This window comes from Bos mutus, chromosome 10 (assembly GCF_027580195.1).
Source record: "Bos mutus isolate GX-2022 chromosome 10, NWIPB_WYAK_1.1, whole genome shotgun sequence".
Taxonomy (NCBI): domain Eukaryota; kingdom Metazoa; phylum Chordata; class Mammalia; order Artiodactyla; family Bovidae; genus Bos; species Bos mutus.
In genome coordinates, this window is record NC_091626.1 from 78,102,973 (window position 1) to 78,211,748 (window position 108,776).

Genomic DNA, 108,776 nt, shown 5'->3' on the forward strand with positions numbered 1-108,776 from the left:
CTTTTAATTTCATGGCTGCAATCACCATCCGCAGTGATTTTGGAGCCCCAAAAGATAAAGTCTGACGCTGTTTCCACTGTTTCCCCATCTATTTCCCATGAAGTGATGGGACTGGATGCCATGACCTTCGTTTTCTGAATGTTGAGCTTTAAGCCAACTTTTTCACTCTCCACTTTCACCAAGAGGCTTTTTAGTTTCTCTTCACTTTCTGCCATAAGGATGGTGTTATCTGCATATCTGAGGTTATTGAGATTTCTCCCAACAATCTTGATTCCAGCTTGTGTTTCTTCCAGTCCAGCATTTCTCATATGTACTTTGCACATAAGTTAAATAAGCAGGGTGACAATATACAGCCTTAACGTACTCCTTTTCCTATTTGGAACCAGTCTGTTGTTCCATGTCCAGTTCTAACTGTTGCTTCCTGACCTGCATATAGGTTTCTCAAGAGGCAGGTCAGGTGGTCTGGTATTCCCATCTCTTGAAGAATTTTCCACAGTTTATTGTGATCCACACAGTCACTCAGCCATAAAAGGGAATGCATTTGAGTCAGTTCTGATGAAATGGATGAACCTAGAACCTATTATACAGAGTGAAGTGAGTCAGAAAGAGAAAGATAAATATCATATTCTAATGCATATATACGGAATCTAGAAAAATGGTACTGAAAATTTTATTTATAGGCCACCAATGGAAAAACAGACATAGAGAATGGATTTATGGACATGGGGAGAGGGGAGGAGAGGGTGAGATGTATGGAAAGAGTAACATGGACACTTACATGACCATATGTAAAATAGATAGCCAATGAGAATTTGCTATATGGCAGGGGCTCTGTGTTAGCCTGGAGGGGTGGGATGGGGCAGGAGATGGGAGGGAGGTTCAGGAGGGAGGGGACATGTGTATACCTATGGCTGATTTATGTTGAGGTTTGACAGAAAACAGCAGAATTCTGTAAATCAATTATCCTTCAATAAAAAATAAATAAATTTTAAAAACAAAACCTATGGACAATAAAGATTGGAGAGGATGTGAAGAATGGAAACTCTCCTGCACTGTTGGTGGGAATGTAAATTGATACAGACCCTATGGAGAATATAGGGAGATTCCTTAAGACACTAGGAATAAAGCTGCCATGTGTTAGTTGCTCAGTCATGTCAGACTCTTTGCGACCCCATGGACTGTAACCTGCCACGCTCCTCTGTCCATGGAATTTCCCAGGCAAGAATCCTGGAAAGGTTGCCATTTCCTTCTCCAGGGGATCTTCCTGACCCAGGGATTGAACTCCAGTCTCCTGCATTGCAGGCAGACACTTTACCATCTGAGCCACCAGGGAAGCTATGACCCAGCAATTCCACTTCTGGGCATATATCCTGAGAACACCACAATTCAAAAAGACACATGCAGCCCAGTGTTCATTGCAACACTATTTACAATAGCCAGGACATGGAAGCAACCTAATTGTCCATTGACAGAAGAATGGATAAAGAAGTTGTGGTACATATATACAATGGAATATTGTTGTTGTTCAGTCACTAGGTCATGTTCGACTCTTTGCAACCTCATGAACTGCAGCATGCCAGGCTTCACTGTCCTTTACTATCTCCCTGAGTTTGCTCAAATTCATGTTCATTGATTCAGTGATGCTATCTAACCATGTCATCTTCTTCTCTTTCTGCCTTCAATCTTTCCCAGCATCGGGTCTTTTCCAATGAATCGTCTCTTTGCATCAGGTGGCCAAAGTATTGGAGCTTCAGCGTTGGTCCTTCCAATGAATATTCAGGGTTAGGTATAGTAAAGTGGATGAACCTAGAGCCTGCTGTACAGAGTGAAGTAAGTCAGGAAGAGAAGAACAAATATTGTATACTAACGCAAGTGTGTGTGTCCTTAGCTGCTCATTCGTGTCCGACTCTTTGTGGCCCCATGGAATGTAGCCTGCCAGGCTCCTCTGTCCTTGGGGATTCTCCAGGCAATATCACTGGAGTGGGTTGCCAAGCCCTCCTCCAGGGGATATTCCTAATCCAGGGATTGAACCCAGGTTTCCCACATTGCAGGCGAATTCTTTACCATCTAAGCCACCAGGGAATGGAATTTAGAAAAATAGTACAGATGAACTTATGTGCATGGAAGGAATGGAGATACAGATGTAGAGAACAGACCTGTGGACTCAGCAGGGGAAGGAGAGAGTGGGACGAATTGAGAAAGTGGCATCTACATATATATATATTATCATGTGTAAAACAGATAGCTAGGGGGAAGCTGCTATATAACACAGGAAGCCCAGCCATGTGCTCTGTGATGACCTAGAGGGATGGGATGGGAGAGGGCAGGGAGGCTCAAGAAGGAGGCTCAAATCATTACAGATGATTTGCATTGTTGTATGGCAGAAACCAACACAACACTGTAAAGCAATTATTCTCCAGTTAGAAAACAAAATTTTTAAAAAGTACGAAAAACAAAAACAAAAAAAGGCTGTTCTCAAGTTCACCGGCATTCCCTGCAGAAAAAGTGCTGCAGTCCAGTTGCGTGTGTATCAGACTGAGTATGTATTCTGGAGCCAGGCTGGAATATTAGCTCTGCCATCTAACAGTTTAGGACCTTGTACAATTTTCTTAACCTTGCTAAGCCTCATTTTCCTCCTTTGTAAAACAGGAATAGTACCTATTTCTGATGGCTACTATGAGGATTAATGCCTGACATGTTGTATACAATAAACACTAGTTCCTTCTGCCTCTTCTCTTGGTGGGACTTCTCAGATGGCAGAGTAATTAAGTTTTGCCAAAGGTGAGACAGGAACACCATCGATCATTTCAGTTATGAGGTTGAGAAGGTGAGTAAGCTCTTTCCGAGGAATTTTTCTTAAGAACTATTTCCTAGAAATATTTACCAACCAGGCCCCATAGCTGCTTCACCCAGAGTTTCTGTAGGTATCAAGGATCCTCTGTTGAATGTGAGAGATCCATGGAGCTTCAGGTTTGCTTCTGTATACTCTTTCTGGGCTGCAAGGCTACTATCTACAGTGAAAACTGCTTCTACTTGTTACAAAATTGCTTCCATTTTAAGTTTTTGGTTTTTTGGCCATGAGGCACATGGGATTTTAGCTCCCCGACCAGGGGTTGAACCCACACTCCCTGCATACCACTTCTGCTTGGAGCGGTGCAGAGGGACAGATCCATGTAGGGCTGACCCTGCTGCATGGATAGTGGATGAACAGGTCATGAATTTAGGCTGCTGCTACTGCTGCTGCTGCTAAGTTGCTTCAGTCATGTCTGACTCTGTGCAACCCCTGAGACAGCAGCCCACCAGGCTCCCCCGTCCCTGGGATTCTCTAGGCAAGAACACTGGAGTGGGTTGCCATTTCCTTCTCCAATGCATGAAAGTGAAAAGTGAAAAGTGAAAGTGAAGTCGCTCAGTCATGTCCGACTCTTATCGACCCCATGGACTGCAGCCTACCAGGCTCCTCCGTCCATGGGATTCTCCAGGCAACAGTACTGGAGTGGGTTGCCATTGCCTTCTCTGGAATTTAGGCTGATCAGCATCATAGACCCAGGGGGTTAGCTCCCCGGTATCCTTGAGAAACCACCAGCACTCGTTTAACCATCACTCTGGTCTCAAATGTGTGAAGATGTCTCGCCTGCTCGCCTGCTGGTCCTGTGATCTATCACCCACTCTTGTCTCACCTTTCAACTTCAGGGAAAGTTCCAAAGCCATAAGAGTTCCCCATCACATTGAGTTCCATAGAGACAGAATTCTGTGGACACCGAAGGTGGTTCAATGAATTTAAGACTGCTGGCAGGGCTTAAGAGAATACACTTGTTTTAATTCTGGCCATAAAAATGTACTGAGGTAGTTCATTCTTCTCATCTCCAATAAATTTTGATCAAAAGTCAAGGCATTTGGATTTTAAAGCCTCATATATTCTGTGGATTATAGTAATGTACTTTACTGCCATGACCTTTTCAATTTTCTGGAATTTGCTTGACTCAGTCTGGAGCTCTTCTCTGTTTACAGTATTATTGACCTCTCTGCACAAGGCACACAGAAGACACAGATGAACACACTAAACTCTTTGAAGGACACTTGCAAAGGGGAAGTCTCACATCAGCTTTGTCAGTCTAACAGTGAAATGGGGATGCCATTCTTTCCCCTTGTGTTCAGCATTTGGGAGTGAACGCCTTTGCTCTAAGGAGTAGGGAGAAAGGATCACATTCAAAAGATCCCAGAGAATTCTACACACCGTACGGCACACAGAGGTAAACTTCTCCTATGGTTTGGCATTTCCTCCAGCTGTTAGAATTCCCCAATGGCTGAGACTTCTGAGTTTGTACCAGCTACAAATACTTGCAAGGAGATCCAACTAGTCCATTCTAAAGGAGATCAGTCCTGGGTGTTCTTTGGAAGGACTGATGCTAAAGCTGAAACTCCAGTACTTTGGCCACCTCATGCAAAAAGTTGACTCATTGGAAAAGACTCTGATGCTGGGAGGGATTGGGGGCAGGAGGAGAAGGGGACGACAGAGGATGAGATGGCTGGATGGCACCACCGACTCGATAGACATGAGTTTGAGTGAACTCCGGGAGTTGGTGGTGGACAGGGAGGCCTGGCATGCTGTGATTCATGGGGTTGCAAAGAGTCAGACACAACTGAGCGACTGAACTGAATTGAACTGACAAATACCTGTAATACTTATTAACAGTTAACATTTATTGAAGTCTTCAGTACACTGGGCAAGACACTAATAATTTCATGAGTCATGTAAGTCTTATAAGAGGTGGATACATTAATAATTTCTCACTATAGGTGAGGAATCTGGGGCTCAGACAAGTTAGGTAACTCTTCCATAATTACATGGTAGAGCTGGAATTCAACCTCAGGTCACCTGACTTCACTCTCTCCTAAGGGTATTCTCAATGGGCTTACATGAACACCGTGAACATTCCTCAAACATCCACCACCAAGTGCTTGGAAATAATGAGAGAAAAAATAACTTACCAGTCAAATGCAGGAAGAGCAGCCCCACTCCCTCCTCTTATTAGAAAGTCCCAGTGCACAATGGCGTATTTAAAGCCCCCGGAGTCCCTGTGGTGAAGAAACTGTTACATTTGTTTGACAGGAGACCTTTTTAACACTCCACACAACTACAGATCAGGAGTCTGTGCCCACAGACGTGCTGGCCTACGGGACCCCTGCCTTCCGCTCCTCCCAAATCCAGAGTCTTTCCGTTCTCATCCTCCAGGTGCTTTGTTGCTTTTGTTTGTCTGATTATCCTATTCTGTAAGAGTGGGAGGGAAAGCTTTTCTTGCTAATAGGAATCCCTTATTCAATAATTCAAAATGCATTCATTGAGATCTTTAGTTCAAGTTCAGAGCTACATTTTATGGGAAGTGAACATGAACCTGGCCCCTGCCCTCTCAAGGGAATTTAGACCTGGAGGAGGAAAGTGATGCGTGCAATTAGCTGCTCCCACCAAGGATTCTAGTGTTGCCTCTCTGAACCTTCAGGGAAGGTTTTGTGGGAGAAATCACCTTTGTGCAGGCTGATGAGTGTCATCTTCCTTCAGATCAATTACAGCTCCATTTAATTTTCAAAATGGCAATGACTATACTTTTTAATGCTTGTCAGGTAACATCTGTATTAATTTTCTAGGGCTATCTTAAAGAAGTAGCACAAACTGGGTGCCTTCAAACAACAGAATTTTATTTCCCACGATTCTGAAAACTAGAAGTCAAGGTTGGTGGGGCAGTGCTCCCTCTGAAAACTAGGGGAGAACACTTCCTTAATTCTTCCTAGCTTGTGGCAGGGGCCACCAATCTTTGGTGTTTCTGGGCATGCAGATTCAGCACTTCAATTGCTTTCTCCATCATCACACAGCATTCTTACCTCACATGACTGTACCTCCTCTTATGATAAGTAAAATATTTATATTGGATTAGGGTGCCACCCTACTTTGGTATGACCTTATTTTAACTAATAATGTCATATTTTGAGATTCTGGGGGTTAAGACATCAACATATCTTTTGGAGGGACACAATTCAACCCTCAACAATATACCCATTATAAATATTCAAGTGGCACCCATTATATCCATTATAAATATTTAAATATTATCACTTCTGTAAAAAGTGGTAATAGAAGAAAAGCACAAAGATGAATGTAAAAGTCACTTGGCTATGTTACCATTCGGATGTAACTACTGTTAACATCATTCCATTTTTCTTTTCATATACACATATAAAGCACAACAATCATACTATTCATATAACTTTGTGACTTGCTTTTTCTCAAATTATATCTTGAACACCCTCCAAATCAATAAACTTATATCACCCGTGTATGTATGTATGTGTTAGTCACTCAGTTGTGTCTGACTCTTTGTGACTCCATGGACTGTAGCCCACCGGGCTCCTTTGTCCATGGGATTCTCCAGGCAAGAATACTGGAGTGGGTTGCCATTTCCTTCTCCATGTAATGGTGCTCATTAACCTATCAAGCCTGTATTGTGGTTGAAGGCACTATTAAGCTGCCCACTTTGTAGTTTTGTGAAAGACAGAAAAATTCTTAAGCTTTTCTGTACTTATAGCTTTTATTTAATCATTTTGGCTTATCTATCATTGTCTTTTTCCATTCCATTTTCACTATCTTCCCTTAGACCATTGCAAAAAAACCAGCTTGAATTTCTTGCTCTAGAACAGAACAGAAATTTGCATGTGTCTCTTCCACTCACAAGTCTCAGAAGGCTATTATTCTATGTTTGACACCTTTTGTCTGTCATTTCAGAGTTGTCACAAGTCCTGGACTATTCTTTTGGATATCAGAACACCATACAAGGCAACCTCAAAAGGCAAGAGAAAACCCTGTGATCTGAGATTAAAAGACCTAAACTTGAGCAGTCAGATGATAACATTTACTCTCTATTTGTATAATATAAAATACAACAAAACATGTTGTTGGGTTTTCCCACTTAATAACCCACAGGAAGAAATATTTTTGAGTTCAGACCATTGTCCTTTGAGCCTAGTCCAGAGTTTCTTAACCTTTAGTGTACAGACAACTCATCTGGAAACCTTATAAAAAGGCAGATTCTGATTCAGTAGATCTGGAGTGAGGCCTGAGTTACTTCTTTTCTAACTTTTCCATGTTGACAGCAGTGGTGCTGATTCATGGACTGCATTTTGATAGCAAGGCTCTAGCTGAGAGCACAGATTAAGGAAAGCATCAACCCTATGCCTTAAGTTGGGCTGCCTGAATAACAGGCCCTGAGATTTGTGAGCAGGAGGCTTACTGGGGCAAACTCTTGGAATAGCAAGAGCAAATGAGTTTGGAAAGCAGGACTGGACAGATGGAAAGGCTGAGTTGTGATACAGTTGCCACATAGGCCTCAGCTCATCCTATAAGACTTTCTAAGGTTGGAAGGCCCTTCAGTTGTCCTAAACTGAGGTAAGGGACAGGTCTATGTCCCCCTACATGGACCAGACATGGCGTACAGACTGCCCCCAGGAGGAGGTGTCATCTTGGGTGAGGCAGCTCCCTTCTATGAGAGCAATTCTCTGTCCTCAAAGGAACTTGGCTATGAGCTGTCTGTAGCCAATACTCCTGTAAGCAAAGAAGAGCAAGCATCTCAGTCTTGGAGGGCAATGTAGGTGAAGCATCGCTGTGCCATTATTCTGGTGAGAACTCCACTGACCTGAGAAAATCACTAAATTATTTTCTGTTAGTCAAGCTGAATTTTAGACATCTTCCCAAATGTTTTGGTTTATTAATCAATGAAATCATGTCTGTGCAATGTGCCAAGCCTTGAAGGCAATGATTTCAAGGCCGATCACTTTGGCTTTACAGAGAATATCTCCGGATCTGATTTGGAAAGCTACTCAAGTCATCTTCTCCCAAGCGGGGGTGCAGGAAGAAAATGTAGGGAAGAATTGTGAGAGATACTTCATTAATTTCACAGAAAAGAGAGTGAGATAGCTAAAGAAAAAGATGTGTGCTGCCTAGTGGTGCTAACTAGAAGCAAAGTCTAGGGAATCCCCTTGCCATCTAGTGGTTAGGACTCTAGGGACCTGGGGTTCAATCCCTGATCGGGGAATTAAGATCCCCACAAACTGCGGGGCATAGACAAAATTAAAAATAAATAGATAAAAATAAAGGCAAAGTCTAATGATCCAGTCAAGGTACTCTGTGGGGCATTCAGTATAGTGTATTGTTACTTCTAGAGGTAGGTGTGGGAGTTTGCTGAAGTGAGACAAAATGTCTAGGGATGAGTAGCCATATGGAAAAAGATAAAGCTTGATACAGCCTTTATTCTACAATGGATAAATTCCAAATGGATCAGAGATCTAAATTTTTCAAAAATGAAACCATACTGGTATTTTTTCAAAAAGAATAAATGAATTCTTTTATAACTTGGAAGTGGGAAAAACATTCATACCTATCATTCAGAGTCTCATTAAGGGAAGAGGTTGATTATTTTAACTACAGTTTAAACAGACAACAGACAAGCAAAGCAAATAGTCCAATAAGGGTTAGTTTTTAGAAGTGCAACACAGGACTTCCTTGGTGGCCTAGTGGTTAAAGTTTCACCTGCTGATGCAAGGGACATGGGTTCAATCCCTGGTTGGGGAAGATCCCACATAATGCAGAGCACCTAGGCCCCTGCACCACAACTATGGGCGTGCCCTAGAACCACTCTCTGTACCAAGAGAAACCACCTCAGTAGAGGTCCGGCTGAATAAACTATAGTACATTCATAATAACCAAAGAGAAGATGTATATCTAGCTCATTTTAAACACAGTATTTTTTCTGTACATTTCCAGTGGGACACTAATATGGAGGGAAAAAACACACATGCAAATTTAAACTTCATTCAGTAGTCTTATGTTAGTAATACTGCTATTCTTATTCTGTTAATATATATGTATTATTTATACATATATATTTATATGCGTGTATTTATAAATATGAATAAAGAAGTAAATAATTGTGTCAATACATTAAGAACTAGTATTTTCATCTTAAGAGAAAGGACAAAACATAAAATCAAAGCACTCAGCTTTAAAGAAAAAGCATTAAGATACAGTTAGAAAAATGAATATTCAAGAGATACAGTGGGTCCTAAAACCCAAAACAAAGGGAAGTTTGGGTAAAGGAGGAGGCTAAAAACCATGTAAGTAATTTTTTATAGTTATGTCTGAAGCAGGAAGAAAAGAGAAATACGTTTAGTAGAGCTTCTGATGCACTACTCCTATTAAAACTGATGGCTTTTTCTGTAGTGTTTTTGTCTTCTGAATGCTAGGCCCAGTCCACCATTCCACCTTCATTTTTTATTAAGTTAATTTCTGCTGATTCTTCAGATCAGTTCATTGTTACATCACCCCTCCCCCATCAAGGATCTTTCATTGTACCCTATCATAGAATATTCCTTTCCTTAGGGCATGTCTCTTAGTTAATAATTATGTCCCCATTCATATAATTACTTGGTTGATATTCTCCCCTGCTCCCTCCCCCCTTGGAGGGCCAAAATCGTGTCTGGTTTCACTCATCCTGTACCAAACTGCACGTGTGTGCTCAGTCGCTTCAGTCCTGTCTGACTCTTTGTAACCCCATGGACAGCAGTCCGCCAGGCTCTTCCTTCCATGGGATTCTCCAGGCAAGAATACTGCAGTGGGTTGCCATGTTTGTTTCCATTTCAGGGCATCCTCTTTAGATTGGAAAAGGTAGAATATCTAAGTACCTGAACTCCAAAAGGAACAAAATGCTTCTAAGAAAACTGTTTCCCATTTAAACCCTTTCAAGTCGGGCAAATGACGTATTTGGCCTCTGGCACTATTAGGCGATAAGCACACAACTGGATAAGGCAGATACAGTTTTGTATTTTGTTTTAGTTTTTGCTACTCTTGCCAAGTTTACATGGGACTGAGGAACGGTGGTAATAAACGTATGCTGTATTGTCTGTAGTATTTGAGTCCACATCTCCAGCCCTAAAAATATTTAATCTCCGATGGGACTGCTGACGTTTGAGAATGGAAAAGCAGCCCGGGACGAGGGCTGGGTATGTGCGGTCTTGCCTGTCAACAAGATAAACCACGCTCTCTGCACCGTGAGGGCCAGGAACCAGTCTCCTTCGTGGTCTAAGTCCAGACCCCACCACCGAATGAAGCTTTTGCAGCGGCCGCCTCCCCTAGACTTTCCTCCCGCACTCCACTCTCTCTTGACAGGTCTTCTTTGTTGTATTTTAACTACCTAAACGCAAAGATCTGGGTGTCATCATCAGTCCCCTAAGTATGGACCAGTTCCCAAAGCCGAAGTTTCCACCAAACATTCCCGCTTAGGGTTACTAAAATCAGCGTTGATGAATCCCGACCAAATGGTCTCCCTTACGGTTCGGTAGAACCGGTTTCTCCGTAAAAGGGCCTTCGGCCTCCGCCGAGACCTAAAAAAAAAGAGAGAGAGAATGAGGTGTCTATTACATTTCCCCAAATATATTATCTCGGGTTCAGGCCAGGTGTTTTAAAATATATAATAGATAGTATTTCCCTGTAAATTATGGCTAAGAAGGAGCAAGTGGAACTCATCTTTCTTTCCGTGTTTCTTAGTTTTGCCCTCCAAACCTTTCGTGCCCAACCCCGTCGCCCGCCCCCGGCCGGTAACCCGGTAACTCCATGGACAGGCAGCTCCTGGCCACCTTCCGGGGTCCTGATTTTGAAAAGAGGAGCGGACCAATCAGAGTGTGGAGCGCTGTTTGGCGCTGCCATTTGAGCTTGGGTTGAAACCGAGGGTGGGCCGGCCGCGGCGCCTCCGGTGTCTGCAGAGGCGGTGCGGGCGGAGGAATGAAGAGGGTCGCTTGACTTCAGTAAGCGCACCGGGATGTGTTGGCCGGGGCAGCCGGCAGGCTGATGGGGGAGGGAAGGAGCAGCCTGTGAGACGGGGTGACGGCGGCCACCAGCCCGGGCGGGGACCGGGACTGGGAGAGGCCTCTGAGCAGCCGGCTGGTCCGGTGGCTGGGCTAGGGTGGGGGGCGTGGGGTCGCAGGGATAGACGCTCAGCTGAGCCTGCTGGGGTCAGGAGGGCGAGAAGAAGGGTAGTCTTTACTATTCGGAGAGAGCCGAGGACAAAGGGAGGTTTGGAAGAGAGTGGCTGGAAGTAGTGAGAAGCTGGTAACAGGCGTGCTGCAAGGAACTGAAAGGATCTGAGAGAAAGAAGGGAAATCTGTGTAAGTAGCTGAAAGAATTAAGTGGCAAGAAAGGCCAGTGAAAGTGAAGGAAAGGTGAGGGGTGGCACAGAGCTAAGAGAAGGGTCGGTGAAAGTGTATAGAGGATCGAGGAAAAAGCCGTGGAAGTGGCTGGGGTCCGGGGCCAGAAGAGTGTCAGACGGGGCCGGAAGGCAGCGGAGCTGAATGCAAAACTGAGAGTGTTTGGAAACTGGAAGACTTGGTGGCGAAAGAGGGTCAGGACTCAGATCGCACCTCGGAGAGTGAGCAACATGTCCGGGATGTGGGATCAGAGGCTGGTGCGTTTGGCGGTTGTACAGCAGCTTCGGGCTGCCTATGGAATTAAGGTCAAGGGTGGCCGTGCTCAGTGCGATCGCAGGAGACAGGAAACAGCAACCACGGAAACAGTGGTAAGTTCTGGGGAAAGAGGTTTAGATTTTAAAAGGGGCCGGGGAGGGGGGGTGCGCATTCTGTACCATCGCTTATTACTAGGTCATGCTAAAATGTTCATTCTGTATGGATCCAAAAGAGAATATGTTTAACTGTGTCAACCTCAGCAACATTGACATTTTGAACTAGATAATCCTTTGAGGGGCCTAAGGGTCAGCTGTCGTGTACATCATAGGATCTTTAGCAGCATTGGCTTCTACACACGAGAGGCCAATAGTGTGTCCCAATTGTGACAATTAAAAATGCCACCAGAGATTGCCAACTTACTGTATTTTGAACAAGTTGCACGTGGGAAGGGAGACAAACACTTTCCCCACTGTTGAGTAACATTTGGAAAGGGGCAGGGGATACCAGTCCATTTTCTAAATGAATCAGTAAATGAGGAGATGTGATAGCATTAGGAATAGGCTTTAAATGAGTAAATTGAGAAACCACAGTAGAATGGTTCAGAAGCAGTTGATTTTTGGGTGGTTGAGGTAAGGGGATTTTGAATGAGATTTTAATATTTGTACAGAATCCTGAAGAATTTCATTGTGAAAAATAAGTTGTATATAAGGATTTTGTTTTAGATTTATATCTAAATATAAATCAGATCAGATCAGACCAGTCGCTCAGTCGTGTTCGACTCTTTGCAACCCCATGAATCGCAGTACGCCAGGCCTCCCTGTCCATCACCAACCCCCAGAGTTCACTGAGATTCATGTCCATCGAGTCAGTGATGCCATCCAGCCATCTCATCCTCTGTCGTCCCCTTCTCCGCTTGCCCCCAGTCCCTTCCAGCATCAGAGTCTTTTCCAATGAGTCAACTCTTCGCATGAGGTGGCCAAAGGACTGGAGTTTCAGCTTTAGCATCATTCCTTCCAAAGAAATCCCAGGGCTGATCTCCTTCAGAATGGACTGGTTGGATCTCCTTGCAGTTCAAGTCTTCTCCAACACCACAGTTCAAAAGCATCAATTCTTCGGCGCTCAGCCTTCTTCACAGTCCAACTCTCACATCCATACATGACCACAGGAAAAACCATAACCTTGACTAGACGAACCTTTGTTGGCAAAGTAATGTCTCTGCTTTTCAATATGCTATCTAAGTTGGTCATAACTTTCCTTCCAAGGAGTAAGCGTCTTTTAATTTCATGGCTGCAGTCACCATCTGCAGTGATTTTGGAGCCCAGAAAAATAAAGCAGTTTCCACTGCTTCCCCGTCTATTTCCCATGAAGTGATGGGACCGGATGCCATGATCTTCGTTTTCTGAATGTTGAGCTTTAAGCCAACTTTTTCACTCTCCACTTTCACTTTCATCAAGAGGCTTTTAGTTCCTCTTCACTTTCTGATATCTAATATATATATATATATATATACACCTAATTATATGGTACTTTATTTTAAGATTACAAATATAGTAGGTTTGTAAGTGTGTGAAAGAATTTGTGTGCATATTTCTTTTTTTTACTTCTAAGGAAAACTGACACTTTGCTTTTTAGAGTCAGATAGACTTTTTTTAGGCAATGGCACCCCACTCCAGTACTCTTGCCTGGAAAATCCCATGGATGGAGGAGCCTGGTGGGCTGCAGTCCATGGGGTCGCTAGGAGTCAGACACGACTGAGTGACTTCACTTTCACATTTCACTTTCAAGCATTGGAGAAGGAAATGGCAACCCACTCCAGTGTTTTTGCCTGGAGAATCCCAGGGACGAGGGAGCCTGTTGGGCTGCCGTCTATGGGGTCACACAGAGCCGGACACGACTGAAGCAACTTAGCAGCAGCAGCAGACTTTGATTTGTGTTTGATTCCTGCTCTCCTCCTATTTGGGGTGTGATCTTGGGCTGCTTGTCCTAAGCCTCAGTTTCCTACTCTATAAAATTGGAATGATATCTCTCCTTGAGTTGTTTGGGGGAGTTAAAAAATAAGATTTGTAGATAAGACTAGCACACAGTGCCTGTCACATGCCACTTATTTATTCAGCCAGTTGTTATGATAATCAGAGATCTACATTCTAATTAGTAGTCATGCTAGAAACCCTAATAAAGTAGAGAAATACAGAAGATCGTTGTGTTATGAGCTCTAACATGTTAGGTAATTATTTAAATACTAGATTTCTTTAGTTCTTTGGTGTTTATTATCTAATGAGAGTTTTGAGCTCTTTACGAAAAGTGCTAGGCATCTTTTTAAAGATGGTATTGTAAGTGGTGTTCTAATAAAATTTTAAAAGCGTGTTATTAGTTTTATTTTATGAGATTAAATTATAGCACTTATTTGTGAAGTCAATTATTGAGTGTAATGAACAAAAAAACACCAACTCTGAATTCTAGGTATGTATGATGTTTGTAAACTTCAGCTTCGGCATATGATTTATTTTTGCATTTTGTTTGATTGTGTAGTATCAAGAAAATTCTGATTTACCCAAATAAGGGGTTGCCTCTACTAACATAATTTTTTTTTCCTTTAAATTTTTTTTGGCTGCACCTTGTAGCATGTGGGAAATTAGTCCCCGACCCAGACTTTTTCCAATGAGTCAGCTCTTCCAAATCAGGTGGCCAAAGTACTGGAGCTTCAGCTTCAGCATCAGTCCTTCCAATGAATATTCAGGGTTGCTTTCCTTTATGATTGACTGGTTTGATCTCCTTGCAGTCCAAGGGACTCTCAGGAGTCCTCTGTAGCACTATTTTGAAAGCATCAATTATTCGGCACTCAGCCTTCTTTATGGATCATCTCTCACATCTGTACATGAATACTAGAAAAACCATACACGGACCTTTGCTGGCAAAGTGATGTTGCTGCTTTTTAATACGTTGTCTGGGTTTGTCATAGCTTTCCTTCCAAGGAGCAAGCGTCTGAATTTCATGGCTGCAGTCACCATCTGCAGTGATTTTGGAGCCCAAGAAAATAAAATGTCACTGCTTCCCCTTTTCCCCTTCCTATTTGCAATGAAGTGATGGGACCAGATGCCATGATCTTCGTTTTTTAAAAGTTGAGTTTCAAGCCAGCTTCTTCACTCTCCTCTTTTCACACCCATCAAGAGGCTCTTTGGTTCTTCTTCACTTTGTGCCATCAGAGTGGTTGTTACTGTTCAGTTGCCCACCCCTCTTCCATCTCCTTCATCGGCTCCCTTTTTCTTCTATTCCTTAAGTGTGGATCTTCCCCAGGGTTCAGCTCTCTGTTCCTCTTTTCTGCTCTGTCCCTTTTGTTGTTGTTCCATCGCTAAGTCATGCCCAACTCTTTTTGATTCCATGGACTGCAGCACTCCAGTCCTCCCTGTCCTTGACTGTCTCCTGGAATTTGCTCAAACTCATGTCCATTGAATCCATAATGCTGTTCCACCATCTCATTCTCTGTCACCCTCTTCTCCTCCTGTCCTCAGTCTTTCCCAGCATCAGGGTCTTTTCCAATGAGTCGGCTCTTCATATCAGGTGTCTAAAAATATTGGAGCTTCAGCTTCAGCGTTAGAGTAGTATCATCGGCATAGCTGAGGCTGTTGATATTTCTCCCAGCAATCTTGATTCCAGCTTGTGATTCATCCAGCCCGGGATTTCGCATGATGTACTCTGCAAAGAAGTTAAATAAGCAGATGACAACATACTGCTTTGTCATACTCGTTTCCCAATTTTGAACCAGTTAGTTTTTCCATGTGTGGTTCTAACTATTGCTTCTTGACCCGATACAGGTTTCTCAGGAGACAGGTAAGGTGGTCTGGTACTCCCAGCTCTTTAAGAATTTTCCATTTTGTTGTGATCCACACAGTCAAAGACTTTAGCATAGTCAATGAAGCAGAAGTAGATGTTTTTCTGGAACTCTGTTGCTCTTTTCTATATTCATCTACTAAATTGAACCAGATGCTTGAGAAAGGACTAGTAAGATTTTGTCAGATCATTAAGAATGTAAATGATTTTGCCATGTCATGCAGCTTGCAGGACCTTAGTTTCCTCCACCAGGGATGGAACCCTGACTCAAAGCAGTGAGTCCTAACCACTGGACTGCCAGGAAATTCCCTGAATGATTTATTATTGTAAATAATAGTTAAATGTTAATAACATGCTTTTAAAATGTTAAGTGCTTCAAGAGCATTCAGGGAGAGCAGATGTATCTAAAATAAATTAACATATATGTGATTAGGTATGCCCACTTAATCTAATTTTATATAAGCAGACATGTACAGGCTTGAATTAAAACTAAATTCAAGTCTAAGGTATTGCTACAGCCTTCTTCAACAGTGACTCATTTTTGAAGTTTGAATATACGCCCAAAGATAGTGATAGATTCTTTATTCAGAGGTGTGCACACTCAATCAACATATGGATATACTCTTGGGATCTTCAAATGTATTAACATTTGAACATAATACACTCTATTGTGACTTCTTAAAAATGGTTTTCAAAGTGTGAAATAAAATTTAAATTGTTTACAAAATCCTTTCCTTCGATATTCAGAGCAGTTTGCTTAGTACTCTCCAGTAATGTGGAAAGTGTTCCCAGATGGCACAAAGACTCTGCCTGCCAATGCAGGAAATGCCAGAGATGTATGGGTTCAATCCCTGGGTCAGATCAGTCAATTTGACCTTCTGTTCAAGTTAGTAAATATTTATAAGGTGACCAATAGAAAGTTTAAGGTCAGTATTTATATGTAGTTACTGAAGGAGCTTGTAGTATTTTCCAGAAATGTTAGTATTTGGGGCCAAATTCTGTATAAGAATTTCCTGACCGAACACTAAATGGATTAAAAGATTTTCCATTATGGGATTGGAAACAGGGAATGTGCGTCCTTGCTTAAGGGCAAAGTGACTGTTTTTGCACTCCCAGCACCTAGCATCTTAGTATACAGTAGTTACTTTTTAACAAATGCACTTGATGTAACTGTTTTCTATGTCTTGACTAATAGTTTATTTTTGCTATCTTGTTTTATTTTTTTCAATTTTTAATTTACCTAATATTTAAGACAGCTTATATTGAGCCTAATATTTGTGTTAGAGTAACTGAATTTGTCATTCTAGGGTAAAATATTTGGAGTACCACTAAATGCATTGCCCCAGTCCGTTGTACCAGAATATGGACATATTCCAAGGTGAGCAAAGTTTGAAATGAAGAGTAAATATTTCAAACTACTATTTGAATGTATGAAAATAAATAATTGATGCACACAATTAGTTGGAACTAGCAAATGATTTTTATTTCTCAACATTTACTCAGATTAAAAGTTGTTTATTTTTAGTTTTGCATATTTTAACTTTTTAATTTGTATTCATTTTCAGGATTGAATTTTAAGGTTCAGTAATGAATAAATGTTAGAAACAAGAATTTTTGGTTCTCTATCAGTCTTTTCACTGCTGTTCTGATTATACTCAGTGATATACTAAACTACCAATTCAGTTATAATTTTTATTATTTTTTGTTTTAGAAATGTTGGATAAAAGAATGTTTAAGCTTTTGGGGTATTTGTGAATATAAATTATGTAACCCATGAACTTTTTTATATCATTATTTGTAAATAACCTTTTGGACTAACTGCATCAGAAATTACTAGGGAAGTTTACATCTTAAGAAAATAGTTTAAAAGTGTGTAATATAAACAAACTACCTTAGCTCTTACTAATTCATTTCTCCTCTATCCAAAATAGGGTTCATTCTGGTTACTATTGTCCAATAACCTAAGTTTTTAGTTGATGTATTCTCTAAAAGCTTTTGAACTCCTTTTTGCCTTAGGACAGTTTTCCCTCACTCACACTGTAGATTCACAGTCTTCATGAGGTAACCACTTAGTATTTTGCCTTTTAGATGGCCTATGAAAGGCCTTTTATGATGATATTCAACATTTAGAATTGCAGTCATAACCCTAATGTGTGTATGTGCATGCTAAGTCGCTTCAGACGTGTCTAACTCTTTGTGATCCCATGGACTGTAGCCGCCAGGCTCCTCTGCCCATGGGATTATACCAGCAGGAATACTGGAGTGGGTGGTCATGCCCTCCTCTAGGCATCTTCCCAACCCATGGATCAAACCCACCTCTCTTATGTTTCCTGCATTGGCAGGCGGGATCCTTACCACTAGTGCCACCTGCGAAGCCCCATGTCCCTAATAATAATGACTAAATCTTTGTTGTAATTTGTTTGCCTGCTTTAAAAAGAAAACTTTTCTGTCAGTAATTCTGCAATCTTCTGCCACTCTACATCAGTAGAATGCCTTCATTTTCTTGCAGCTGACATCCATTCAGATTTGTGTTACCAGCTGTTAACTAAGCATATAAAGCCAATATTGATTGTTAAAAATTATTCAGTATAAAGAAATTAAGCACACACCTCTAAAAATATGAGAAGGGTTGTAAAGACTGGGATCAGTTTATCCGACTTTCTGAGAGGTAATATTGATGAGGGAAAAAACCTTCACTTATTTTGGGGCAAATGTGCAGATGCTAGGTTTTTTAAGCTATGTGTGTTGTGCAAGATCACCTGTGGAAAAGAGTAGGTAAAGAAAAGAAGGAGGCCTTGGAGCCCTGGGTGATCTTAGGATGGAGAAGTCTGGCAGAAAAAGAAGAACCAGAAAAGAAGTTTGAGAAAGAGCAGTCAGGCAGACAGCAGGAAATAAGTGTAGTGAAAAAGAGTATTTAAAAGATCATCAGGAGTGGTCAAGTATCAAGCAAGATAAAGACAGTGACTTGACTCTGGATTTGGCAAGGCAGAGGCCATTAGTGACTTTGATGGAGTAATGGGGATGAGTTTGATTGCAGAGGATTTGTGCATCTTGCCACCTGAAAAGAGTTCTGTCTTTCAGTTTCCTTGTTGATGCTTGCACGTCTTTAGAAGAGCATGTTCATACAGAAGGGCTTTTTAGGAAATCAGGATCTGTTATTCGTCTAAAAGCACTAAAGGTAAGCATATGCTTGAACTCTGTTTGTACCACTCTTTGATTTGGTTTTTAGGATTGAAATATTTAGAATTATTACATGAATTGTTGACAGAAATTGAGTTTGCAAACAGCTTTTTTTCATGACAGAAGAACCTTTTTCCAAAGTGTGTATCATTTATATAATGCTTTTTTAAAAAATTGAGGTCTAATTCACAAATATATTTAAGGCATACAACCTGATGTTTTGATATACATATATGTTGTGAAATGATTTTCACAATCAAGCTATTTATATAATGCTTTAAAAATTTACAGAGTACTTTCAAACTCATGGTCCTTGTCCCTCTGTATGATAGGAAATGAAAGTTTGTTTAAAATTTTGTTTTTAGCCTTCTAAAAAGTACTGATATATACTAAAGAGTTAAGAGAAATTCGTTCAAGAAAGCTCTTTAGAGTATAAGGAAGGATACTTTATTTGTGTTAAACCCTCAAACTCCAGAGTACTCAAAATGATTATATTTATTTTAGAATAAACTCGATCATGGTGAAAGATGCCTGTCTTCTGCACCTCCTTGTGATACCGCAGGACTTCTTAAGCAGTTTTTTAGGGAATTGCCAGAGCCCATTCTCCCAGCTGATTTGCATGAAGCACTTTTCAAAGCTCAACAATTAAAAACAGAGGAGAAGAATAAAGCTACATTGTTGCTCTCCTGTCTAATGGCTGACCACACAATTGATATATTAAGATACTTCTTTAACTTTCTCAGGAAAGTTTCTCTTAGGTAAGTAGTAAAAAAAAGTTTTTGGGAAATGACAGTTTAATTTCTCAACTAGCTAGATATACCCTTATGATAATAAATTTCATTTGGAATAGAAATTTTTCTTAAAAATATTATATTTTTCCTTACTATAAGAAGTGTATCCTGTATAATGAAAAATATGTAATATTTCCTTGCTGTCTTGGGTTTGCCATTGTGAATGCCTTAATGGCTTATTAGTGTTACAGGATTCTGAGGCTATTAAATGGCTTCTAATGATTACTGTGTTTTTAAAATATTTGTGGTTTGCTTTTCAATTTGTCCCTTCTGCTGGCTGTCATTGAGCCTGTTTGTTCTAGACATACTTACTGCCTTCAGTACTTTGAATTTTCTGTGTGTGAAAATCAAAGAAATGTGTTCAATTTGTGTGGGGGGAAAAAAGTGTGGACTCTAGGGGTAGCAGTGTTTTCGTGACATATATTTAAGCACACAGAGGCTGTGTATTTCTGATTCTGTCTTATTTCAAGTCAGTCACGTAGATGGGTAGGTGAGGGGTAACTGTATCTTGGTTTGTGTTTAACTGGTAAAGTGAGAGGTCTTCAGAATGTGCTCAGTGTTATTTTAACTCTGTATTTTTATCTTTGACTCCATCTTATAAAACTTTTTTTCATTTAAGGTCCAGTGAGAATAAGATGGATAGCAGCAATCTTGCTGTAATATTTGCACCAAATCTTCTTCAGACAAGTGAAGGACATGAAAAGATGTCTGCTAACACAGAAAAAAAGCTACGACTACAGGCTGCAGTAGTACAAACTTTTATTGATTATGCATCAGATATCGGTAGTTGCATTCTTAAGTAATGGGATTTGTTTAAATGAGGGAGATCCCAGCTTTTTCTAAGTGAGCTACCAAGACAACTGTTGGGAAGTAGTTATGTACTATTTAAACATTTTGGGGGGGGGGTAGAGGAAAAATCTTGATTGTGAACATTTTCATTTAGGGCATGTTCCAGATCTTATCCTAGAAAAGATACCAGCTATGTTGGGTATTGATGGTCTCTGTGTTACTCCATCGCTAGAAGGCTTTGAAGAAGGCGATTATGAAACTCCTGGTGACTATAAGAGAAAACGAAGACAAAGTGTAGGAGGTAAGTGGTCATAGCAGCCCCATATGTGGAGGTATGGCAGTTTGCTTTTGCCTGAAATGTGTTTCAACATAAAAAAACATAAGTTATTAACTGTCCCATTGCTTTTTTGAATCTTTTGGCTTGTATGGTATTCCCACCTTCTGTTTCTTCTTGCCTTCTTTAGAGGTTTTCCTTGTGCCTTCCTTGTAGATTTTCCTTGTACCTTCTTTGTTCTGTAACAAAATACTTATGGTCCATCCCATATCAAGGTATTTATCCAAAGAATATGAAAACACTAATTTGAGAAGACATATGCACCCTTATGTTCATCACAGAATTGTTTTCAATAGCCAAGATAAGGAAATAACCTAAGTATCCATCAATGGATGAATAATAAAGATGTAGTATGTACATATATTATGAATACTACTATTGTTAATTTTTTGAGGAGTCTCCATAATGTTTTCCATAATGTTTTCCATTTACATTCCCTTTTCTCCACATCCTCTCCAACACTTGTTATTTCTTGCCTTTTTGATAGTAACCGTTTTAACAGTTGTAGTGTCTCATGGTTTTGATTTGCATTTCCCTAATTGTCAATAATTTTGGACATCTTTTCATGTGCCTGTTGGCCATGTGTGTGTCTTTAGAAAAATGTCTATTCAGTTCCTCTGCCTATTTTTTGACTGGGTTGTTTGTTTTATTTGGTTGTTGTTGTTGAATTATATCAGTTCTTTATATATTTTGGATATTAACCACTTATCAGATATGTGATTTGCAGATATCTTCTCCCATTTAGTAGGTTGTCCTTTCATAAAACTGATGTCACATAGGCTACTGCCTATGTTTTCTTCTAGGGGTTTTATGGTTTCAGGTCTTACATTCAGGCCTTTAATCCATTTTGATGATTTTTGTCTGTAATGTAATACAGTTGTTTAATTTCCCTCTTTTGCATGTGACTGTCCAGTTTTCCCAACACCATTTATTAAAAAGACTATTCTCTCTGCATTTTATATTCCTTTGTCGTAAGTTAATTTTCCGTATATGTATGGGTTTATTTCTGGACTCTTTCTGGCTTCCCTGCTGGCTCAGTGGTAAAGAATCTGCCTGCTAATGTAGGAGACGTGGGTTTGAACCCTGGATTGGGAAGATTCCCCAGAGAAGGAAATGGCAACCCACCCCAGTATTCTAGTCTGGGAAATCCCATGAACAGAAGAGCACAGTGGGTTACAGCCCATGGGGTCGCAAAGAGTTGGACATGGCATAGCAACTGAGCATGTACATATACCTACATTTATCCACTTTGTTTTGGCTGCCATTTGCTTGGAGTATCACCTTTCATCCCTTCACTTTGAGCTTATCTATCTTTAGAGCTGAGGTAAGTCTCCTGGAGGCAGTGTATAGTTGGGTTTTGTTTTTTAATCCATCCAGCCACTCTGTATCTTTCGATCAGTGAATTCAGTCCATGTACATTGTGGCTCAGACAGTAAAGAATCTGCCTGCAAGGCAGAAGACCTGGGTTCGATCCCTGGGTTGGGAAAATCCCCTGGAGAAGGGAATAGCTACCCACTCCAGTAGTCTTGGACTTGCCTGGTGACTCAGATGGTAAAGAATCTGGCTGCAATGCAGGAGACCTGGGTTTGATCCCTGGGTCAGGAAGATCCCCTGGAGAAGCGAATGGCAACCCACTCCAGTATTCTGTCCTGGAGAATTCCATGGACAGAGGGGCCTGGTGGGCTACAGTCCACGTGGTAGCAAAGTCAGACTTGACTGAGTGACTAACACTTTCACTTTCACATTTAGGATGATTATTAACAGATGAAAACTTAGTACTGCCTAAACTAAAACTGTTTTCTGGCTGTTCTCTTTGTCCATTGTTTCTTTTTCTTTGTGTTTCTGTCTTCCATTTTGTTCTGTGGTTTTTCTGTTTTCTCTTTCATGGTTTGTGTCTCTGCTCTAGATTTATATTTTGTGGTTACTGTGAAGTTGGTATAAATTGTCTTGTAGATGAAATAGTCCTTTTTCTGCCAACAGCGTCTTATTACCTTCACTTGCTTATATGAGTTTCATCCTTTTCCTCTTCCTCTTTTGTGTTTTTGTTGTCTCACATTATGTCTTTATGTTGTGTGTTCACTACCAAATTGAAGTAGCTACAGTTTTACTGCTTTTTTTCCCTTTAACCTTTAATATAGAATTGTTTGACAACTTATTCTGATACAGAGTTGCAATTTTCTGATACTGTTTATCCTCTTATTCAAGGCTTTGTTTACTTTTGCCTTTTTTTCTGGTAGAAGAGTTCCTTTCAACATTTTTGTAAGGCAAGTCTAGCACTGATGAACTCCCTCAGCTTCTATTTCTCCTTCTAATCTGAATAATATAGCTGACAGTTTTTATCTTTAAATATTTTGAGTATGTCATGTCATTCCAATCTGTCCTGGCTTGTTGTCCTGGCTTGTCCTTAGTCATCAAAATTAGAATTCTGTGTGTTCTTATCTGCTCTTTTCTCATTCCTATATCCTACTGTCTACCAAGTCTTATCACTCTGATCTTGTAAATACCTTTATAACTGCCTGTTTCCACAGGACCTACCTCAGTTCAGAGCCTCATCTCTTGCCTGGCTAATTCCCATTCTTCCTTCAGGTCTTACCTTAAATACCACCTCCTCAAAGATACCTTCTCTCACTCCACGATTTAAATCTGTTGTTAATATTTGTACTTCATGCTATTTACCCATTTTTCGATAGGTATTTATTTGCTTGTTATATTTAATGTTTGCTTCCTCCAATAGAAAGTTTCATAAAGGTCACTGTTTCATATTTTGGCTACTGTTGTATCTTCATTGTGTCTGACACATAATAGGTATGAAATATATATTTGTTGAATGACTGAATAACATACTTAGAAGAACCTTTAGCTAGTTTGCCTATCTCCAAGGAGGCTTACACACACACACACACACACACACACACACACACACACCCCTGCTGCTGCTGCTAAGTCACGTCAGTCGTGTCCGACTCTGTGTGACCCCACAGACTGCAGCCCACCAGGCTCCTCTGTCCCTGGGATTCTCCAGGCAAGAACAGTGGAGTGGGTTGCCATTTCCTTCTCCAATGCATGAAAGTGAAAAGTGAAAGTGAAGTCGCTCAGTCGTGTCTGACTCTTAGTGACCCCATGGACTGCAGCCTACCAGGCTCCTCCATCCATGGGATTCTCCAGGCAAGAGTACTGGAGTGGGTTGCCATTGCCTTCTCTGACATACACTCTACCCCCAACTAATCTATTATACTGCTGTCAAAGCGCAGAAATGATGGTTTTGTTCCTTTTTCCCTTTGAAGAAGTTCAGATTCTTCAAAATTATATACAGCCTTGTTTTCCTAACACACAAGACTTCTCTCTTAACCATATCCACTGTTCACTAGTTGCTCTAGCTGTATCAAACTCCTGGCTTCTAGTATGCATACATTCTGTTTTGTCTTACATGTCTTTGCATATGCTAGTCACCTAGCCTGAATTCTACCTTCTACCTAATCAACACCTACAAGGTTTTATTTCCCTTTCCAAGCTTTCTCTCTTGGTGCCATTTCTTCCCTTCCTCAAAAGGTAATGATACCCTCTTCTGTACTCTTTTATACATTGTATTCATTTTATACATTGTAGTTAATTGTTTTACGGTTCATTCTGTATTTAATGTTTTCCTATTTATTTATGAGTTATTGATGAAAGGTAAATGTTGTTATAGTTGATTATATTATATATGCCTTGCATTTCAGATTTTGTTAGTGGAGCATTAAATAAATTTAAATCTAACAGGACACCTTCTATTACACCTCAACAGGAAAGAATTGGTAGGTATTATATATTTTTATTTAATTGTACATTTATATATGTACATTATGGGCTTCCCTGTTGGCTCAGAGCATAAAGAATCTGCCTGCATTGTGGGAGACCCAGGGTCTATCCCTGGGTCTGGTAGACCCCCCTGGAAAAAGGAATGGCACCCAACTCCAGTATTCTTGCCTGGAGAATCCCATGGACAAAGGAGCCTAGTGGGCCACAGTCCATGGGGTCACAAAGAGTCAAACATGACTGAACAACTAAGTTTCACAGTTTCATGTATATTATACAGAAATTAATTGTGATAATAATTACCTGATTTATTTTGGTTAATCAATTCCAAGTGTAATTTTTAGTGGAGATATTGTACTATAATACTATATTATGACATTGGATATAAATGTGTTTACATATATAATTACATTGGATATGTTGAACTTAATATTATAGGTAAGAATTGATTTTAGTCTGTGTTTGTTTGTTTTCATTTTCTTGTTTTTCTTTTGAACTTTTAATTTTGTATTAGGGTGTAACCAGTTAACAATGTGATAGTTTCAGGTGAACAGCTAAGGGACTCAGCCATACATATACAATATTTTAGTCTGTTGTTATATCTGTGATCTTCTAAGTCATGTTCTTCCATTTGCAAGTGGGATGCTACTGAACATGTGAGACTGAAAAACTCAATCTCATTTTTATTCAGAACCAGAAAATTATTAGTGTTCCAGTTTTTTATTTTGATTTGCTTGTAGCTAAAATTATTTAACCTGGTAATAGAAAATTTGATTGTTTTCATTTTCCAGATTGAAGACATTAATTGGTTAATAGTTACTATGAAAAGCAAAAATATTTAGATTAGTTTTTGTTTCAGCTGTTACTAAGAATCTTGCCTCTTTACAACTTGACTTTTTAAGTAATTGCATAGTGTTAATTTAGTTATTAATGTATTTTTGATAATACTAATGTAAACATCCCCCCATTTTTGGTTAGTTTTAAGTAATAGCTTTATAGGAAGAAATTATATGAAGTGTTTGTATTTTATCAACTCTGGGAGAAAAAACAAAATTTTTTTTTCAGCCCAGCTATCCGTTTCACCAACAATTCTTACACCAAATGCTAAGCGTAAACTGCCGGTAGATTCTCATGGTCTCTCAAGTAAGAAAAGGAAGTCCATCAAGCACAATTTTAACTTTGAGTTGTTGCCAAGTAATCTCTTCAGTAGCAGTTCTACACCAATATCAGGTAACAAATAGAATTTGTATAACTGGATTATAAACATTAACAGGAGTGCTTATTCTGGACAAAGTGCTATTTCATAATAATTCCTTTAGGAGGCAGATTTTATTCTCTATTTTATCAAATCTCTGGATTTTGTAAAGTCCCCTAACTTTTAAAATAGACAGTGTGGTTCAGTGTAGTTAATGTGTGTGTGTGTGTGTGTGTGTGTGTGTGTGTGTTTTACCGCCTTGCCTGTTGAAAGCTATGGGTCACTGTGAATAGGAATAGTACTGGCGCTCAGGTTTTACCTGATTGAATAGCCTGAATTCTGCTTTAGTTGCTTCTGGATCTATGGCTGTGACTTGATTATTGCCTTCTGTTGAATTGAGGTCACCAGCATTAGAGTGTCTCTGAATTCAGAGTTGGGGTGTTACCATTAATGTAATCATTGTGGGTTAGTTGTGGGGGCTTTTATAAAAAGCCTTAAAAGCTTTAACACTATTCCTTATGACATGGTTTCCACATCCCTTTACCAGCCCGGTCATTTTATTCTGAATGAACTGCAAGTTTCTAATGTGGCCAACCAGAGCCTCCAGAGAAAAATAAAATCACAGTAATTTGAATACCAGGTTTTTGTTAGCATGATCTTGGATTGGCTTGGCTCCTTTAACATGTACGTGTAGAATACAAGTTGGCTCGTATTAAACTATGATCAACCCAAAATGAAATGAAGCTCTAAGCCCAGAGTCTTCCATCTCATATTTGTCTCACATTTAGTTAAAATTTGAGTGGTCTCAGATTCTTTTAGATTTTCTTTGTTTTCAGACAATGTTAAGAGTTCTACTTTGAATTTGTTAGCTGGATTATGAGGTCTTCCCAAAAGCCTCTGTTTTGTTTCTGTTATCCAAAAGCTTTACATTTTACTTGTCTGTTTTATTTTAAAAGATGAACAGAATAGCAACTTGTTCTCTATGGTTCATTAAAGTATAATAATAAGAACTCTGAAGCTATGTCTGTAGTTCTTCCAGTGTTTACAGGTTGGAGATACAAACTTTAACTTAGTATATTTTTAATGTTCAGAGTTTTCCACTTTGGAGGACTATTTCCAAATGGCAGATGTGCATCGGCGTTCTTCTTGCCTTTGTTTATATTAGCAATACAGTGTCTTCCTCAGGAAACAAACCTCCTTCTCTCCACGCTCCTGACCCTAGAATAAAGCTACCTGAGTCACATTTGATATATCATAGTGCCTCCAAGTTTTTTTGTTTTTTTTTTTTTAAAGGCAAACGCACCCAAAAAGTCACTGTAATGGAAAATTCTGGGGACCTGTGTAAATTCTTCATCAGTACCAGTGGGAAGTTGAGCAGGTTCATGTTCGCTGAGTGTATCCTGGGCAATATTCAAATACAAGTCAAATGTATATGGAGCCTTTGCTCATAACTCATAATACTTTACCCCTACTTTTTTTCATTATAGTTGGTTTCATGATATAGTGTTAAATAACTTTATCAAAATGAGCTATTGTAACCTCCAGTTGTTAGCATGGAACATGGCAGTAACCATGTGGTTATATGTGTGTTATGGGTCATCACTTTTTGTCAAAAATATTGGACAAATTACACTCTAGAGTCAGATAGACAGGAGGTTGGCTAGCAGGTGCATACTGCATACTCAGACACTAAATTGTTTTCAGTAGTTCATTTTTGATAATGGCATTAATTAATCTTATTCACCAGGTTCTGTGCTAGACGTCTTATATACATTATAGCAATACTTATATTCACCATAAAAATCCAAATTTAGAGCCTAAAGCCATTTAGTAAGTGGTGGACAAACTCAAAGTCTGTCTCAAAAGCTTATTTCTCTAAACTGCAACAGTGCCCATCTCTCCCTTGTAAGCAAGTATTGAGTTTAAAGTAAAACTCTAATATAAAAATAATGTTTAATCTGACCTTTAATTGGCAACTAAAGAGAAATTGATACTTTTTTTTTTTCTTTTTTGGTGAACTTGGGTTATTTGACCCTTGAAGAGTCTAACCAGAGATTATGTGATTTTGTTGTTGTTTAGGGGTAGAAGTTAAGACTTTAGATCTAATTGCTGTTAATATTTTATACTTTGAAAAGCAAGTAAATATGTATGGTCCATCACATGTGGTTGTTTTTATAGTTCACTGTGATACAAGCCCGGAAGGGTCATCTCAGAGTTCATTCTCTCCTGTCGCCATCAGTGGAAACCATTTGATCAGTACAAATGTGCTAAGGCGAAGTAAAAGGCTTGCAAGCAAAAAGGTTTGCAGGTAAGTTATCCAGGTTGGGTAAAAATTTGATATATATACTTAAAAAATATTTTGTCTTTCTATTGAAAATCATATTTGAATAATAATTTTTTAAAATCCCCTTTGCCTATAGTCTTATTAATCTAGGGCCTATCCTCCAGAGAAAGATTCCTAATTTGAGTCCATTTTGCCTGTTTAAAATCCTATTTTATGTTGATGTGGGTAATTTTTAAATTTCCTGAATATAAAAAGCTGGTCTAATGATTCTGGTTTATAAGTGACTGAACTCTTGTGATCAACAGGAAAGATCATTTTTTATGCATATACAATGTGTTCATGTATGGTATCTTAAACCTGAAAAATTATTACTCTATTCAGTTACTAACAATGTGATTTGCTCTGGGCTTTCAAACTTTATTTTGTAGGAATTCCTCTAGTTCTTACGCTGTAAACTGATGTTTTTAATTTCACTCTTTCTAGGGTGGAATCAGGAAAAGCAGGCTGCTTCTCTCCTAAAATCAGCCGTAAAGAAAAGGTTCGAAGATCTCTTCGTTTGAAATTTAATCTAGGGAAAAATAGCAAAGATGGAGTAAGTGTCTTTCACCATTTCCCTGCTATTTATATTAGTGTAAAGCTGAAGACTTGATGCTAAAAGACCCTCCCAACCCTGTCTCTCCTCCATCTACTGCCCTGTTCAAGCATTTACACTTGCATTGTTATCTCCAGTTCCTCCTTTTCTATCCTCCTGAAATCAATTCCAGTGACGCTTTCATCCCAATCTCTCACTGAAATAGATCTCACAAGATTACTCATGAATTCAGCACTGCTCAAACAGGTGGACTCGATCCATCAGCAACATGTAACCCAGCTAATGACTTGCTCTTCTTTGGCATATTTTCTTTCCTCGCTTCAAGGACATTTCCTTGCTTCAAGGACATTTTTATTTTCTTCCTTCTTTGCCAGTTAATTTTCTAATTCCTTTATATTGGAGTACCCAAAAAGCTTTGCCCTTGTATTTCTCATCCCACTGCACTCACTCAAGGTGATCATCAGCTCTAACTAAATATCATGTATTTACTTAAAACTTCAAATTTGTATTTCTAGCCCACATTGCTCTCCTGAAAACAACTTGACTACTTAACATTTACCTATTTGACCTCCCAGTTGGGAGGTACTGACATCTTAATAGAGCTCCTGAGATGCATTTCTTCTTTGCTGTTATTTCTCCACTCCTTCCTCTCTCCCCAACCCACGCTTCTGCCTGCAGTCTTCACCATCTCAGTTATGGCAACTTATTCTTCCAAGCGCTTAGGCCAAACCATGCAGACATTCTAAGCCATTAGGGAATCCTGTCTAACTCTGCTTCCAGAGTCTATCCAGACTGACCACTTTTCACAGCACTTTATTTCTAACTTTTTGAGTTATGTCATTTAAAACTTAGATTACTACAATAAGTTCCTACCACCTGCTTCTATTTTGCTGCAGTACTAGGACCAAAATTATCCCCTAAAAAGCAGAGTTAAGTCATGTCACCCCTCTTTTCAGAACCCTCCAGTGGCTCCCTGCTTCACTCTCAGGAGAGAAATAAAGTCAAAGTCCTTACATTGACTTGCAGTGCTCCACATGGTCTGTTCCTGGCCTCCCTCTTGGAGCTCTCCTCCCACCACCCTCCCCTGCTCCTCTGACTTCATTCACTTTTGCCTCTTTGTGATTTCTTGAATGTGCCAGACCTTGCGTCAGCATTAGAGGCTACAGTGGCATTTTCCTTTCCTTGGAATGTTCATTCCCCTTATATGTTCATGACTCTCACTCTGTTTACTTTACTCACAAATGATCTTCAGATCAATGTATTTAAAATTGTACCTCCCCCCGGCCACAAAAAAATTATACCCCCACCCTTCACCAGTCCATATCCTTCTTACTCTGTTTTACTTTTCCTTCTAGCACTTTTCATCTTATGTATTGTATATTGTACATTATAATTTATTGTCTATCTTATTCTGGTCTGAATCTCCCCATCAAGAATGTAAATTCCATGAGGGTAAGATTTTGGTCTGTTTTTGTTTTCTTTCACTCTTGTGAACAGTCCTGGGCACAGAATCACCACACACAAAAAATTTTTAAGTTAATGTATGAGGCTGTTTTATTTTAGATCATAATATATCCATTAATAGCCAGTCAAATGCTTATAGTTTCCATCAGCATGCATGCAAATATATTGTTTGCTATAAAATTATTCCTAAATTATATATATCTACCTTTTAAAATTAGCTATAGAGGATTTTGATAACTACAAAACAATAGTCTGTGTTAATATTTTGAATTAACTAGGTTTATTTGTTAACCAAAACTTTTTCAATTTTTTCTGTACAGAATGAGTGTTCTGGTGTCAATAGATCTGAAAATGTTGGTCGACGACTTGCAAATCAACAAAGTTTAAAAAATAGGATTGACTCTGTAAAAACAGGTCTGCTTTTTAGTCCAGATACTGATGAAAGATTAACACAGAAAGGTATGTTTACACGATATTGGTAGAGTTTTACCCCAAAAACCTACTTTAATTTTTTTTTTAGTTTTCTTTACATTTTATTGAGATAATTGACATATAACCTTTAGTTGCTTTTTTAGTGATAAAATGTGTTAAGTACTTTACTGTTCTAGAAATTGAAAATTTATGTTTGAATAGTGAAAATATTTGAATTAGAGTGTATGTTTCTATGAACAATTGGATCTTTACAATGTAAATACAAAAATGTTTAGTATTTATACATTAAAAAATTACTTTTTTTGTATTGACTTGTCATTTTTTATCCACACTTTAAACTTTTTATTTTGTATTGGAGTATAGCCAGTTAACAATGTTGTGGTAGTTTCAGGTAAGCTGCAAAGGGACTCAGCCATACATATATATCATAAAAAATTATTTTTAATACAAATCTAATTTATTGGAATTAAATGCTTAGTGTTTCATTTATCATGTATTTGAATAACATTTCAAAAGTAAGTCAAATATAAGTTTAAAAACACTGAACTGCTTTATTTTAGGTTCGAAAAAGATCAGTAAGTCGGAGGAAAACTTATTAACTCCAGAGCAACTAAGTGGAACAAATTACCGGATATCTTGGATAGGACCTAGTAATTCTGATTTTCAAGAAGTAGATGGAAATGAAGCTTCTCCAATAGATGGAACTCTTGAGGTGGAGAACTCTTCTTTGGAGCCTGATATGATGGTTGAAAAGTCCCCTGTGAGCTCATCCGGGCTCACCCCTCCTAATGTACACAGTCAGCACAGTAACAACACAACTGGCAGCTCTCTTAGTGGTGATGAAAATAACTTGACCACAGAGACTGTGGTAAAAATTCAGAAAGCATTTTCTGAATCTGGAAGTAATCTTCATGCATTGATAAATCACAAGCAGTCATCATTAACTAATGTGGAGAAAGTAAAATTCAATGAAACATCTTCTACCAAAGGTAGCCCAGAGAAAAATCTCTTGAAAACTAATTTGACTGTGATAGAATCAAATGGACACCATACCAGTAACAATGAAGATAGCTTTTCAGAAAGAGACTTCTCACTACATCAGCCTCAAAAATCAGATAGAGAAGCCACTGTAAAATGTTACTCAACTCAGTTGAAGATACAACTAGAAAACAGCATTCATTTCAATATACCAACAGATTATTTAATCAAGCAGGAGTTGCCCAGTGATGAACATGTAAGGAAACAAGAGTCCCCAAGGGATACCCTCAATACTAAATTAAAGGAGAATGAAAATTTGATTGAAGAGAACTTACTGAAACACACAGCTTCTAGGGAGGTTGTGGCTAGCACCTCTTCCTTGGGACAGAGCACATGCAGTAGCACAAACTTGTCAAAACCTAGTCCTGGGGGAATCATTAAACAGCAGTCACCAGTGGAGACACGTGATGAAACGGTTTCTGAATGTTTACAAATGACAAAGCATGGAAGGGTTTCAGACCACATACAGTGGTTTAACAAGCTGTCTTTAAATGAACCAAATAGGACAAAAGTTAAGTCACCTCTTAAGTTTCAGCGTACGCCTGTCCGTCAGTCAGTGAGAAGAATCAGTTCTTTGTTGGAGTATGGTGGACAACCTCCAAGGCGTAAATTAGCAAGTCTTGGTGATACTGCTTCTCCTCTGGTTAAATCAGTGAGCTGTGAGAGTGCTCTTCCCTCTTGTGTAGAAAGTATGACAAAAGATTCCTCCCATCCATGTACCAGATCAGGTCCTAAAGAACAGAAGTCTTCATCTTGCAAGCAGTCAAATATTGATATGATTTCAAAATCAAGCATGGAGGTAACTTCTACATCTTTCTTACAAATGAAGAGGCACCCAAACTCTGTGAATGCTTCTCTTGGGTCCACCAGAGTTTGTAAACAAGAAGTGATATCTAATAGCCAAATTAAGCTTCCCTTGGATGATCTAACAAACCATGATATAGTAAAATCTATTGTAAGTAATGATAAGGTCTTTCCCCCTGGCGTAAACAGCAGGGTCCTTAGAAAACCATCAGAAAAAGAGCGGATCTGGTATAAAGGTTCTCCCAAAAATCCTATTGGAAAACTTCAACTACTACCAACAAGTAAACCTGTAGACTTATAGTTGGTAAATGTTGTACTCGTCATTAACGTATATAAAATTATCAATTGGTGATATGACTTGCAAGGTAATTGATGTGTTTGTAGCTCAGGATGATTGTTATGTGATGAATTTAATTTCATTGCACAAGCAACTTGAATTCTTATTTTTCTTAATTATGGCAATATTTAAGCTGTCTTTAATTTTATTGTGATCTCTTAAAGCAGAGGTTACACTTAACTTTTTTAAAGAAATTGTTGACTGGGTTTGTAAGACGTTAATTTTTGAGAATTGGATGAATTTTATTTTTTAACGTGTGATAGAATGGAATGAGTCGTGCTGATTTCTTGTTACTCCTAGGCCAGATGAGGTTTCTCCAAGAAATCTTAACACATAGAGGGAGAGATAAGCCCTGCAGATCTTATTTCTCAAATTCCATTAATGTTCAGTGTCTTTAAAAATCCCTAGAAATTAATTTTCTTCAATAGCATTTTAATCCTTTGTTCCTTTTGGGTGTAATTAGGTTTATATTGCCTATAGATGTGACAGTGTGTTCCCTTGAACTAAGAATAATGGCCGATGCAGAATGACGATGACTCAAGTGTGCTGATATAGTATGAGGCTGCAGAAATAACAGATGACTTTTAAGCCATACTATATTTTTAAAGTTAATTTGCACAAATACAATTGTATCTGTTTTGTCCAATATAGAATTTAAAATTTTTTAAGGAGTAATTAAGCTTGGGAGATTTTAATCAAAGTGATTGCTTGTATGCAGATGCTTGGTTTTAGACTTTGTAGTAATTGATGCGCCTCTGTACATTTACCTTGGATTCTTAAAAGAACCTGTGATGGTTTGTCATGTGTGTAAATGTTATTTATTTAGCATAGACATTAAAGATAACTTTCTGGAAAATGACTTGCCTGAGACTCTAATGAAATTCAAAGTACCTTTTAGAATTTGATCCAGATTGTCAAGCTAATCTGTCTAATTATTAGAAATAACAAAGTTTTAAGGACAGAATACTATCAACAGTAGAGTGTATTTAAGTTTTAGAAGAAGGAATAGGTGTGCAGAATCCATCACTAAAGATAGTTTTGCAGGCCAGGTGTTAGCATGCCTCATTCAAAGGCGAGGGCAGGACAGAACCACACTGCACACCACGCAACAACCAGGCAGTGTGAGTATGTGGGAGGAACTGAAAGTCATCAGAGGTTTGCTTTACCAAGTCCTCCTTGATAGTGGTACATCTTATTTAAAAGCTATTTCCTATTTCTATAATCACTACCTAGGAATTGACCCTTTCTCAGAATTAGGAAGTATTACTTATTATATATAAAGACTAAAATCTATAGATAGAAACATCATGTTTATCTGACATCAAAACAGGTTTTTAATACAGGTATGCATTTCTGTTGATGGTATTTCTAATAGTAAATGGATATGGAAAATATTCATAAATTCTGAGATGTTTGTTGCTGCAAGCAGTTTTTTTTAACTTTATTTTAAAAATGTATTAATGTCCTTTGATTTCCATGGGAGTAGGTGAAATGTTGAATTGGAAGCCTAATTCAGTAAGAAGACAAGAAATTAACTGTACAAATCACCTGGATCAGTGGATTTTCTAAGAGACTAATCATTAATAATAAAAGATGTTTACTAAGGAAAAAAAACTACCCACATGTCACTCCGTTTTTTGTTAGCTGAAAGCTGCAGTGCAGAGTAAAGGATTATGAAGGTGCAAAGCTTGGAGATGTGGGAACTGGAGAGTTGGGAAACTTGAGTTTTAGACTTGATTTCGTATTCATGTTTTCATTTTTTCTTATACAATATAGAGATAATATTTTTAACCTCATGGGGATATTTAATCATATGATATACAAACATACTTAAAAGTCTGGGCATGTGCAGTAACTCCAAAAACTATTTTCATTTTATTCTTACAAGTAAATAAAAATCTAGTATTAATTTGGTTATTATGGGCAACAAACAACACAGTTATGCATAGAACTTAATAGATAGCAACATTCTAAAATCACTAAAAATTTTTGATACAAGATTTTGAAAATCATCAAGCCCAGGATGTACAATGTTTTGTTTTTAGAATATAAAATTTCACATGAAGCATAAACAGTGTAGTTTGGTCAGATTTCCATTCAACACAAAGGCAGTCAATTATAATGGCATTTCTGTTTTTCCAGGCACAAAATGAAGATAATAGTGAAACAGTAAAGTAAAATTTAGAATTGGAAAAAGCCCTCATCATGTGTGAATAATAAATATTAAACTCCAGCATGGTCTTTCAGCCTAGAACCAATGGACAATATATTTGTTATTTTGTACTGTTAGCATCCACTGAAATAAAAAGCTGGAAGCATAAGAGCATCCACAGAAGAAAAGGTGCTAGGAAGGAGGTTGGCTTCAAACTAAAAGGTCATGGATGAATTTTGCAGGCCCCCTCTTCATTGCGTAAAATTGCTGTAGATGATAATGGATTTGGGGACAGAACAAGGATACAGAATTCTGGATTCTAACCTCATCAGGGTATTCACTCTGGGATCTCCAAGTACTTTACTCATCCCCAGTCTTGATGAAAGAAATTGAAATACTTATATTCATCCTATGGTTTTACATTTCAATTCTTGTGTTTGAAAAGAATAAAAATGGATACATTTTCCAATGTGCAGAGAGTATGATTTCTCTTCAGGCAAAAGAAATCTTACTTGATAGCTGGTGTGGAAGTTTAGAAATAACAATCAGAACTAATAGTCCTAGAGGTTTTCATGTGGTTTTGGTTTATCACTTTAACAGAAATTTAGAGTATCTTGTATTAAATATCTCCAAAGTTTTCCTGCTCAATGAAAAGTCTTCTGAAAGCACTCAATATACAAAACCTTTAATGATCACTGCCATCATTAAAGGTTCTTAAGGCCTCAACTTTTGTCTCTCCTATCAATGCCCCAGTGCCTGTTTCCTCTTAAAGCTAAAAGACGTTTAAAAAGGTGAAAGGTGGCAAAATGAAAGGTGTGCTATTGCGAATGAAGGACAGAAGTGGGGAGGCAATCTAGCACGTTGTTTAGATAATTGCTTGAGAAAAGATTCATTACTTCCATAGGGGTCGAGAGAGGAAGGGGGCGTCGGGGAGATGTGTATGTGGAATGCGTGGCCGGAAGGCCCCCGGCTTCTGGGTCGCCTTCTGGGGAGTCCTGGCCAGGCAGCCTCCACCTGCTGGAGGAGGGACGGGGCGGGGCTAAGACGAGGAGGGAGGTGACGCACGAGCGACCCACATCACCCCACTTCTCGCCCGACCCCCACCGAGGCCCAGACCGCGGCAGGCTCCTCCGATTGCAGCTCGGTGAGTCCTTCGCTGATGCCAGCTTAGACCCCCGCCTGACGCTCACCCGAGACCGACGGGTTCTTCGCGATCGGGAGTCGGGGAGGGCGTCCTGCTGAAATCCTTGAGCCGGAGGCTGGGGGCAGACAAAGGATGGGTAGAAAATCGGAGGGTCGGCTCTAAATGAGAGGGAAAGAGTCGGGAGGAAGAAGGTTGGGTAGCTCATCAGATCTGAACGATGTTGGCTGGGGGTGTAAATGAAACAAAGACATCCTGCGTGCAGAGCCGGGGAGGGAAAGACGGAGATGGCCGGAGAGGCGGATCCCTGCCTTTTGGTCAGATTGCGGGCTCTGCTGTCTCAGCTCTTTGTAGAACAAGGTTTTACATCTGAGAGTGGCTTCTTAAAAGCCTTTCCTTTACAGAAATAGAATTGGGGGGTTATAAATATTTCCTTTTCAGGGGAGAAATGCACGCCGCCTCCATCTCCGCCGGCTCCCAGAGAAGGATGGCAGAAGAGGGTTTGCAGGGCCCCTGCCTGAGATGTCCGCCCTAAGGTCCAGCAGCTGCAGAAGGAATCTGTGTGAATATTTGTTCTCTTGTTCTGCAGGCTTCTGGTTGCATAGGAGCCAATGTTCAGGACAGGTTGACTCCCCAGACTTTCACCTCTTTCACTTGTTCTCTCTCATCACCTTTCGATTCCCCCCAATTCCAACCTCCAAAACAGTGAGGTAATATTGCCAACATAATAACAGCAATCTGGGGGTCTCTGTGCCCAGCACTGTTCCCAGTGCTCTTGCACATGCTCCCACACGTATCCTCACAGTGACCCTAAAAGACAGATGCTTTTCTCGTCCCTTTTTGCAGAGAAGGAAGCTGAGGCTTTGCCTACGATCCCCTGCTCTCATTTGGTGCAGCAAGCAGCCCTCATCTTCCTTCCCAGGTTGCAGGGCAGTGTGAGCTGTGTGTATCTTCATCCCCACCCAGGATCTCAAGTGTATCCCATGTTTGCTAAGCTAAGATGGTCTCTTCTACCAGCCCCAAGCTTTCTGTGCTTCTTTACCATGTATGTCTTCCAACGCCTTCCCATGAGCCTTTTCTTCCCCAGGACTAGAAAAGTCAAGATGTCACTCTCCCTGTCCCTTTCTCAAGATGGAAGCAAAGTTTTGTTGTTTGTTTCTGTTTGTTTCAAAGCAGGAGAGAGTGGTGGAGTAGGAATGGTGCAGAACTTCCAGAGAGCTATGACGACAGTAAAAAATGACAGAACTGCCATTATAGTCTAGTCTTCCCCAGGATGTGAGGACACAGGGAACTGGCCATCTCGGACAGTTTTGTTTCTTTAATACCTTCTCACAGCTGATGTCCTGGGTAGCGTGGACACGTAAGGCCTAAGCAAACCCTTAAAATTTTTCATTGCAGTCTCTCCCTGGGTGATCCTTGAATCACTCCCTGGAGGGAATCACATGATTGCATCATCACAGTTGACGATTGTGGCCAATCGATCTGTGTGTGGTCTTTTATCTGCAGGTTAAAAATGGTCTCCAGGATGGTTTCTACCATGCTGTCTGGCCTGGTGTTATGGCTGACGTTTGGATGGACTCCAACAGCTGCTTATAGCCCAAGGACCCCAGACCGGGTCTCAGAAACAGATATCCAGAGGCTGCTCCATGGCGTGATGGAGCAGCTGGGCATTGCCAGGCCACGGGTAGAGTACCCAGCTCACCAAGCCATGAACCTTGTGGGCCCGCAGAGTATCGAAGGTATTTACTGTGTTCTGCCAGTTAGCAGTTTCTATCATTGCTGTTGTTCGGTTGCTAAGTTGTGTCTGACTGTTCGCACCTCCATGGTCTGTAGCACGCCAGGCTTCCCTGTCCTCCACTATTAGCAGTTTCTATTAGCAGTAAAATAATTAATCCATATTGAAGAAACTCCACTTTCTCCCTGTTTTCCCTTTCTTCTTATACTATACAGCATATACATGCAGACACATAAGAATATGTCCTGTGAGAACAGTGACCTTATCTAATTCACAGCTGTAGCCCTAGCATCTAGCACAAAGCCTGATACATTAGTATTTATCAAGGGAATGAAGAAACATCTAGTGTTGTCACTAAAAAAAGATTAGAACCCAGATGCCACATCTTCTCCCAAACTGATCTTTAGGAAATTGTATCTCCAGCTGCCTACCTCTGAGCTACTGCCAGCCGGTATTTGTAAAAGATCTTCAAAATGTAGGACCTAAAGGATCTGACTTGATTCTTAAGGAGGACATCAGATAAACCCAGAAGGAGCCAATGACGTACTGGCATTAAGAGTTTAGGTCAAAAACTTTAAAAATATATCTTCAAGTATAACGAATGTTAATTTAATTGTTTCATGGTGGTAAGACCATTGCCCCCTTGAGTTTTCCTGAGTTTCTGGCAATATACTTTTAATACTTTTGTTAGAAAGTGGTACTTTTTTGCTTAGTGCTTTATTTATAGAGAATTGGAGTCTAGGTCTTGAGCAGCTTTTAAGAGCAGCTGCCTTATTTCCATGCCTGGCTTTATAGCTCTGATTCTGAATGTTCTCTTTCCACTGAGGTGGAGCCCTAAAGCCGGAGCGTGGTTGATTTCATTTGAACACAAGAGAACACAAGAGCACAGGAGTGGGTCTGAAGAAAACATGTGAATTCTTTCTCTGAGTCTTGTCAAAACACACATCCAGCAAATGCTATGTCCTGTGCATCAATTTTGTATAATTTTGCCTAAGTCTGTAAATTCTTACAACAGCTATCTGCCTTGGGAGTCCAGAGAATGCCATGGATATTGCTGACATATGATTCTCATTTCTGTCGTGTTACCCATAGCTCTAAACCACTGAGTAAAACTAACTCCATGGGATTGTTGTCTATGTGGCTAACATTTGATTTCAGGAATGAATTAATGCAGATGACTTGAATCAAAAGCATGCCAGCCTAGCACAGGGCTTGAGGTGGAACAAATCAGACAGAGCTTCACACCACCCCTTCTGGGCTGAATCTAAATCCTGCCCAGCACCCGCTGCCACCTCTGGCTTCAAACACACCTACCCATTTCAGACCAGCTCTTTCAAGACAGTGAATATCTGCCCCTTTAACCGTAAGTGCTGTTTAGTCACCCAGCTGTTGTCATGGAGATGGTTTCCCAGGTTTCCGTTAATCCTGGAAGCCTGATCATCTGTGCAGAAGAGAAACAGCAAATCCCTGGACATCAGCAGCCTGCGTTTATCCAGAGCCTCCTTACCTGCACTCAGTAGCCAGCTGTTTGGCACCTGCTCTGTGCCCGCCACCGTGCAGGAGGCTCTGAGACAGCTCTGTTCTAGAGGATTCTTGTCTGGGAGTAGGGGCGAGGCGAGGTGATTACAGTGTGTCAGGGCCAGTGTTTTGACAGATATGCAGGCAAGGTGCTACCATGGAAGTGAAGAACAAAGTGTAACTTATTCTGCTTGGTGTAGATGGAGGTGGTGGCTTTAAAGAAATGCTTCTTTGAAGAAGCAATGTTTGAACTGGGTTTTGAAGTTTGAATAGGAATTCATCAGGGAATGGCAAGTGAAAGGACACAGAGATGTGAAAGCGTGGCTTAAAACAATTCACAATCAGAAACTGTGTTTATTACCCTTGGGGTAATGTGATGTTATGAGCTTCCCGGGTGGCGCCAGTGGTAAAGAACCCACCTGGTGCAAGGGATATAAGAGATGTGGCTTCCATCTCTAGTTTGGGAAGATCTTCTGGAGGAGGGCATGGCAACCCTCTCAGTATTCTTGCCCGGAGAATCCCAAGGACAGAGAAGCCTGGTGGACTATAGTCCACAGGTCACACAGCGTTGAACCTGAATGAAGCGCCTTAGCATGCGTGCTGTGTGATGTCATAGCCATGTTGGATCTCTTCTAACAGTGTCTGTGGATGGTATGAATATCAGCTTGTGTTCTAGATTTCTGTTACTGTGTAGAAATTATTAGACATTTAGCAGCTTAATACAATACTTGCTTGTTACGTCAGAGTTTCCTTTCGTCAGGAGTCAGGCACGGGTTAGCAGGGCCCTCGGCTCGGGGTCTCATTAGGCTGAAATCTCAGTGTTGACAGGAGATGCAGTGCTGGCTGGAGCTTGGGGTTCTCTTCCAAACTCATCTAGGTTGTTGGCAGAATTCAATTTTTTGCTCTTGTGGGACCAAGGCCCCTTTCTCTGGTTGGCTGTCATTGGGGTCCCTCAGGTTGGTTGTAAGCCTCTTGCAACTTGGCAGCTTACTTTCTCAAAGCCAGAGGGAGAATGTCCCTTTAGTCTGCTAATCATCATACAGTATAATTATAGGAGTGATGGTCCCTTTATCTTTGTCATTAAGTGATAGTCCTCTATGTTCCCAGGTCCCACCCACACTTGAAGGATTCATGCAGGGCATATGCACCAGTAGGTGGGAATCTTGGGGGAGCAGGGTTGTCATCACAGAATTCTGCCTATTACAGCTTGAATGCAAACTAACGGAGAAAATAATCCAAAGACTTTAGAGGGAAGAGGAAACAAACTGACTTTTTACCTGTTGTGGACTTTGGCATTTAAGTTATTGTGTGGTCTAATGTTTTCTTATGTGAGTGTATAATTGTTTCAACTCACTTGTTTATTTGAATTGTCTCTGCTCAGATGATCATTCCTGCTAATTCCCAGGGGTCTGTCAGATGCATGGGTTATCTTCTATATACCTTCAACATTTATTTTAGTATTTTGTTATGAAAGACCAAGTTAGAAAGGTTTTCTGATTTTTATAGGAAGAATACCAAGAATATAAATACAAAAACCTCAAGATGAGAGCAGGGAGGCTGGTGTGGCTGTAGTTTCAAAGTCATCCGCTCAGAGAGGCTTGCCCAACTGCCCAGAATAGCTCTCCCCATTCTCTGATATGGTGCCCTTTTGTATTTTTTAAACTCTAGCGTTTAAAAAAAAATTATAATGAATGTTTATTTCCTTGCTTGTTTTTTGTCTGTCTTCCCGCTGGAATGTCAGTTCCACGAGGCCGCATGGAACATGGAACATTTTTTGTTTACTGCTTTATACCCAGACACATCGTAGGCACTTGGTAATTATTTGAAGATGAATGTGTATTTGAATAAATATTTAAAAACTCGATGTATCTGGCAGTGGGCTGTCTGGGTGGCTCAGAGGGTAAAGAATCCACCTACAACAAAAGAGACATGGTTCAATCCCTGGGTTAGGAAGATCCCCTGGAGAAAGAAATGGCAACCCCCTCCAGTATTCTTGCCTGGAGAATTCCATGGACAGAGGAGCCTGGAGGGCTACAGTCCATGAGGTTGGAAAAGAATTGGATACAACTTTGAACAACAACATATCTGGCAGCAGTAAGCATATGAGTATAGAATTTATATTCTATTTGACATCTGGGTCTCTTGAGACTTCTTCCCCAAGGAAAATATTCCATTTCTATTGTCTCTTTTAAAAATCAGGAACTAGTGATAATGTGCTCGTCAAAAGGTCTGTTTACTTTGACTATGACCGACCAGCAGGGTGCAAGTTTCCTACCTTCTGTGCAGGGGCGTATTGAGAAATGGAGACTTTTTGCAGTTATGGCACGAAACCAGCAGAGGGCCTACTAGACCTGAAGCATATAGATGTAACAGGATTCCTGAAACCTGGTACCCAGCCACCGGGTTGTTAAGCCAGTCTCCTTGTTGACCTGCTCTAGATGGTCACTGGAGAGGAATCATTTGCCCAAAACATCAAAAGGTTGGAGGTTATTTTTCACTTCTCCATAGGTACCTTAATCATGACTTAGTAAGGAATATCTTTCAACTGTGTAAATTAGTAACCCAAAGCAAAACAAAAATACAGAGTAAAGACAAACAGGCATCAATGTATTGTTTTATAGAGAAGAAAACGCGCTTTAATGGAAAGGAAAACCTGAGTTGAGTCTTTTTTTTTTTTTTGGATGGTAGTTTATTTTTCCAGAGGCTCCAGCCTACTCACATGCGAAAAGCAGGTGCTATTAGTAACTGAATGAGGCCAGCCTTTTCTCACTTTGTGGAGTATCAGGAGCACAGCTGCAGTCTTTACTGGCCTTCCCTGGTATTACTGTGGATGATTCACCCAGTGAGCAGTACAGCTCAGCAGTGCTACTGTGCACCTTGCATCTCAGCAGCGTCCCCAAGCTCAAATCGGCTCATTGGTCAAAATGACACAGATAAGTGGCTACTGTTGTTATATTTTCCCCAGAAACAAGGAAAGCCACCAGCTGTCCAAGAGATTAGTTCAGAGAGCCGTTAGCTATGAGGTAGAGATGCTTGGGAGTCAGAAGTGGCTCTGCCAGCAGACACTAATGTTAGCTTTTGATGAATCCAATCAGAAAATGTGCTTCCGTTTTCAGGATAGCAGCCTCAGGTAGAAAGGGGTCTGCTCAATGCCACGGGTTCATTTCCCCCTACCCTCCTAGACCACCTGATAACACCAGATATCAAACCACTGAGGGATTTATATATATTGGCACTTCATGGATCCCAAATAAATTTAAACTAATAATGCCAAACATAAAAATACCAAAATTCCTTTTCATAACGCTAAATTTGGGGCTTTAATTTTTTTTTACTTTAAAGAGAACAAAAAGTGTTTACTTAATAAATGTCAGGTAGAGAAAGAATCCGTAAGGTAAGGTTTATTTAAAGGGGTGGATACTAAGGAGCCTCTATTTCATCAACCTCTGGCCTCGTAAAGGAACCGCAGTGCCTTCATTTGACCACAAGGGGGCACCAGTTGCCTCCTATTTGAAGGTTGATGGTGGTTTAGTTGCTAAAGCATGTCTGACTCTTGAGACCTCAAGGACTGTAGCCCACAAGGTTCCTCTGTCCATGGGATTTCCCAGGCAAGAATACTGGAGTGGGTTGCCATTCCCTTCTCCAGGGGATGTTCCTGACCCAGGGATCAAACCTTAATCTCCTGCATTGGTGTGGTCTCCTGCACTGTAGGCGGATTTTTTACCGACTGAGCCACTAAAGATGCAGGTTGGAGAGAAGAGTCTTAAACATTGATCAGCTGACCTGAGCCTCTCAATTTCAGGTTAGCCTCTGTCTGCAGTTGGAGGAAGGGGTGGGGGCTGAGACAGATATCTTGACTATAATCTGTTTCTAGGTTATCCTCATTCTGGGGGAGCCAGTGAGAGCAATGGGCTTGCAGGGTTGTCTTTGAGTGCAGCAGGGCCTCCAGTTTGGCTCATGTCCTTTGGGGTTCTGTTGAGCTCACCCTAAATTCAAATCCTTAATATTTCCCTGGATGATTTTCAGTTTTTTGTCTTAGGCAATGACACCAATGGTGATAAGAAATTGAAAAGGAATAGGGGGAAATTTGTTTTTTTTTTCTGGTGGTAGGGGAATAAGGAGATAAAAATGATGACTTATTTTACTGTTGCTTTTAAGGTGTCCTGGGACATCCAGGTGTAGGTGTCCAGATGGCACTTAGATGTATATGACACAGGAGAGCTCTTTGGGTGAAGGAAGGGGTTTGAGAGCCATTGTCATATTAGTGGTAGCTGATGTCATAGGAATGGATGAAGTTTCCTGGTCAAGTATTAATTAAGAAGAGCAGACACCTGAGAAAAAGCCTGGAAGACTCCATTTATAGGGTCAGGTAGAAGAATCTGCAAAGGAAACCAGAAAGATTGGGCATTAAGGAGAACCAGACAGGTGCAGTGTAAACAAAGAATGAGAGTTTCAGGAAGGGGCCGTGGTCACTTTGTCAAGATTAGCAGAGAGTTTGTATGAAATCAGGACCACTGGTGCAGAGTGTACCCTGAGTGTAACCGCCCTGAAGTTCCTGGGACTTTGGGTGGAACAGGTTCTGCAGAATAGTGGGGGCCAGAAACCACAGTGTGGGAAACAGAAGACACGGTATAGAAGCTGTTCCCAAATGTCGGGCTGTGGGACATTCCCGAATGTCAGGCTATGGGGGAAGACTGTGAAATGGTTGTGGAAGGATGAGGGGGTTGGTGATGGAGAGATGAGGAAGGTTTTTGTGTAGGTTGCTTTAGAGATTTGAACTTGTCAAAGTGCTAACTGGCAAGAGCTGATGGAGAGAGGGGCTTCCCTGGTGGCTCAGACAGTAAAGAATCTGCCTACAATGCAGGAGACACAGGTTTGATCCCTGGGTTGGGAAGATCCCCTGGAGAAGGAACTGGCAACCCACTCCAGTATTCTTGCCTGGAGAATGCCTTGGGCAGAGGAGCCGGGGTGGGCTACAGTCCATGAGGTTGCAAAAGAGTCAAACATGGTTGAGCAACTGAGCATGCATGCACACACGATGGAGAGAGAGTTAAAGTTACGGGATAAAGGGCAGATGACTGATGGGTAAACGTTCCTGAGGATATGAGAGGAGATGAAACCAAGAGCTCAGGTGGAGGCCGGGGTTTAGGTCTTTCCACAACTGGGAAAAAAGGGAAGAGGCAGAAGTGTGTCGGGATGCAGTGAAGTTCATGATTTGTTGTTGTTATTGTTGTTCAGTCGCCAAGTTGCGTCTGACTCTGCAAGCCCATGGGCCGCAGCATGCCAGGCTTCCCTGCCCCTCACCATATCCCGGAGTTTGCCCAAGTTCATGTCCATGGAATCAGTGATGCCATCCAACTATCTCATCCTCTGTCTCCCTCTTCTTCCCCCTTCAATCTTTCCCAGCATCAAGGTCTTTGCTAATGAGTCAGCTGTTCATGCTCACCCCCCACAATCACTCCCTCAATTCAGTTGAGGAGGGCAGGTATTCTTTGCCACACTGTACAGAGGTGGAAGGCAAAGTTCAGAGAAGTGACTTCTCTAAGGGATGCAGTTCGTATTTGAACATGGTTCAAACACACTAGACCCTGGTGTACCCTTCTTCTATTCTGGTCTGCTGTACGCAGCATGCTACTTCTTAGGCTAGTTGATTAATGGTATGGTAGAGCACAGGCTTGATCTTGGGCCAAACTGGGAAACAGATTTATCTTTAGGGATAATCCTTGTTCCTGGGCTCATTGTTGCCCTTTCTTTGAATTTGCTGCTCCATATAGACTGCCTGTGAAGTGGCATTTATGATAAAGGGCTGCTTCCCTTCCCCACCAAACTATGAGATCTGCAGGAGCAGATGCAGGGTCTGACCTGCTTTTTCTGTATGCAGGGCCTAGACGGGGCTGGGCATGTAATAGATGCTCATGAAACGTTTTTTGAAAGAACCTCTCACGGTATGCGTCCTAGAAACATTGACCTCTGAGATGTCAGCAGGTGAAACTGGTATTATTTTAGCTCAGATCATCTAGCCTGTAAGTATATTTTGAGCATTTAACCCTGACAATCCAATACTCACTGGCTTTCCTCCTACCCGCTTATTTAGGATCTCAGCTCCTCAAAGTGTCTTAAATACATGCATGATCCAGAACACAGAGGACTGGTCCCTACCCCGGGGCACTTACCCATGTTCCCCTCTTTCCTCTCCTTGTCCCCTTCAGCTGGGCACCACCTCATCCTCCAGACTCCAGTTGAGCAGTTGCAGCCTCAGGGAGTCTGTCATAAAGTGTTGGGTGGCGAGGATAGGAGGAGACCCCTCTGAGTACCTTGTGTCCCTAAACCCTAGAGAGGTTTAGGAAAACAGAGCTTTCCATTTTATTTCTCACTGTTCCCAACAACCCCCTACCCCACCCCCACCGTGCTCTCCATAGATTCACAGGAGAGGTTGCATAGGAGAGGTTGCACAGAGAGACAGGCCTACCTGGGCATCAGGCACCAAAGGGGTGAGGGTGGAAGGGGCTTCCCTGACAGCTAAGTTGGTAAAGAATCTGCCTGCATGCAGGAGACCCCGGTTTAATTCCCGGGTTGGGAAGATCCGCTGGAGAAGGGATAGCCCCATTTCCCTCCACACCCCCACTGCCCATGAAGGCAGAGCTTACCCCTGCCTCTGGTTGGCCAGCCAGACTCCTTCTTCCTTTAGTTTGAGCTTTTCTCCAGGAGAAGTCTCATTCCTGGTGCACACAGGCTTCTGGCGGGTGTCCTCCCAGACACGCTGTCCCGTCTGAAGCCCAGAGCAGGTTCAAGCTGGGACCTCGACCTCGTCCCACATCACCTGAGACTCACCATCTGGAGAGAGGGTGTGGCAACGGCAGCTGCTGAGTCACGGCAGGGCGTGATGTCCACAGACAATGGGAAAAGTGGGTCACACACGTATGGGAAATGGGAAAATGGTAACCAAATCTTACATAATACTCTATGGTTTGTAAAAAATCCTTTCCTGAGCCCTGTCTCATTTGATATAACCTTTCTAACCGTTAAGAAAAAAAAAAGATGTTGCCTACACCGCTTGAGCTTTTCAATTTAGCTGGCAAGACAGCTGTGTTAGGTTTGATTGCATTTCTCCAGCCAGCTGTCTTCCATCCCCATCGACTTGGCTAATCCTGTGATATTTAGCTGAGAAGCTGTAATGACGCTGGGAGTGGTGGTAAACCACAGGCGAGTTGGGGCAGATGGTGTTCCCAGGATAGGAAGCTTCAGAAAGCAAATTGTCTGACAAAACTGCCCTCTTGGAACAAATTTGTGCAAATACCTTGGGCACCGTGGTCATAAAGAAAGCTATGGAAACCGGCTGGGAGGGTTTAGCAGATCCCAGCATGGCACTACAGTTAAAAGTAAGCGTGACTTAAACCCATGGCAGGCCGTGGGATTGGAGTAGCAGAAGGGGCATGTGGTGTGCATGGTGGGGGACGTGGTCACCGTGGAGCTGAGCAGGAAGAACGGTGAGGCTCGAAGCCCAGGGGTTTGGGTCCTGGCTCAGACCAGCTGCGTGGCACTAAGTCAGTCCCTTAAACTCTATGAAGCTTAGTTTCCCAGTCTGAAGACAGAGGTGAGCTACCCAGACCGTCTCTCGGGGTTGATATAGTAGTCATGTTAAATCAGGTATATAAAAGTGTTTGGGGCACTATGAAGCTTTACTCATAATGGGAAGTACCACTGTCATGGCCATTACTGCTTTCATTCAACCATATGTATTTCCAGGTGTAAATGGCTCCAGGGCTGGAAGATGGTATGTCTGCAGTGGTATCCTGTGTTTCCTGTTCCCCGTGTCCTTGACTTGGCCTGGGGAAAACTGCCTGCAATAGTTAGACTTGGAGGAACCAGTTGACCTCTGGCCTTATGAACAACTATGCCGCCTGTTAGTGTTACCTTAGGAGTTAGGGTCTGTGTCTGCAGTGAGGATGGATGGTTTCTGAAAACCAGTAAAGAGTAACTTTTCCATACTCAACAGTGCTCCGTTCTGCTTCTTTTCTGGGTGGCTATATAAGCCTTGTGTTTGGCTGTGACGTGGGTTGTAGAAGCATCTTAAAAGTCAGGAAGACTGGCTGTTTAGTCAACTGCCGAGCCAACAGCATGCCCATGTGCATGTAGGAGACACTGATGTGAGGATGGTGTGCACATGGGTTGGAAAGCGTGTTCTCAGGGGCTTGAGAGGAGGCTATCTACATGTCCGTGTTTCCATGGACGTGACTGGCAGGCCAGGATCAGTACGCTTCCCCTGAACCATGCACTCTATCAAAATGCCATTTAACATATTTCCATTTTTATTAACTTCCTAAGTAATTATTGCGTGCCTACACATTCGGGCTTCCCAGGTGGTGCTAGTGGTCAAGAACCTGCATGCCAACACAGGACGCGAAGGAGACAAGTGCTCGATCCCCGGCTCAGGAAGATGCCCTGGAGGACAGCATGCAACCCACTCCAGTATTCCTGCCAGGAGAATCCCATGGACAGACGAACCTGGCGGGCTGCAGTCCATGGGGTTGCAGAGTTGGACACAATTGAAGTGACTGAAGTGACTGAGCAAGCATGTTACCACGAGCCAGGAACTGTGGCCTGGACATTTGCAAACCAACCAACATACATCTAATGTATTTACAAAGGATCTTTGTGAACTAGTTAAGAGTCAGCCATTATCTTCTAACCTATTAGTAAAGGTTAAACTCTGACCTGAGGGACTGAGGCGTTTTCCCGAGAACCGGGGCTGCGGCAGGACTGGACAGGTTTTCCCCTCACTTTCGCATCCCTGGATGCGTTTTCCATCGGCGCTTCAGTCTCGAGGTCTCCAGAGGAATGTGTGTGTGCTGAGTCGCTTCACTCGTGTATGTCTCTTTGCAACCCTGTGGACTGTAGCCCGCCAAGCTCCTCTGTCCATGGGCTTCTCTAGGCAAGAATGCTGAAGTGGGTTGTCATTTCTACTTCAGGGGATCTTCCTGACCCAGGGATAGAACCCACGTCTCTTACGTCTCCTGCATTGGCAGGCAGGTTCTTTAACGCTGGCACCACCTAGGAAGCCCTCCTGAAGGATAAGAATCAGAGAACACAGGCGAGACCAGGAATAATGAGCTGTGTTTTCATACACCTGCCAACTCCAGTGGGGTGGGCAGGCTAAACACAAGCTCATGTCCAAGGAGCTGCTGGTTAGTGGCTGGGCCCGTGGTCTCTTACTGTAACCAGAAGCCCTTGTTTAAGCAGCTTGAAGTCTAGGTGAGGAAAAGGGATGTAAAAATGGAAATGCATGCTTTCCACAGGCTGGGATAGAAGCTGGGAGTCCAGGATATAGTTCTCATAATCACCATGACAGGAACTCTGTGGGGAGTAAGGTGATGTGCCCGCAGCCTGCCCCCCACCAGTTGAAAAGATGTAGCAGGCCAGTTGAACTTGAGCTGGGCTTCCTTGAGGAGGGAGCGTGTGGATCAGGGGGACTCAGGTTCAGGAAGGAAGAAGTAGGAGGAAATAGACTTTTTTATCTAGATTGTGTTGAGTGCAGGATGGTTGGGGGTGGGGAGGAGGTGGCAGGAAGGCTGGACACTTTTAAGGTTGTCACTGAATTTCTTTAAGGGGATCTGGGGGGACTTAACCTGGCGGTCCAGTGGTTAAGACTGTGTTTCCACTGCAGGGGGCATGAGTTTGAGCCCTGTTTGGGGAACTAAGATCCCACATGCCAAGCAGTACAGCCAAATAAAGAAATAAAAGCTCTTAAAAAATAAAAAAAGATTTATACAAAGAATGTTGTAAGCACCTCTGGGGACAGGGACACGTGGTCTGTGAGGCTCAGGGCCCTGAACTCCCCCAGGGAAGGACCTGCCTCCCCAGCCCATCCCCTTGTCTGCAGAATGTCCAGTGAGCTCTGTCTGCTGGCAGATAGGTCACCCGAGTCTGGAGGTGCCCTGGAGGCAGCAGTAGGCTGGTGGTACTGGGTGGGACGTGGGGTGGGTACTGCTTTATGTTTTGGTCAAATACATGCACACTCAGCACAGCACTGTTGGAGTCTCAGGGGCTGGAGGTGGATGTCGCTTCAGTCACTCAGCACGTGTGGACGTCAGAGAATAGAGGGAGCCTGCCTCCCACCACGCTCAGCATGGGCGGATGATCTACCTGCATACCCGCTCATTCCTCTAGCGGCTTCACTATCCTGGGTAGTTCTTCCCTTGGACACCCTAGATTGTAAGCCCCCAGGGGAGCAGACACTGACCCTTCCCAGCACTTCAGAGGACACTGATGCCCTGTGGGAGGTGACACTGTGCAGTGGGAAGAGAGCTTTGGCGTAGCATCTGGCCTGAGCAAGGCAGAGCGATGCTCCCCCAGGGCCCGTATTGACTGTGGTGATAGGCCCTTCCCCTGGGGCTCCCCGGCAGGCTCAGGACACCACTGGCCCCCTCCCATGGAGGCCTGTCAAGAGTTTATCTTTGCACGAGACATTGTGGCCGAGGAGACAGTCAGTCCAGGAGACTGGCTGGCCCTGCAGAGGCTCAGGGGACCTGCCTGGTACCATCCTCCTGGTCCAAGGACTCAGCAGGCCTGTTGTCAACAAGCCCAGCCCAGTTTGGATGAGATGCGGGTGACTAACGTTTTCCTCCCGGGCAGCAGGAGGGGACCGGCCGGCTGGGAGGAGTCCCTTTGCTGTAAACTACCAGAGACGCCCGTCTCCCGAGCTGAACCAGTGGGTGTCTTGCTTTCTTCTTTTTTCTTAATCCTTCAGCAGATGATGGGAGGGGTCATCTGTTGAGTTTGTCCAGACTCTGAATAGCCCTTGGTCACTGGAGTGTGCAAAAATATGGCAACAATGCAGGTGCTCTTGTCTGAAAATGTTTCCGAAAGGATGGGAATAAGAGCAGTTCTTCTGACAGTAAATGATGCATTATGCTAATATCAGAAGGACTTTTTTTTTTTTTCCCTCCCCACATGTGTGGTCAGTGAAGAGAATTTTGGCAGTTGGTTCTCATTGAACCAGGCCTGTATACAGCACTCTGGAGCCCGGTCATCGCCTCTAGCTTTTTTTACAGGCAGGGTTGCAGTGCCTAGGGGTCTGGGCTGTGACGGCAGGACGTGCCTGCAGCAGGCAGGGAGTGGTCAGCCCACTCTCAGCTCTCCAGATCCAGGCCTTGAGCAGAGTAAGCTGTTGATACCCACACAGCTGTCTTTGCAGCCTGCCCGCCCACCCAGGCTTCCCGACCCTGCTTCAGGGCATTCATTTGTGGTTAATGATGAGTCAAATCTCATCCTTTACCCCCAGTTACAGCACTGAGGAGAGCACATGGGGACCATCAGCCTCGCTCCAATCTAAGCAGAGGAGCTGAGAAGCAACTAGTGGGATACATAACAGTGTTCTTTCTTTAAATGTGTTAGGGGAAGAGAGCTAAGATTTATTTTGTATCTACTATGTGCCGGATACTATATATATATGTGGTGGCGGTGGTGATTTAATCGCCAAGTTGTATCCAACTCTTGCAACCCCATGGACTGTTGCCCACCAGGCTCCTCTGATCCTGGGATTTCCTAGGCAAGAATATTGGAGTGGGTTGTCATTTCCTTCTCCAGGGGATCTTCCCAACCCAGGGATTGAACCTAAGCCTCCTGCAATGCTGGTGGGTCTCCTGCGTTGCAGGTAGATATACATATGTATGTGTGTGTGTGTAGTGTGTGTATATATATATATATGTGTGTGTGTATTTTTGTCCTCAGAAATCCTATGTGATGCTTTCCTCTTGCAAGGACAAGTTGAGGTGGAAAGTCGGTGAGTAATTAATCGGGCAGGACTGACTAGCTAAGGGGGATATGGGTCTAGATTCAAATTATGTGAGTTTGACTCTAGAGCAGGGTTTCATTCTCAGGACCTGTGATATTGGCCAGAGACTCCTTTTGTTGTGGGGCACCTCTAGATGCTGGCAGAACGCCCTTGCTTATAACAACCAGAAATGTCACCTGTAGATCATATTGCCCCCTATGGAGAACCAGTTTTCTACAGGCTTTATTATTCCTGCCACAGCACATTTCAAAAGGATATTTGGGGCTACCTTGGTGGCTCAGAGGTTAAAGCGTATGCCTGCAATGCGGGAGACCTGGGTTTGATCCCTGGGTCGGGAAGATCCCCTGGAGAAGGAAATGGTAACCCACTCCAGTATTCTTGCCTGGAGAATCCCATGGATGGAGGAGCCTGGTGGGCTACAGTCCACAGGGTAGCAAAGAGTCCGACATGACTGAGCGACTTCACTTTCACTTAAAGACTCTCTAGATGGTATGGACTAATTATTTATATTAATTTTTATTATAAAAGTAATAAAGGTCATTATGGATGATTTGGAAAATCATATATAATTGCATATATTTCTATGAAAAGAAAAATTAGGTCAAACTCCATGCATATTTTTAGGCTCCATTTCCTACATAGTATCAGATTGATTTCTGTAAATGTTCGACTAATAAAGTTGTTCTCTCTCTCTCTGTTTGTGGGAATCTTATTTCACTAGTTAACTACGAGTATTACCTTAGGAATCCTTGAATTTAACAGGCACAAAAGATGTCTCTTTGTTTCAGTTTGTATTTATTTGATTACTAACAAAACTGACCATCTTTCTATTATGCAGCTGTTTGTTTTTCTTATTCTCTGAAACATTTGTTAATAATATGTGTTTTTGTTTAGTAGATCGAGTTGTGTCTACCCACTTTCAGAGTTTGCCTTCTTCACAGCGCAGGCTCATAACTTAAGTTCCTTATGCTTTTTAGCACTAATTGAGGGATTGGACTCTGGGAAAGGATTGGGAGAAGAGAGGAAGGGAATGCTTGTGTATAAATAATTGATTACCTAAATTATAATGAATCGAACCCTGAAGTTGGAAGCAGAAAAGAGGAGAGAATGGCTTATGTCTGAGGTCCTCAGACTCTGTGAGAGAGAAGGGGAGAGCCCAAGTACCTGGTCAGAGAGTTCCTGTGATGGCCACCAGGTGGTGCTATCGGCCTGGGACGATTTTGGTGTCTGGTAGGGGAGGGAGCACAGAGTCGGACAGGACTGAAGCGACTTAGCAGCAGCAGCAGCACAGGGGATTGAGGTGATAAGGAGGCTGAGTGTCCAACACAGAGGCTTGTTGGGTGTTTGGAGTTAACCTGCCAGTGATCACAAGTTGGCCTGGTGTGTGTATGTGTTTTTATATGTGTGTACAGAAGAGGAAGGGAAGGTTAGGACTGGTTATTATTTATTTATTGAGATGTAATTCATATACCATAAAATTTACCCATCTACAGCATACACTTTGATGGTTTTCAGCATATTCTCATCACCATAATCAACTTTAGAACATTTTTATCACCCCTAGAAGAAACCCCTTCCCCTTAGCTATCACTCCCCTCCATCTCTGCCCCCCACCCCCTCCCTTCACTTCGTGTTCCCCTTTCCCAGTCCCTGGCAACCACTAATCTACTTTCTGTCTGTCTGGATTTGTGTACTCTGGACACTTCATGTAACAGGATTGTACACGGGTGTTCTCTTGTGAAAGAGTTATTCTCTGGCTGTTACTACTTGTCCCAGCCAACACTACCCCAGTTGACTTTGTAGCAAGAGGCATCAGAGTAGCTGGATAGACTATTTCAAGTGCTGTGGCATTTCCAGGCCTATTAGGATAGAGAAAACGACAGACAACAGCAAGATTCTCATTTGATAGATAAACAGAATCACCTGGGAAGCTTATGGAACTAAAGATTCCTGGCTCCCAATCTCTCCAGAGGGCTTCCCACGTGGTACAGTGGGAAAGAATCCGCCTGCCAATGCAGGAGATGTGGTTCGATCCCTGAATCAGGAAGATCCACTAGAGAAGGAAAATGGCAACCCACTCCAGTATTCTTGCCTGGGAAATCCCACGGACAGAGGAGCCCGGTGGACTGCAGTCCATGGGGTTGCAAGAGTTGGACACAACTTAGCAACTAACCAACAACTTCTCCAGGACTTTATATTTGGTAGTTCTGGGGAGTTGAGGCTGCTGAGGATTTTTTTTTTTTTTTGGTGCCCCAGGTGATTCCAATGATTGTCTAGCTGTCGGCAGTGGGCAGTCAAGTAGTGGAGAAAAAGAAATCTGGTTTGGAATATGGAGGCATGAGACCAAAATGACCTTTTCCTGCAGACCGTCTCTTTCAGCTGCAGCCTCAAATCCAGCACCTCTCGTGGGAAGGGAGCTGCATGCTTATGGTCTCCACAACCGCGTGCTACAAGGCTGGTTCATGTCAGAGCGTCATCTTTGACTCGGCGTGACAAGAGTGCATTTTTGAAGGCCATCAAAAACAATGACATCAGCCTTATTTAAATACTGCTCGGCTGGCAAATAGCTTTAATGGGGTATAGCAGAAAGAACACTGAATTAGAAGCCGGAAACTTGCCAGAATTCTCCACTGAATACTCCCTGGAGCTGTTGTGAGCATCTGGTGAGAGTGGGTGAGAGGTGTGGCCCCTGGCTTAGATTAGGGAAGCGCATGACCAGAGGGGGCTTCAGAGAGCATCTTGTCCACCTGTCTTGTTTCATGGTAGAGAACACTGGTCCTGAAGTTCCTTGCTGAGGTGACGGATGTACCAGCTACAGCAGTGCAGCCAGGAGTGGAGCTGAGGGCCAGGGTCCTCTGCCACCTACTTTCCCCACTGCGTCTCACTTCACATCTCTCTCTTTGGGGATCTGAGGAATCCTATTGAGTCACCTGTCATTTTCAGAAGTGAGGAAAACCAGGCCTAATTTGTCCAGGGTTCCGGAGCTAGATGATTTATATTTGCCTTGGATAAGTAGGAGTTAAAATAATGGCAGATGAAAACTTCACGATGGCATTCATGGATGGCTTTTAAGAACAAGCCCAGAACAGATCTAAGCTTTGTGAGGCCTGAAGCTTATGTAATTTGGAAACCCTCTTTAAGACAAATAATACCAAATTACAAAATTAGGTCCAGGGCCTTGGAAGCAGTCTATGCAAACGAAAGACTTTGAATCTTCAGCTTCATTCACTTCACTGTCAGTTCACCTCTAGGGACAGTTATAGCAAGATCCCTGGTCATGTGTGTCCTGCTAGAATTTTTTTATTTGTATAATAACATATATCCTGCTTTGAACCACTTAGTTACACCAGTCTCACAAAATGGAGGCCATTCTATCAACAAATACATCTTGAGTAGCTGCTGTACATAAAGAATACTGAAGGGGGCGAATTCCCTGGTGGCCTAGTGGTTGGGATTCTGGGCTTTTACTGCTGTGGCCTGGGTTCAATCCCTGGTCAGGGAAATGAGATCCTACAAGCTGTGTGGCCAAATTAAAAAAAAAAAAAAAGAATACTGAAGGGGACAGAGGCTACGGTAAGGAGAAAGTACAGTAAGTAACAGGAACTTCCCTGGTGGCTCAGACAGTAAAGAGTCTACCTGCAATGCGGGAGACCTGGGTTCAATCCCTGGGTCAGGAAGATCCCCTGGAGAAGGAAATGGCAACCCATTCCAGTACTCTTGCCTGGAAAATCCCATGGATGGAGAAGCCTAGTAGGCTACAGAGCATGGGGTCGCAAAGAGTCGGACACGACTGAGCGACTTCACTTCACTTCACTTCACAGTAAGTAAGGTGTAAGTACAGTAAGGAGACCACAGTCTCAGGATATGCAGTTCCAAAGTATATAATAATAAATCCCGAGACCACTCTTTTCTTCCCAACCGTGGGCTGGGCCAGGGATGGATGCCTACGGGATCTCAGCCTCTATTTGTGTCTTCAATTTTGGTCTCAGAGAGCCTTCTTCCTTTCACAGTCATTCCTCTCCCTCCATCATATGGGGAACGGACATCAATATGAGTGAAACTCTTGGGGTTTTTGAATGAAAACCTTTTCATGATTTAAATGACATCTCTGTGGTTGGGCACCCCTTCCCAAGCCACTGCAAAGTCCCTTAAATCTAAAATCATTGTCTTCAAATGAATTAAAAGTACATTCATCCATCAGGGTCCCCTTTCCCTAAAACGTGCCTGATGCCATTGAGATTGTTAGAATAACATGAGTATCCTGAAAAATCTCTGTGAAGATTCTCAGGATATTTATTTCCACTTTGGTAAGAAGTGCGTGCATGCTAAGTCACTTCAGTCCTGTCTGACTCTGTGTGACCCTATGGGTGGTAGCCTGCCAGGCTTCTCTGCTCATGGGATTCTTGAGGCAAGAATACTGGAGTGATTTGTTATGCCCTCCTCAGTATCTCTTATGTCTCCTGCATTGGCAGATGGGTTCTTTACCTCTAGTGCCACCTGGGAAGCCCTTTGGTAAGACATCTGTACTCATTTCTGTTTATTTAATTGATCATATCAGCATTAACGCCTGTATTTTTTTAAAGGTGTGGGTTTTGCCACTTTCTGAGAGAAAGAACATGGTGATAGAGATATGTCTGGGTCAAGAGGGGGCCTAGGTCAGTGGAGGGTGTTTTGTGATGTTTGTTTTATTTCACTTTTTAACTGTTACCCTTAGTTTTATTGATTTCCCTGGAGAAATGGGGAGTCAGAGATGTGAATCCATTTAGGTAGAATCAAGTACTGTTCACATCTTACTGAATTTCCCTTTCTATTGGTGGGAGGAATGGCTGAACCCTTGGTGTCACCTAAAGCTCACTGTGATTCTCGTGGCAGTTTTATTATTAAAAAAAAAAGCCTTCTGGAACATTAAAGCATGAAGGGACATTAAAACCTTGGGAGGAGTTACAACATTTTGAAGTGCAGGGTGGAAGGTTCTGAGCCCCTGGGTAGAGGAATGGCTGGATCCTTCTGGTGTCATAAGCAATCCCATCACTCTTGGGACCCTCCCTGTTTTGAATCATGGATTTCAAACATCCTCAAAAGCTCTTCTCTGGTAATTCCAAAACTCTTAACAAATCAATCCTAAGAAAAAATAAACAAATATGCAGAGGAGGAGAAGGATATTTAGGATATGGTTCTAATTAAAATTTTTAAGTTTTCCTTCTCAAAATCTTGTATAAGCCATTAAATATGAAAAAAACAAACCCCAGAGTAGGAAAGCAGTCAAAGCCATTACCATTAGAGATTTTGAATTTTATAACACACGAATAGTTTGTTTTTCTTCTTATTAACACCAAGAGGATCAAGTCAAGGCTGTAACTTTAAAATACTGAATGGCCGTCTATTGAATTGGGCATACATAGGGACACAGCACAGAAGGTGAAACTCCATCCTCCATCAGCATAGGAAACAGCGAGCCTGCTTGCTGTCAGACGGCTTCTAGTACAGGCACCAGAAAAGAAACGCGTCTTGTGGGCCCTCTCAAACTGCCCGAGGTAGGTTGGAGCCATCTGGATGTTTTCCTGCAGTTCCCTTGTGACGACCGAGTCTGCCAGTTACTTCTGTTGCTGTTCTGTTGGCCTTTTGGCTGTTTCTCTGTTTGGTGACACCTGAAGCCAAGGGGAAAGAAACGAACGTTTATTAAGTCCTATGTTTGTACCAGTTAATCTTCTTAATGAAGCATTACTATTACCCTGTTTTACAGAAAAGGAAAATGAATATTTTAAAAGGTAAAGATATCTTGTCCAGGATCACATAAGTTTTAAAGTATGGCATGCATGCATTATTAAAATGACAACCACTTAACATTTGCCAGGATCCTGCAAAAACTTTACAAAGTCTATTTTATTTTTATATTTTTTTACTTTATTATTTTATTTTACTATTTTTAAAAAATATGTTTAATTTAAAAGTTTTTTATTATTTTCATTTATTCATTTATGTTATTTATGCATTTCATTATCCTATTATCTTATTTTTTAAACTTTTTATTTTGTATTGGGGTGTAGCTGATTAACAATGTTATGCCAGTTTCAGGTGTACAGCAAAGAGACTCAGCCACACACACACATGTATCCATTTTCCCCTCAACTCCCCTCCCATCCAGGCTGCCACATAACATTGAGCAGAGCTCCATTCTAAGTATAACGGTGTGTACATATCCATCCCAAACTCCATAACTATCCCTTCCCCCATCCTTTTTTATTTTATCCTCATACCAACCTCTGAAAATTGACATAATTTGTATCCGCATTTTATAGATGAAGTCATAGAGTAGTATGAGGAGCCAAGATTCAAACTCAGGTAGGCAGACTGCAGGGCCCCTACTTTTGCACAGCATACCTCACCTCCTCTAACTTGAGCTGCCCACGTAGACCCCAGCCACAGGTGGCTGCCACACACTTGACAGATGCCTGGTTTGAATTATGATATACTCTAAATATAAGCCACACACCAGATTTTGAAGGCAATACCATAAATAAATAAAAGAATGCAAAATATCTCATCAGCCCTTCTTATTTATGAAATGATAGCAATTTGCATTTATTGGGATACATTTTTTAAAATTAAGCTTCATCTGTTCTTTATTTTTTTGAAATAAGGCTACTAGACAATTTAAAATTAACTATGTAGCTTTCATCATATTTCTGTAGGACAGCACTGCTATCTACTATTGCAAGTAAAGGAGGGGCTATGAAATTTGTTTCTCATCAGTAGTTCTAGTCAAAATTTTGGTTAGTAGAGTGGGTGGGGAGGTTGAAGCCATTTCAAAATTTTTTTAATTGTTTTTTAAGGCTATTTTAAAATGTAAGTCTGGGTTTATGAATGAATTTGAATTATGCTTTCTTCACTCTCGGGACCATGTGTGGGTAAGGAAGACTGCCGTTTCTAAGGTTCAGAAGGAACTTGTGATCTATGATTTCAGTGTTGCATAGCTTATGTCTCTCTTGTGTCCTCCGTGGTGGGAGCTGCTTCCATTTCCACACACTTTGTGACAATCAACTTCGTGTCTCCTCCAGCATGCCAGGGGGCCCTGGCTCTGGGTATGGCACTTGGCACTTAATTTATACTAAGTAATGAAGATAGAATAAGTAGCTAAGCATTTTTTATTGGTTTTGATGTTGTCGTATTATTTTTTAAATTGACACTTAGTTTAAATTTCTATTTTTTAGCTATTATGGATTAACGTCTCTCTGAACATTGAGTACAAGCTTTTGTGGGGGGATATGTTTTCATTTCTGTCGGGTATATATCAATACCTAGACCTGGAACAGTTGGGTCATAGGATAGCTCTGTGGAACTGTTTGAGAAGCTGCCAGATTGTTTCCCAAAGCAGCTGCCTCCTGGTATTGATACATTCCCATCGGCAGTATGTGAGGATGTGGTTTTATTCTTAACTATTGCCAGGAAGAGATTACATGGATACAAAAGGAAGAAGTTGGGAATATTTGTGTGAGATAGGAAGACTACAGATCAGAAACACTATATACGGAACGTTTGCAGGAGATTTAGTCCAAGTGTCCCTCCTTCCTCCAACACACATACCACCTGCCCTCTCCTCCCGAGGCTAGAATTCAGAAACAATAAAAAGAAAGAAAAAAGGTAACAGCTGCTTAGAAACTCAGAAAAGAATGTCCTGCGAAGAGATCACTGTTTGTCCAAAACAAATGCTTATGCTAGCTCTTTATAAAAATGCTTAGTTACTTACGGCAGCTTTGGATGGAGAAAGGGAAATAGGGACTATATCATGCAGGTACCAATTAGTAAGACTAAGTGGGAGTGTTCTTTGTCATGGCCCAAAAGCCTTCTCTGACCCCAATTCAGTTCCTCTGTCTTAATCTACTGACAAGGGGGCTGCCATATGAAATGATTAGATTCCTGAGCCAGGTTGCTGCTCCTCTGGCCAGTGCAGAACCTCAGAAAGTTGACGACTCCAAGCAAGTGGAGTGCCAAGCCCTATCACCTCTCCCATCTCCATCCCATTCAGAATGGACCCATCATGGTCTCTGCTGCCCCTTATTCACACTTCCTTCTCAGTCTGTTCCCAGTGGCCTGCTTCCCCTATAACACTCCTGCTTTATCAAAGAGCTTAAGTCCGGGGCAGAGGACCACCTCCATGATCATGAGGACTTGCTGTTGATTTCACCTATTGGCTCATCCATTCAGTGCTTCCCTATTTTATGCTTCTGCAGACATCCTTCCCTGGTGGCTCAGACGGTAAAGAATTTACCTGCAAGGTAGGAGACCCAGGTTTGATCCCTGGGTGGGGAAGATCCCCTGGAGAAGGAAATGGCAACCCGCTCCAGTATTCTTGCCTGGAGGATTCCATGGACAGAGGAGCCTTGTGGGCTACAGTTCATAGGGTTGCAAGGAGTTGGACATGACTGAATGAATAACACTTTTGCTTCACTTTCAGACATCCCTTATTTTCTTTTGTGTTGGAAGCTATTTCCTTGGGTGCTCAGTCTCTAACTGTGAATGTTGTAGCCATTTCCTTGGTTCTGGTTTGGCCTCTGAGGTCTTCCTTACATTGATTTCTGCCTGCCTACCTAGATCATCACTGCCATTGCCCTTTCTCCTGACCTGAGAACCTGACATAGCCTGCTTGTTTCTTTGGCTGGTACCCCAGGGAGCCGGGAACTCCTGTTAGTGAAGTCATGAACGTAAGTTAAAATAATTATCCCAGGAATTCTATAATGTGCAAAAATGTTATACAGGAGCAGAGTACCATGTGTTAATTCATACTCATTAGAGACCTCACCCACAGAAATGACACCCAGGACTTGTCACATCACTAAGAACGGAAATGTGGGGCCCGGATTTTGGACAGAGGATGTCTTCAGTAAGTGAAGTTTCAGAAAGGAAGATGTAGTTGGGAGCTTTGAGTAATTGGAGACAACAGGACTCTAGGTGGAACCAGGTGCTGGAGGCTCCAAGTTCATAGTTTGCCTTTTTTTTTTTAAACCAATATCCTCACCTAATACCCATCCCTACCCCAATTTTGTGTTGTTGTTGTTCAGTCGCTAAGTCATGTCCAACTCTGCACCCCCATGGACTGTAGCACCCCAGGCTTCCCTGTCCTTCACTATTTACCAGAGTTTGCTCAAACTCATGTCCATTGTGTCAATGATGTCATCCAATCATCTCATCCTTTTTCACCCCCTTCTTCTCCTGGCCTCAATCTTTCCCAGCATCAGGGTCTTTTCCAATGAGTCGGCTCTTTGCATCAGGTGGCCAAAATATTATAGCGTCAGCTTCAGCATCAGTCTTTCCAGTGAATATTCAGGGTTGATTTCCTTTAGGATTGACTGATTTGATCTCTTTGCAGTCCAAGGGACTCTTCAAGAGTCTTCAAGAGAACAATTTGAAAGCATCACATCTTCAGTGCTCAGCCTTCTTTATGGTCCAACTCTCATATCCATACATGATTCCTAGAAAAATCATAGCTTTAACTATATGGACCATTGTCGGCAAAGTGATGTCTCTGCTTTGTAATACACTGTCTAGATTTGTCATAGCTTTTCTTCCAAGGAGCAAGTATCTTAATTTCGTGGCTGCAGTCACCATCTGCTGTGATTTTGAATCCTGAGAAAATAAAATCTGTCACTGTTTCCACTTTTGCTCCATCCATTTGCCATGAAGTGATGGGACCAGTTTTGTTTATATGTCCCATTATTTTTTCAACATTAGTTGATACCTTAACTTAAGCTCCACTACCTCCCAATCAAGTCACATAATTTCAGCAAGAATCACAGACTACAGGTTTTAAATGACCCCAAATTGGCTCTAACCTCAGTACAAAAACATACCTGGTCTCCATACAAATTGCCAAATAGAGACTTCATTTCAGGCAGCAAATAAATTTACATGAAGGGACTGGAAATGCTACAATGTAAATTACCTGTTAAAACGATTTTTTCAAAACCCACAAAATTCACAGCTATCCTGAAAATGCCTCATTTTCAAATTAATGCATTTTACTTTAATTTGGGGTTTGAGGTGTACATGTTGGGAAGGGGCGGGGCTTGTGGCGGCTGCAGGCAAATGAGTTAAATTCACAGAATAGAATTTGAACTTTTGCAAATGAGTAAACAGCCAAAACAAACACCACTTTGGAAAAAAATACACATTTTCTCCTTTTGAAAAGCAAGCAATGCCTAAGCAAAATACCTTAAAAGTGAACTAAAAAGCTTTTCTAAAATAAACAACTCTGCTTGTGATCCTAAATTGGGACCATATGGACATGTGAAAGCTACAAATGCACTACATTTCGACTCCGAGTTTCTGCCTTCACTGTTTGCGTGCCTCTGAGTAGATGCTGATAATGTTGCCTTTGGTCCCAAAGGAACCTGAGATTCTTAGCTCCTAGGATGAGGGAGCAAGCAGAAGAAAGAAAAGGAATGAAAACAAATGCCTTTCAAGACAAAATATCTGAACAGTGAGTTCTATTTTTGCTTCCTTGCCAGCAGGCGCAACTCAATTCAAATCTCTCCAGCACATATAGGATGATGCCAGCAAAATGGAGTGCATTTTCCAGGGACGCTGGCTACGTGGGGAAGTCCCTGTTGAGGAATCGGGCTCACACTCAGAGCATTAGGATAGCTTTAGCAAGCCGCCTGGACTAGCCCCCTGCCCTGGGGCAAATCAATGAATAAGCCAATTCAGCATAGATAGAATCATTCCTTTGTTTTTCTCAATTACCAAATGTTGTGTGCTTTGGGGTCACTTGTCATGAGTTTAGAGAATGTGAATATTGCAACATAAGTCCTCACCATTCTAAACAGCTTAAACTGAATTCCATTACTAGGGAGGAGGAGAATTGAAGACATAGCATCCATCGCTAATTGTACATGATTAGAGGCTATTTTCTCATCCTAGGGTGCGTCTTTCTTTTCTCCCACAGTGCTCATGGTCTGTTCCATGAAACTGGCACTTAAATTAGGTGTGTATTTATGTGGACATGTTTTGTTTCCTATAACTGGATAGCAAATCCTTGAGAAAGAGTTGATGCCGCCTGGTTGGGGAGGGGGCTGTGTGCTTGAAAACAATGAGTGAAGTGAGTTCAAGCATTAATTTCTTAGTTTTAAGTGAATGAGGATGCACTACTGTTTAATAATAAAGAGTTCAGCTGTTTTTGAGCCCTTGTTGCTAACTGCCCCAGGTACAGAACTGTGGGCATCAGAATGAAAAATATGTAGGATCGTGAATCTGGTCTCCGTTAATTGTGCTATTAGGAAATATTGATTGGATAATGGAAGGAGTTTATATTTATTGATTGCTCATTACATTCCAGGCACTTAGTTATGCATTTAGCATCTTATGCCCAAGTTAAAAAGGGTTTGGGATATCATCAGATGCCTGACAACATGTGGATTTGAACCTGAACAAAGGGAAGCTATAAAGTTTCTTAATATATAAGGTGTTCTTTTTGTGTGCATGTGTGCCTAGTCGCTCTGCTGCTGCTGCTAAGTCGCTTCAGTTGTGTCCGACTCTGTGCAACCCCATAGACGGCAGCCCACCAGGCTCCCCCATCCCTGGGATTCTCCAGGCAAGAACACTGGAGTGGGTTGCCATTTCCTTCTCCAATGCATGAAAGTGAAGAGTGAAAGTGAAGTCACTCAATCATGTCCAACTCTTTGCGACTCCATGGACTGTAACCCAGCAGTCCCCTCTGATTATGGGATCTTTCAGGCAAGAATACTGGGTGGGGTTGTCATTTCCTTCTCCAGGGGATCTTTCCAACCCAGAGACTGAACCTGCATCTCCTCTGTCTCCTGCATTGCAGGCATATTCTTTACCCAGGCTTGTCTGTGGATCCTCAGTAAATGAAAATTAGTTGCTTTTCACAACTACATTTGACCTTTAGGACTCTCATTTCTCACCAGGAATCAAGGCAAAAAAGGCTTTAATGCACAGAGTTAATTTTGAGAATGGATATTTACAGAAACTACTTTAAAAAATTTATTAAAGTGTAAATACAGTAAATATTATAAATCAATATTGTATTAATTTTTGTACAGCAAAGTGATTCAGTTATGCATATAAATCTATTTTCTTTTCCATATTCTTTTCCATTTTGGTTTTCTCATAAGATATTGGGTATAGTTCTCTGTGGTATACAGTAGGACCTTGTTGTTTATCCTTCCTATATATAATAGCTTGCATCTGCTAACCCCAGACTCCCAGTTCTTCTCTCCCCTACTGCTCTCCCCCTTGGCAACCGCAAGTCTGTTCTCCATGCCTTTATGTGAGTCTGCAGAAACTACTCTTAATCATTTTCATTTCTTCCTTTGAGCCCACTGAAATTACTGGGTTTGAAGGAAGAAGAAACAAAGGTTAGACATTAAAAATTTTTTAAATCCCACCCCTTAAGTTGGCCATTTCTTTCAGGTGTTTCCCCTCTTTAATAAGGGCTAAGTTGTTTCTTTCCAGCCCTTTCTCCTTGCTTCTACTCTTTGCTCTAGTACAGACAGTCCTGTGCATTGAAACTGCCTGAATGCTATGCTGAGAAACCCAGGCATGATTGTATAGGAAGTGACAGATTACAGGCATTCTCACTTTATTGCTCTGCACAAACGATGCAGGGTTTTGTTTTACCTTTTTTTTTTTTAAACAAATTGAAGGTTTGTAGCAACCCTGCATTGAACAAGCCGATCAGCACCATTTTCCCAACAGCATTTGCTCTTTTCTTGTCTCTGTCACATTTTGGTGACTGTCACACTGAAAGGGAAAGTGAAAGTCGCTCAGTCGTGTCCGACTCTATAGTCCATTCGATTCTCCAGGCCAGAATACTGGAGTGGGTAGCCTCTCCCTTCTCCAGGGGATCTTCCCAACCCAGGGATCAAACCCAGGTCTCCTCCATTGCAGGTAGATTCTCTACCAGCTAAACCACAAGGAAAGCCCAAGAATACTGGATTCACACTACTAGAAGCTTTTTCATTATCATATTTAGTACAGTGATCTTTTTGACCACTATGACTTTCTGAAGGCTCTGATGATGGTTGGCACTTTATAATAAAAATGTGTCTTTTTTTTTTTTCAAATGTGCCCTGATACCCACTCCAGTGGAGAATCCCAGGGACGGGGGAGCCTGGTGGGCTGCTGTCTATGGGGTCGCACAGAGTTGGACACGACTGAAGCGACTTAGCAGCAGCAGCCCTGATACCAGTTTTTTTTTTTTTTTTTTAATTTTGTATTGGAGTATAGCTGGCTAACAATGTTGTGATAGTTTCAGATACACAGCAGAGAAGATCCATGATACATAGTAAGAATGTATGTATCTTCCTAATGAAGGTATGTACATTGTTTTTTTAGACATATGCTTTGCACACCTAATAGACTACAGTACGGTGTGAACATCACTTTTATACGCACTGGGAAACCAAAACATTTGTGTGACTGGTTTCATTGTGATATTACTTGATGGCGGTGGTCTGGAACCAAGCCCACCACATCCCCAAGGCCTGCCTAGCGTCCTCCAAGTTGAGAAGGGATGGCACTTTTTGTAAAAGTGTGTGTGTTTACAGGTTGTGAGGTAAACACCACAAACCTTCAGGGCCAGCCAGCCCTTCCTCATTAAGGCCCCCTGTGTCCTCTCACGTCCAGCCGGTGCTGCCCTGTCACAGGGTCCACACCGGCTCTGCAGCCTCAGAAACCACTCTCAGGCGCCCTGCCCGCCTCACTTTACCTTCTTCCTCAGCTCCTGGGGGAGAATGCCCAGGTGACTCAGTGGTAAAGAATCCACCTGCCAGTGCAGGAGAGGTGGGTTCCATCCCTGGGTGGGGAAGATCCCCTGGAGGAGGAAGTGGCAACCCATTTCAGTATTCTTGCCTGGGAAGTCCCATGGACAGAGGAGCCTGGCGGGCCACAAGCCATAGGGTTGCAAAGAGTCAGACATGACTGAGCCTGCACACCTCAGAAATGTCAGCCCCGCCGGGGCCTTTGTTGTCTCCACTTTCTTTCCTCTTTCTCTGCTGCCCCCTCTTTTGCACCTTTGAAGGGAGAAACACAGGAGGGCTACACTCATTGGAATCACCTGACTGCTTCAGTCTCCCAGACTGTGAACAAAAGGAAAGCTGGTCATTGCTTTATAAATGATGTATGGAGACACGCGGAGGAATGAAGGCCCAGACCGCAGGGTATTTTTAGCGTCTGCTGTTTGTGGTAACATAAGTGAAAACTGCTGGATGCCTTCCCTTCAGCTGAATGGCTGGTATTCAGGCGAGTGTGCCCGCTGCCTGCCAGACTCTCCTCACGGAACTCCCTCTTTATGAGGTGGGTGACTGGCTCCTTGGCACCAGGCTGCCCCACCACAATTCTCCTTTATTGCCCAGTCGCATGGCTCCCCAGGGGCCCCAGCATGGGGCTGCGGGTGAGACTGCTGGCCGCGAGCTTGTCAGGGTGTTACCAGATTGCAAAGCAGAGTCTGCAGGGCAGGGGCTGTGTCTGGTTGCTCTAAACCTTCTGGCATGAGGCTGGCACTCAGACACGCAGGAACCACGATGGTGAGGCCTGTGGCTGGCGCCCCATCTCAGAGTCATTCTGCTGGTGCCTGGCTCGAGTAGGATGTCGACCCCCACTGGTCGCTGACACTCTGGAGCCTCAGAGTGAGATAGAAAATATGAGAGAGGCCTCTTTTATGCCGAAAGGTCATTCTACCAATGATTGCTCTCGAGCTAATCTTTGCAAAGGGTCCGGATGGGCTGCCTGAGGCCCCATGGGGGCATGGAAACAGCCCTGGGATCCCAGGCTGCAAATAGCACTGACTGGCTGAGCAGCTTTAGGCAAGTAAAGGTCTCCCAGGACTCACTGCTCACAGTTATGAGTAGTAACTCTTGTCCTACTGACCTCACTAAAACTTTTTAATAAAGATATTAAAGTAGTCTGAAACAATTGAAACCATAATGTTACAAAAAGGCAGGGGAGTGGTGCAGTCCCTGTTTATTGTCTTCATTTCTGACCAAACTTGACGTCTATCAAAACCATCCCCCTCGGATCCCAGCTCTTGCATCATGGGGTGACCCGTGGGGCTCCACTTATTCCCTGAAAGGACGTTGCTTATTCCACGAGAACATACCTTCATGCTTCATGAGCGAGGTCTTTGCTTCCAGTCCCTACAGGATTAGTTTGAATGAAGAAGGGTGCAGTGGGCTCCTTTTCTTGTGAAATGTGTGAGAGTGCCTCTATAATTGGAATAAAACCGTCTGTAAAGGGACTTCTGCTAGCTATAGTTCCCTTATCTGAAACCTTAAGTGACTTTCAAAAAGCCTCTCAGCGGCCACACTGAATGTCACAAACTCCACGAACCAAGATGGTCATGCCAACGTTCTCGGTGCTAATTTACTCTTAGTTTGCATCTAATTTGAGTAAGTCTGGCTCTCCTTTTCTAGCCCTTGATACTGAATGTATGGTTAATGGAGCAATAGCATCAACATCACCTGGGGGCTTGCTGGAAATGCAGTGTCAGGTCCGTCCCTCGTTTGTTGAGCAGAGTCTACATTTTGACAGGATCCTCAAGTCATGCATATGTGTGTGGTAAAGCAAATTAGAAGACAAGACTTGCAGGACCTAGACCCGCTATTTATTTATGCACTGTACTTTATTATGAAAAGGATTGAGGATGACTAGGATTAATAGCTTACAAAGAAGGAGAAGACAAAGAACTTTAAAAGCCCTAGCAGCTGGGACCACTTATTACAGTTGTATTACTGTATACATTTTAATGCTCTGAGAACACACTGCTACAGCACTGTAGAGTCACGGATATTCCCAATAATAGTCCCAAAGTATCAAGAAGAGGTAAGGTCATATTCCGAAGTTGCTGTTCATAGAAGCAAAAGGGCTTAACATTTATTTGGCAAGAATGAAATATTTTCAATCTATTCTAGAGACATTTGTGGAGTGATATGGCCATGATGGAAACAGATAAATAAAGCATCATCACCAGATAGAATTAATTAATTAATTGCCTGAAATAATTTAAAAGCTGTAGTGAAAGATCCCATCTTTAACCAATGGCATTATTTTCCCAAATAAAGGGGCCTCTAGATTTTGGAAACTTCATGTGAAATGGAGCAGGACCCCCATGGTCCCTCCCGCCACCCCACCCCCACCATGACCTCTGCCTGCCTTTTGTCTGTGGAAAACTTTAGTCAAGGGATAAGTTTAATCAGAGAAATGAGAACTTGCAGAAACAAAGGAAAACAGTCAACGGAGACCAAATAATAATAACGTAGTCATTCAGCATAGTCAAGGACCTTTATTTCTTTCTCAAGGGCTGTAGATAATATTCTGAGCCATATCCTGTGAGCTGTCTTATAGATACTAAAACATCAGGTGGAGAAGTTAACTACATGATGACCAGACTGTACCCAGGACATGAGTTGCTACAATTCTAGGAGCTGGCCTCAAAGAAACGGGAACAAATGGACCCTGGAACTGAAGGTTAACTGAAGCAATCAAGATGACACTGGTCAGAGCACCGATGACCAATTTGAAGATGACTGGCAGATCAGAGATGACTGTGCTGTTTCTGCATGTAGCCCCCTCCTTCTGTCTGTCAAAGCTCGTGCCCCACTAGTTGCCAGTTGGGGGGCAGTCGGCCTTTGGACAGATGTCCCGCCCCCAGCCCCCACCCCTGGTTACCAGCATCTGAAATGAAGCAAACTTCCCTTTCCACCAACCTGGCATGTTTATTGCTTTTGGGCAGTGAGCAGCCAGATCCCCTCCTCACCTGTCAGTAGCGCATGGACTCTTGACTCATCTCTCCCTTCTGCACTGTTTGAGATTTCTCTTATTTCTGCTTGTGTTGTGGCTGCTCCATCCCAATCTGTGTCACCTCTCCCCTGAGTGTCAGCAGTAGTGTGTTATGAAGGCTTCTTAACTTCCTTCCCGTCTACCTTTGTACAGTGGCCTTCAGAAAGATGCTTGAGTACAGTGGATCTGGGGTAGAGGGCTGGGATTTTTAAAAATTCCACAAGTGATTCTGATGTGCACCCTTGGTGGGAAAGAGGGTTTTAAACTATCGATAAATTAATGCTCTACACAACATCCTATTATTATATCACTCTTCTTCCCATACAGCTTTGGTTGCTGTTTGTTATTATATCACTTCATAATTTTCTGCTTGGTGTTGGCTGTCTCCCCTTCTATCTAGCTCCTCCCTTCCAAGCAGTGCTCATTACAGATGCTCAAATATTCCTTGCTCTCACCTACCTCTGTGCCCTACGTGTGGCTTTTCCTTCACTACCAATAAGGATGGATCCTGCCTTTCCTGCTTCAACTCACGTGTCACCTCTTCCATGGAAGTTTTCCTGGAAGGTTCCCTATTTCCTGAATTTCCACATCATTTATAATACCATAGTGAATTCTATCAAGGAATGTATCTTATCATGGACCACTGGCTTGTTGTTTTGGTGCTAAACAACCAACTAGAATGAATAACTAAGTAGGCAGCAGGAATCCTGTCTTTCACATTTGTATTTTCTATGGCCCAGAGCATAATCATTGGTACGTTGCTTCTTGCAGGCAATCCTTCACGTCGTAGATCTAGGTTAGATATTGCTTCTCTGCATACCTGTGACACCTCACTGTAACCCTGTCACATCATAACTCCGCATCTTCAATGTATTTCCTTTCTTTTTATTGAGGTATAGTTAATTTGCAACGTTGTGTTAGTTTCAAGTGTACAGCAAAGTGATTCAGTTATATATATATATCAGAGAAGGCAGTGGCACCCCACTCCAGTACTCTTGCCTGGAAAATCCCATGGACGGAGGAGCCTGGTAGGCTGCAGTCCATGGGGTCTCGAAGAGTCGGACACGACTGAGCAACTTCGCTTTCACTTTTCACTTTCATGCATTGGAGAAGGAAATGGCAACCCACTCCAGTGTTCTTGCCTGGACAATCCCAGGGATGGGGGAGCCTGGTGGGCTTCCGTCTATGGGGTCGCACAGAGTCAGACACGACTGAAGCGACTTAAGAGCAGCATGTATATATATATATATATATATATATATATATATATACACACACACACACACACTTTTTCAGATTCCTTTCTATTATAGGTTATTACAAAATATTGAGCATAGTTTCTTGTGCTATAGAGTAGGTCCTCGTGGTGTACCTATTTTACATACTGTACTGCGTATGTGTTAATCCCAAATTCCTAATTCCTCTCTCCCCTCCTCCTGCTCTCCCTCTTGGTCACTGTTAGTTTGTTTTCCATGTGTGTGAGTCTACTTCTGTTTTGTAAGTAAGTTCACTGTATCATTAAATGTGTGTTTCATTATGTATCCCTTACAAAACTGTAAACTCTGTACGAGCAGGGGTCATATTTACCTGGTTCATCATTGACCCTCTAGTCCATGTCTTGATGGTCATATATACTCAAGAAATATTTTTTAAGCTGACTGAATAATAATTTTAAAATATGTTTGGTTTTTAGAGACAAATGGATCAGATAGTATCCATGGCATCCTAACAGTTTGATTGACTTGGTTTCAGGCGCAAAATAGAACAGCATAATCTAAACATTATACTGAACCAGTTAACTAGCATTGGATTGTATACTCAAGTATATAATTTTCTAGTTATTTTCTATACGTGGTTAGTTTTCTTGGCTGGCTTCCCTGATGGCTCAGGTAGTAAAGAATCTGCCTGCGAGATGTGGGAGACCTGGGTTTGATCAACCCAGGTTTTATCCCTGGGTTGGGAAGATTTCTTGGACAAGGGAATGGCAACCAACTCTAGTATTCTTGCCTAGAGAATTCCATGGACAGAGGAGCCTGGCAGGCTACAGTCCGTGGGGTCACAAAGAGTCAGACACAGCTGAACAACTAACACTTTCACTTTCTTATCTATAAAATTCAAGCTCTTGGAGAACAAAGGATAGCATTAAAATTTTTTTTTTTTTATTTTGTACTGTGGTATAGTCGATTAACAATGTTGTGATAGTTCCAGTTGAAGAGCAAAGGGATTCAGCCATACAAATATATGTATCCCTTCTTCCCCAAACTCCCCTCCACCCATCCAGGTGCAAAAGATAGAATTTTTTTTTTTTTTTAATTTCCATTTAACTCTCATAGTTGCTCAGTGAGTATTTCTTGATTTGATGTAATTAAATGCAGTTTTAAAAGAGCCTGTGTTATATCTGCCTGGTGCTAAACATCTGTTGCTCCCTAACAAGTGTGCCATTCATTCTAATGGCACTGGTGCACAGAGGTAAACAGAGCCTTGGCAGGCCTTCCAGAAAGGAAACTGTGTTTGCTTCCTTCATTAATTACTAGTGGAGCATTAAGACATGCATCTCCCTGAAGCCAAGTTGGATAATTCCTGGCACTTAAGCCTAGGGTGCTTTCAAAATTTGAGACATGTATGGACACACCAGAAGGCATGCCCTATAGCAATCACCAAGGTGACTCTAATGCCAAGATGGTATAAAGCCTCAGATATATCAATACCAAGCATACTGGTCTGTCTCTCTAAATTTTTGTGGGTCTTTCTTGGGTTAATGTGAGATAATAAATGTGAATTTCTAGAATGTCTCTGAAGGCAGGCACCTCAGTATGAATTGGAAAAATCTTCATAGAGATACAGAAAGTTTAAAAATAAAATGATCAAAGGTTCACCGAACAAAACAGCAGAATGAAACTGGCAAGGCTAATAGCAGAAATATGTGTCAAGATATGATTTGTCAATTGTTAATTTTACCAGTTAATGACAATTAAAATGAAGAATTTATACTCTTGGACATAGCAATTAGCATAGCATCAAAATGCTAAAGCAAAAACAATAAGAAATAAAAGATACTGACAGACACTTATGGGTAGTAATAAATTTTAACACAGCCACCAGATTATGATAGATAAAATATGAATAAGGTCATAAAAGAATGTAATTAATACTGTTGGATAATTGGCTATATTTAGGTATTTATGGGTTATATAAGAATACATCTTAAATATTCACATGGAAAATTTATAAAAATAATACCTTTCTTTAAAAATGCAGAAATTTTGTGTGCTACTCACTCAGTTAGCTATAATATAAACATAAACCAAAAAACCCAGTTACTTTATGGTGTCTATATTTGGAAGCTAGAGGAATTTGGCATTAAAGGAGGTACAATTATCCTTTTAAGAATTAAGACTCCGCACTTCCACTGCAGGGGGCATGGGTTTGATCCCTGGTTGGGGAACTAAGATACCACAAGCCATGCTATGTGGTCAAAACAAAACAAAAAAACAAACCAAAAGAATAAATGTTAAGCATAATAAATTAAGACAGAAAGATGCAATGTGACTTCAAAGAGACAATAGTATTCCCAGGACACTAGGAGCTAACCATGATCCTACTGAATATATTAATATTTCCAATGGAAAAATATGTGTTGATCTAAATGGGAGTTGATTCAACCAACAAAGAGGGAAAAAAGCAAGTGTCAGAGATTTATGCCTTGGCACAACTTGTCCAGGGGAAAAGGGAGACTCACCTAGCTCGACTTAAGTAACATAACCCATTGGCAAGACCATTCTTCCTGTGAAGGTGGAAGTATGGTTACTTTATGCTGTACTGTGATTAGTTACTTTAGTCGTGTCTGACTCTGTAACCCCCAGAGACTGCAACCTGCCAGGCTACTCTGTCCATGGGGATTCTCCAGGCAAGAATACTGGAGTGGGTTGCATGCTCTCCTCCAGGGATCTTTCCAACCCAGGGTTCAAACCCAGGTCTTCCACGTTGCAGGCGGATTCTTTACTGTCTGAGACACCAGGAAAGCCCAAGAATACGAGTAGATAGTCTATCCCTTCTCCACGGAATTTTCCCGACCCAGGAATAGAACCAGGGTCTCCTGCACTGCAGGTGAATTCTTTACCAGCTGAACTACCTGATTTTGTTTCTAATTTCATGCACATCAAGCAAGCACATTTTAATTTTCCCTTTTGTGTTTAGGTCTATGTACATAGTGATTACGCAGCAAGGCAGCTGTGTCATGATACAGCTAATAAATAGGAATTCATTCCTGAAATGGCTGCTGTGGTGTCAGAAGAGTAAGATTCCTGAGCCTTATAGGATATTAAGGCTGCAAGACAAGAGTCTGGAAATCGACATACATTATATTTAAGTAAGGGGCTTCCCGGGTGGTGCAGAGGTAAAGAATCTGCCTTCCAATGCAAGAGGTGCAGGAGACAGAATTCGATCCCAGGGCTGGGAAAATCCCCTAGAGAAGGAAATGGCAACCCACTCCAGTATTCCTGCCTGGAGAATCCCACGCACTGAGGAGCCTAGCAGGCTACAGTCCATAGGGTCGCAAAGAGTCAGACATGACTGAGCGACGGAGCACAAGCAGGATATTTAAGTAAAGCAAGTTATACAACATGAACGTACTTGTTCTTATTCACTGCTGTGCCTTGGTGTTCAGAGCAGGCTTGGTATCTACGGGGCAACTAAATATTTGTTGAAGGGATGAAATATGTAGAGAAGGACAGAATCACTGAGCAAGTGCTGATAGGGTAATTGGTTAATTATTTTACATGCCCTAAAACACACAGTGTATATATATCAGAGTTAACTTTTTTCTTTTTTTGGAAGTATAGTTGACTTGCAATATTATATTAGTTTCAGGTGCACAACCTAGTGATTCCATATCTTCATAGATTACATGCCATACAAATTGATTACAATGCTATTGACTGTATTCCGTGTGCTGTATATTGCATACCTTTGACTTATTTTATAACTGCAGTCTGTGTGATTCCCTTCCTCTACTTTCATTCAACCCCTTGCCACCCCCATTCCCCTCTGGCAACTATTAGTTTGCTCTCTGTATCTGAATCTGTTTCTATTTTGTTATTTTTTTCATTTGTTTTGTTTCTGAGATATCATATATAGGTGAGAGCATATAGGATTTCACTTAGTTTAATACCCTCCGGGTGCATCTATGTTGTCATATGGCTGAGTAATATTCCACTGACTGACGTTCTCTCTCTCTCTCTCTATATATATATATATATATACACGTATATACACACACACATCTTCTTTATCCATTCATCTGTTGATTCATTCAGTTGCTTTCGTATCTTGGCTATTGTAAATAATGCTGCAATGAATATTGGACTGCATATTTCTTTTTGAATTAGTGTTTTCATTTTCTTTGGATAAATACCCAGGAGTTGAATTGCTCGATCACATGGCAGTTCTGGTTTTCATTTTTTCAGGAACCTCAACAGTGGCTGTACCAAAGAGTTAATTTTAAAAATAGAAAACTGAAATATCTAAATACTGATAATACCTTTGTGAAGGGCCAATAGTTTAGTAAGTTTAGAAGGTGAGAGGAGATCTTGAAGGATAACAACAACAAACCTACATAAGTTTTAAAAACGTATGTTAGCAAACTATTACAAATATATCCAGAAGTCAGTCAGACAACATGGAAAGTGTTTGCAGGAAATGTAATGGCCAAAGACTTGATACCTTTATTATGTAAAATGTCCTTGAAAGTTGATAAGAGAAACACTAAAATTCCAAGAGCATAAACAGACAACTCACAGAAAAGAAATTAAATCGGGTAAACAAACATGGAAAAAAATCGACTGAGCTAGAAATCAAAGACATTCAAAAGGAAACAGTACTTTTTCTAAAAGCCTTTAAAATTAGCAAAGAAAACATAAAACTTTATTTTTGTAAAACCCAATACTGGTTAAGATGTATAAATATAGAATTCTCAGATTTTGTTGATATTTTATAAATTGGTACCTCCTTTCTGGAAAACAGCTTGGCAATATAATATAAAGAGTCATAAAAATATTTATAGCCTTTGACCCAGTAATTTGACTTCTGGGAATCTTTTCTGAGGAAAACTAATCCAAAATATGGAAAAAATTAAATGCCTAAGAGCAAATTGGGAAACACTAAACATCCCACAATGGGGGAATGATTAATATGTTGTGGTGGAATCACTGGATTGAAGACTACATGGTCATTTATAATCATGGGGATAGAGACCGTGCAGCCACATGCTTTAATAGTAAATGAAAAATAAACAAATGGATAGAAAAAGATGCACAGGGAAGAAAAAACTGAAATAAATACCCCCAATTTTAAGTGGTTGATCTAGAATGGGAGAAAGTCAAATATTTTTTTCTTCATCTCCCTTCTATTGGTAATTGGTTGTCATTCAGCCTGTTCTTTTATCTGGATGCCAGTTGCACCCTTTTCTCTTCCCTGAGCCCCTTGCCCAACTTGCAAAGCCCAGCTCTTCTATGTCAGTGCCACTCAAGCTCCAACTTGTCCAAAAGTCCTCCCGTCCTCTCAGCCTAATGGAACTCTCCCTTTCCTCTGTTCCAAGTACTGTATTTTAACATGTCCAGCATAGCACATATATAGTGTGCCCTGAGTGGAAATGATCTTTGTGCAGTTTGTGCCTGTTTCCACAATGAAAATTTTAACCCCCTAAGGGGCAGGAACTATTGTATTTCCTTTTCTCTCTCCACAGCATAGAACACAGTACTTTGCTTGTATGGTATGCCTGAATAAATAGAAGTTGAAATGAATGGCATTGCCCTGAAATGATCTACTTTTGATTTCCTGGCAGGTGGAGCTCATGAAGGTCTGCAACACTTGGGTCCCTTTGGCAACATCCCAAACATCGTAGCAGAGTTGACCGGTGACAACATTCCTAAGGACTTCAGTGAGGACCAGGGCTACCCAGACCCTCCAAACCCCTGTCCCGTTGGAAAAACAGGTAGTGGGCATTAGTGGGCATGCTCCTGGGTTCCTGTGAAAGGTAGGAGCTTTTGGAGGAAATTAAAAATGCTAACGTTGGCCACATATGTTCGGAGAGATAGTATTTCTAGTCCCATGAGCCCCTGTGAATTTATTTGTAGGTGGATTGGAAAAGGAAATTGATTCTAGAACTCTTGGTGAGTTCTGGTGTTCAGATATACCTGCAGAGGACTCTCCTGCCAAGGCTTCATCTTCTCTCTCCCTCTTTGGGAATTGATGCTCTTTTCTGCATGTGCTTCATTTTTTAATAAAAGAGAGGGTTTTCTCTTTTTTCCTCTCTTCTTTGATACAGTTGCTGCCCACTTTGGAACTTGTTTCCTTTGTGGATGATCCATGTCCATTTGTTTTCCTCACTTCTCGTGACAATTGACATTCCAACTGTGTTGTAACCAGTGAGCATCTATTCTGAAATATTTCTTTGGGAGTTGGGGGGTGGCATGAGAGAGAGGGGACCCAGGAGGGTACGTTGGTTAAGGAAGTAGGTTGAAACCTTCCTTGCTGTTCATGTATTGCTCCCAATTTTCTACCCCCCAGTGCCAAAGAGGATGAATGGTGAGTGAGCTTCACTTATGCTGGGCTTTGAGCAGCTTATTTTGCTGGTTCAGAGGAGTTGCTCTAGACAGAGGACTACCTGAATTCAAACCCCTGGTCAGGAGATGTGACCTCGAACAAGTTAATAAACTACTTGCATCTCAGCTTCCTTATTTGCAAAATGGGGGTTATTGGGGAGTTAAATGAAATTATCCATGTTAAGCACTTGGCACATCACCTCACACAGAGTAAGGACTGATTAAATATCATCCAGATTGTAAATAGCTTTGCCACTGGTAAGCAACCAGAGTAGTCTTTTCCCTCCAGCCCAATAATAATAATGTCAGTATTTATTGGGCTTCCCTGATGGCTCAGATGGTAAAGAATCTACCTGCAGTGCAGGAGGCCTGGGTTCGATCCCTAGGTCAGGAAGATCCCTGGAGAAGGAAACAGCAGCCCACTCCAGTATTCTTGCCTGGAGAATTCCACGGACAGAGGAAACTGGCGGGCTACATGGGGTCGCAAACAGTCGGATACGACTGAATGACGAACACTACACTTAGTATTTATTATCCTTACTTTACATATAATGAACCTGAAGCTTCCGAAATAGCTTGCTCAAGGTTATTCATGTAACAAGTAGCTGAGCCAAGACTCAAACTTGGGTCTATCTGATTCAGGACCATGGACCCAACCACTAAGACACGCTGCCTTGCTCTGAAAATTCTGCCAGTGTTGGTACCTCAGCTTTTCTTAAACACAATACAGGCTCTCTTCGAAAGACGATCCCTCTGAAAGATAGTCCTCTTTTCATTTACGGTGAGGTCTTTGTTTCCCATGGGGGACAGAGCCTCCATCCTGGGATGGGACAACCAAAATAGTTGGACATGGCCAAGCCAGTGTGGGGATGCTGGCCCAGGATAGGAAAACCTAAATGACTGCACAGAACCAGTGATTCAGCCACTTTTCACTTGATTGTGAGGCTTTGGATGAGCAGGAAGAAAGACCACTTTGGAGTCTGAAGAATAACAGTCTCCATGGGGATTTGGTTAAACTGATTCAATATCATATCGGACAATAGTTCTTAAAATGTAGCCCTGGCAGTATCAGCGTTACCTGGAGACTTATTTGAAATGCAGATGTTCACCTCTATTCCAGAGCTATTGATTTAGAAACCCTGGGGGTAAAAAATAAAAAAGTAAAATGTTAGTTGCTTAGTTGTGTCCAACTCTTTGTGACCCCATGAACTGTAGGGAGCCCAGCAGGCTCCTCTGTGCACTGAAACAGAAACCCTGGGGGTAGGAGGCAGAAATCTGTATTCTAAGCGGCCTTTCCTGTGATTCTGGAGGATCCTGAAATTTAGAGAACTGCTGTTAGAGGGGAACGGAAAGAGAGGCAGAGTTTGCGCCAACAGATCTGCCATCTAGTCCTCATTGCAGTCTGTCAGTTTACCTCCTTGGGCCTCAGTTTCTTCATCTGTAAAATGAAGACATAGTCAGTGCCTTAAAAAAACATTCAGTGTAGTCCTAGCTAATCCTTGAAACAAGTAATATAGAGATCTATGTAATCAAGCCCTAATCAGTAGCTCTTAGGAGCTCTGAGATGGAGCAATCCTGGCTGGCTGAAAGAGTTGGATAAAAACCTAGCTCCCAGGCCCTTTCTTGTCTGCCGTTATCTTCCCCTTCCCTCCCTGCCTTTTCATTAAGCTAACATACTTCTTCTTCTTTGTTCTATCATAATCTGCATTCTACAAAAACCTCACTTGCTAAATTTAGCCATTTTTTGTAAGAAATTGCTTGAGACATGCCTCATTGAGAATCATGACACCGCATAATCCAACCATCCAAGAATAACCTTTACTTCCCTCCCCAAGCCACACTCACCTCTGAATCATGGCTCACTCAGCCCGGTAGAGCAGCAAACAGAACTCACAGTCTGTCCTGGTCTTCAGGGATGTGAATTCCAGGGAGCATTTTCAGGCTCCAGACACCTTGGGTTCCCAGAGCCACAGGGCTCTATCTCTGCATCTCAGTTTGGGCCCACTCAGAGGTACCTGAGAAACAATTAGGAAGAGGTTGTAAAGCTGCCATGTGCAGACTGCCTGACCTCTTTTGCTTTGCTCTCCCTTTCCTCCATGTTAATTGCTCTAGATGAAGAAATCAGATAACCAGTTCAGTGAGAAGTGGGGAGCCATGTTAGAGTCACATTAGGGTCTTTTCCAAATGCTAGTGCTTTCCTCACAAGCTTCATGCTGCTAAGGACTGAGATACTGGATGCTGAAAGCTGCTGGTAGGCGTCAGAGCACTCTCAAGAGACCAGACTACCTGCCTGATTGCGTTAGACCGCTTTTAGCATTGACTTTGATGCTTCACTCTCCCTTTGAAAGGAAGTCTCTTTCATTTCCCTGCTGCTGCTGCTGCTAAGTCGCTTCAGTTGTGTCCGACTCTGTGCAACCCCATAGACGGAAGCCCACCAGGCTCCCCCGTCCCTGGGATTGTCCAGGCAAGAACACTGGAGTGGGTTGCCATTTCCTTCTCCAATGCATGAAAGTGAATAGTGAAAGGGAAGTCGCTCAGTCGTGTCCAACTCTTAGCGACCCCATGGACTATAGCCTACCAGGCTCCTCCATCCATGGGATTCTCCAGGCAAGAGTACTGGAGTGGGGTGCCATTGCCTTCTCCGTTCATTTCCCTAGTTAGTAGTAGTTTAGTTGCTAAGTCGTGTCTGACTCTTGCAACCCCATGGACTGTAGCCTGCTAGGCTCCTCTGTCCATGGGATTCTCCAGGCAAGAATACTGGAGTGGGGTGCCATTTTCGTTTCCCTAGTCCTGCACAAACCACCCTCCCAACCTCCCCTCCCCTAAAGCTGTTGTCTATAAAGCACATTAGAGACAGGAAAAAAAGGACTCCGTTTCAGAGCACTGTGACTTGTAATGACGGGGCTTAGGTAAAAGCAGCAGTCAAGAGGGATAACCTTTTTCTGTGTTTGAATGGAAGACTTGCTTTATTTCAAAGAGCACTGATAATATGAACTGTCATTTAAAAAGAGATGGTGAGAAGGGAACTAAAACATAGAGGAAACCTATTATGTGCCAGATGCTCTCTATATGATCATCTCTATTCTCCATAGCTACTCTCAAAGGTAAGGATTTGATTATTCCCATCTCATAGGTGAATAAATGGACTTAGGCTAAGTTAACTCTCCCAAGGAACTAAACCCATCTATCAATCATGAGCTAAGATTTGAACCCTGAGCTCAGGTCTATGTTTCTGACTCCAGACTTACCCAGTTACCACTACAACACACACCATCAAGTTCTGTCTAATAATTATTTTTCTTATATAATGGACTTTCTCCAAGAAGCCAAAATCATTTCTAAAGAGCCACCCAAGAGAAAACAGAGTAAGTCATGTGGAATGGAAGTATATCAGTAAAGGAAATAATTGCTGTTATGACAGACAAAAAATAACACTGGCTTAACACAATAGAAGCTTATTTCTTATTTGTGTGAAGTCCTGCCAGAGGTGGGTGAGGGTGTTGTGGAGGTGGATGGTTCAGCAACCCAGACTGTCATCTTTCATCTTTACACTTGACATCCATAGTTGCCCTGGTCGGCAACGTGTAGCAAGCAGACCAACAGATGCTGGGGGTGAGGGTGGGCTTGGGAGAGCGAGAGAGGGGGTCCTCTAGAGGGTTTTTATGGACCAGGCTTGGAGGTGGAATACATCACTTCTGCCCACATTCCATCAGCACAAATCCAGGCATATGACTCCACCTGATTGCATAGCAAGGCTGGGAAATTAGCCATGTGCCGACGGGGAATGGGAAGTGGGTTTGGTGAGCAGCCAACCATTCTCTGACATGGGTAGGAGAGGAATGGGAATCTGGGATGAGCAAATCCCAGAAGTATATTGATTTAGAATGACTGATGTGAATACATTCTGACCTTTGGATGTCTAGTTGTTTTTAATAAATTAACTCTTAGAATAACAATAGATACTTGGCTGTTCCTCAAAAACCTTTTGTTGTTTGCAGTAGATGATGGATGTCTAGAAAACACCCCTGACACAGCAGAGTTCAGTCGAGAATTCCAGTTACACCAGCACCTTTTTGATCCAGAACATGACTATCCAGGCTTGGGCAAGTGGGTAAGTCCAATCTTAATTGCTAGTAGGTCATATACTGTGGTACTCTGAAGGTACTGATGGGAGAGAAAAACAATATGGGTGGGGAGAGAGAAGGAAAATTGTTTAGACTCTGATTTTTTTTTTTTCCAGAAATCTCTAGTTGAGAGGGACTTTTAATTCCAAACCACACTCACTGCCTAGAGCACAATATACCAACCCATTTGAAGAGTCAGTGACCTGAACCAATCTCATCAGCTCTTATCTCAAGAGGGTTCTACTGTGGTCTGCTCCATAGGCTGTGTCATAACACATCCTAAAATCTCACCAGTGTTTCATGCACCTCTTACAGGATGTATATGAAACTTCTGTTTTAAAAAAAAAGGATACTAAGAAAATTTGCAGGTTTTTTCCCCTAGACTGAGAGAGGTGCTCTCTGCAGAACTAAAGGAAAACCATGCCAGAAACTGAGAAACAGACATACAATTCTGCTTTATGGAAAGAGAAGAAAAATTCCAAAATATGTGGCAGTGAACTTGCCATCAATGGCAAGAACCTATAACTGCCAGTTAAGGAAATTGTTTATATGCACTTGGAAAGAGAAATCATGACCATTTGGCATAGGTTTGCTAAAAACAAGTTTTGTCAATCTAATTGTATTCTTCCACTTGCCAGCATTATTCATTTACTTGCCAGCTTGATGAGGGAAATGAAGTGAGCATGGTGTTTTTGGACTTTAGCAAAGTATTTGATGAGCTCTTTCATGATATCCTGTTGGAAGAGGTGGAGAGATACAACCCAGGCAGGAAAACATCACCAAAAGGGAGCTTATTAAAGAGTCATGTCGAGAGGGAGAGCAGTTTCACATGTATCCTATGTCTTAGTGATATCCCACTCCACATTTTTATAAATGTTTGTAATAAAAGCTATAGAGCATATGCTTATCAGATTCTCAAAGAAAGACACAAAGTTGGAAGGGAGAGCATTGAATGACAGAGTTGGGATTCAAGAAGATCCCAACTGGCTGAAATAATGAATCGAACAAGATTACAATTGAATGGAGATAAATCTATTTTCCTGTGGTTTGGATGATGTAATCAAATGCAGAAGCCTTGTGAGCAAAGTGGAACACTACTAAAGAGGGTTAGTTCACGTATACAGAAGTGGTCAACACACCTGTAGGAGTGAGTGAATGAGGAATGAGCAGATACTCCTAACTGCCTAAGCCTATCTAAAGCTATAGGTCTCCATCACTGGCAGCCAACTTGCTACCTACTTTACTGGGAATACTGTGGTCTCAGAACTACACTCTCTCTCTTCCTTTTTACATTGTTTTAGAGAGAGAGAGGTCCCTCCTCATTAATGACCACTTCCATTTTTTCCATCATCCAAGCACTGAGTTTGATTCCCTCTCCTATCAATATGCACATGTTTCCTGTCTTAAAATAACAAAGCAACGATGCCCTCTAAGTTAATTTTGCTTCCTCTAATATGCATTATTCTATTTCTCTTCTTTTTCATGAGCGGTTATGTTAGGGAGAATTTGTAGAGCCATCCTGAAGCCTACTAGCAGGGTTTAAACATGTTGAATTACATAGGCAACCATCTATAGGTTCTTGAATAAGAGGCAAGTGTTCTATAAAAGTTATTCTGGTGGCATATGGAAGGAGGAGATGTAGAGAGAAGAAACTAAAGGTGGGAAAAAAATAAAGGAGATAATTCTAGTTATGAAGGCTGTGAACACAGAGAATTTAAGTGAATCTCACTGAAGCAATAAGAATCCAGGACATTTCAAAGGGAACTAGGGAACTGACTAGATTTGGTGTATGGCATAAATATAGCATGAGAAGGTAAAAAGAGCTATGTCAGGTTTGTAAGAAATGGATGGTATGAGCGTTTCCTCTGAGGAAATTCTTTTTAAAAGAAAGGAAGAAGAGGGGGAAGTAGGGCTGAAAGAAAGGAGCAGAGGAGCACTAGGAAGGAATCTGCAAGAGACGGGCAGAAGTGCCGCCTATCAGAAGCAAGGGCCTGGACAGAGCCTGCTGTGCTCCAGGTACTGTGCTGGGTGCACGATATACAGTAGTCATTGGCATGATATTGGTCTCAAGGAGCTAACCAACTTGGGATAAATTGCATGCAAATAAAATGAACCCACCTCAGCATGATTCAGCTTCCTGATCAAGCTCTACCAGGTGCAGTGACTGGGGGAGATGGAAGAGAATAGTCAAGGGAGACCCAGGACTGAGGACTCACATGGCCAATTGTACAGTAACCGTTGACGATGCCGAAGGTGCTAAGAAGGGCAGCGCTGAATTCTACGGTGACACATCTACCTTGCATGACCGCCAGTCTGGAGATGAGGGGAAGGTGCAAAGGGAAGACAGGGACCAGTCTGAGTGAGGATGTGAGAGAGGGAAACTTCTCTCTTGCCAACGTTCCTCCCCTCTTCTTGAAAATCTTTACAGATTTCTCTCGTCATGTTCCACTCACTCCCAGCACTCCAGTATGAAGTCAGCCACCATCTCATTGTTTTTGCCTCTTTTCAATACTGATTTCTTTCCTTTGAGTCACTGCCACTCATTGTCTACATCAGAGCTAAAGACTGGAAGTTTAGGACTATTACAGATCAATGACCAGGAGCTATGTTCACACACCTTCCTCATTTGTAATTATGTGTCTGTTTAAACTTGTTTCCTTCATTTATTTTCTCATTACCACCTAGCAGTTAAGCATGGGTTCCACCTCATGTGGAAGTGTGAATTGAGTATGTCTTGCTTTTCTAAGCTGGGGTCCCCAAGCTTTCCTTAGCATTCATAAAGAATGATGGTCTCAAGCTCCACCGTCCTTTAAATTAGCAAAGGGATCATCTTTCACAAGAGAGCTAGCACAAGATCCTGATTCCTTTTTTTTTTGCTGGTAATGTTTCCCTGTGTTTGAGCTGAGCTGGAGCTCATCTGAGTCTTGAGTAGTGATTCACATAAATATCAGCGTCTGTCTAATTTCCTGCATTTCTCTCTGTTAATGCATCCAGACACATTTATTAAATACACATCATACACCTTCCAGGCCCTGCATTAGGTGTTCAGTTCAGTTCAGTCACTCAGTCATGTCCAACACAAAGATGATAATAGTCATTGTATTTTATAATAAGACAGCAAATAGTCATATTTGTTGAGCACATACTCTGTGCCAGACAGTGCCAAATACTTTATGTGACTTATTTCATTCTATCTGCCCTTCCCTATCATGCTCATTTTACAGATGAGAAAATACAGGCTTAGAGACTTCCCTGGTGGCTCAGACGGTAAAGCGTCTGTCTACAATGCGGGAGACCCAGGCGCAGTCCCTGGGTTGGGAAGATCTCCTGGAGAAGGAAATGGCAACCCACTCCAGTATTCTTGCCTGGAAAATCCCATGGACAAAGGAGCCTGGTAGGCTACAGTCCATGGGGTTGCAAAGAGTCAGACATGACTGAAGCGACTAAGCAGGGATGCAGGAAGAGGGAGTTTAAAAGGTCTGCCTAACCCCATGGAGCTGATCATTGACAGAACTGAGATTTGAACCAGAACACTGGACTCTAGGAGTTCTCTAAAAAATGGGTAAATTCCTTTTCTCTCCATGGCTCAGCACTCAGAGTGTGTCCTGTACGGTGGTTCTATCGAGTCTTGTCTACAACTGGTTCTTTCCGATGATATGTCACCTGGAGCTGCCGTAGAAAAAGGCTGGCTACCATAGGTGTCAGCCAACCCCTCCTTCACACGTTCGTTACTGAGTGTTACTTAGGAAGAAGTTGTCTTGAAAAGCACATGTTTCTCCTTTCCAAGTGCTTTTCACATCTTTTCACCAGCAGCTTGGGTGACTAGAGGCTCCTCCTTAACCGGATGCAGCTGTACTGAGCCTTGAACCTGAGCCATGGGAGAAATGAGACACAGGACCCTCTGCCTTTCTTTGTCTTTCACGCCCTCATTGTGTCTGAAGAGTCAGATGGTCTTCAGTTTGGGTTTCTCTCATGTTTCCATGTCATTAGTCATGAGCTATGCCTTTCTGATATGTTCTTCTTAGTGTTTCCCTTGGGCAAAGTGGTGTCTGCCAGGTTTCTCCAGTGTAAAGTTACTATTTTTCCCTTTGAAATTAATAATTAATCTGTGGGGATTTACTTCAAGACTGTATAAATATTCTGTCCCCATTAAAGTTTCAACTAACAGTTTTAGTATCCATTGATGGCACTCACCAGAATAATGATAACTATGGTAGTTTTAAAATGGTGATTTATTTAAAAACCTTACTATTCTTTGGCATTTCTTGGTTGGCATTCTATTCTAAGCAAGAGTTTCCCCTGTTCCCCATTAAAAAAAATTTTTTTTTATCAGTATAGATTCATTGTTTCCTATTATTATTTATTTTGCTGTTCAAATTGTCCTAGATTTAGCCAGTGGGAGTCTCTGCAGGCTGGCTTTTCTTTCCTTTCACGGTGTCTCATCACTTTTTGAGTACTTCCTTACTTTCTGGCCCAATTAGATATCCCAACTTCATTCATCCTTGTACTTTCCCTGCCCTAGCTCTGGAATCAGACATTTCTCCAAGAAGCCTCCCTGGTTCCATTTAGGAATGGAATTTGAAACCAAGATCTAGGCAGTTGTCCAAAATCTTGATGGCACAATGGAAAGCCCTCTTTGTGAACTCAGACCTGCTGCTCACATGGAAAACAGGCTCAGTGCTCCCCCTCCCCACCCTATCTACAGGGAATGGGTGTCAGGAGGGGGGCTGGTCTCTTTGCATTGGCTTTGTGTACTTCTTTCGCCCACTGGAGACCTGTCAATCCCTGCCTTCAAATCCATACAATAGCAGGGCTAATCAGGAATGCCAAGGTCACTGGCAGGCAGGGGTAGGAAAGCATCTGGCTCACCCTCATCTGCACTCTTAGGGAAATACAGGGACCATCTTTGAGAGGAAGGCTTGCAGTATCTTTCCTTTTCTCTTTGAATGAAGGCCCTTATGAGTATAACCCTGGCCTTCTAAAGGGGAGTAACTAAGATGCTGCTGTCTTTACCCTGCTGGTGGCAGAGGACCTTGACCATGGCTGATTGGCTGTCCCACCCCATGGCACTAGCTCGAGGGCCCTGTGCCCTCCCTCCCGCTCAGGCAACTGATCCCAGTGATGCACAGAGCCTCTTTCCTGGCCCTCTATCTCCCAACCCCTGTCCCCAGCTTTGGCATGAATTCCCAGGACTTTCTCTGTCACCAGAAATTGTTCCATCTACAGAAAGGCAAGCACAGACAGAGGAATGAGCCTCACAGCAATACCCTCATTCCTCGAGTGAATGATCTGCACTTTTCTCCCTTCTGAGATGAAACTGATCAGTTCTCCAAGTGAGCATGAGATTTAGGCTGTGGCCAGGACCGATCTTTGGGGCTGTGGAGGCTCCTTGACACTCTGGCACGGCCTCTGTGCATAGTTGAGGTTGGGCAAGAGATACACATTGTAAATTGTGGGTGGAGTAGATTTTAATGAACATGAAAACTATGACCTCGTTCTTGGTATTTGTCATTTTCATTCCCAAATCTATCATGAAAAAAAAAATAACTTGATATCCAAACAGCTCAGAAGATACAAGGGTTGTATAAACTTGTTCCTTACCAGAACTCTGTCATCTTCTTCTTTTAAAAAATCAATGTCAGGGTATTTTAGAGTAAGATGAATCACCTCTTTTATATGTTATCTCCCTTCTGATGAAAAAAAATTTTTGAAAAAAGTAAACAGCTTGAGAAAGCCCCCAGTTCCCCATTTCCCATTCTCTCTTCAGGTTAAGTGTCCTGTCTCTTATAATCCCAATAGAAGGGAAATATATTCAACGTGCATGTGATATTCTAGAGCTCATTTAAATTCACTGTGTGTTTGAAATCCAGAAATATGTGGAAACACTTATACAAACTGTGGTAACAGAGCCTGTCCTGCACCCCTCTCAACAACATAGCTTTTCTTCTGCCAAGAAGATTTTTGGCAGTTTTTAAAAGGTTCACTCTATTAAAAATGTTATAGACCAAATGGTTTTCCGATTGTCTTGACTGGGGGCACTGACTCAAGCCACAAGAGGAAGGGTTGCAGAAGTCAGATGTCTCGTTTATTTACATAGAGGATTGTTGCTAATAGTCAGACACTCCTCTAGAGAACAGTTTATGTGTACAGCTCATAAAAAGGGAGTTAGACACTAAAGTAAAATAAGATAAAATTGTTTGTTTTAAACAAAGGCTGTTCAAAGTGAGGAGATGGGTCTCCAGTGCCCCTTGTGTGTTAGAATGTCGTATTTTCTGATTTATATGATTGTTGATGACATGGGTGTGCCTTGGGGCATCACAGAGAACTTTATTAAAAGCTGCACAACACTGGCTTTTCTCTTGTGGTCTATCTTTCTGACACGACACTCCTTTCATCTGGTTTTGTTTCTAAAATATGTGTATGCAAATATCCAGGGGGACACACCGAAGATATAATAGCCATTGACCAAATGTGATCCATACTTCTGCATTTGTTTTCTTTTCTCTCAACTCCAGAACAAGAAGCTCCTTTATGAGAAGATGAAGGGAGGACAGAGACGCAAGCGGAGGGTAACGTCTGACTGGCTGTGAGGCTGGGGGATGCCTAGAGCTTTCTGAGCGGGGCAGTTGACAGGCTGTTACCCTCGGGCGGTAACAGAAAGTAGCAGAGTCCTTTCACGTACGGTCCTGCATGAGGGCGAGGCTGAACAGTGGTTCCTAGTGATAACTGTGCCTAGAAACTCTGCCCTTGGCTTCTGTGATGTCTTCTCCAGGCTATAGCGTGTAATTTTTAGCGGCATACCAAGTTCTTTTTCAATCTTGTTATTTTGTATCAGAGTATAGCCATTACTGTACAGTATGTGATAGTGTCAGGTAGACAGCAGAGGGACTCAGCCATACATATACATGATTCCATTCTGCCCGAAACTCCCCTCCCATACAGGCTGCCACATAACATTGAGCTGAGTTCCATGTGCTGTGCAGTAGGTCCTTGTTGGTCATTCTGGAATTTATTTTTTATTTTATTTTTTAATTATTATTATTATTCATTTTAAATATAGCAGTGTGTACATGACCTTCCCAAACTCCCTAACTATCCCTTCCCCCATCCTTTCCCACTGGACAAGCTTATTTTTTTTTTTTAACTTTAAACTTATTTTGTATTGGAGTACAGGCATTACTATACAATGTTGTGATTGTTTCAGGTGGACAGCAAAGGGACTCAGCCATACATATACATGTATCCGTTCTTCCCCAAACTCCCCTCCCATCTAGGCCGCCACATAACACTGAGCAGAGTTCCCTGTGCTATACAGAAGGTCCTTTTTGGTTATTCATCTGGCACAGTAAGTTTTGTGGCAAATCCACCACCATCATTGCACTCACAAAAAGTCAGTTGCATCCCACCCGTGGATGTAGATAGGGATGTGGGGAGTACAGGAGTATATGTCCTTCCTCAAAGGATCTATAGGCCACTGGGGGAAACTGCCCACAAATCCATCCGCATCAGTTACATAAAAACTGGAACCAAGAACCAGGAAGTGTTGAACTGCCTGCTCCAGGCAATAATTTTGAAGAAATGTCAGGGCAAAAGATGACATGAACAAATCTCATTCCTTCTGCATGCTGCTTTTTCTTGGTCCAGCCAGATTGATGTAAAAATCCACTAGATCCATTTCATTTGTTTACTGACTGGAATTTGCAGGGTTAGTTATTCACCATCCCAGGGCTGCCCAAGGTGCTGTTCACTTAGCCACTACAGTGATTCCTCTTGTAAAGCTGATGTCACTTGACTTTGGGCTTCCAGTGTAGTTGATGGTGTTGAGACTGAACAAGTGGCCGGTGGTTGGTGCCTTTTTAGACAAAAGTGCCGGGCCACCTGCCATTTAGAGGCAGAATTTTGGCAGCACTGAACAGCATGTGGGATCTTAGTTCTCCTACCAGGCATTGAACCTGTGCCCCTCCCACAACCTGCTTCTGCCTACAACATTGGCAGCATGGAGTCTCAATCACTGGGCCACCAGGGAAGTCCCACCTGCTTTTTTTTTTTTTTTTAATCAGATTTTAAAAGTTAAAGTCTGCTTGTTCCATAATAAAATGCTGCCAGATAGTAACCATCTTAGTTAAAATATACAAACCAAACCATACACGCAAGGCCACTGACTATTTATTTAGAATAGGAAGTACCTGGATCCTGGCAAAATTGGGGAGTTTGGACAGTGGTCATTGTGGCATTTCTGAATAGTTTTGCCAAATCTAGTCAGAATGCTTGAAGAGGTGTAGGTTTTCTGGACTCAGCATGAATTCCTCAGGCCCCCAAAATGGAAAGTTCCAAGCCCCTGTGCTGCCTGACAAAATACAGAAGACTCATGGCCAGTTTTCTATTCAAGAAGCAAAGCTTTGCTTTGGAAACAGATGTTCAGAGAGTTAATGGGGTTTTTCAGAGATTTTTCTTGGATAATTACAGTTTCCAGTGGTAGATGGTGGCAGGGAAGGTCCGAAGGGTGTAATGTGGTCTTGAGAGAATATCAAGAAATTATATTCCAGGAGTTCAGAATACACATAATTTACCAGTAAGATGGCTTGAATGTCTCCCCATGGTGCAATAAGGACATTTCCAAATAAGAACAGTGACCATACTGAAATGGGTGTCTTAGCATGAAGCTTTAATTGTCTCTACTGCCTGGCTCACTATTCCTCCTGGCCTGCCTTGGTTAATGACTGCAGGTCATGATTTAGGTCATTTTGGTATGAGACCAGTGATGACCAAAACTCAGTTTGGCTAGGACACATGTTATAAAGGATTTTACTTTGGCTTCATCTTACTCCACATAGGAAAGGCTGAGAATTTATGAAAATAGGGTCATTTTGACCCAGAGGTATCAAGTTCTTCCTATTTTCAGACATCTTCAAAGACCCATGCTCATGCCATAAACCAGGGGCCTCTCAGGCCTGGAGGAGAAATAGAACTTACCTTCCCTGTCATCAGACCTCAGATTGTGTTCCCATCTTGATTGATGACTTTGACGGCTCCCTCCAGTATGCAAATCAATATGAAGAAATTATGGGCTTGCTATTGTGAAAAATCAGGGCTTTCTCCAGTGAAGCACAGCATCTGCTTTGGGTTTCCAGAGGTCATCAGAGGCAGGGGTCCAATCCCAGTGGTTCAATCAGTTGTGAAATAGCAACTGTGTGACCTAGCGAGTCTCTCACCCAAGAGAGAAGGTAAATATCTAAGTGCCTTGAGTTCTTCAGAAGGTATTTAAAACCAAGTACCATCACTATTGGGCTTCCCTGGTGGCTCAGTGGTAAAGAATATGCCTGCTGATGCAGGAGACGAGGATTCGATCCCTGGGTCAGGAAGATCCCCTGAAGGAGGAAATAGCAACCCACTCCAGTATTCTTGCCTGGGATAATCCCATGAACAGAGGAGCCTAGCAGGCTACAGTCCATGGGGTCACCAAAAAGTCAGACACAACTGAGAAACTGAGCATGCACACACATCATCATTATTATTAACCTTGTATGTAGGATTCAGTACTCAGACATTTATCAAAGAAGTTCAAGTGATTGCTCCTTTTACTTCCTCATTAATTCAGTTCCTTCATTCCCTGCTTCATTTGTTGCGGCCTAGGTCTGGGCAGAAGGACTTGCTCTCATGACAGTCCCTTACCAGGAAGGCTTCTCCCCAGAATTACAACAGAGCCTTGGGTGGTTTTATGTAGCTTTCTAAATTTGCTCAAATCCAGTTGAATTCCTAGTTGCTTCAAGAAGAAAAGGTCAATAAATGACCTTCTAAATGGCAACAAATTTTTAATTCTTAGGAGGTGTCTTGTTAATATTTGAGATCTGCTATTTATCTTAAAGAGTTTGTCAACCCTATATTTCTGTATTTGATAAACATGACTGTCATGAAGGGATACATGTATATGTATGACTGAGTCCCTTTGCTCACCACATGAAACTATCACAACATTGTTAATCAGCTATATGTCAATATCAAATTTTTTTAAATGCTCAAAAATCATATTAAAGAACATAGCTTAGAAAAAAATATTTTAAATGAATATTTCATATCCTTTTAAATATGTTAGAAATTTCAGAATATATTTTTACTAAGAAAAAAATATATTTGTAGTACTGAATATATTTTTTCAGTCCATACAAGCTCCACCTAGCCAGAGATTCTGAAATGATTCTCTGGGTTAAACAGGCCATTCTAATTGAAAATTCCTAATATAAAAAGTAGTTTTAAAAAATATTTCAGAGATGCTTCCCAGCAAAGTACTGTTATTTGGTGACATAGCACTTTTCAGATCAATGAGAACATTGCATACTTTGTAATTCTCAGCTTGTTTGTGATGCATTTTTGCAGGATAAGTTGGGCCTTTCATCATTCATACTTTTACCTATCAGAATGAGGAAGAACATTTTTAAATACTAAATTCAGATTCCAGGCCTTCTGTTTAGGAGAATGTCTGCTCAAAAGTCATAGCAGACAATGTCCCATGGGCAAGAGAGACCCCTTGTGAAATGCCTCCATTCATCCATGGGGCCTAGAGGTGCCATGGGATTGCAGATACGTTGTAACTACAGTTTCTTTCTTATATTTGTGTTTAGTTATTGGAAGACAACTTCAATAAACAAATACCTTTCAAAACTTGAATTTTTGTCTGCTTGCTAAATACTGTTGTAAAACTCCAATTCCTAGTTCAAATCCAAACCTCAAAAAATAGATATAAAATAAGGAATGGAAAAACGTTGACTCATTCAGAATACAAACAGATGAAAAGAATTTCAGACAGTGGAGTCTTGAGTCAAAAATAAAGGAGTTATGTAAATAAGTTCATTTGCACTCTTTTTTTTTATTCTACATGTAAGCGATATCGTGTGTCATTTGTCTTTATGTGTCTGACTTGCTTCACTCAGTATGACAATCTCTAGGTTCATCCATGTTGCTGCAAATGGCATTATTTTATTCTTTTTTATAGCTAAATAATATTCAATTGTATATATGTACCCCATCTTCTTTATCCATTCCTCTGTTGATGGATGTTTAGGTTGCTTCCATGTCCTGCTATTGTAAATAGTGCTGCAATGAGCTTTGGAGTGCATGTATCTTTTCAAATTATTTCTCTGGGTATGTGCCCAACAGTAGATTGCTGGATCATATGATAGTTGTATTTTTAGTTATTTTAAGGAACCTCCATACTGTTCTCTGTAGTGGATGTACCAATGTACATTCCTATCAACAGTGTAGGAGGGTTCCTTTTTTCCCACACCCTCTCCAGCATTTAGTGTTTGTAGATTTTTGATGACCATTCTGACCAATAAGGTAATACCTCTGTAGTTTGGAGTCACAGATGTAGAAAACAAACTTACGGTTACCAGGGAATAAGGGGGAGACAGAATAAATTGGGACTGCAATATACACATTATGCTTCCCTGGTGGCTCAGCTGGTAAAGAATCTGCCTGCAATGTGGGAGACCTGGGCTCAATACCTGGGTTGGGACGATCCCCTGGAGAAGGGAATGGCTACCCACTCCAGTATTTTGGCCTGGAGAATTCCATGGGTTGTATAGTCCATGGGGTCACAAAGAATCGGACACAACTGAGCAATTTTCACTATACACATTACTATATATAAAATAAGTAACTAGTAAGAACCTGCTATATAGCACAGGAAACTCCACTCACTACTCTGTAATGGCCTATATGGGAAGAGAATCTTAAAAAAAAAAAGAGTGGATATATGTATTTGCTGTACTCCTGAAGCTAAATTGTTAATCAGCTATATGACAATAAAAAATTTTTAAAGTAAAATATCACAATTTTATACATCCTAAAAAATAATAATAAATAAAGAAGCTTTCTGTATAATTTCCTTTCCTTCTGCTTTTGAATTTGACTGAGAGAAGGTGACAGTGATAGCTAGAGCCCTTGATGAGTCCTTTTTAAGTGGAATGCTGCTTTGGAAGAGTCAGTCGCAGCAGCAGGTAATCTGTGACCACTCTTCCCATTTGGTTACATTCTGTCCTCTTCTTTAGAACACTCTTCTTGTAAAATGGTTTAATTCAGTTTGTATTCTCTCTTCTCTAAGGCCATGGGATAATAATTCTGTTTCGTGTGAGGCTTTGTATCTAAGTTAATAGTGAGGGTTTATTAGCTGGTTCACTTCCAATCTTTATTCCAAAAAAGGGAGTGGGACCAAACTGCATCTGATAATGAGTTGTGTGAAAGACGTAAGTAGACACATCTGTCAGTCAGTGTTTCTCTGCCTACTGAGGTACTGATTAGTGCGCCGAAGTCATCAATTGGTAGGTGGTAGGCTCCACTGTTACCTAGTTAACCCAATAGGTGAGGAGGAGTTCTCGTTCACCTCTTCTGTGAGATGTCTGTATCTGTTATTCACGTATGATTCTAAACCATATATATTTTTCAGAGTGTCAATCCATATCTACAAGGACAGAGACTGGACAATGTTGTTGCAAAGAAGTCAGTCCCCCACTTTTCGGATGAAGATAAGGACCCAGAGTAAAGTGAAGACTCAGTGTGGAATTCATGTGACCTGCTATCCCTCCTTGGTACTGCTTCTGCCCATGTGTTGTTAGAGCCCCTGTGAAGGACAGCATGTTTCTAATTTAGATAAGTATGGATGAAAAGCAAACGTATTTTGTTATTGTGTTGTCCTTCATGCCGATAGCTCTGCTTTCTGCTAGATTAGGATAAGAGCCTTTTTTCCCCTTTACATGTGGATCTGCAATGAGCATTAAAATTGAAGTGTATGTGTCAACAACAATAAAAAGCAAATGAATGAAATGTCCTCTGATTTCTTGCAATTTAAAATGGTGTTTTGGGTGGCACTGTTTTGGCCAAGTCTATAAAAAGCTGGCATTTGATTTTTATTATGCAGTTCAGTCAGCTCTTATACATTGTTACACACCAGTAAAGGAAACAGTATCCAGGAGGAGGAGCTGACACATTTCACTTGGGTACATCTTAATAAATGTGCAAGCACAGGTATGTGGGTTTTTTAAAATTTGAGGCTCTAAATTTTTAAAATTAAAAAAAATTAATTTTTAAAATTAAATTTAGAGCATTATACAAATGATTTCTTTGCTTACCAGGACAAAATCTCAAACATGATCTTATTTTAACAACAATGCTGCTGCTACTGCTGCTAAGTTGCTTCAGTCGTGTCCGACTCCGTGCGACCCCATAGACGGCAACCCACCAGGCTCCCCTGTCCCTGGGATTCTCCAGGCAAGAATACTGGAGTGGGTTGCCATTTCCTTCTCCAGTGCATGAAAGTGAAGTCGCTCAAATACTGTGAAATAAATATGGAGTCAGTATTATCATTCCCATTTTACAGATGGTGGGACTGAGACTCAGTTTCCATGAAACGCTGAAAGTGGCACAGTCAACAAACAGGAACTAAGGTCAACGGACTCTGAGTTGTTTTATTTATTCAGCAGACTTTGGGTTTCCACCATGCGTCAGGCACAGAGCTGGGCTCGGGGTTGGGGGGTGCGGAGAGGGGCACGGGCAGTGCACTGGGGACTCAGACTGACACCAGCAAGGTCCTCAGGCAGCAAGCATCCAATCCGTGAGCTCCAGGTAGGTCAGGCGGCTCCACACTACTTTTAAATCTTGGAATGCAGATGCAGATGTGCTTTCCTGCATGTGTCTGAAGAGTCGTGCCATCTTCTCTCAGCTGAGTCCTCCCAAGTCAGAAAATCAACTCAGAGAAAGGCTGGTGGGAATTAGTTCATTGGTGAGATTATTTTTGTGCTCTTTATACCTCCTCACTGTACAACTATAAAGGAGATGATGGTTTCAGGCTTTGATATCATTGCCCTCAATATCCTTTTCTATAGAAGGGAGATGACAGTGAGAAAGCACTCAGGGACAAAAATTATTCTTTTTTAAAAAATTTTTGACTGCACAACACAGCATGTGAGATCTTAGCTCCCTAATTAGGGATCGATCCTGGGTTCCCCTGCATCCGAAGCACAGAGTCTTAACCACTGGACCCCCAGGGAAGTCCTAGAATGATCATTTTTCATTTTAATAAGTGAATGTGTGCTACATGCTAAGTCGCTTCAGTCGTATGTGACCCTTTGCGACCGTATGGACTTTAGCCTACCAGGCTCCTCTGTCCATGGAATTCTCCAGGTAAGAATACTGGAGTAGGTTGCCATGCCCTCCTCCAGGGGACTTTCCCGACCCAGAGGTCAAACTCATGTCTCCTGCATTGGCAGGCAGGTTCTTTACCATTAGCACCACCTGGGAAGCTCTAATATTTTGATTGCTCAGTCGTGTCTGACTCTTTGTGACCCCGTGGACTGTATGTAGCCTACCAGGCTCTTCCATCCATGGGATTTTCTAGGCAAGAGTACTGGAGTGGGTTGCCATTTCCTCCAGAGGATCTTCCTGACCCAGGGATCGAACCTGGGTCTCCCACATTGTAAGCAGATGCTTTACCATCTGAGCCACCAGGGAAGTCCTAAGCTCTAATAAGTGATTATTAAATCTAAATGTCAATGACTTGTGTAACAGAAATAGCTTGTCCATATTTAGTTAGCACCTGAGTAACAGAAATAGCTTGTCCATATTTAGTTAGCACCTAATCCGTATCACTTATACAAATTAGGAGAGGTATTGGCACCTGTTTCAGAGTAGGAAGCATTTTTCCTAAAGGGTTTCAGCAGCAATTTCTCCACAATCCATAGCATCATTTCAAAAGAATCATTAACACCTGATTTTAAAAGATAATTCATTCACATTCTAGAGATGTTTAGAGCTGGGAGGGTCTACCCTAGATATTCTGTGTTTCATAAGCATTTTAATTACAATTTATACCAATTTCAGCTCTCTTAGAAAAAATAAGAGAGACCTTTTTTCCAGGATTGACCAGAAGGAAGGAAAGGTGGCCAAAGACATATTCCGAGGTCAGGTGGAAGGAAGTATAAGCGAAGCAGGAGGAGGAGGTGGCTGTTTGACTCATTTGCCTTTCAATGCCTTTTTTTTTTTTTTGCCTTTCCCCGTTTCCTAGGCTCCCTTGTCAGCTGACATCTGGCTGGGTCTAACGTGAGGTGGCTGAGGGCAGAGTAGAAGGTGAGAAAATGAAAGAAAACAAGGTAATTCATTTTTGCATCCAGTAGTGGCGTCTTCTCTGAGGCTCCATCTCCTGCTAGATAAGCCTGGTCTCCCCGGGCACCAGTCATGTCACCTCTTCCCCTGGTCCCGGCAGCCTACGGAGGTCATGGCTTCTGTCATATTGTTAATCTCTGGTTTATTTCACCAACTCCTGTTTGGGTTCCTGGCCCTACTATCACCTATATAAACCACTTTCTATATTGAATTATTTCTGAATTATTTCTGAAATCCTTAGGATGGTTTCTATTTTCCCAACTGGTCCCTGACTGATACACTCATCCACAGAGGAATCAAGAATGAAGTATTATGGAAAAAAAAAATTAGAACAACTCCTGTGGGGAACAGACAGGAGAGTGTTTCTTGATCGTTCATGATTCACTTAGGGATATCGTTAAAACTGCACATTCTGATACAGTAGTTCCAGAAGAGCCTTCTATTTTGCATTTGTTTAAGTTCATAGGCAGTGCTGTCGCTGCTGGCCCTTGAACAACATCTTGAGTAGCACAGAAATAGGGAATTAGAAAAAGGTGAAGAAAGTGTGTGAACTGCTCTGAGAGCCCAGTTTAGTAACTTACTCTGAATTTGTAAGCACCCTGCCAACATGGTTTAGCAACCTTATCCAGTCACTCTCAGCACCTTGAGGGGAAGAGCTGATAGGGTAGACATGAGAGTGAGCCCTCCTCAGCTGACACATATACAACATTAAGGAGTCGAGATTCTAAGACACGAGGAAAAGCAACCCTGAGATGCCCCATTGTAGACATGAGGCTCTGTGAAGGGTCAGGTTGGCTCAACTGATCTGAGAAATGTCAAAAGAATTATGGAAATGATGTGACCCAAAATAAGCTTCAATAGATACAAAGGGGGATGAGAGGGAAAGGGAAAAGGGTTAGCAGCCTGGGAGAAGCTGAGTTTGGATTCTCTGCAAAGGAAAAATTTCAAGTAACAATGAATGACGTCTCTGTTGTGACAACTACAGCAAGTAGAGTTGAGTGGAGCTGACGATCAATAGGCTTGAAGTAGAAGGTCAGGGGAACCAAAGACAGAATCAGTAATGTAAGAGGTAAAGTCTTATAGGGAAGGTCACGGGAGCAAGGTTCTGTGCAAGGTCAAACTTGTACACAAGCTTGTAGATTGCAGGCTGAATCTGAGGTTGAAGAACCTCTGATACTCACTGGAATTATACGCCTATGCATATCTGGAGGGGTGCTTTTCCTTTTATGAAGGAGTTCCAGATTCTCAAAGGGATCTGTGACCCCAAAAACCTCAGAAATCAATGCTAAAAGTAGTACTGTGAGCCATGTTGGTTGTCACTGAGGAGTAGAAAAGTCTGTTGAGGAGCCCTTGAAAAAGGCAAGAGGGTGGAGTAAAACTTATGGGGATTTCAAAAGGAAATGTCATGGCCAATCATCATCAATGCCCTCTGACCACCAGGTGAAAGACCAAAGAGTTAATTGCTAGTAGATTCATCAGGCCAGCAGCTCCTGAACCCACTGGTCAATCAGATCAAACAAGAGACAGATATTATGGGCCTCTAGACCCTAGTAACTGCAGAATTGCCATAAAATTAAAGTAGACCAATACAAAATAATACTGCACTTCCTCTGACACTTAAGAACTGTATCCTATTTAGCCAAACTCACCGGGAGCACTTTGGGAGTCACCAAGCACCTATTTAAGAGGGAAAGATGCTCCATCAGAGCATCAGAACTGCAAGGGGCACCTGGTGGGCTACTGGGTTCCTCACCACTTTGCAGTCAACACCACTCTCCATCAACTGCAGTGTTCTATGTTCAATAATCATTCAAGCACACACCAGCCAGGTGGTCCAGAATCCCTTTTCTTAGGGCCCCTCCAAGCAACAGTTTAAGAACCCCAGGACACTCCATCTGCTGAAGTCAGGTGGGAAGAGATTATTACATCCTTGTAGCCTCCTGTGCCATCTTGCTGCCACACAGCCTTGTTGGTAAAGTTGGTCTTGCCTGATGCATAGACACTTGCCTAGCTGGGTGGCTGACGTGGGGCTCCACGATTGGGATATGAAGTTAAAATTCTCTCCATTCACAGTCATGGCTGCTTTCTAGAGCACAGTCTAGCTCTAAGAGCATATAGAGCTGTTCTAACACCTGCCACCCTGTCACACTCTCCCCTGCCCTCTCTCCAAAGGACCACACTAACACAGAGTAGGTCCAGCCACACCCTTTCCCAGGACACTTAGATACCCAAGAAGAGCCAGTGGCCCTTCTCCCTCTCACTTTAGTCTCTGCTGCAGATGGTATTCACTGCTACTGCTACTTCTAAGTCACCTCAGTCATGTCCGACTCTGTGTGACCCCATAGATGGCAGCCCACCAGGCTGCCCCGCCCCTGGGATTCTCCAGGCAAGAACACTGGAGTGGGTTGCCATTTCCTTCTCCAATGAATGAAAGTGAAAAACGAAAGTGAAGTTGCTCAGTCGTGTCCAACTTAGCGGCCCCATGGACTGCAGCCTACCAGGCTCCTCCATCCATGGGATTTTCCAGGCAAGAGTACTGGAGTGGATGGTGTTCACACTCTGCCCCTAAACGTAGAAGAGGCTGGCATCTGAAGCGTGTGTGTGTGACTCCTCGGGCTCTTTATGACAGTCTCTGCCTCCCTCACTGGACTCCTCTCTCAGCTCTCTTCTCCATGTTACCCCTAAAACTATCACCAGACAGGGCTCCCCCATGCACTGCTGCCTCTCTCTTCTCTGCACTTTCATTGGGCACTTAGTTTATAGTCTCTGGGGAGGGCATTCCTGCACCTCCATGTATGAGGATGGCTGAGATTCTCTCCAGGGTTCTGTGATTCCATCCAAACATTTCAAGAGTTGGGGGTGAGCCAGGTGGGGAGACAGAAAGGATTTCTGAGCCCAAGGAACTCACCATGTAGAGGGGCTGGTAGGAGGACAGGAGTCATGGCAGAGTCTGTGTAGATATAATGAGGACCCAGAAGAGAGGCAGCTGACCCAGACGGAAAGGGTCAGGAAAGGAAATCAGAAGGTCACATCCAAGCTGAGTGTCAAAAGAGTTTTTCAGGGCTTCCCTGGTGGTCCAGTGGTTAGGGATCCACCCTCCAATGCAGGGGACTCAGGTGTGATCCCTGGTGTGGGAAGATCCCACATGCCACAGGGCAACGAAGCTCGCAGGCCTCGGCTACTGAAGCCTGCACCCCTAGAGCCCATGCTCCACAACAAGAGAAGCTGCCACAAAAAAGTCCACTGCGACTGGAAAGGAGCCCCACTGTCCGCAGCTAGAGGAAGGCTGCATATGGCAATGAAGACCCAGCACAGCCATAAATAAAGTAGACTGTTTTTTAAAGGGATATGTTTTTAATAAATTAAAAAAAAAAAAGAGTTCTTCAAAATCAAGAAGGAGAATGGAAGGGAGAATGTTTCAGGCAAAGGAGTGTATGTTCAAAATTTCAGAGGAAAGTGAGGCGACGGTGCTTGGGGGAGCCCCGTCTGGTGGTAGTGTTGGGGGTAACACGGAGAGAAGAGCTGAGAGAGGAGTCTGGTGAGGGAGTCAGAGGCTGCCAAAGAGAGCCAGAGGGGTCACACGAGAAAGGATGGGTTTTATCTTGAAGGGTGAAGAATCTCAAGAGGATTTCATCAGAGGTGGGAACATTATCATTTCTTGTTTTAGAAAAATCACTGGCAGTAATGTATAGACCAGGCCAAAGGCTGTTCAAGTTTCTAATCTACACAAGAAAAAGAAATAGGAGATGGTGGTAAGGAAGCTAAAAATACTGAAATGTCAAGGCAAATAGAAATTCCATGTCTTGTGAGCCCTGGGAGAGATTTGTAAAGCTAGGTGGACTCAGGACTGGGCGAGTATACTATCTCCACCTCATTATGTCAGAATAGTTGAGGCTCAGTCGTAGGGAATATGAACTCCCACATATGGGGTAGATCTTCCTAGCAACTTTCACCTGGAAAGGTAGGAGGTCACAGCCATGTAGGAGGTCACTGTTTCCCCCAACATCAAGTAGTGTTGACTCTTTTATCACTCTTCCTAGGAGTGTGTCTCTAGGAGACCTCCACGTATTTCCATTCAGTCCCTGTAACCGGGCATAATAATATGAGTTACTATGTATGCAAGCGTCTTTTAATTTCATGTACTTTGGCCACCTCATGCAAAGAGTTGACTCATTGGAAAAGACTCTGATGCTGGGAGGGATTGGGGGCAAGAGGAGAAGGGGACGGCAGAGGATGAGATGGCTGGATGGCATCACTGACTAGATGGACGTGAGTCTGAGTGAACTCCAGGAGTTGGTGATGGACAGGGAGGCCTGGTGTGCTGCAATTCATGGGGTCGCAGAGTCGGACACGACTGAGCGACTGAACTGAACTGAACTGAACTATGTATGCAGAGCTGACAAAGGTCCATCTAGTCAAACCTATGGTTTTTCCAGTAGTCATGTATGGATGTGAGAGTTGGACCATAAAGAAATCTGAGCACTGAAGAATTGATGCTTTTGAACTGTGGTGTTGGAGAAGACTCTTGAGAGTCCCTTGGACTGCAAGGAGATCAAACCAGTCCATACTAAAGGAAATCAGTCCTGAATATTCGTTAGAAGGACTGATGCTGAAGCTGAAGCTCCAATACTTTGACCACCTGATGCAAAGAGCCGACTCACTGGAAAAAGACCCTGATGCTGGGAAAGATTAAAGGCAGGAGGAGAAAGGGACGACAGAGGATGAGATGGCTGGATGGCATCACCAACTCAATGGACATAAGTTTGGGCAAGCTCCAGGAGATGGTTGATGGACCAGGAAGCCTGGCGTGCTGCAGTCCAAGGAGTCACAAGGAGTCAGACACAACTGAGCGACTGAACTGAACTGTGTATGCAGAGCAGGTTTATGTATATGTGGATCATTTAATTCTCCCTTCTTACATTTTCTAGATGAATAATTAAGGCAGAGACATTACATAACTTAACCAAGACTCTGTGACTGTGGCAGAGCTGGAACTTGAATTTTGGTCTCTTGATCTCTGCAGTTAATACCCGTCTTTGTACCACACTCTAGCCAATACTGGAGAAGGCAATGGCACCCCACTCCAATACTTTTGCCTAGAAAACCCCATGGATGGAGGAGCCTGGTGGGCTGCAGTCCATGGGGTCGCTAGAGTCGGACACGACTGAGCGACTTCACTTTCACTTTTCACTTTCATGCATTGGAGAAGGAAATGGCAACCCACTCCAGTGTTCTTGCCTGGAGAATCCCAGGGAAGCCTGGTGGGCTGCCGTCTATGGGGTCGCACAGAGTCGGACACAACTGAAGCAAGTTAGCAGCAGCAGCAGCTAGCCAGTACTTAGGTTTATAATGTGTCTGCCTCACTCAACTAGGTTATAAACTCTTTGAGGTCATGGACTGTGTCTCATTTTGCATTCTATCCTGGTACTTACATAGGGCCTGATAAACACAGTAACTGCTGAATGAATGACCATCATGAAATGTTTTAAAGAAGCCATATGAGTTTGAATATCTTAGAGTATGTGTAAAGAAGGAAGAATGAGAGAATTCCCTGGCTGTCCAATGCTTAGGACTTGGAGCTTCCATGGCTGGGGCCCAGATTCAATCTTTGGTCTGGAAACTAAGATCCTGCAAGCTGCATGGTGTGGCCAGGGGAAAAAAAAGAAGATTACCATTATTACCCCTTACTTTATGTTGAGTTGACAGATTGACAATAAGTTGTGTATATGATTGTCAAGTTCTTTTAAATATCAGAAATAGAACCTCACCTTACTTTCCTGAATCATCATCCAGATATTGGCAGCTAAGGTGTTCCAGCTACATACCTCCATTTGCTGTACTCAAACGATGGCTGTGCATGACTTAATCATCAAGGAAATAGACCAGACTAGGGGAGTGGTCCTTGCTTACCATGAAGGCAGATCTCTGGGCAGCCTCAGCATTGGGTTACACTATGGCCTTTCATCTTTGGGTGTTCCTCTGGCCAGGGGAATATCCAGTAGCCATGTGGGAAGCAAACAGGGCATATGTTGAGTCTTTAACTATATCGTGCTATGGCAACTGCTTTGGGAATTAGAACAGTGAGACCTTGGGAAACATTGGCCAATCCATGGGAACTTGCTTAGTGCACAGAGGAGTCCCAAGGAGAAGTCAGAAGGGTGGGTGAGTTCCATCACCCCTCAAAAGCAACTCCCAGGACATTCATCAGGAGAACTATTGAAAGCCAGAGCTACTTAAAGAAGTGTCTATTCTGAGAAAGTAATATTTCCTGAAGCCACTTGAAGCCTCAGTTTTGTGAACAGCCTGAGTACAGCAGGATTCAGAATGCTTGTTCTTCACATTCGTGACTTCCATTTCTAAAGGATAAAAGAGTCTCTACCAGGACTCTGTGGCTGTCAGGCTGCTCTCCTCAGTTTGGTGACTTCATTGTAGATGAATCAGAAACAGATGGATCAAATTTCCTCCTAAAATACTCATGGGTTTGGCAATTGAAAGAAAATATGTAGAATATAGCAGATCTGGTGGGCTTCCCTGGTGGCGCTAGTGGTAAAGAACCCGCCTGCCAATGCTGGAGACACAAGAGACCCGGGTTCCATCCCTAGGTCAGGAAGATCCCCTGGAGTAGGGCGTGGCAACCCACTCTAGTATTCTTGCTTGGAGAATTGCATGGACAGAGAAGCCTGGCAAGCTACAGTCCAGTCCAAAGGGTCGCAAAAAGTCAGACACAACAGAAGCGGCTTAGCAAGTAAGCAAGGATAGCAAATCTGGTAGCTCCCGGCCCTTTGAGAAAGCAGAGGCCACTGAAAATTGCCATAACTATTTAGAGGGGAAAGAGGAAACCCCTGAAAAAACTAGCAAGAGCTTTGTGGCTGTCTTACCTTGGCTTCTGAGGTTTGTAAGCAAAGGCAAGGTGTTTGCAAAGATTCTACTAGGAACATGTCCTTGAATTTGGGTTCAGAAAACTTACTTGTGAATTGTAAAGAAAGAAAGTTTTAGAAAAGAGATGCAACAAGATGGGATGGAATATATAGATCTAAAAGTCCAGCCTAAGAGACTGCATGTTCTATTGTTTGATGACTTTGATGTGGCAGTAGAACTTGTTGATAAGCTATTCCTCCCAACAGAAACCAAGTGTGTGTGTGTGTGTGTGTGTATGAAACAGAAAAATACTTGTAATCACTTTTAGTGGAGGCATGGGCTTCCCGGGTGGCTCAGTCCATAAGGAATCCAGCTGCAGTGCAGGAAACCCGGGTTCAATCCCTGGATCAGGAAGATCCCCTGGAGAAGGAAACGGCAACCCACTCCAGTATTCTTGCTTGGGAAATCCCAGGCATAGAGGAGCCTGGCAGGCTACAGTCCATGGGGTCACAAGGGTTGGACATGAATTAGTGACTGAACCACCACAACCTTAGCAGAAGCAACTGAACACATGAGGAGTGATAAAAATACTAATAAAACCAGTTGGACAACTTCAATAAAACCACAAGCAGGCCATCATATAAATTGTTGTCTTTGGATGTCACTTTCCTTGGTCAGAACTCATCACAATGCCGTCCATTTATTCATTTATTCTTTCGGCAGTCATTTCTCAAGGACCTAACCTAGGCATCAAATACTGAGCAATGCTCTAGGATTTGAGAACCTCAGAAAAGCTACGTAAGATGTAGACTCTTCCTTCATGTGCTGTACAGAAAAGCAAATAAAAAAATCTTTGGCTCTTTGTACATAATTATTCTGTATTGATCCCATACCATCAGCGTAGTTAGGCAAAAAAAACTTTGTGATTAGATTTGCATTTGACCTTGGATTCTGCTACTAACAAATTGAGTGACCTTGAATGTTATTCTGTCTCTATGAATTTTAATTCTTTCATCTGTCAAGTGGGAAAGGTAATACTTAGTTCATCAAACTGATGTAAGGACAAATTCCCTGCACCACCACACCTGTATTCAACCTTGAGGTAGGTGCCAAATTCAGAATTAGTCAGATTACAGTGCACAAAACAAATTCTTTACTCTGGATATTTCCAGATGAAAGTGATTTAATGCAAAGAATTAGGTGCTTAGAAAATTATTTGAAGATGTGGAGGAGCAGGCAGGAAGCCACAGCTGGGCTTAACCAGTTCAAGGTCACCAGCATAACTGGAATCCAGATATCAGGAAGTGGTGACTGATGTCACTACCACCACCACCCTGCTATGACAGATGATGATACCCCCAAAGCCATTGTCTTGACACAAGTGTGCAGCTACTCTCTCTCATAGCAGAAACAGCAGCAGAAAAATACTCTCTTTCAAAGCGTATGGGAGTGCATCTATCTGATGTTTTATTTTCTTCCAGAATCCTGCTGGCCTCAGGTTAGCAAATGCAGTTTTTAGTTTTCCAGGCCTTCTGTGCAGGAAGGCACGTAGAAGGTGATAGGAGTAAATATTGTGCACCAGTTGACCATATCCAGTGTTTCAGCTACTTAGCACAGTGTCGACAAAGAAGATCCTAAATGTTAATCATCATTACTAATAGATTTACAAATTTAAGCCAACATTCATAAGCTATTACTCTTAGAAGTGACCGTAGTCTGTATCATATCTTCCTGCTCAACTCTATCAAGTAAATCATCAGGAAATCTCTCTTTTCCATCTAGGAGTGGTTGAAGCACAGGTCAGTTGAATGCTCTGTCAAAGGTCAAAGTAGGGCCCGTTGACCTGATCTCAGTTTAGCCATTATTTACCGTTTTATAGTAGCTCCACAGGAGAAAGTATGGGCAAGTTGTAGACTGGAATTTCAGACTCCTTTTTAAATGATAATATTCATGTTGAGTAATTGCAGCAAAGGTATAATCACACTCAAGCTTTATCATCGGCATTGACATAGGAACCATCTTCCCCTGCCCCATTTGTACATTGGCATGAATGAAGAAGGTGAAAATGGAGGTTTTTTCTTTTTTCTTTTTCACTGTACTTTGCTCTTTTTTGATTGAGGTTTGGATTGGGCTGTTCCCTAATTTATCCTCCGTGGCTTTTGGAAGTTTTCAGATTGGATGATGCTATTTTGGAGTGTCTGGTGGGGAATCATCATCATATCCAGGTGGCACCCATTATCCAAAGTGGTCAGATTACTTTCAACTCTGAATGTTCACTGGAAGGACTGATGTTGAAGCTGAAGCTCCAATACTTTGGCCACCTGATGCGAAGAGCCGTCTCATTGGAAAAAGACCCTGATGCTGGGAAAGATTGAAGGCAGGAGAAGGTGACAACAGAGGACAAGATGGTTGGATGGCTTCACCGACTCAGTGGATATAAGTCTGAGCAAGCTCTGGGAGACGGTGAAGGACAGGGAAGCCTGGCATGCTGCAGTCCATGGGATCACAAAGAGTCGGGCATGATCAAGCAACCAAAAGCAGCAACAACTTTTGAATTAGGCAACCATACCCCCAGAAAACTCTGAGAGAGTTTGGCATCAGAGAGAGAGAGTTATTTTTATTGTGACAGTAGATGAACTTAGAGAGTGAAAGGGGCCAATGGAAAAGCAAGAAAGAGTATGGAGAGATGCCCCTACGCACCCCCTCATAACCCAGAGAAAATTTTCCAAATCACTTTTTACATATGCCCTGACTGTTGATTCATCAAAGCTGTCTTCAATAGATTCACAACTCAAACCACATTGCAGTAGTTTTTTAAATAAAGCAGAGAATTGAAAAAGTGAATAGAGTATTTCTTTTATTTTTACAAATGGATGTGTTCAATACAAAACACTGTCAGCACGTAATACCATGCTTGTTAATATACTCAGATCAAGCGGGTACATTCCCAAATGAAGTATGTATAATCAGATGCTCTTACATGCACTTTGTCTTCTTCCTCCACATCATAAGAGGAAAGGGCTTTTTTTGGACAGATTTTGTCAACACTAAACAGTGTAACAGCTTTTCTCAAGACGCTAGAGTGCTTTCCTCCTGATTCATTGTGGATGTCTACAGGAGTATTTCCTTTTAAGTTAAAGCATTTTACACATTCTTTCTCCTGAATCAATTTACATACTTTTCTCATCACTATTTTTAATAAGTAACTTTTCTTACTAAAAATGAATTTCCTTTTGTCCCAACCTTTCTGTGATGCTTGGAAGAAAAGAAACAGTTCCTTTAAAACACTCTTGTTTATGATGGAGGAAACCACAAACTTTTTGTGATGTTGACCCACTCACAGACAGAGAATCTGAACTTTAGAATATTTTGTGTTTGGAGAGAAGGCACACCAAGGAGAATGGGCTCATTTCAATTCAATATATTATAGGAAGGAAAAGATCAAGGAAGAGCTGGTCTTAAAACTGTCAAAATATGAAAATTTGATGGGAAGAAAGAAGGAAAACAGAGCAGTTGGAAATGTAAAGATAAAAGAGTTGGATCCAGACATGTAATTTCCCAGAAATGGAAACTGTACTGGCAATTTGGAAAGAGATAGCGAGAAACAATATGCATTAAACGTTGAGCATTTCTTACAGAAATGAACTTGGAAGGCTCTTAGAACACATGGCATGATGGTCTTATGATTCATCTACATATGGCCTTGTTCTTAGTGACTGAGAAAGGGAGAAATGAACTTTCATAAGGAATTAAACATAGAAGAAGAAGCTAAACGCTGTTTCAGAAAAAAGATTCTGGGAAGCCAGAATCACCATCGGGGTATTAACTAACTTGGCCTGTTAAATACTCACAGGGATTGATCACATATGTAATGTCCTTTAGATTTGCCACATCCTTGTTATGTAGGTATCATTTCTTCTGTTTTCCTGATAGTCCAAGAGGTGACTTGTCTAAAGTTGTTTAGGCAGTTGCTGGTTGAGCTTAGGTACAAATAGAATTCTTTCCCCTACACCAGTGATTTCCAAACCTGGTTACTTATAAGAATCATCTGAAGAGTGCTGTAAAAATACAGATTCTTGGGCTCTAGCCCAGGAAATTTTGATTTAGTATTCTAGAGCAAGCTCTGAGAATCAAAAAAAGTTTAAGTCCCTCCAGTGACTCTGATGCCGAGTCCATTTGGGAAAACAATTGTGGGTATTGTTGTGGGTATTGTGGGTATAGTTACAACCAGAGACAGTGTGAGAACCAGTGACGATAAGAGATCAGGAGAGAGTGGGTGGAATGCAGGCACTCCACTGCTCTCTATTGTTGTTATTGTTCAGTCACTCAGTTGTGTCCAACTCTTTGCAACCCCACGGACTGCAGCATGCCAGGCTTCCCTGAACGGTGGGCAGAACTACACCTGACCACAGTCAGTCTTGCAAAATTCTACCAGATCTGAAAAACATGACTTGGCATCACCTGAATTGATTTCTGAGACCCCAGACCTTTCTAACCAGCCTACTGCTGCTGCTGCTAAATCGCTTCAGTTGTGTCCAACTCTGTGCGACCCCATAGACGGCAGCCCGCCAGGCTCCGTCCTGCCAAATGACAATCAGATACTCCTGTGGTTTGGAACTGAGCTTTCAGAAGCCACAACAACCATGATAAAATGCTGTCACTATACCCTGTCTCCTCAAGATGAATTAGGATGAGATATGCAAGCCTCCATCAATAAATAGTAAAGGAAAAGGCATCAGGAAATATGGACACTCTGAAAGTGTAGTTTGACCCTGCTTCAAAGAAAAAGAGTAAAAAGTAAAATCAGTTGACAACATGCACATCATTCCTGGGCATGTACATATATGTTCCTTCTCTCATTTAATATCGCTTTCTTCTTTTGTGCCCTGTTTCATCAGGCTAAGAAAATGAAAATACCTGCTTACCGCACATCTTTAAGGTCTCCCCAAAGACAAGAGCAACAGTGCATTATTAATTTCTCACAAGACTTTACTGTGATATTTTTAACGGAGTGGATGCTATCCTATCTGGCAGGCAGTGAAACTTCCTCACTTCTCTGGGGTCTTTGGAATGTTGTTTCCTGATTGGATTTACAAGGGGACAGGATGCAGTTGAAGTTCTCCAAGTGAGTCTGTGCCACTGGCTGGTCTTCAATGGGTGAGGCGCACAGAGTGTAGAGATGTGCTCTCTGATTCCACTAAGAAATAACTAAGAATTGAGGTTCTACGGGAAGGCTCAGATCCAGGGCCATTCCGTGTTCATTAGTCCAGCAAGTTCTAAGCAAAGCGCAAAAGCCAGGAAAACTGGAGATAGAGCAAGGCTTCTAATGCAAAGGAGAATGATAACAACTCTGCACTTTTATCTATTCATTTAACAAATGTCTGTGAGAATCTACTATATTCTAGGTACTCTGCTAGAGCCTGGGGAGACAGGGAACCAGGCAGAGATGATCCTTGCCCCCCAGAGCTTGTGGAGGAGACAGACAAAAATGAGGTAAGTTAAACTGAATAATACGACTAGTAAGAGCTAGGAAGAATGGGTCTTAGGCAAGGGAAGGACATCATCCTTCCCTTTTGCACCTCCTGCATTGGCAGGCAGATTCTTTAAAGGTGATTTAAGAAGCTGACTCCAGCAGCTGCATGTCCATGTCAGTGGAATTGAGGAGAGCAATCAGTAGAGAGATCCCACATCCATCCAGATGAGAAATGACCATGACCCAGACTGGGGTGCTGGCAGCAAAGAGATGGGGTGGACTTGAACTCAGCACCTGAATGGGCAACACCAGCATCTAGCTGAAGGATCAACACTTGTGCTTACTACTCCTGATACAGTTTCCACAGGTGATGGGATAAAACAGCAGACACACATATATACCTGTGGCGGATTCATTTTGATATTTGGCAAAACTAATACAATTATGTAAAGTTTAAAAAAAAAAAACACAGCAGACTAAAGCAATAAGATCTGGGGCAATTTTGTTACCATTCAATTCAGCCTCCTTTATTTTAATTGAAATCTAGTTCAACAAACATTTACTGAGTGAGCATCTTCTTTGCTCAGGACACACAGTGAACTCAGGATGAAGAATGAAATGATGCCAGATCTCAAAGTCTACGTTCCATAGACAAAGATAAATCAAGTAGATGTGCAACTAGAACAAAGTAACATATGCTCCTAGAATCATAGAAAATGCTCAAGGGTCTGAAAGGAAGCAACAATTTAAAAGAGGTGAGGGTGGGAAATTCTAAGTGGAAGGAGTGGCAGGAGCGAAAGCCTGAAAGTGGGGCTCTGGGAATATGCTTAGGGATCAGCCATGGTCCAGTTCGGCTGGAGCACTGGATTTGCAGAAAGTGAGACTGAGAGTGTCCCCAGGTTCGGCTGGAGCACTGGATTTGCAGAAAGTGAGACTGAGAGTGTCCCCAGGTTCGGCTGGAGCACTGGATTTGCAGAAAGTGAGACTGAGAGTGTCCCCAGGGGTAGGAGCAACCACTTGTAGCTCCTTTCCCATCTTCCTCCAGCTGTATTTGTGCAACTTTATATCAAATGTTTTTATCAAAAGCAAACTCTAATTCGTCTTCCTAGTGGCAAGATTCTTTTCCTTAGATTGACAGCACAGAGCTCACATAGCAATCATGACTATTAAAATAGACACTTAGAGAGACAAAGCCAAAGTTTAGGTACCAATTAAGGGAAGCTGTTGTTTGATCCCTTTGCTCCTTCTCCCTCTCCCTCCCACCCTTCCATCCTTTCAAGGAATATTGGAAACATAACAAGGGGCTCAGGCTAGTGTCCTGAGGTTTTGGCTAGGCAGGCTTTTTGAGGCTGCCCAGGTAGTACAGCTGTTAAAGAATCTGCCTGCCAGTGCAGGAGGTGCAAAAGATGCGGGTTCAATCCCTGGGTTGGGAAGATCCCCTGGCAACCCACTTCAGTATTCTTGCCTGGAAAACTCCATGGACAGAGGATCCTGGTGGGCTACAGTCCATAGGGTTGCTAAGAGTTGGACAAGACTGAGTGACTAAGCATGGTGTTGAGAGGTGGCCACAGAGATTTGTCCAAGGAAAGTATACCCTAACCTGCCCATGAATGTTCATGAATCTCTCTGGCTAGCAGAGTAGCTGCTGCAGGAATCATTGTGATGTATTTCAGAAAGTTTTTCTTCTATGGCTCTATGTAACAGTGACTAAGAGCCATGCTTGACAGTATTTATTTATTTTTATTGAAGTATATTTACAGTTATTATAAAATATTGACTGTATTCCTTGCATTGTACAATTATTGCTGTGGCTTATTTTATACCTAATAGTTTGTACCTCTTACTCTCCTGCCCCTATATTGGCCCTCCCCACTTCCTTCTTCCCGCCGATGTTAGTTCTTAGTTGCTCAGTCATGTCTGAGTCCTTGCAACCCCATGGACTGTAGCCCGCCAGGCTCCCCACTGGTAACCACTAGTTTATTCTCTGTATCTGGAGTCTGCTTGTTTTTTGTTATATTCACCAGTCTGTTGTCCATACATTACAGTCTTTAAGAGCCTGTGCCCAGACCTG

General features: G+C 42.1%; 2 protein-coding genes across 4 annotated transcripts; both read left to right on the plus strand.

Moving 5' to 3' along the window:
- The first annotated feature begins 10,734 nt into the window (after positions 1 to 10,734).
- On the plus strand, positions 10,735 to 34,951 carry ARHGAP11A (Rho GTPase activating protein 11A). 2 transcript variants are annotated; one of them, XM_005892472.2, is made up of 12 exons: positions 10,735 to 11,612; positions 16,635 to 16,705; positions 18,409 to 18,505; positions 19,012 to 19,265; positions 19,918 to 20,081; positions 20,242 to 20,388; positions 24,141 to 24,215; positions 25,282 to 25,446; positions 27,590 to 27,719; positions 28,179 to 28,287; positions 30,072 to 30,210; positions 30,744 to 34,950. In XM_005892472.2, the coding sequence occupies exons 1-12, from the start codon at positions 11,475 to 11,477 to the stop codon at positions 32,324 to 32,326; spliced, it is 3,072 nt and encodes a 1,023-aa protein (XP_005892534.2). In that variant the 5' UTR covers positions 10,735 to 11,474; the 3' UTR covers positions 32,327 to 34,950. The 2 variants fall into 2 exon arrangements, with proteins under 2 accessions (XP_005892534.2, XP_070234365.1); XM_070378264.1 differs by lacking the exon at positions 24,141 to 24,215 and having other exon boundaries at positions 30,744 to 34,951.
- A 574-nt stretch (positions 34,952 to 35,525) lies between these two features.
- SCG5 (secretogranin V) lies at positions 35,526 to 92,040 on the plus strand. Of its 2 annotated transcripts, none has more exons than XM_005892473.3 (6): positions 35,526 to 35,658; positions 37,162 to 37,394; positions 74,338 to 74,487; positions 79,096 to 79,208; positions 85,737 to 85,790; positions 91,664 to 92,040. In XM_005892473.3, the coding sequence occupies exons 2-6, from the start codon at positions 37,169 to 37,171 to the stop codon at positions 91,757 to 91,759; spliced, it is 639 nt and encodes a 212-aa protein (XP_005892535.1). In that variant the 5' UTR covers positions 35,526 to 35,658; positions 37,162 to 37,168; the 3' UTR covers positions 91,760 to 92,040. The 2 variants fall into 2 exon arrangements, with proteins under 2 accessions (XP_005892535.1, XP_005892536.1); XM_005892474.2 differs by having other exon boundaries at positions 79,099 to 79,208.
- Positions 92,041 to 108,776: the final 16,736 nt, after the last annotated feature.

Coding starts and splice junctions, on each gene's coding strand:
- ARHGAP11A (XM_005892472.2), top strand. CDS start 11,475: ATGTCCGGGATGTGGGATCAGAGGCTGGTGCGTTTGGCGGTTGTACAG. Junction 16,706..18,408: donor GAATATGGACATATTCCAAG/GTGAGCAAAGTT, acceptor TCTGTCTTTCAG/TTTCCTTGTTGATGCTTGCA. Junction 19,266..19,917: donor CTCAGGAAAGTTTCTCTTAG/GTAAGTAGTAAA, acceptor TTTTCATTTAAG/GTCCAGTGAGAATAAGATGG.
- SCG5 (XM_005892473.3), top strand. CDS start 37,169: ATGGTCTCCAGGATGGTTTCTACCATGCTGTCTGGCCTGGTGTTATGG. Junction 79,209..85,736: donor ATCCAGGCTTGGGCAAGTGG/GTAAGTCCAATC, acceptor TCTCAACTCCAG/AACAAGAAGCTCCTTTATGA. Junction 85,791..91,663: donor GACAGAGACGCAAGCGGAGG/GTAACGTCTGAC, acceptor TATATTTTTCAG/AGTGTCAATCCATATCTACA.